This window comes from Chaetodon auriga, chromosome 3 (genome assembly GCF_051107435.1).
Source record: "Chaetodon auriga isolate fChaAug3 chromosome 3, fChaAug3.hap1, whole genome shotgun sequence".
Classification (NCBI taxonomy): Eukaryota; Metazoa; Chordata; class Actinopteri; order Chaetodontiformes; family Chaetodontidae; genus Chaetodon; species Chaetodon auriga.
In genome coordinates, this window is record NC_135076.1 from 5,755,196 (window position 1) to 5,899,374 (window position 144,179).

Here is a 144,179-nt window from a genome sequence, read left to right on the forward strand (position 1 = left end):
TGTGACACGCATGCATGTGCATGGACACCGAAGTGAACAGGGAGGCTTACTTTAGAAATCAGGAGTTTCACCACATGTAGGAGGCCTCACTTGTATAGAAATCATGTTTGTTCACCAGAGAGATAAAAGGGTTTTGGTCTCAAAGCAGCAGAAGTTTTGACTACCACTTCTTTTGGCGGTAACGCTGTAGACACCAAAGTAACTGCTGAGATCTGGGAACAGGTTGACATTAAAGCTGGGGACAACACGCCACGACTACGTGAAACCTTCAAAGACTGGACCAACCACACATGATGGCTGTTTCCACCAGTGTACACAGATTTTTCAGTCTTGACTGTCAAAAAGGAACTCAGATGGAACAACTGAGCAAATACAGAGACGACACACTGGGTGATTGACAGGTGATGACCGCTGAAACTGCGAGAACACACAGACGCAAGAGGTCAGTCATCCAAATGAGCTGCTCACTGCAGTCTACTGAGAGAGCGGAAAGAAAGGGAGTAAAAATGCTGCATTGGGATGAGATGGTGGATGGAGAGATGAGGAAAATATGGACTGTGCAGACAGCTGGAGGGGAGAGTGCGCAGAGTGAGGTGGACAGGTGAGCTGTGGCTCTGAACTAAAACTTGAAGCATATTGTAATATAACAGATACCCTTCCTGGTGTGGTCAGGAGGTTCAGGAGAAGTCCTGGAGGGCTTGTACCGCTCCTGGCTGATGTGGGTGAACTGGGCTGGACTGTGGAACCAATGAAATTCTAATAAAAAATGGAAAAACTCAGTCACTGCACAGAAAAGCTTGAGCACACATTCACAGGATGTGTCAAAGGGAGGAGAAAGAAGTCAGACTTGTACTTTATTTATTATTATTTGTACTTTAAAAAGTCTCTAAATTTCAACTCCCAGTCTTCATCAAGACTACATAAGACCTATACTTATACTATTACCAAGGCTTCTACCAAAGCTAAGACACTGAGGACAGAAACAAAAACAGAGGGAACCAGAAGAGCAACAAAAGTTGTGACAGTGCAACACTAGAGGAAATAAAGCATAGCAAGTGATCAGATTCTTAAAGTTCCTCCACAACTCTCTACCAAGAGACAGTGGAATCACTGTGACACCATGCAGCAAACTAATAACTTCAAGGATCTACATCCAAATAATACTGAAAGAAGAAAAGGATTCATTAGGTGCAATGCAACTCATGCAGCACGCTGCCTGCTCACTGAAGCCAGAGAGGCCATGGAAATGTCTAAGAGGGGAGGAGATAAATTAAGAATCTGCTTCACACAAACATTCTGAATCTGCAAGTTAAGCATCATTACGAGCCTGAATAAAGAGCTGGACTATGTTCCATATCTGTGTATTTTACCTGAAAATTAGTATTTTTCTATGGAATTGTTCCTCTGTATGACTGTTTGTGGATATCTGATGCCAAGCGGACTCTGGGATGTTTTTCCTCAGAAAACTGAAATCCTTCAGACTCACTAAAAATCTTTGAAATGTGTTCTGAGAGATTTGTGCCCCTGTGACTGTTTTAGGATAAAAGTTCAAATCAAACTGTATTGTGTCTTCTTTAGTAGCATGAAAGGTGCTGAATGACTGGTCACAGATACTTTGAAGCTCCTCAAGACGTTTTCGGAGGACTTTGTGCACACAGATAAGGAACACATGAGGAACGCTGTATGTGCATGTTTACGATATCAGATGTGTTTTAGACATCTTTTTTAGGGTTTTGTTTCATATGAACTGATCATTTATGACTGCAAAGGTCATAGCATATGATTCACATCATTTTCACGCTCATCAAACCATTCAGTGGGCCCTCGTGACCTATGAACGAACCTTTGAAGAGACCTCTCCAATCAGGATAGAAACGTTTCCTCACAGGACGAAGGTGATCACTTAGAGCAACTATGTTCTGATTTGCAGTGATGGCTCCCTCTAAGGGGACAAGCGGACCCAAACCATGGCAGCAAAATGCCCCCCACAGCATCACAGAGCCACTAGATCCCCTCACTGTATCTATCTATAGTAATATGGAATTCTCCCTCACAGGAAGTAAAAATCAAAAGGACAAACCTGATAGAAAGAAGAGAATTCTGGACACATGTACCACACACACACACACACACACACACACACACACACACACACACACACACACACACAGACACACACACACAAAGCAGTTCATATCAAGCCTCTCCAACACACACACACTCTCACACAAACACACAGAATGAAGAATCACAGTTGACCTTTCTTTTTGTCTACCCGAGTCTTCGTGGACAGATGATTTCTCTCCCTCTGTCTTCTCCGTCTCGCGCGCTTTTACTAAAAATTGAAATATTGATCTTAATTAGAGTTTGCCGAGCTCAGCAGCTCGCGTTGAGGATTTTAGACAAGAGGTAGCAGACATCTGTCTAAAGCACTTACATCTTCTGCGCAGGAGAGGAGCAATGAGGAGGAGGAGGAGGAGGAAGGGAAAAAAAAAAATAGTGTGGTGAGGAGAGAAGAGTGATGGCTCCCTGTCTCCTGCCTTTTCTGAGAAACATGTCGAGCTCTCCATCTCCGTTCGCGGCTGTCAATACATGAGATGAGAAAATCGAGTTGAACAGTCACACACACGGCAACACACACACAATTCAAATGTACGTCCTGACGAAACGTATTCAACACAGGTGAAGTGGCAGTATCTGGAGATGAACCAGTTTTCCAAGTTGTTGCACAATCATCAGCCGGCTGATCTCCGTCTCTTGTTTGAGGTCAGGTCCAAAATCAGCTTTGTAAGAAGCCAGTGAGGCTGGATTTTTCACAAAGTCCCATACTGTAGCGTAAATTAGGAAAACTGAGCTTTTAGGGAAAAAATTGACACGTGACTGCTAATTATCATATACACTATCAATATCGTACACAAGCTTATCACCTCTGCACCTGTGAGCTCTCAACTCGTCTCACTGGAGCTGATCCTGCTGCACATGGTCACAGAAATACAGTATCTTTAGAGGAATACGTTGACATTTTGGAAGTACGCCTAATTGCTATCTTTCCCATAGAGACACGAGAAGATTGATATCAGTTTCATGTGAGTGCATTCAGAGCTGAGCTGGACATGGAAACTTAGCTTAGCATGTAGACTAGAAACAGGGCCAAACAGCCTGGTCAAAAGTGAGGAAATACACCCACCAACGCCTCTAAAGCTCACAAACTAACTGTACACAAACAGACGTGTCAAAATGATCATCTGTGGTTTTTAGGGGAAGTATTTCTTGCAGCTTCCTTAAGAGAGGTTGTCATGTTGAAACCAAAACCAAAACCTCACTGACCGTGTCTGCTGACCCGCTCAATAACAGACGAGCTGCTGTTCATCAAGAACTAGTTCCAGCAAGTCATTTCTCCTAAAACCACAAACGGTTTTAAAACTTCTGTACGTAAAGTGCAGGCACATTCGGCAGCACGTGGTGGCCTTAACGGAAAGTTTTCCTGTTTGCAAACCAAAGCAGATACAACTTTGTTCATTTTTTTAGCATTTCACCGTCAATGGCAAAACTTCTGAAAAAGAATCTTCAACTCTGAACCTTTAACATGGACGGATCCCACACTGACATGCAAAATGACACACAGGTGTCGGGGGCTCTTATCTTACTCGTGTTTGTGTGTGTTGTGACCTCCTAGCTGTGTATTGATGTCATGATGTTCCCTGGAGGGTCACGCTGCTCGTTTGTCGCCCTGACAACGCCTCACTTAGAAAGCGTGTTAATGCTGTAAATATGAGGCTCTGCACTCACACACACACACACACACACACACTCACTTACACACAGACAGTGCATTAGTAGTTTAATTAGCAGAGGTCTGTACTCTGCAGAGCAGTGGATAAGTTTCTCGTCCCAGCATCCTCTCTGTGCCTCTCTATATTGCCAGGCAACCACTTTGATCAAACACGTGGAGTTTTACTCCAAAGCCATGTCCGTATGACTGGAATAAATCTACTAAAACAGTGGGAATTGTGTTAAATCTAGTAAACTGACCTTGAGTTAAGATTCATTTGTGAAACCACAATTTCAAGGTCAATAATGACCTTTCAAGATAAATGAAGTCTTTAGTTCCTCTGCTTTACGCTGACAAAAAACAAAACCGTGGACTACTTCTCCATCTCCAGCTACACTACATCAACGAACGTGCAGATTTCTGCATGTTTTTAACAGGAATGAGGCCTGTTTGTTTTATCTATGAGTGAGTTGGCTCAGTTTGCAATAGCAGGTGTAAATATTTGCAAATAGCTATATGCTGATAAGTTAGCTCCTACAGAGTCTTTCATCTACAAAAAGAAGTTTTTTTTTACTATAATATGAACACAATGTAAAATTGTTGTTTTCAAGTGTGCCCACAGTGAAAAGCATTGAATAAAGCTATTTTAAGAAGGTAAATTATGTTTTAAGCCCAGTTCAGACTTGATTTATCTTTCATGGCGAGGTGAGGTGATTTTAACATTACCTGCACTGGTAGTGATTTTAATCGTGTCTGGAGTACGTGGTATGTGCCTAATTTATCATCTCCACTCCATAATTACAGCGACAATTGCTTACTGTTTTTTGGTGTTCTCGCTGGTAATTACTCCTGTAATTCCCACTGAGTCGGAGTTTTTCCTGCAAAAGAGGAGCTGCTTGTTCATTTACCTTTTTCATTAGCTCTGTGTCAAACTTTCATGTGAAAATGGAAGAAATCAGTTGCTAATCTGATTGGCTGAAATGTGCTAACATCAACATATCGGCCTAATTGGGAGTCACTATAGTAGTGGCAAAATATTTAAGCCATTAGAAGAGAAAGAGGTTGTCAAACATGCTGTTGTAATGTCAGCTACAGGGAAGCACTGGTACTGTCTTTTAACTCATCTGGAATGAAGATTAAACTACAGCTGAGCACAGGTGATAGTAAATACGTGTGAGTGGAAGAAGAGAGAAAAATGTGTTTTCAAATGTGATGCATGTGGCTAAAACCTGTGGTTTTAATATAAAGCAAAAAGAGTCTCATATCTGTGTGTGCGTGCATTCTCTCAATCCACACACACACCCACTCACAGCATGATGACGATGAGATCACCGTCCACTCATGTGTCTCCTCTCCAGCCTTCTAAAGTGAGGGGCACTGCTGCTTCTGTCACCACCTTCCCAATGAAAACTCTCCCAAAACACACTCAGGCCATGTGACGACAACGCCGGTCTCAGACAGACACGCACTCACAGCTCATAAACACTCTCACAGCGCCGACTCGCACATGACAAAAAGAGTCTGTGAAACAACACATGGGAAGAGCTAATATTTTATTTGTCATTTCAAAATTTACAAAGAATATGCAAAACAGATTTACCGATAGAGAGGATAAAACTTTCAGGCCCTGAGTGAAGAAATTCAGAGGGAAGAGACACAGATACACCTGTCAGGACAAACCTGGAGCACAGACATCACTGGTCTTTAAGTGTTTTCCACCTCCGGTGCTGCTGGTCTCTGTCGTCTCACAGCCGAGGCTTGATCTGCAGTTTTTTCTCTACGGACGAAAAACAGGAAATTAAAATGAAAAGATGAGTATTGGCAGAAATGAAATGACAAAAAGACAAGGTGTGTGTTCACCCATGTGTAACTGACTCTGATCTACTGTGTGTTGAATCCTGCTGAAACGCTGAGTGATGACATCTCAACTGATGAGTAAATGAGGAAGAGAACAGGACAACAGGGATGAATGAAGGTGTATGTACAGGAAGCGTGTGTGTATGTGTGTGTGTGAGAGGTCGCAAACTGGCAGTGATACATTGCATCTGAGTTAATTTATGCAAAGTGAAGAGGAGCTTGTTTGGCTGAGTTCCACCTTTAATGAGGCTCTGGGTGGTGCAGTGTGTTAGTGAAGGACCAGCGCGTCATTAGTATTACTTAAGAGCGCAAACCAAGTGGACAGAAAGGGAGGAGGCATGACGAAATGATCACTGGTTCATGTGTGTGTGAGTGTGGCTCTACAGTACGTCAGTGGATGAGCTCAATTCTAGGGCTGCAACTTACAATCATTTTCATTATCTACTGTTGATTACTTTTTTGTTTAATTGTTAACAAATGCCTTAAACTGGGCATCCGAGAGCTCCACATGACATCCTCAAACTGCTACTTTGTTGTATTTGCCCAACAAAGTATTCAAAATTCATAGAAAGAAGTTTTACAACAATATAAAACACAAAACTGTTGACTTCTCTCCCTGGTTAACAGGCACTCAAACCTCATCTGGTCCAATCAGTGCTCAGCTGTTCATCCTAACCCTAACATGAAAAAACTCCCAGTTTAACAGACCACTTTCACACTATTTGATATTTTCAATATTTCCCTCCTTTTCCAAGTGTCTTCAAGTGGTGAAAATTTAGAGTTTCTGGTTGTGAGCAAAACATAATTCGGTACATACTAAATCTTAAGAAGTTTAAGAAAATTTGTCCAAACCCCCCAGAAAACGAGACAGTTATGAAGACACATGAAAACATCTACTGCAACAATATTATTAGAAATTTGGGTTGTGTGTATGTGAAGGGAGAAGGTCAGAGGTCAAGATGACTCAGGGCAGGTCAAAGGTCCTGCTTGTTTCCAAGCAGAGGAGACTAAAGATAAACCATGAAAGAGAAGGAGGATGACCCCCTGAAGAAGTAAGAGTGACCACAAACATCTCGAACAGATTCGTCACTGTCTCGCTCCTGATGTTTCCAAATACTGAGAGATTTCTCACGCTCCAGCAGGAAAATGATGATTTCTAAATATAATTTTCATATTTATATAAACTGAGAAAAAGAGAAAAATTGGTTTAACAAGAAAAGAAACTATTTAACATTGGCAAAGTTGCCAAGGGTAAGAGGTGCCGGGCAGTGTGGGGATATTCACAAGCCGCCGTTTGGGCGCCACTGTCTACAAGGTCTCCAAATCCCACCTCTGGAAGAATTTCTCATGCATTCCGGAGGAAGCTGGGGACATGAAATCTGACGTTCAAAGCCTCCATTGTGGAGGTGGCTGCTCGGAGTTTTGGTTAGTGGGTCATAATATGTGCCTGTTGTGAAGAAGCTCAGGCAGTGGACGAGTACTGGAAGCCAGGAGGGCTGTGTCGGTTGCTGAAGCAACAACCAGGGTGTGGGGGGACTACTAGGAAGGCTATAGAGATGGACCTTCAGTCAATGTTGCATGGAGGTTGGGGACAGGTGGCTCCCATTGTTTTAAAAAGTTCCTCCAATTATTGGGGTATCACACTGCTCAGCCACCGTGCGAAAGCTTATAGTATGGGGCTAGAAAGGAGGCTCAGATTCATGGAAGAACCTTAGAACCAGGGGAAGCGATGCAGACTGTCCTGGTTGTTGAACAGTGGACCAGCTCTGTACCTTTGCTGAGTTACTTGAGAGGTCATGGGAGTTTGTTCATCCAGTCTAGGACTTGGAGAAAGCCCATCTCCCCGGGGAGTCTTGTGGGAGGTACAGGGGCCATTGCATTGAGCCAGCCGGTCCTTATAAATATCTTCATATAAACGGAGTGAGAGCTGTGTCCGTATTCTGTTTTCAGCCAGTGTTGGACTGTGCCAGGGTTGTTCCACGTCACTAATTCTGTTTGTGACTTTCATGGATAGGATCTCAAGGCACAGCCAGGGGGGACGAGAGTGTCCAGTCTGGGGACCGCAGGATTGCCTCTCTGCTCTTTGTAGATGAAGTGGGTCTGTTGGCTTCATCCCACCGTGACCTCCAGCATGAACTGGAGCAGTTTGCAGTCAAATGTGACGCAGTCAGAATGAGAGTGAGCAACTCCAAGTCTGAGCATGGCTCCCCACCTGAAACTGGTGGATTGCTCACTCCAGGATGGGAGTGAAAAAACCCCAAGATGGTTAAAAAATACAAAAAATATAATACAGAAAATGTTCAGATGGGCGGCACAGTGGCGCAGCAGGTAGTGCGCATGCCTCATGTGCATTCGATCCCCGGGTCGGGCAGGGCCTTTCTGTGTGAAGTTTGCATGTTCTTTCCGTGCATGCGTGCATTACTTTGTTCTCTCCGGGCACTCCGGCTTCCTCCCACAGACCAAAAACATGCTCATTAGGTTAATTGGTGACTCTAAATTGTCCTTAGGTGTGAGTGTGAGCGTGAATGGTTGTCTGTCTCTATATGTTGCCCTGCAATCGACTGGTGACCGGTTCAGGGTGTACCCCGCCTCTCGCCCGTTGACAGCTGGGATAGGCTCCAGCCCTCCTGCAACCCCGAAAGGGATACGCGGTATAGAAGATGAATGAATGAAAATGTTCAGATTTTAAAACTATTCCCTCTTGGTAGTTTATTTAGAAGCTGATTAGCTTTGGGAAATCCAGGGTATACTAAGTCAATAATGAAATATATAGCACATTATGGTATCATGTTACAAAATAAGTGGATTTAGTCTTAAAAAGCAGTATGACTGGAACGACTCTCCCGCAGGGAAGAAAATCTACCCACATCTCAGAGCAATAACTAACAGCAGACCTTCTAAGAATAAGCCGTTCGGCTGAGTTTCATGATCCATGTCCAGCTTTTCCACCAAAGCCGATATCACAGATACAGATCTATCGTCTCTCAGCAGTGGCAGTCTCTTGAGACATTTTCATGTTGTTTTTGAATGAAAAACGAAAGAACACCAGTTGGTTTTTCTAGAGCTAGTAATATTAAGAATGTGTTTATTTTGACTGTTAATCATCATATGATTCAGTGTCGGATGAAAAAGACAATAACACACAGAGTGAACTAATTCTAAAATGAAAGTTAAAAACAAGGCCATGTGGTGAGTGTTAAAACAGGTTCAACACAGGTGGAAAGGTTCAAATGTTGATTTGCAGTGTCAGCCGGCATGCATAAGTGTGTGTGTGTGTGTGTGTGTGCATGTATGTGTGTGTCAGGCAGGCAGGAGCAGTTGGATGGTCAAGCTGGGTGGGAGTAGATGGATGGGGGAGGATGGTGGAGGGGGGAGACAGCCTCTCCCCTAATCCTCTATCTATCAAGTCTGTCAACAGGGAGCTCAGCTGTGCCTCCGTTCAGCCCAAAACCTAAATATTATTACCTCTGTCCTCTGAGCATTATTACTCCTCCCCTGAGCACCATCACACTCACTCTACAGCCCAGCTCTGATCATCATTAGTGTCTGCAGCTCAGACCGGCCATCACTCCCCACTCTGGTGAACTCAGGAATGATCCCGTGGCTTTCATGACAAAAACGATTCTTCTATTAAACATCTCCGGACAATACACCTGACAGTCAGCACTTTCAGTCTAAGTAAAGGACAGTTAGTCCTCTTAAGGACGTTCTATTTTTTTTAACAACCTGAATGGAATTTTCCCAGTTCTTTCCACAATTTAAGCCTAAATTTAAGCCTTTCACCAGCAAATGTGGAGATATATCCAGTCCATCAAAGGTAGAAACTGAAGCTGTCAGACGAAGACGGCGTTATGAGGGAACCCAAAATTTACCCAGCTTGTTTAAATGCATTTTTCTATTTTTTTTTTCTAATTTTCTATCCCTGTTTTTATGTTCATTTTGTCTCTTTTATGCGAAACTCTTGGTGCGTGTGGTTTCTTTGTTCTAAAGCACTTTGAGCTTCATTTCTTGTATGAAAGGTGCTGTACAAATCAAGTTTGTTACAAGATTTATTATCATTATTGAAGCGCTTATTTGGAAGTGAACTGAATGTCAGTTATAATCCTTCATGCACAGAAAATAACTGTGTGAACAACCATTGTACGTATGTGTGTTAAAGTTGAGCTAAGATCTGCAAAATCTAAAAGATGTTTACAATGGACTGATGTTTACTGACAGAACAGAGTGTATCAAAAATGAAACATTTACTTGAAAAGATGTCTTGGTTAAAACTGAGTCCAAGTTTCATATGAGCCACTCAGCGGCATGAAGCAGGTCAGAACTACACAAATGAATAAAGTTACTGAAATTCTGTTGAAACACCGTTTAGAAGTAATTTAGACATTTAAAAAAATATGTCAATTCTAAAACTAATTTGGCCAATTTTCAACCTGTAAACACACCTTTTGACCTGCAAATCACCAAACGAATGCTTCCTGAACACTTTATTACTTTGTCTCTGATAGTTGCAGGCTGTGGTCCTTGCATGTCATTTAGTTTTGTTTCGTGTACACCGTGGGGCATCGTGAGGTGCTCTAGGTTTTTGGGGGAGTGTATTTTCCTACCTTTAACCTTTGAGATCTCTGCCAGCAGTGTGTCTGGTGCGTCTGCCTCCTCTGGGGAGCTGGAGAGGGAGATGAAGGACGGCAGTTCCAGAGGACCTTTGGTGGGCGTCACTGGAGCTGCCTGAGAGGCCTGTGGGATGTTGACAGACAGGTGGGACCTAGAAGAGAGAAAAAACATTAGACAGGATGTTAATGGGTGTTTACATTGGAAAAATGAATTCCTTGTCAATTAGGAATGAGCTGCACAATCTTCCCTGACCTCTTGACGGGCTCCTTGGTTCGGGGTCTCTTGGCTGGGGTGGTGGAGGTGTTGCTGGCGCTTCGTTTGGCTTGTTGGCGGTGCTGCAGCTTACAACGGGCTCCTCGAGGGCAGGATCCCGTCTTTGAGAAGTCTGGACACACCAGAGTGTGTTTCTTCTTGCACTGGTGGTTAGAGGCAGGGAGATGTGAACACACACCCACAGACTTCACTTTCAACAGCTGATACTGCTCCAGAATTCTATGTGTGGGTCTGTTTCAAGCCTCCATTAAAAACATCAATTATGTATTGTTGTCTTTTTGGAGAAGGTTTCTTTCTTTTTGTTCTTTTGCCATTTTGCCTTTATTGTGACAGTGAGAAGGAAATGTAGGGAGAGAGGGGGGATTATATGGTCTATGTCTTTACCATGAGCTCACTGGGTGCCCTGTGTTATGTGTATTCTGATCCCATGTGTGAGGGGCTTTCCCCATACAAAGCCCAACAGGGAACAGGTGTATCATGCTGAAATATGATGAATTGTTTAGCATGTTTCAGCTAAACAAGGTCTAATAGTTTTGCTTGGTCAGTAAGAAGGCAACTAAAACAATTTCAAAATGTTTAAAAAGTACTTTTGTTAAAATCTGTGAAATTATTTCATGTCATGAGGGAACAAGTCTAAAATGAGTCCAGCACATTCCAAACAAACTATATAAGTAATGAGGTGTGGATCACTAAAACCACAGTTTAACCAAGGCCTTCACCTGGGTAGCTAAACTATTACAGGTAGTTGATTCAACACCTCAAATACAGTAAAAACGTCAGTCAGTGTATAGCTACTATTCATCAGACACTAAATCACAGCATGATTTAGTGTAAAGAGCGCCAGTCTGTGAATGTTTACTTTGTCTGGCACAAAAATTGGGTTATATTTGGTAAAGGTGGATGATGCTGTGCATCCGTGATGATCTTTGCACCATCTGGCATCATGGTGACACAGACGGATTCTAGAGCCTTTTACATCTCCACAAATCTAAACATGTTTAAACCTTTCTGGGAAGCTCTAGAACAAAAAAAAAAAAGTTCAGGACTTGTGTGACAGAATTTCAACTGAGCTAAGGCAGGATATATCCTGGTTTATTTCTTCTGTTATTCCATTCACTCCTTTGTAAGTCACTACTTTTGAGAGACACTGTGTCCGTCAAGCTCTCCTTTAACATCCAAGTTGAGCAAGTGGGTCACAGTTAGCGTCATTCTGGAAAGCATTGTGCATAACACAGCGAGCTTTCACATGCATGTTTGCAACTGAGTGTGTATGACAGTGTAATATGGGTGTAAATTGGTAGCTTCATTCTCCATGAGATCCGATCCCTCCCACCTGTCAGAAAAGCTAATTATATTCACTCTGGGGTGCAGGCTGCAAGGAGTGTGTGTCTGCGTGTGTGGAGGGGTGAGGGGTGTGGGACCGGGAAGCAGATTGGTCCAGAAATAGAGTGTGTATCGGGTGTGTGTGTGTGTGTGTGTGTGGAGGGGAGAGGGATCTTGAGATCGATTTTCTAGGACGCTATGGTTGACCCTCTCTGGAGCCCAGCAGCCCTGACTCGCTGCCATCAGAGCCCCTCCTCACTGGCCTCACACCCATGTTCCTGCACCCTTGGGTGCCAGTGCGGCCGAGGGTCAGCTCGCTGTCAAATGTTTCTCTGGATCATCTTATAGGGGCTGCGGTTTTGACACCACATTTCGCTCAACAAATCAGTTCTGCTGCTGGTGTCAGTGATGTTCATCGTTTTATATTTGGGGTCTGACATCACAACTGAACCAGGCCCAGGTCAGCTCTTGATGGGGCGGAGAAACGGACTAACCTTCATCATATATTGGTGTAAAGTGTTCTCAATAGTGTGAATTCTACTGATTTCAGGGATGCAACTTACTGTTTTGCTCTCATGATCATGATCTCAATCACTTTTTTCTGCTTATCTATTTTCTGCTCAGATGGCTGTTTTGTTCAAACAAGTCAAAACCCCAAATTACATAAACAATTGGACATTTCATAACTTAAATGACTCAGAAATTGTCAAAATCATTTTATCTGCTCAGTTTTTTGGCAGTATATGATTTTTTTTATCTAATTGAACAACCGAAAGCTACGACTACTTTAGATTTTTCTCCTGACATTTCGAACACTCTGAATATACCGATGTGCCTGCAGACCTCAGGAGGATAAATCCTTCATTTAGACTGCAAGCTGACGTGGTGTTATTATTATAAGATCCACTTTGGTTACGTATGTGTGATGTTTTTCTGTTCAGTTGAAATGTTTGATTATGGCTTTTCAAAGATGGATGTGGAGTCGTGAATAGCTGTGATCTCAGTCTTGAGCTAAATTATTATGATAACCATTTTAGCCATAATTTAGCTCAAATTACCATGCACACTGCATACCATTACAGTCACTTTGCAAACTTAAACACATACTGTAATATACCATACAGTAACATCAGGAGTGCTTATACATCTGAACCTACTGCTTTTAGGTTTGCACACTAAAATGTTCAGTTTAATGTAGCTGTGGCAAATTAAAATGTGGTGTTTTATAAAAATGTGTCAACTCCGACAGAGGTCTGATCCAGAGACAAGTGTGATGGGACAACAGGAGTTAACAAAGCTGGGGCACTTTCAGAAACAGAAAGTGAAGAATAAATTGAGTGTAAAAGCTCAGTCCACTCCCCACAGCTCCATACATCCTCATTTTCATAAAAAGACAGAGAGAGAAAGACAGAGACAGCAAGCTGGGAAATAGGAGGAGAAAGCTAAAGTGGACAGAACATCTTTATCCCACACCAAGTTAACAATTTTCCACTTGATTTAAGGAATGCTGGAATGTCTCTGGGGCCTATTAGAGAGCTCTCTGCTGGGCCAAAACCAGAAGGAGTCAGCACATTTACCAAGAGACTGAGAGAATGAGCAAAAGAAGCAAGAAAGAATGAGAGAGGGAGGGAGGGTGGGAGAGGGAAAAGACAGTAAAATAAAAAAAGGGACATCACATGCATTTACATCTTGGCCATGAAGCCGAAACTCTTGTCCAGAGCAACTTAGAGTGAGTAGAGCAGAACGATAAATGAGCTCAGGCTGCTCGGATATTAACATAGAGAGGGTAATATTAAGAAAATGAAAGTTCACACTGTCACTAGATCTTAGGTCATGTTCAGACTGACATCAGCACTGCATCAAAAGCATGCAGCCTCCTCATTCAATTCAGTGAGACCACTGTGTTGATGCAGTGGGGATGAGACAGATGGAACATTGTCCAGAAAGTCTTGTTCAACTTTTGGTGTGTGCGTTCTGACTTCCACCAAAAGACTCGTCTTTGAGAGCACACATGATAGCAAATTAGCAATGCTAACATTGGTAACCGTGGCAACAAACGAGCAATCATTATTATAGTTCAAACAGGGCAAACGGTCAAAGCTATATTTTTTTATGCTCAATGCAACAAAATGCAATGCCGATGATAAACGAGTCGTGTTTGTCATCTGTCACCGTGATGGCAAGCAATGATATAACGAGTGAATTATGCTGTTTCAATCAGTAAGAGAGGAGTAACAGAAAAGCTGGGTGTATTTCACCCTCTTTCTTGGCAAGGAGTGTGGATTATGCATCACGGCCAGGCACTAACATCCCATTAGGTAAGACCAAAAGTTTTGATTGACAACATAGAAATTAGAGTTAGATTAGAACTCCCCCGCCATGTTTGGGTCTGCATAGGTCCAGATCCCACCTTTCAAATAACACAGGGGTCTGGTTCCGTCCCAGGTCATACAATTCAGCTTTTCAAGTTCGAAGACATGTATGTGGAGGGTGACACAGAGGAGGGATCCCAAAAATTACAATGATGATCTTCTCCATACAATTGCACAGAGGTGGTTAACACTAAACCTCTTGACCCTGCATCACTTTTTAGCAGTCAGTTTCTGTTTAGTTTGCACAAAATTGTCACATTTCATTTGACCCTCCCTGGTCAGTCACACGTCGCCTGGAATCCCACAATGCCAGAGTGATATGTTCACATCCCATAAGAAATGAATAGGGACACACTTTGCACTGCGTTAGGCCACATTCAGTTGGTCCTCACAATAAAATCCATTCAAACTCATGGAGCTATCACTCAAACTGGACTTCCCGGATTGTATTTAATCTTTGGTGAGCTATTTTAGATCTAAATACTGCCTCAAGTGCAACACACAATGACCAAGCTGCAGAGCGACATATGTAGAACAGAGCAGATACCTCATACAGACAGAAAGAGTAGTCGAGGTACTGTAGTCAGGATGCAGGCAGACAAATGTGATCAAATTGCTGCTTTTATGAAGATGTCGGTATCGGGGAAAATAGGGCAGTGGCCCATGGCTTCCCTGTAGTGTCAAAGAAATCTTCAAGAATAACACACAAATGTGCAAGTGCATATTTTTGGTTGGATTTTCAGTTTTTTCACTGAGAGCCGAGTTAAAAAAAAACTAAACGCCTCACGTCACCTCATGTTTTCTGTTGACAGCTGAACTTGAACACCAGACAAAGAGTGGAGCTAACTCTCTGCCAGCTTACACATAAAGTGCTGTATGTTTTACATCTGCATGGCAGGAGTACCTCTCAACAAAAACTAGACAATCATTTGCACAACACTCTGAATTTGCTTTTAACTCTTCGGTCATATTTTTGGGATACAAATTGAGAATATACTGTATCTTAAAAATGTAGAACGCATTCTAAAGTCTTGCTTTGAGGTGAAAAAGTACATTAAAAGGGTACAATTAATTAGGCTAAGCAGCCAAACAGATAGCTCTCTGTTACTGACTGCTACTGAAATGATTTCAGCTTGCTTAATCAGCCGACCGGCCATGGATAAGAGGCGATAAGAGACGACTATAACAAACCCTGTCCCAGACGCTCAGTGGCGACTGATGGTCGACTGTCAGTTTAACATGTCAGGAACCTGGGAGAGAGTGCAGGAGGCATATTTCAGGTAAAGAAGAAAATAAAAAAGATGCTGTGGAGAAAAGAAAGAAGAGGGACAATTATGATGGCACAGACAGATCCTGCGAGGTGGAGGGTGAGTGTAAGACAAAGCCAGGATGAGGCAGGATGGTGGCAAGTCTGCGAGGAGGAGGAGGAGGAGGAGGAGGAGGAGGAGGAGGATGGAGGCGAGGAGCAGACTTAACCCCTGAGCTGCTGGAGTGTCTGCCTGCCTGGCCCATAGTGCCATCCTCAGCAGTTTTCCCATCTATAATTACTGCCTGCTATCCATCATAGAGCCACCAGAGCCTCACAGCGCAGTGCTCCATAAACACACACACACGCACTCAGGCACAAACACACTCACACACACACAAACACAGAGGGAAAATCACAGACCTAAGCACTTCAGCTAATAGAATAAATATTAATATCCCTTTTGTTTTCTATATCCTCATTTCCCCATGCACTATTTAAATGAGGTCTGACAGTGTGAAAAAGCATCTGTTTCACACTTGCCGCTCAAAAACAAGCAGAGAGGGGAGGAGAGGGGGAGACAAAGGGAGGTAAAAACACAGGAAAGGGGAGGAGGGGAAGCGTGGAGGGTGTGCTTGAGGTGGATGTGGGGACAGAGTGCGAGGGGGACTCGGGTGTCTCGAGTCATGTGTAGGTGGCTCTGTTACCCATCAGGGCCGCATCGTGTCACTCAGACACTTCAGTTATGCCATTATGGACCACCACCCCCTGCAGCTGTTCCTGCCTGTGTGTCACTGTGTACATGTGTGTGTAGAGGGGCGACTGCTTACCAAACTACTTGTTTACCTAAGCGTCAGTTTAACTTCAGTGGAACAGTACACATGTTGTACAATACAATTATATGTTCAAATGATGAACACGTCTTAGAAATTTACAATCGAGTAATGGCGTCAATGCAGTGCTAAATAAAGGATGAGTGGGATCAAACCAATATGAAGCTCAAAAAACAATGACAGTGTATTACCAGAGTCAAAAAAGTGGAACATCATTTCAGCTATTCCAATCAGACTATACAGGTTAAACCTGTGTCGACGCTCTCTCTGAATGGTGAGCTGACCAGTGTCCATGACCGTTGCCTGACCCAGGCTGAACACGGCTCAGATGCTGCCTGTTTGGTGAACACGTGTTGCACTTACGACAGACTTCATTCGACGATATAGATTTTTAAATGTCATTTTAGTGACTCCCTGAAGAGGGAGAGACAGAGGGAGCAATAAAGAGAGGGACGGTGCAGGACCACAAAAGGGTAAGAAGCAGAGCAAAGTGAAAGTGAAACCTTACTTTGTTTGGTGCTTTGTCACTGTAATTCTGTGTTTCTAGATCTACAGATGCAGATGTGAGTCTATGAATACTAACAAGTAGAGGTTCCTGTGTGATGTCTACCTCATATGAAGAGGTAAAATGTCGGTTTACTGTGAAGACCAGTGTCATATGTACATCGGCTGCCTGAACGGAAACCCAGACACCATGGTTCCTGAACTGGCATATCCTGGCTACAGTACTGTCTTCTTCTCTTACTTTTTTCTGTGCAGCTAGCATAGTTACCAAAGAGAAACTTATCTTTAAGGTTTAATAATATCCAGATCTCTACAAGCCACAGTCTGCTGTTTAAAGAAAATATCTAAAAAAAAAGAAAAAGAAACGGTGAGCTGGAGACGCTGGCTGTTCAGGTGAGGAATCCAGTGTGATAATAAGGCAGATCAGCTCTTCAAATTCATCTTCCATTGAATGCTTTATAATATACTTCATTCTACATTGTAATCCTGTTGATTTGCTGTGGCATATCAGTGTGTGTGTGTGTGTGTGTGTGTGTGTGTGTGTGTGTGTGTGTGTGTGTTTGTACTACCTTCTCTCCCTCAGGACAGTAGCCTTTGACAAAGTCCTCACACACTTCAGCTTTGCGGGACACATAGACGTGGCTGTAAGGACAGTCGCTGTTGTTACAGATTCCTTTCAGGAAGTACGAACACACCGGCATCTAGAAAAAGTTAGACAGACATATGTAAGCTGTCTGAACCTGAAAAACTGATCATAGTATTTGACAGGGTATTCGAGGGTCAAAGAGGTAATCTATCAAAATGGACAAAATTCAACAGAAAGAAACATTTAATCAGAAGATAGATTGACAGGAATTTGAACACAATCTTTAAACCTGTATATTTGATTCTAATGTATGACATCTGAGAAGTATCTTTGTGTAGGACATCTGTGTAATTATGTGCAGTATTCTTCATGTGTATGTTCTGGTGTTTACACATGTGGGTGTGATACTGCATGTTAACTCAAGTTCGATGTGTTGATGGAGTTCTCTCGAATTCCCAAGACAAATTTCTCCAAAGGGAGACAATAAAGGCTAACCTAATCTAATCTAATCTAATCTAATCTAATCTAATCTAATCCTGCCTTGTGTTGGATGGGTTGAATCTGGGGACTCAGACTTTCCTCGGATTTTGTGGGACTGCCCCAAACTCCCAGATTATTGGCAAAATGTTCAAAAGGTGAAGTGATCAAAGGTGTCACTTTGACTCAACTGAATCAGACACTTTTGGTTGTTGGCATTCGCGGTGAAAATGTATAACACAACAAATTGAGAAATATATTAAAGATTTGCCTATGATAGCCAAAAAAAAAAAAACCCCAAAAAACCCCAAAAAACAGTCAAAGGCTGGTTAAAGTGCTTCATGGCATGGTGCCAATACTTCAGTACTTCAGTATTTCAGTTATTTCCACTTACAAATTTCGATTTCTATTTTTTTTTTTGCTCTCTGTCAAGATTATCTCCCGATGAGTGGTGCAATAAAAAAGAAAAAGAACACAGACACAGACAGAGCAGGGGTGATGAGAGCACGAGATTACACAAGATTACAGGAGTTTGTAAACAGACACGTGGCTCTAAAATCACACCACCGTCATGTACAGTTCAGACGTGTCCCATGTGCCAAACACTCTGTCACACTGAGCAGCTAAATTGCCTTAATTGCAGTTGACAGCGGCAGAGTGAGAGTGAATGTGTGTCTTGACAGCATGTGTGCAGAGTATGTGTGTGTAGAGAGAGATCTACTGTTCGGCATGCGTGGGTGAGCCTGGTGGAGGCCGGTCTAAATATACCTCTGAGGGGACTCGGTGGAGAAAGATGGGGGGAGGTCAGGGGAGGCGGAGTGTAAGAGGGACTCCTCCTTGTTGGGATGGGATCAGTTCTACCTAATTAACTGCTACAGAAATATTTATCCAGGCTGCAGCTCGTCCAGCTCTCATGATGTGTTTATGTGCTCTGGATGTGTGCACAGACTGGGCCAGTGGTGGAGGGAGGGAGAAGAAGGGTGGTGTTCCCGGGTGTAGGGAGGCAATACCAAGAGAGTAGGCTCAGGGGTGTCTGGTTTCGAGGTATTTGTGGTAGTGTGGGGACAGGAGGGTGGGGTGCAGGACTCAGAAGGTGGGGGGTGGGGGGTTGGGGGGGGCTGTTGGAGAAGTGGCATTACAAACAGACAGCTGGGCTCTCAGCACTTATAGGCAGCAGTGTGACGACCAACACAGGTGCAGGGCATTGTGTGTGTGTGTGTGTGCATGTGAGTGTGTGGTGGGTGAGGCAGGGCACCTGTTGAAGGGTTGTTTGTCTCAAGAAAAAAAAAAAGAAAAAAAAAAAGAAAAAATGTGCTTTCCCTTTTTGAGTGGCGACACTTTCCCTTAGACGGGCAAGAGTTCTTACAAACACACACAGACGCACACAAATACACACTCACAGACCAGCTGGAAGGCTCGGCCAAATCTGGGTACAGCTATCAGGTGACACAATGTGATGTGAATGAAAACAACAAATCTGGACTAACACCTCCAAATTATTCATTTGAATTTCTAAGTCCAGTTTTATGGTTGTGCTTGTGGTTATATGTGATAGTGTAGTAGCTATTTCAGATTTTCAACTTTAAAAGAAAACTGCAATTAAAAGCAACAACTTGACTTGTAAAGTGAGACTGAATGCACAACAGAAATACAGTTCACTGAACTGCATCAATCAGTTATCAGTCGGATGATTTTAGATGTCACTGCACGTGTCACATTATGATATGAAAACATATTTTCAGAAATATTTGTTATCATACATTAATCTGACAATTATTTCTACAATCAATTAGTTTATCAAACAGTCATTTGTGAAAAATGGCAACACAATTATTACAGCCCATGTTGATGTACTCAAAATTGGTTGTACAGCATTAAATGTTTAATCAATTAACGTCAACAATCAACAAACTTTCTGTCTATAGACTAAACATTGTGATGTTAATTTCAGCTATAGTCGCAGACTGACAGCTGCCATACACTCACACAGTTAAACACTTTCACGAGGAAGGAGGCGACGAGGAAGGACTAAGCAATACACACTGAGATCCATTCTGCAGGTCTGTGGACCCTCCGTCACAAACTCTACCCTTTAGGCTGCTTGCTTACCCATAAGTCCCCCCATCACAGTTAAGTCTTCCTCGCCCCTTCCTGTGTCATGGAAACAGGAGCCATGCCAAGAACGCAAATACAATCCACGACGACTGTACGCAGTCGTGTTTCATCTTACACCTACACACTGTACCCAACCGTGGCCTTTGCAATGAAAACCCATGAAACACTGGTTGTCCAGCACATAGGGTGTGTGTGTGTGTGTGTGTGTTCATGTTGGTCCGGTACCTTCTCCTTAGCCACCTTATGGGAGAATGGGCAGGTCCTGTCTGCCTGCTTGCACGTCCCTCGCAGAAACCTGCACAGAAACAACGGAAACAAGCCTGAAAATGCAAAGATAACAGAGCTGTAAAACAGGAGGGGCTGTCGGATGTAGAAGTGTGTCTGCGCATTGGAACTTCCCATTTGAGTGATTTCTTTTGCTGATGTCTTCATTGTACCTCAACAGAAGTCCAAAACAGGAGTCTCACGTATGATGTAACTGTAGGTTTATTGCCTGCCCATCAATTTTGTTCTTAAAAACTCAGCTTTTCCCCTCAATCCGGTATAGTGACTGGCTTTAAACACTAGTAAATGAGCCATCTAACCTGAGCTGTACCCAATTCAGACACTTTTTTGTTGCAATTGAGAAGAAAACACTGTGTCATAGTTGCTGAATTTCCGATATTTCCTCAAATACTGGCTGGGGCCTTTATTTACCTCAACTGAAAGTACAAGGTCTTTATTTGAAGCAGGCCTGTATTAGAGAAAAGCCTTTATTTTCAGTTTCCCCTGTTTTATAATTATAATAGGTCACATTTAAAAGACTTGTTTTGATCCCCTTCCATTTGCCCTGTTACATTTTTGTTACTGCATTACTCTGTTAATACAAACTCAACTGTATGACCCAGCTTTTATTTGTTTGTGTCGACCACGACCCCGGCCATTATTTGAGACTTGTAGATTTGAATTTATCTTTTGTTTTGGCAATTTAACAAGGACTTTGGGGGGGGGGATTGACTTGCAACAAAGATCGCCAGTAAATCAGGGGGCACTGCAGTTCATGGATGATGATGTCCACACAAGTCTTAAAGAGTCCACATGCTAGTTATACTGAGCATCACAAAATAAACATGACTTTTAATTCCTGCACGCGTGACACCTCAAATAACTCCTCCAACTTAGCAACTCTGTCTGATATCGACAAGGTAAAGTGGCATGGGAAGAAGATTATCCATCTTTACTGAGGACCATGGATCAGAGCGCTAATGTCCATACTCCTGTTGTCCCGTTTACCAGTCTGAACCGCCACATATGACAAAATGGGGCATTCTTATGTGTTTATGTTACCTGGTGCAGACAGCCACCTTGTCTGGGTCGTGGATGTAGGTACAGCTGTTGCCACGGTTACACTTGCCAAAGCGGTTGTAGTACATGCAGTACTGTTTCTGCTGCTTCTTCTGACGAGCATGTCTGATTATGGCAAGGCTCCGTTGGACCGCACGGCTTGTTTCACAAAACACAGGCAAAGCACAGGTATCAACAAATCAATAATAAGCAGTTTGTGGTAACTAGACAGGTCAAAGTATATATGATTGGAGTTTTAACTCTCAACCCTGACAGGAGCTTTGGGCAAAAAAATATATCCAGCATATGCTAATTTTTATTTTAAAAGATTACATCTGTCTTTACACTCCTCAGTTGACAGTGATGAAAGGCAGTTAATATCAGGAAAAGAGGGGGGAGGGAGAGGGGAGGATCAAATGCAAAAGTCTTGGCTGGATTTGATTTCATGATGGTGCTGTATGAGGAGAGCCAGCGGGGAGAAACGGGCTGGTGGTGTGAAGAGCTTACCTGGCTAAATGACGAGTGCTGGAAGGTCGGTGGGAAGCAGGAATCATGGATGAGACCTGGGTGGTGCTGAAAGACCTCCCTAAATGTAGAGAAAAGGAGCACATGAGCAACTTAAATTAAATTTAAAGGAATCCTGTGTTCAATTTTCAGTTTAATCGAGCACATGATGTCCACAGTAATTGCAGTCCCTGCCTTCTCATGTCAGTGTCCAGACTCAATAAGGTCCACCCAAACACAACAGCAGGTGCACCATTTAAGTGGTAAACAATGTACACAAATAAAAAATGCACAAATATTTGGTTTACATAGAAAGGCATAATGTGGTCCTATAGGTTTTGTTTTCTCAGACTTGTGGAGAATTTCATAGAATTTGCACATCTCATAATTTTTTTCCTCTTAATATTCTACAATATTAAAAATAATCACATTTTGTCCTTGTTTTAGTTTATTGACATTCCACATAGATAACGAATACAAGTTGAAAATGTTTGTGTTATTGGAGTGGCACTGGTTCACCATGTACTTAATGTCACTTAATGAATCACATACCTGTTGGGGGTAGTTAGTGAAGCATTAATGAAGTTGCCCATAAGTATTGACAGTATGTTGGAGTTTATCTTTAATTCATCAAAGTTCTATATAACAGCAAGCATATAAACATCATTTTGAACATATATATGCTTCTTGCTCCCATAAAAAAAGCACAAGTACGAGAACAAACCTTATCTTTACTCATCTGCTGCTGTTAAGAGCTTTTCACTTTCAGACACATTACACTTTGCCTATATTAACAGAACCAACGTCCAGGAGCAGTTTGTCTACATCCTACAATGCATTAACTCCTCCTAAATGACTTATGTTGTCAAATGTTACCAGAATATTACAAGCAATTTGTTTTGCATGGTGATGAAGACACAGATACATACTTGAAAGGAGAGTGGAAGTTGGTTTTCGTCTTTATTTTGATTTATTCATCTTTTTTTAAACGCATTCATCTTGTGTGCCCCGGTGGTGTGATTTTACATAAGTCTTATGTCAACTGAAAAAAATGCTTTTATTGCTATTCATGTCAGATATGACACTACTGAAGCTGTCTGAGTGTGTGTTTGTACAGCCAGATGCAACAACAACCTGATATGTGCCTGGTTATTTATACTTTGGTGGTTTGACACATTGGTGCCAAAGCCAAACGTGACGTCCAGCTCTGTTTGAGAACATCATAAACAGTATGTACCCAATGCACTCCACAAACACTGGAGGGAAAGGTGTAGGTGTGTGTGTGTGTGTGTGTGTGTGTGTGTGTGTGTGTGTGTGTGTGTGTGTGTGTGTAAGAGTTGTTTGAGGCCATGAGAGGAGTGGAGAAGAGGACAAGGAGGCAAAGGGATTGATGTTACTGATCTCATTCAGACCTCTAATTTTGGAACTTTTTTGGCTGTTAAGGCTCTCATCAAGTGTTTGCCCTGGTGTGATTTAAGCAGAGCAGAATTACAGGCCAGTGGCTCCAGACCAGGAATAAATGTGAAACTCGCAGTGGGAAGATGTGAGACCACAACTACTGCTGCGGAGACACCTGAGGCGTGTTTCTGGAGGCAGGCAGGAATATGCGTGTTGGGATGCCGGTCACGAGTTTAACAGAATGGAGCTCTTCAATTTCACCTGCAGCTGTAGTTGCTACAGAATGTGTATAAGAGAGAAGGAGGTAGAGGCAGATCCGGGCTTTAATCTGCACCGTCCAGTTCTCCAGACCCTCCCCCTCGTTGCTCTGACAGATGACAACTTTATTATTTCAGATGGCAAATCCGGCCAGCTCCCCTAAGTCTATTAGAGAGCATGTGGACGGAGCTGCAGCCACAAACATGAATAAACACTTCTTTGTCACCTCGAGGAGCACACAAGCTCACTGCCCTGTACTTGCAATCCATGTTCTGACATGAGCTGGGTATCAAACTTCAGTACATTTTTTGGTACTGACTGAAATCAAGGGTGCAAGCTGGTGACGGCTCTTACACTAACCAGCACACTGTGGGTGTGTAAGAAATACCAGGGGTGGATGGGAAAAAAATTCACAGGATGAAGTCGATTCACGACACGACAGAATATATGTTGTGCCTACTTGCAGATGACTTGGATGAGATGTCAACCTCCCCCAACCCTGACAAAAATATAGATTTTTTTTGCAGATCTACACAATTCAAGATGATGACTTGATGTAAAAATGGCGAGTTTCACACCCCTGTGAAATATGTCTGTAGCACTGACTATGGAATGTGATGAATTATCAAATGTTGGTATTAATATTTTTATTACTTGATTAGAAAGTTGCTGATTTAGAAATTTTGCAAATTTGAGACGGTGCTTTATTTTGAACAGCTGTTTCTGTGTAGCAAACATTAAATCATTTTTGTGTCTTTTGTTGAATGGAATAAGGATTTTGTAGAAAAATCGCATTTCTAAAAAAGACATTGAAAAAGGGAGTTTTGGTGTAATACCGGGTGTCATATTAGCAACAGTATTAAAAACATCAAATCATACCCAGCCACAGGCTTGGATGTGCAAACTTGTGATCTATGTATTTACACTACCCAACAACATCTGATCCCTTTGATTTGATGTCATTTTACTACAACTACAATTTAAATTGATGCACACATAGATTCAAACACATTCAAATTCAGATCAGTATGGATTCCAACACTTCAGCATTTCATCACTGTAAGTAAATGATGAAGAGTGAGTCATTATCTACACATTCAGTCAGTTCCATTCATCTGAAAATGTTGAGTTAAAAAAACAAATATGCCTCCTTGATTTTCTGTCTATTTGTCTGCATCTGATAAAAGGCCCATAAGACTTATGAATTACCTTTGACAGCAGGAGGGAGGTGAACATTTCTCAAGTGACTCTGCAGCTCTGGTATTAGCTTGTAAAAGTCAACAGAATCGCGACAGCTTCACAGCTGCATTCTGTTTTGTAGTGCGAATCTTCTCATACATTGGACTCAAAGTGCAAGGTCTGGAATGAGTTTTTTGAATAATAATAAAATCTATTTTATCTACCTGGCTGCAATGATACAGACTTGTGCTGAGCCAGCCACAGATGAGGATGCACCCACTCGCACTGTGGTCCCAACCAGCAGCAGTCTAATACATACTGTGATACTTAATACTGTATCATAATACACCTCAGCCTCTCTCTACGGGTCAGAGGGAATACATCACTTACTGTGAGGTCATGGAGACAAATTTCTGAAAAAAAAAAAAAACTATGATCTTCTGGTGGCTTTGAACAAACTTCAGTCAAACATTCATAAAGTGTGATTTCTCTTGATAATGAACGAACTAGCTGGAACTGTCACATGTCAACCATGGGACTGCACAAAATCTGGACAGTATATTGTCAGAGTTTTACATTCCAGTGACAGTACCTGTTCTGTTGATCGACATGTTGGATGCTACAGTGCGGGACAGCTTATTGGCTGACACCCGGTACAGGGAACCATGAATCCAGCACATGCCGCTTCCTCTCCAGTGCTGAGTGGCTGGCGGGTGTCTGTAGTGGGGAGCTCGCAGACGGCTCTGAAGGAAACTCCTAAGAGGAGGAGGGACAGAAACAGAAAAACACAGACATACAGGTGAAATATGGGATAAGTACACATCTTTGGAAGTCATCATGACATGAACTTCAACTTATATATTCCTTAAAGGATCATTGTGTTTTATTACAGCTTGAAACGATTAGAATTATCTGTTAAGTTCAGTGTACAAACTGTGTGAAATTCTCAGTCGTTCTCTGAGCTGGAATGATATTATCTGCTCATCCCTCCCTCAGTTCCACCCCTCTTTTGCCTATCTTCCCTCAAGCTCTTCCACTATATCTCCCCTCCTCACTTTACGTTTCCCATCCTCGAGTCTCCCCTCCTCCCTCCCTCCCTCCCTCCCTCCCTCCCATGTCACAGCACTCTGTTAAATTGCTCCTCTAATGGAAAGGACGGCAGTGTGGAAATGGAGAGAATTGAAAAGAGGAGAGGAGGAAATCAATGAGATAATAGGCAGGGCAGGGGGCCAGGGCAGCGAGGTTGGCCCCTACACTGGAGCGTAGAGACCACACACACACTCTCTCACACACACACAGTATCACAACACACTCCTACAGTATGTACAGTACGCACAATCACAGGCCTTTACACACACATGCTCACCATTCAGAAGTCAGTCAGTGTACTTGTGTATGTGTGTGTGGCGGCTGTACGTGCGAGCCTGCAGTGTGTATGGGGCTGCTGGGTGGTGGTGGGGCGGTGCAGGGGTTATGGCGATAAATTGCGCTGTCCTGTCACTTCTATTTGGGGCGGATTGGGGCTGGTGTGCAGGGTGCCGCTGGAGGTAATTTGCTGCCGTATTTCAGATGGGCTGAAAATGGGTTTAGAGCGAGAGTTCATGCCTCCCATTACAGAGAAAAGAGAGGGTTACCCCGAATGCACGCCGCGCACAAAACAACTGACACGGACGCTTAACACGCTGCAGCCGGCGGAGAGCTGCTGCACTGCTGCATATAAGAAAAAAAACGGAGCAAATCTCAGCCATCATCTGCGTTCACGTACACGGTCTACCTGACTGCAAGCCATAACTCAGCGGCACAGACACTCAGTTTCACTGATACAAGATCAGTGGCTGCCCTACACAGGGCAACTGCAGCCAGGGGAGCTGTAATGGAGGCTAATGTTGGAGCGCTGACTGCCACCCAGGGAGGCTTAAACAAGGACCGGGCGGCCTGGGGAGCCACAGTGGAGGTTAATGGGGATATGACATGAACAGTTAACACCGACGACAGTTAACCCTGACACAGGGCTGCAGCCAGGGGGGTAACCGGGGATGTAACACCCAGTGTGTTAGGATGTTTCCCCACAGGGTTCACATGTGTCTGAACCTCACAGGCTCACATTTGTGTTTCCCACAGTTTAAAATGATATGATTACTACTATTTCAAATATATACCAATCTGTGGTATATTAAGGTATTATTATTGATATTGCTGCTGGAAAATGATGATGGGACAGCTTTTCATGTTCCTGTTTAACATGTTTACCATGAATTATATCTCTGCAAAGCTACACATAAACATCCCCGATGCATCTTCAGATCCACACAAAGAAGAGTTTTACAGGTAACTGTGTGCCACAGAGGCTTGCAGAGGAGCCAACGAGCACCTCTCAAATCTCAGAAACGTGCTGCACAGCCCTGTACAACAAACGAGCCGAATGGATAATCCAACTTCATGTTAAGAGCAAAGGTTGAAAATGGAACACTGAACTGAACGGAACGTGTTAGTATAAAAGTATAAAAGAAAACAGCCACTCATGCATGTTCAATTTGGTGCAGACAGAGAAGCATGTTCCAGCCTGGAGGCTTTTTGGATCACTCTGCCATTGAAATGCCTCCTCTTTTGGCACAGTTTGGTGTAAACAAGAAAACGGGACCAGTAAGGTGAAATGGCAGGTATGCATGGCAGCAATGAATGTTATTCTCAGCTCATATATCAGCGAGTTATTTTATATATCTTTTTTTCTGGCAAATAGAACAATAATGTCACTAATGTCATCATGACACATGGATAAGAATTTTCTTCCTGTTTGGGGTAAAGACTGTGTTAGACCACCTGGTTAAGGTGGAAAACCTACAACGTGGGTTCAGAAAGTGTGGTCAAGTCACCAAACCTATGGCTGACCTGAAACTAAATACAGACTAAGCTGCTCGTGTCCAAGCACTGTTAACGGGCAGTCATCAGCATAGATTTGATACAACCGTGAACATATAAGTGTTTTTATCCAGTTGACCTTTTCAGCCAATGAGCGCTGCAGGGCTCATTTGTGTAGAAATGAAGCTCTCAGACTTTTAGAGTTAACTGTACAGTTAACTGTTAACTATGTGACTGAACATACAGACGTGTGGCTGAGTTTCACCCTCAGGCCAAACAACATTAGCGAGAACAGCCTCTGCAGGAGCAGATTACTTTTACAATGAGGTAATCTGTCTGTAATGAGGGGAGGGAAGGGAGAACAAAAGCAAACCGTGTAACATAAGAATCAAATCAATAAAAATCATCTTTAAAATCATTTAAAAAGGAACAGGTGTTTTTTTTCTCTCTCTCTGTCAAAACAGGTCACTCATACTGACAAACCCATGCGGAATTATCACAACTTTTAACCTCTTTTCAGAGCAAAATACGATCGATAAGGCCGCTCTAAGGTACCTGCCCAGCACCACAGACAACATTGAACCAGCTGGTGAAGAAAGTAAAGAGAAACATAAAGAAGTCAATGAAAATGTGCAGGGCAGTCTAAGCACGCTCTACTGCTTTGGCTCTGTACTAGGAGAAAATGAAAGAAAATAACATTTATGAGGCCAAAGCATTGACTTTCAGCTTAAAGGGTGTTTGAGGGTGTTGCCATCTAAATTTGTAGATGAAGTAAACATCCATAGTGGCTGAACTGTCTCAGACTCGCGGTGCTTTTAATACACCAGTCTCACTAGTTTTTGAACAACTCAGAACATCTTCAAGTAACAGCTGAACTTCAGCACATTATCAAGAGCCACAAATATGCGTCAGCTATGTCTATATTTTTTCATTCTTTATTTTTTAGCAGGACAGAAAAATAACATTAAAACTTAAAGATTACCTCCTGTGGTCTTGACTAAGCATTGCACTGTGTTTGTGTGTTCATAATTAATTAATCCGTAGAAAAGACTTAATTATATAGCTGTCTGGTCTATAAAATGACAATAAAAAACGTACCCAGTGCCCAAAGTTAGGTCGTCAAATGTCTTTCTCCCAAAAGTCAAATACCCAAATAGATTCAAATTGTAATTATAAAAAAGAGAAAAGAAAATCTCACACTGGAGAAGCTTGAACCACAGAATGGTCAGCGTTCGACTGGCTAAAATGGTTCATTAACTAATTGTTTCAGCCCTGAAGGAAGCAATTTCTGTAGTTTATATTCATTAAGTTGTGTTGTAAAACATAAAGGCAGTGACTGGAGGTCACAGTAAAGGAACATTAACTCCCCAAAAAGAAAGGTAGAAATATGTTGAGAAAAGGAGGAAATTCAGGAGGGGGCAAGGGCACGCACAAACTCCCCTGTGACCACTGAGTGTGTGTGTGTGTGTGTGTGTGTGTGTGTGTGTGTGTGTGTGTGTGTGTGGACAGGCAGGTGTGTGCACGTGCACTGCACTGACCATGCGATGCACAGATAAAGGAGAGCGCGATTCAGCACTACCGGGGCTGTTGATGAATGATCCGACTTTTGTTTTAGTGACAGGGAAGAATTTGGAGGGTCGCGCGACTGCTCAGAATAATGCTGCCCTTGTCTATTTGTCTGCAACCCAAGCATTAGTAAGCTCATATTGGGAAACAGTTACCCTTGAAACAGAGCGCAGCAGAAACAGTCATCTGGCTAATTCCAACAGGAAGGACTGCTGCCCTCCTCTACACACTTAAAGGAAACCAAAGCAGTGTCATTATGCATCACAATGCCATCAAATCCAACTTAAAGGGAACTGACTATAATGAACAAAATTCTCTTTTAGGGTAGAAAATAACATTAAGAAGTAACCCAGAGAGTATTTGTGTCGAAGACAGCGTGAGCAGCAACAGAAGAGGATCATAACACACAACTGTAGGTGACTGGTGGATGACTAATGTGATAAGTAATGAGTAAATGAATGAATTGGGGTATAAAAGGCAATGAATGAGGGAGTGAATGCGGGAAAAGAAGGAGAGAAGTGAAGAAGAGGGAGCACGGCTTCACTTTATTGCCTAGTCTCTTACATCCTGTGCTGATCGATACTGAAGCACTAAAGGAGATGAGCGCCTGGACCTAGTGTGTGTGTGTGTGTGCGTGTGTGTGTGTGTGTGTGTGTGTGTGTGTGGATCTGGGGTCCTCAACTAGATTTGTCCAAGGGCCAGAACTTTTCTGAGCAGACACTGTGGGGGCTGGAGATTTATTAAAAAAAATACAAAAAATAATAACAAATATTTTTTTGTAATCCTGTATCAGTATGAACAGGCTCCTAAAAAAAGGAAAATCCATAATAACTAGATACTGAACTAGAAAATGCTCTCAGACCTCCATCAAGGAGGAGTCAGTGCTCAGTACAAAACCTGCAGTTCAACTACCAATGAAAAAGTCCTGATCTCAACTAAAAACTCCTCTTCATGATCGCAGAAAGCAAACAATAATAGTCAGTTTGGCCAATGAAAACAAACTCAAGTGACGCCTCTTGCGTTGAATAGACAAGCTCAGTGATTCTCTGACAGCTCTGGAGTTTCCTCCAATAATCCGACCAGTGCTTTGCTGTCAGCTCCAGTGAATGTTCAGCCTGGGAGCTGAACCTTTTGACAGTGCGCCTACGAGTACAGAGGGAGAATAATCCGACTCTAGAATGAGTGAACTATGAATTACGGACATTTTGGCTCGTTGCCAGGTGTTGGCAAGCTTAACGACAATCACTCTGAGGTTGGACTGGACCTCTTCCACTGGTGAGTGCTGTTAGATGCGCACATTTTCTGAATCCATTAATATTCTGCGGGCTGGATGGGAAGCTTTGGTGGGCAGTATGTGGCCCACAGGCCGCCTGTTGATGACCAGTGATGTGTAGATGCTCAAATATAGTTAAGTGTCATGTTGGAGGCATTAAGTCATTATGTCAGAAGAAGATAAATGGCAAGAAGAAGCTAAAGAAATAAGGATAAAAACTTGATTAATTCAACCAGACAGTCATGTGTGGGACGTGACAAGAAAGTCGCACCATGTCTTATTGAATACAAAGCAAGAAAAAAAACAAAAAAACAGCAACAGAGCGAATGCATGGATATAGAAAATTAAAGAAGGGACAGCGGAGGGAGGATGTGAGGGAGATGAAGGGAGGGCTGGGCGGTAATTTATCCTCCAGTGTTCATGCTTTATGGCTTTCTTAATTCAACTCCTGCTACTATTAATGGAGTTAATGTTGAGATTATATCTATTTTCTGGTGGCGGGGGTTGAAATACTGCAGCCGATTCCCCCACCCCTTCAAACTGCTGCCCAGCACTAAATCACCTGCCACGCTCGTTATGGCTGAAAACAGGTAAGAGCAAGGCCTGCTGGGTACGGAGAACCTCTCTTCCTGTGGGCCTAAGAGACGGTTGAGAGGGTTAGACTGTGAGGTTGGTGAGTGGCGTGAAAATGTGCGACTAATTATTTTCCTCTTCGATGTTTGATTTGATTGATCTTGATCCGTCTTTCCCACAGAGATCTGAGTTCTCTTTGATTATCGTGAAAGAACAGCTTGATTTCTAGTTAACATTATAGGTAACATTTAGAATCCGCACTGGCTTCCCAGCTTGAGGAAATTGGGACCCTTTGACCACCATGCAAGGCTGGGATTTCTTTATAGAAGCACGGCCCTTGAGTGAGGGGTTCAGCCATGAGCAGGCAACAGAGATAAGAGCAGAGAACATATGAGGACAGGGATCAGTGGGTCTGATAGGCCAAAGATGAAGAGCAGCACTCAGTAGTTAAGAGCAGAGAATATGAGCTCATGCTCCACTCAATAGCTTGAAACTGATAAAAGTGGAGTGTCTTTGGAGTTAAACAGATAGGTAAGCGTTAGAAAGGAGTGCATGGGTGGGTGGGTGATCCACTATCCCAGGGGACCCGACCTGTCCCCCTCCCTCCCTACCTCTTTCCTCATTTCTACACACTTGGTGATATTTCACAAGATGTCACGGGGCTCAAATTGAAAATCCCTTGATGAATCAATATTTACTGCAGCAGCTAAATGAATAGTAATAAGTCACCAGAGGCTGAGTCCAGCCACAGTCCAGGCTGCTCCGTCTCACCAAATCTGGATTACACAAATGAAGCCCCCATCACCAACGTGCACACACACACACACACATGCAGAACACAAACGCGCAAAAATGCTGTCGTTACACATTTCAAACAGGACATTTCAACACTCGACGCAGTTTCATTATTTCCTGCTCAGGCATGGCGAAATCTTAAGACCCCATTTGATTTAGATTTTTGGGTGTGACGATTCATTCAGGAGTTGATTATCTTCAGTCTTAATTCAATTAATGGGTGGGGGGGCAACCTTTCAGGCCGTTATTCTCATGCATGATGTGCCAAACTATGCATTACTGTTATATGTCCACTAAATGCAATGTCATAGGTAAGTGGGGAAGCTAACTGGGTCTTGATAAAGATGACTAAACACAAAGAGCAGAGAGGAGTGTGTGAGAGTATGCAGATGATCTACAGTGTTTCCTGTAAATAAGCGTCACTTGAACTACTTTCAACCACAGAAATATCTCCTCTAAAACCTGTTCACAGTGAGCTCTACGCATTCTCTCTGTGCAAACACAAGGAGCGTCTGGAGAGAAACCTTTTAAAGAACCCTTTAAAGAACAACAAATGGATGATTTCCAGGATTCCCATATAAAGTTTTTAGGGATTAAAATATAGAATACTTTCCATTTTCCACAACTTTGATAATCAGTTGTTTTTAATGTGCCAAACATTGACTGGTCCCAGCTTCTTAAATGTGATTTGCTATTACAAAGCAAAAATCCTACTATAAACATTTTCACAATTTTCTGACATTTTATAAACTCAAAAATTAACTCGGCGACACCTCGAATAGACAGAGCCACATTCAGCCCTGTGTAGTTTGGTCTGCATGTGTGTGCGCTCCAGTCTGGTCATACCTCAGCCAGGAAGAGCACCCTGTTAATTCTCTCCACATTAACAGATCATCAAAACTAACCACAACACCCTGTTCAGAGTTTTCACAATCACAGTATGCAAACCCTGCAGGGCAGAAAGCTCAACACCAGCGGCTCGGTCAGCGTCATTGTTGTGTGTCTTTTTCGTGCTGATAAAGCCTCCAATCAGGCATCACCTTAATGTCTGTCACCTGATGATGACCTCCTCATAAACATGAATTAACTCTGCATCCTGAGAGACGATATCACCACAACCAGTCGTATCATACAGACAGAGATCTCCTCACCCTGTACTATTTATACATTTAATACACGAGGCATAAAACAAGACTCCAGATTGTTCTATTTACAAGACTGAAATTATTTGTTGATCAACTGATCAACAAATAATCTCAGAAAAAGAAATGTCTGATGACCAACTAATAATTTATCAAACAAAAACGCTGCTTTTCTCTTTTTTATATCACTGTTAAGTGAATTTTTGGGGGATTTTCAGTGCGATGGACATTTCACTGGGCTAAATTCAATTAAAATCAAACACTTTAGAGATAAAGAATCAAGCTTTGCACAGCTTTTTTGCACTAAAATTCAAGGTACCTAAACCAAAAATTCAAGACTCTCAAAGCCTTTATAATCATATCCAAATTCATTCATTCATTCATCTTCTATACCCGCCTATCCCTTTTGTTACTGTGAATCCCTTTACACACACAGCAGCCAATGTACATTATTGTCAGATTGATTTTTTTTTGTCTGATTTTACCAGCTGTTCATATTGACTTTGACTGTATGTTTTGATCATGATTACTTGATGCTTGCTAATTTCAACGTCAGGAGACAACAAACAGGACGACAGCATTGTCTTATTCCAAATATTAAGAGTTTTAGTTTGTCTGAGTGACTGCATAAACGAAACACCAAAATATGCTGAAAATTAAGGACTTTTCAAGGAGTACAGTATCTTCAATCCAGCATTTTTTTATTTGATATATTTGAGAATTTTCCAAACTTTCGTGACTTTATATGAACCCTGTTGAGTTTAACCAATCCCATAATGAAATTAGTCATTAGTTGCTGTCTTATGTGCAGTCAAGATCCATTGGTGGATTAAAGCTCAAGTAACAATGTGAGAATGATAGAAGAGTGAGTGCTGAGACAGAGGGGAGGAAAGCTAGATAAATGGGAAGGGGAGAAGAAAAAAAAGAGGAGGGAGAGAGATTTTTAATGACATTAAGAAACAGACCCACCCACCCTTCCTCCCTCTCTGTGTCTGTCCTGGGTGGGAAGCTTTCCCTGCTGGTGTACAGTAAATTAATGTGAGGAGCCGGTGGTGTAAATGGTTTATTCTCTGGGTTATCTACTGTGTAAAAATGAGCACCATAAATTTCCAACCTCTTCCACTCATGCTGCACATGACGGTGACATAAGAGACAGGCCGCTGCTCTGCACTGAGGGATACTGGCCATTGAGAAACATTGAAGCCAGACCAGCAGGACGTTCGGGTGTATTTGTCTTTGTTAGCGTGGATTACCTGGCAGACTGGATCCTCTTGGCCCTCCAAGACAGGGCAGGGTTGTAGTGGAGGACGTGTCTGGTGCTGGAGAGGGCCACCATGTTGTCGTTTGTCCTGAACACCCGCTGAAAGCCGGGGCTCCGGTGGGCGGAGGCGGGACCACGGTGGGAGAAGGAGGTGAGACCTGAGGACAGCAAAGTTGACAGATCAGTATGAAAGTCTGCAAATGACAATCTGATCACACACAAACAGAAGCAAGAGTTAAACGTTCAGTCAGTATGTGATCAAACGCACATACACACATCACCGTGAAGGCATAAAACTGTGTACACACACACACACAGCCACACACAAGTTTGTCTGAGGACTCTGGCAGGTGTGCTCTTTAATAAGCTTCACATATAAAAATGAGAGGGAATAACAAAGGCAGAATTTTTATGAGCCTAATAAATCATATCCTCTGTCTCTTTCCTCGTTGCCTTCATCCCTCCTGCCTGGTCTCCCTCTCTCCTCCTCACTTTAAGTCTCATTCATTATATCATTTTACAGATCCATCAGAGAAGAGGCGTGAGAGGAGAAAGATCGGAATAGAAAAAAAAGAGGACTAAGTGTAGTTCTTTATTTATTTATTTATCCGGCTGTGTATCCATCATGTTGTTTTATGATGGCCTATGCTGGATGACACACTCGCACACAGAAGAGAATTTGCATTGCGGCGCGTCTAAGTCCCTGTTCACTTCAGTTTACCAAGATCAAAGACTACATGGGCCAGGAGCGTCTCCATTGGACAAGTTTGTGTCAAATACTTAAAGAAACAGTGAAATGTAACATTTTATATACTTTCCAAGTATAGATCTTGTGGCCCTCCACTAATTGGTCAGTGATCTCTTGGTATACGTCTAATATGTCAACAAAATTCTTTTTGAGCACTTCACTTTTCCTTCCATGTAAAAGCTAAATCCTCTCATCAAATAACACTCAAATCACAAAAGTCCTCATCACCACGTCTTCACAGACACGAACGACGAGCTCAGTGGAAAATGACATTTGTTAAAAGCCTTGTATAAATGAATTTGCCACAAGCTGCACGGTACTTCACGAAAAGGTAGAAGACTTCCACGAGTACAGCCTGAAAAGCAAGATTTAATGCAACATGAATCACCGTGTTCAGCTAAATTATTCCTCCCCCAAAAAACCCTCTTGCATGTCATTATCTGCACTGCCTTCTACCAATCATTCACTGTGGTGGTCAGTGACAGCACTCCGTCTTCCTAATGAGTAAAGAAAAGACAGAGTGAAGAGAGGTGTGAAAGAGGGTAACAAATGAGTTTCTACACTCGGTGAGGAGCTCGTTTCCGACCACCTCTTTCACAAGTCTTTAATGGCCAATTGTCAGGATTGTCGCCGCTTTTAATTAGCGTCCAATAACAAACCATGACCACGAGGGTCGCGGTGACAAACAATAAAATGATTCGATTTCCTCATCTTCACATTCTGGCTTCTCTACCCCCCCACCCCCACCCCCACCCTCGCTCTTCCTCCCCTCAGGCACTGGTTTCATTTGTCAGCCAGGATGCAGCTCTGGATCAGTTGGAGAATTCATCTCAGACAAACATTTACTGTTGAACAAATGGCTGCGAGCTGGGGGGCTGCTGGAATACTGACTGCATGTTCAGGACACACACATGCACACAGACACACACACAATACATCTGCACTACACTACATGTATGTGCTTTATGTGGTTATAATTCCATGCTATAGCAGGCCTATACCATTCTGATTGGCTGGCAGGTTGCCATTACAACTGAGTGACCTGAAATGAAAATCCAGATGACCGTTTTAATCCCTGTCCTGAGCACGAGGTTCGTTCAGCTGCAGAGAGTAACAACCGTCTGCTTGATGCTACATGAGCACGCAATAAGTTTCATTAAAACAAACTTTATCTTGAGTTAAACTGAGTAAAAACCAGTTCAGAACAACACTTATGACAGATGTGGGAACACACTGTGGAAAGAGAAGTCTGACAGTCCAAGAAACATCCAGCTGTGTTTTAAACCAACCCCCAGGTTAACTGAATGCATTTGGAACAGAAAATGAAGATGAACTGTAAAATTACCGCCATTATCGATGACACTAGTTCAACTCTGACCTGTCATACTTTGCTGTTACGGTGCACTCACAGGTTATTTGAGCAATGAGGCATCATTTCCAACATTTCATGTGCACTCAACTTTCCCTTTCACCTGTTTCATACAATCTGCCTGAACTATTATCTTATTTAAAGCCTGATCGTCTTCACTGCTCATGCTTCTTACCCTATTTGACTTGCTTGAAGTAATGTTACTTTTTTCTGTGTTTAGATCTATGTTTGAAAAAAAAGTGTTGGGTTATGAAAGAGGGACCTGGTAAAAAAAAATAAATAAATAAATAAAAAAGCACGAGAGAGTATATGGGTAGGGGTGGGGAGGGGTTTTTACAGGATTAGTTGCCTGGCTTGTAGTCACTTTTTCTCCCACAATCCATCCGTATTGCAGTCAGAGCTATTTGGGCGTCCTGGCAGATGACAAATAGGGCTTGTCAAAGGTGCTGCCACGATTCCCACCCAGCAGCCTCGCACACCCCCCTCACACCCTCCACCCAGGATCCCTGACCTGCACCTCAATATGCCTCTAAACCCTTGTTCCTCGTTCATGACACACGCCGTGTCCATGATGCTGTCACACAGCTGTTCCACCTAGGCTGCTGTTTAATGACATCTATAGTGAGCTGTACTGTTGGTGAGTATCCCTCAGCGTGTGTGTGTGTGTGCGTGTGTGTGTGTGTCAGCAGGGATGGATGGACGGTGTTGCTCTGATTGTAAACCACTGCAGGTTGTGTTGCTTGAGTGGCTCTGCGAGCAATGGGGTCTCAATCTTCCACTACAGGACTATGACCAATGAGCATGTGAACACACACTCATACACAAACACACACTTACTCACATATACACCTGGGGTCTCAATCTTCCCTTAATAGACCTTTGACAGTGGCCTGCCTTGCAATGTAGGGGGAGCGAGCGGAGTGGCGCCCTGTGCTGTGAAGACACCATTTGCAGACGCATGCAGCTCACAGGCTGTCCATTCATCTCTCGCTGACTCGCTGCTGTGAATCCACAGATAATCTACTCCAGTCGCCACACGCTGCACACATCGCTCCTTCTGCAAGCAGCCTGCCTTCCAGCCAGGGGGCCGCAGTAAAGGGTTGGTTCAACATATTTTCTCACTCAGGTGGATTATATCCATGCAGATAGTCTTTTCTTTACCGGCCCAGGTTTTAAGGTGTCTGTTTCTGTGATCTGTGTCTCCACTGCAGGACAAAAGGGGTGAGAGGAATGTATGTGTGATGTTGACATCTAGAGATGCACCACTTGGATCTGCTGGATCTGTATCAGCTCATGATAAACCACTGATCTGATCCACATTTTTTTTCTTTCAGGGCTGCAACTAAAATTTATTTTCATTGTTGATGAATCTGGCGATTGTTTTCTCAACTCAATTAATCATTCCATAAAATTCCAATCACCGTTTCCCAGAGGCCAAGGTGTCATCTTCATTTGACAATCAATCCAAATCTTTAAGAAATTCACTTTACAGGAGTTCACATTAGTCAACTAGAAGATGAAATGATCCTATCCTCACTAGTCAGCACCAGACATACCAGTTTGTTAAACTTGTCATTATTTTATAATGTACACACTTAAATGATAGGATAATGTGTTCATAATGCACAAAAGTGCAGCAAAAAGAAACACTGTTATTGGATGTACACTGAAGGTGCAAACACCTGGAAGGATTACATGGCAGCCGGCTGACGCACGCTTGATCAATACTGGACCAATTTCCAAAATTGATCTCACATTTAGTAACTTACACACAGAAACATAGGAAAATAGGGTCTACACAAACACAAGTGATATTTGACTGGAATTTCCCCCATTTGTCCAGAACACTGAAATCTTCCTGGACCCGTGGAGCAGCACCAAAATCCTGATGCATGACACAAAGGGCCACAAGTTTCAGCAGCATTTAGACTGTGATTTAGTTTTTCAAGTGAATAGTCAGTGATTACTTTGGTGAGTATGATGTTAATAAGAAACTATAATTAAAATTTGGGTGTACCAACCTTTCAAAACAAAAAATCAAAGGTTCCTCCTTATCCTCTCTACGATATCCTCTTCTGTTATGACGAGAGGAATCCACTCAAAGCTTGTGACAAATCACTAATGTAGATGCTGCTTTATCACCACAAAATGCCACATGAACTCTGACATAAGTGGATCTGGGAGTGTTGAAGTGGAGTCACATCCCTAAGATGACTGAGCCGTGTGGACTAAACTTTGACTAAAGTTGCCTGGCACCTCAGAGCTTTGATACTTCCATGCACTCTATCTCTCTATCCTCAGCCCTCTGACTGGGGCTACTGACAGGCCACTGCACCGCACACCTCCTCCTCCATCCTCTTAGGAATCCCCCCAGTGATCCCCCCTCCATACCTGACGGCTAATTCCAGGGAACAGCGGTCTCCGTCTGCCCCCTCCCTGGGACGACCCGATGGATAATAAATCTTATTATTGACAGTGCCTGTTCCCCTGCCATCCCATGTTCCCATCCCCTGGGGCTCATCTTCTGACTCCACTGCTCCAGCGCTCTTACAGAAGACAGCGGCGCCATGCTAACATCAGACTTAACAAGGGAGTTACCACAATTTAATAACCCACTTTAAGCCAGCGTGTTTATGATAATATGATCTCTGCGTGTCTGACACCCAGAGTTACTTTCTGACAGACTACCCAGAGATATCAACATAGTTTGATGCTCAGTCCTGTCAACAGAGAACTGTGTTCCACGGTCTTAAAAATACTGCATGCCATAACTCATCGAGTATATGTCCTGTATATGTACTCCTAACAAATTTAACATCATGTTTTAGGCAAATTAAAGACAACAGAGGAGATCGTCAAGCATTCATACACCTCCATGTACCACTCCTCAATGCTAGAGCCATTCTGTCTCATAATGTACCGTGTTTTAACAACATGATTGACAAGTCATTGCTGCAGGATGTCGATCCAATTATAATTCCTGACCTGCTGCCAGGTCAGGGTCCGGATGTGTTTGATGTGTCATGTAGCAGCATGATATATATGCAACTAGTGTATATATGGACAATTTAGTCAGAATTACATTGCCAGGGAAAAGGATTGGAACCAAGTTTACTTCTTGTTAGCTGCTGATATTTAACACGTTTAAATCAGACGATTTTAGTTCATCACAGGTATACTGGTTTCAATGTCTGTGTTGATCCACAAGTTAACAGTTAGAGATTAGTTTTCAATGGTTCCTGTTCAGTGCACGTTTTAGTGATGAATGTGTAGTTAGGAATATATAGCCTGTATTGGCACGCGATTACCATGTGTACAGTACGTCTCTGATGACTTGCATTTTAAACGTTTATGTTTTTTCTTGTAGCTCCATGAATGAAAATCCTCAGATTACAGCACCATTTAAGATGTTGTGCTTGGCAGCGTGAACCGTCCATCCATGCACGGTTTCTTCATCCACGCATCCCAGCAAGTCATTTCTTTATAAAGCCATTAAAGCTGCTTTGACTACCTTTTTCATCAGCAATGGGCAGAGGAATCAAAGACGCACAGCCATCCCACGTGACTGCCTTACAGAGTTGCTATGGCTATAATGTTAGTGGGGAAAAAATAGCCCAACCAAAGCTAAGACCTAAGATCCATAGAGCAGCAGATTTCAAGGTAATTAGAGAGAGATAAATCTCTACGAATTAATCAAGACCAGTGACACCTTGAATATTTGTTTGATTTAATTCTAAGATTAAAGTGCAGCTTTAAGTTACAGTACATGTTCGTCGAATCCTTAAAGTAATATCACATGTGAACTTGATTCAGGTTCCTGCAGACTAAAAACAGATCTGCCTTCAGAGAACTGGTGTTACTATAACTGTGATGACAGACAGATGCCTTAACATTTATCAACTGCTCCTCAATTCTGTACTGTGACACGACTGAATTAACACTTGCCTGTAAGTTAGACGGCAGAGAATAAACAGAATTATATTTAAGAAAGTATTTCTGTCGGACGGACCTGATGCACTCTTTTAGAGGAGTGCTCAGGCGCTCCATTAGTGTGTATGTGGAGGAGTTGACACGGACTGACAGGCTGATGGCTGTGTGGGGCCACATACTGACACAGGAGGCCCCTGGTGCATGCCATCAGCTGTCAGCCAGTGTGGTGGTGATGTCACCACAGGGAGGGGCGTGTTCAGGGGAAAGAGTGTTTTGGGACAGACGGTGTTGGTGGTAGTGATGATATTGGGTGGGTGGGGGGGACTGCTGGCTTGTGGCCTCGTCCATCATCGCAGTGGAGCCATCAGCTGTAATATATACCAGCTGACCCAGGGAAGTTCAGGCTGACCGGGAGAGGGGGGATTCTTCCACTCAGCCTCACACGCATGCAGATGAAAACACAAATGCAAGCTGGTAGGTTTTTGCTATGGCTACATTATATAGCACTAATGTTTTTAATATATTTTTTAATGCTAAATTTGAGCCAGGTTGCAGTAGGACTGGTTATCGCTGGAGATTATTAATATCAGCGCAGTATGATAGGTAAGTTTTGAGAAATAGCTACTACATCTGACCCTGAAGAGAATCACAAACATAGGCTTCAGATAGATAGATCAGAGGTTTAAAAGGGTCTGGAATTTAACTTAATCCCACCATGAATTTACTATGATGAGATGAGCAGATTTTCTTGACTGTAATGCGTTATCAACATTAAACTTATCATTAGATTATGGATCTACTGTGCACTCAAAAACTATGTCAAAATCAAAATCTAATCAAAAGATAAAACTATTTCCGTATGTAAGAAGCACAATGCACGTCTGAGTATTTTTCCAATTATTGAATGATATGCAAGGAGACTTGACAACATCCTTGATGAATAATTCAATGAATCAGCCCCGATGTATGCTTTTCCAGAGTAGCCGTATGCTCCTGTGGCCATAAAGTACATCAATAACGTAAATAAGACATGATGAAAACATACATTTCCTGTGAACTCAACCTTGACCCTGACCCCAACCCTGAGAGCTAACCAAATCTTTAGTGGCGATCAGGATTCCATCAGGCCGGGCTTTGGCATCAACATTTCACATCATGTCCCATGACGTGCGTGTCACACACACACAGTGGCGTGTTTGGTCAAAGGGATGACTGCGGCTGTCAATCAGTGGATCCCATTAGACGCATCAAGAGGAAGAGCCCGGGGCTTTGTCCACTTAAGGATTTCCATACGTTATATGTGCATCTGTTTGTGAGTATAGAGTGTATGTGTGTGTTTGTGAGAGCAAAAAAGCTTGGGGGGTGGACAAGAGTGTCTCATAAAACCTCTGCCAAGTGTGACTGGGGCACCTGAAGGTTAAGTGAGTGCATCCCTAAAGGGTAAGACAAGATTCCACAAGGGATGTGAACCTCTGCCCTGAACGATATGCGTCAAGACCCCCAAGCAAGTAAGCAGCCCCGGGGGTGGAGGGGCAGCAAAAAGACAGCACACTGTCAGTGAGAGACAAGAGAGAAGGGAAAGACATGTGTAGTTGGCTATTAATTCATTTTTTCTATGCTGTTTGGACTATGACATGGAGATCTTTACAAGGTTTAAGAATGGAAAATGTTACTGCCACTAACCTATTGATTACGCAATAATTCATGTTCTTTATTTACTCAACATTTGATATTTCTTGCATCCCAATATTTTTACCTATTCATATTTTTAAATATTCATTTGCTACTTCATTAATCTGGAGCTTCAAGATGGCTGATTTAAGCAGCTGGTCAGCTTGGTGTATATGATAGATACAAGCAAGCTAATTAGAAGCAGCAGAGCCATTACATAATTTGCCCACCAGAAGAACTGACGACTGTAAAACCTACCTGACAAAACACACTGTATGTTTCTGCTTCTTTAATACACATAATTTAAGGTGTCTTTGTCAAAAATGTTCATACATTTGTTTAAAAACAAAAGAAAAAAATTGCTATCGGACTTGTACTCCTCTGAACTGTGTTATCATTTTGTTGAGGGGCTTTGTTGTTACACCCAGAAATAGTTTCTTGGACGTCTTGGCTCACAACATTCTTGCACTTGAAGTCATATTGAGAAAGAAGAGCTGGTGTGTGGCCCTGCAGTGTATTGGTTGGTTCATCATACTGAATGATGGGTGGAAGACGCATGCAGGACCCTGCAGTACTGTATGTCAGTCAACCTACACACACACACACACACACACACACATGCTCAGACCAGGAGCAGGGCCGGCTCAGTGGTGTAGAATTAAATCAGGACTGAGGTTTTGGTTGCAGATGTCAGCGTGGTGCGCATCCATCATGCTGCTGATTCTTTTGGGCCACTGAGTGATGGACCCCAGTCAGCCAGTCGGACATCAACCCTCAACTTGTGTTTCAGCCACTAAGTGGGAGACAAGGAGGTGATGTACAAAACCCACTGGGAGACACACAGACATATGTGTCAGAGTGGGGGGGGGGGGGGGGGGCACGGGCCGAGGAGAGGGAGGACGGCGTGCCAAAAAGAGAACCACACAGGCGGAAGGATGGTGCTGCTCACAAGGAGTATTTAGGTGTTCTTTAAACTGGACTGTAAGCAGAGACACATCACTCAGGGGATAAAGGTTAGATACAGCTGCATTGCTTCAAGGTCAGGGAACGAAATCACTGGCAACAGTTCCACATGGTCAGGCCATCAACGCCATTACCCTTTCTCGTGCACTTTTTCTCTTAATCTACTGAAAATATTGGTCAATTAACTGATAAGTCCATTGACAAAAATATTTTGTTCAACTTTTCAAGCATAAATGCTAAATATTTGTTGGCTCCAGCATTTCCAAAGTGAGGATCTGCTGCTCTTTCCTGTCTTTGGGCTTTTGGGGTGCTGGTTTAATAAAAAGAAAATGACTGAATGGGAACAAATCCCTGCAGCCAAGTCCCAAAATCCTGGGGAAGGCCTTCTTTAAAGAGTGGAGTATTAAGAGCTGGAATAGCAGCAGATGAACGTAGATGGTTTTGGAATGGCATGTTGAATAAGCCAACACGGTATCACACCAAAGCTTATAACACACCCAACAGTCAACGTGACTATGTCACATTTTGTGTTGCCAAGGTGAGAAAACAACACCTTCTCATTCCACGGTCAAGTCAATCACAATAAATATGCAACATCCAGTTACACTGTCAATACAAAACTTGCTGAGAAACACGTCAGGTGACAATCACAGTTTGAAAGTTTAGGCACTAGAACTACTTGGTTAGGTTTGGGGAAAGATCATGGTTAGGCTTAAAACAACTACGACCATAAAGGAAGCAAGGTTTAACATGCATGTCTGCACTGCATTTGCTTGTCGCTCACATCATCACTGCCCCCTGCTAGTACTGCACTGTCACACCTGGGAGAGGCAAACGGTCACACTAAGATGCTATCCAATAGTGGACTGGCTGGTCTATTACAGGCTTTGGCGTGAGACTAGACTGAATAATCACGAGTGTAACATCCGGCTGTCCAAACACTTCTGCACAGTGCACAGTTCTTGTATGTTAGATGTCTGTATTGTATACTTCACTTCATTACTCACTGAGGTGCTCTGATCAGCTCCTTTTCATTGGTCCTTATAGCTTATAAAGAAATTGGGGAAAAAAAAAGAGCTTCTTTAGACTGGAATAATGAACTGTACATGGTTTGATGTGTTATTGTGGGTTATTTTCAGAATGCTTTCTCTTCTTATCTTCCTATTGCATGATAACTTTTGCTTCTTGTACTTTGTGGTTATCCAGTGATTGTCATTGTTTAGTCTTTGTTGGTTGTTTCCTGCAGTTTGATTGATTTTCTGTTGATTGATGGTTGCGCCCTAGCAAATGAGATGTAAAATCTCTCGGGATTTATCCTGATATATAACAGACAGAACAATAAATTACTGTTTCGTTTTTGATCAAATAGTCTTTACCAAGCAATTAAAAAGTCACTGTGCTGATCCTTACTTTGTTAACACTCTGTCCGTCCAACATTTAGACAAATGTTACCTCTCTGTTTTTGTTACTTCTACTACCTCTATAATAATGACAGCCTTCTGTCTAAGTGCCATATACATTTACATACATATATACATACACACACGCACACACACGCGCGCGCGCGCACACACACACACACACACACACACACACACACACACACATATATATGTATATATTACCAGCATTTGACGACAGCGCTAGGATAAGAAAGTGGTCTCCTTAAGTAACTGTAAAGGTTTGCATGTCCAATAATATATATATAGACATATCGTATAGATTTACAGATGAGCCCTGGCAGTGACACTGATATCTGACCTTTGAGTCTCGATGTAATGAAGAGGGCCTGCTGGAATAACTACAGAACTTGTATCTGAAGGTTAACTCTGGACCCGGGCCATGGTCACGGGGCTGTATTTATCGGGATGAAAAGTGAGGGTTCAGGGGCTAAAGGTCAGGAGGGAGAAATGAGGACGACGGGGTGATCAGGGACAGGGGAAGTAATTTGGTGAAGGCGGGGGGCCCAAGAGGTTCCCACTCCACCCTCTCTGATCTTTTAGAAGAGCAGCAGGTGCTCTGAAGATGACAGGCTCCAAGTAGAAAAACCTCCAATTACTTTTCACTTTTGTTCTTCCATGTCTACATGTGTGTCCTTAGCTGTATCTGCCCTTCTCTTGTACAGCATCCTAACCCACCAACAGCCCCCTCATTCCGTGGTGGCATTCTGGGTACAGCTGCCAGGGCCTAATTGGTCCCTTTGGGCATGGGAAGAGCTGGCAGCAGCCCGCTAAAATGCTGATTACAACCAGGAGGAACGGGCATCTGCTCGAAGCAGACACCGCTGCTGGACTGCTAGCACGGTCTGCTCACAAGCACATACACTGAGGTATATGTACGAATAAAGGTCCTTCAAAGTCAGAGCAGATGTGGGACCAGACTAACAGCAGTTACATCATTCACTACATAAAGTTGCAGCAAGCCTGCATTTATTGTATTGTCATATTGTCATATGTCAATACTAAGCTTCAATTATGACTCAAATTTAAGATGCACACGTTGGATGAAGTCAGAACATCTACCATTTAAAATAATTTGAACTTTCCAAACTTGTGGCAACATCATGGATATTTATGTTTTATGGATATTTTGTGGCACACATCAACACACATCACTCCAAACTGCGATAGAGATCAGTGAGGAAACAGCAGCATGGTGATCATCTCGAAAACAGAGCAGGAGTCATGAACCTCAAACACACGAGCTGACTGTAAGAGAGCCGCCATGCAGCACATGTACATATATGACATGCCCAGATGCATACATGCAGGCTGTAAACAGGCGGGGTTCGCATGAGGCAGCAATCTAATGTTTCTGCATAAGACCAGGAGACAGACACAAGATGAAAGTATGATGTAACCCAGAGGAAGGAACCTTTTTCCTTTCAAGGGCCATTTCAATTTTTATAACATCCTTCGAGGGCAATACTAAATTACTAATGACGTATCACACCGATCTCTGCAATGGCTGGAACTGCAGCCCTGTAAACTAACCTTGGCACACTTTTGTTTTGCTAACACTTGCCACACTTGTTTTGCAATAGCCACTCTATGCGTGTTGCGTTTAGGGACCATTTGGACGAGCGTCTTAGGCTAATAATTAATGTTATTTTCTTTTATTGCAGAAAAAAAAGTATTTGCTTTTTTGTATTTATGAGTTGTCTCACGGACCAGATCAAACAGTCATGCGGGCCGTATACAGCTTGGAGGCCGGATGTTTCCCACCCCTGGTCTAGATGCACACACCTGATGTGTCTACTCTTTGCTGTGTTAACAAAGGGAATCACTTTAAGGGAGAAAGGGGGAGAAAAATAAACAGTAAACACAACAAATAATTAAACATTAACTTGTTGGTTTCCTGACTTTCATTAGGCTACACCACATTCAATTCACATTTCACATATTTACATTATAGTTTATATTGTTGATGGCAGTTATTTGGCAGTAAGTCCAGCATTACTGTCATCCAACAAGACGGTCAATGATGTCAGTGTGTGCCTCCACAGAGACAGAGTGAAGTATTTAACAGCTAAGCCCCCCAAAGACAGGACACAAATTAACCACACGCACACCACAGGCATACACACATGTGGTGCACACACACGTAGACACACACATACAGAGAGGCCCTCCGGACAGGAGACAAATTAACCACTTCCCACAGAGTAATTCACAAGGGAGCAGGGGACAGTAAACGGCAAATGATCAATATTGCCTCTTCGGGAGAACCCACACAATATTAGTCCCACATGTAGATACATTTAACACAAGTGCACGTGCATTTTACAAACACATAAACATACACAAACATGTCCAGGTGACAGTGTACCAATTCTGTGACTGAACATATTATTATAAGGCCAAAAGAGGTCAGTTTGATCCAGGTGCTCCTGCGAGACAGAGGAAGCTGTGATGCTCTTGTCCCGGTTAGACAAGTGGCTTTCTACCCCCACCTCTTTTTTTTTTTTTTTTTTTTTTTTTTTTTTACTCCTCTTTAACTCTTAAGCTACAATGACAGGAGACAAACTAGCTATTTCCCCCAGAGCAACTCACCGGGGACAGCAGAAAATGAACTGCCCCAGATCAATACTGTACTCTCCCTCACAGTCACTCTCTGCTCTCCTCCACAAATACACAGCAAACTGAGGCCCTCCGAGAAAAAGACACTTCAACATTTGAGTCACAATTTCACAGAGACAGGTGTTTGCATGTACGAACTTGCAAAGTTTTCATGGAGGCATACAGTGTGCTTGTGTGGAAGTATTCCAGCCCACGAGTGAGAATCTTGGACACTGATGAAGACGCAGGTATGCCATGTAAGACTATTGCTGTATGTATACGTTCATGATGCAGCCTGGCTATTTGTCACAGTCTGGTAAAGGTCAACTTGCTTACATGCAGCTTTAACACACTGCACTCAATATCTCTGCTCCCATGAATAAACCAATTTACCTTTCGCAACATCCTCTAGCTTGAATACACTTTTTCATCTCTTGACACAATGTTTAGCAGTGGATATTGTTCTGGATAAATGCATTACATGTTTACTAACTACAGTGATTTGTTGAACACTGGTAAGAAATTAACCTGTGTGACCAATATTGAACCAGATCCAAAAAAACAAGTATTCATCGCTGAGAATTGAATTTTTAAAGTCATCTTTCTGATCAAATCTCTGGAAATACGTACATGCACATGTGTCAAATAAACCTCAGTCTGAATTTTGAGGGAGCGGTTGCTGTTACTCTGATGTGAACAGGAGCGGGAGTTCACCAGCCGCTCAGGTTGCTGAGCCAGCAGTCAACATGTGCAGAGCCCCCTCTGCAGCTCACCAGCAGGAATGCAGCAGCAGGACTTGCCCGCACACACACACACACACACACACACACACACACACACACACACACACACACACACGGATGCGTACATGTGCAGGTGTGTGTTTATGTGTGTGAGTCCTGAATCTGGCTGTACATCCTGACCCATTCACAAGTGAGTATAAATAGTACTGACCCCTGATTCTGGGTTTTCCTGCCAAGTCTCTGCTGGCCCAAGAAGACATGATGGGATCAAGACCAGGGGCTTTCTCTGACCAATCAGAACTGCTGCCTACTGCAGTCTACTAAGAGCCACAGTGGGACCACAGTCAAATCATAATCATTGCCAGCAGACGCTAACCACTGCTGATAACCCACCACCAGCCAGGATTTAAATATGGAAAAGGCCAACTAATCATCAAGACATCAACAAATTATTAGATTTAGTGATGTTGATTTTTGACTTTTGTTCAGCTATGTGGTGCTGAAATGAGTAGCTGATTAAAGCGGAGAAAGAATCATCAGAAAATGAATGAATATCATCTTCAATAAAACTGTGTATTCGTCCTTCAGTCATTTTAAATCTATGTTTCTAATTGCTTAATTGTGAGAATATGCTACATTCTGCTGATTTACATCATTGTAAATTCATAGCTTTAAATTCAAGACACCTGGATGGACAAAAACAAGTAATTTGAAGACGCCAACTTGGACACTGGGAAACTGTGAAGGTCATTTTTCACCATTTTCTCACTTTTTCTACACTAAACAGTCACTTTAAAAAGTGGTTATGCTCACACACCCTGCAGCTATGCAAACACATTGAAAATCTGACACATGCTCGGCAAACCCTTGAATTTTCACATTTACTAGAGACCAATAATTTGCTTCAGTTAAGAATGGTTAATAAAAGGGATTACACAGGCAAAAAAATAAATGTGGCTGTTTTTAATCGAAAATATCAGGGTCTTCTAACATACACACACACACACACACACACACACACACACACACATACATACACATACATACATATACACACACATACATATACATATACCCACATACATAATGTGACTGGAACATTCACATTCAGTCCATTTGATTCGATCAGCATGCAGAGTCAAAGTGTTGAGCCTCAATTACAGCATCAAAGATGATGTGATGATGACAAATCCGTCATCATTGTTTTGGCCAGTAGTACCAGATATTAATATCACAACCAGAGCTAATAGTCTGGGCTCTCCACCTTTCTGTGCTAACCCCCCTCTGTCCTCCATGCCAAACCCTGCTGGCATGACGGCTGCTGGACACAACCACAGCTTCCAGCGCTGGAGTTGCCATACCAAAACGGTTCCACCAAATGCCAACGGCGCTAATGCCAACTCTCTGACAGTCATGTCGTACCCACAGTGCTACTGTAAATCATAAGAGGTGTTTCGACTGGGAGTGCAAGAGGAAGTGAGCCACTTAATGCTGCGATCACCGTACGTGTGACGGATACACACAGATAAACACAAACACACTCCCCCCAGCGACACACACACACACACACACACACAGTTGAGGACTCAATTACTCTGCTTCTGTCCAGAGCAAATCTCACTAATTAAATAGGTTAAGCATTAATTATTCAACCAGAGAGAGACTCTTGATGAGGGCGGAGGCGAGGGAGAGGGTACAGAAGGAGCATGGGAAGTGGGTGATGGAGGGGGATGCAACGTTCTTCTCGGGCTATAAAACAATCCACACCCAGCGCAGCTAATCAATACAGCCCTGCTGGAATTAGCAGTTATCTTAAAGCCCTTTAACAAGAGCGTGCTGACTGACAAACACAAACAATCATCCATTATTAAAACCAAAACACAACCAAGGGCCTGTGGGTGGGTGTGAGTGGTGTGGTGGTGGATTTAAGGAGGTGGGAGGCCCTGAATGGAGGGGGAGCTTGGCTAGATTGAGGAACAGGAAGAAACATGAATGAAATGGACAAAGAAGGACAGATGAAAGGATAATTCCTTTTTATTACAACTAATTTTGGCTATGGCTTCTTTTAGTTGTATTCACCAAAATACTTGTGCAATCCAAATTTGTGTACAGGCTTTCCAGTTTTTCTGCGTGATCTTAACCTTATTTAGAGCTGAAAAACAACCCAAAATGTGAGTAATAATCCCCCATTGCACAGGAAAATTGTGTTTGCAAAACTCTGGTGAGGGATGATAAAAAAAAATATGAATTACAATATCAAGCACATCATGTTTAATGTCTTATTTGTGTGTACTTGTTGCAGCAAATTACTATTTGCATGCTACTGACTTCAAACTAAACATTAGCCCCAAATAGAAATATACTGGAATTATGTTTTAAAGAGAGGACGGAAAGAGAGCGGCTGACAGGACCAATCAATCATTCAGTTTACACCTGCTCATCATGTCTCTGCTGAAAAATCTGCTCCAGCATTTGTTCCTAACACTGACAACATTATTCCTGATGGTTAATTCTGGGGGCCTGTAGGGAGGTCATGGTGGGCTTAAGAGGCCAACCCTGTGACTGCGAGCAGGGAGGTCAGGGACGTAAGGGAAAGTCGGGGCTCAGAGGTTTGCATGCTGATCATGGCTGGAGGCGCACATTCAAATTCCCGGAAGAGAGTGGCCAAAACTTAACTTTCCCCATGGGAGAGACAAAGACGCAAAGGAAAGAAAGGAGAGGAGGAGATGAGTGGTGGCCGAGAGTGCAAAGGAGGAACTTAAATGGGAGGAAAAGGAGTAGTAGGGACTGGTGGGGGAGATAGTAAAGGGTCACTGAATAACTCAACAAGACCAGAATAGACCTGGGGGGGTTCGGGTGTCTAGGCCGGTATGACTGAAATGGAAAGTTGGAATGGCTGAGGAAAAAAAAAAAAAAAAAGAAATGACAAGAAGATAGGGGGTCGGGTTTCTCTTCAGCCTGGGGGCCTCGATTTGGTGCCTGGTTCTGGGGTTTGGACGGAGAGCCAGGTGGAGCAGGAGGGATGGGGAGGGCAGAAGACTGAAAGGGGGACAGAAAGATGACGAGAGACAGAAAGACAGATTTAAAAAAAGATAGGAGCTGTACAAAATTCACTAACATTACAGGAATATGGGTTCTGGCCCCAATTTGGCTCCACCAACGTCCTGAGACTTGCAGCCAAGACATTAATTAGGGTTAATCCCTGTGTACAGGGAAGAAGCAGAGGAAGAGAGTGAGCGATAGTGTGGTTGAGCAATCACAGAAAGTGACAGCAGACAGATGACCAGAAAGAGAAACAGCGTAGAAAGAAAAGTGTGGAAAGTGCTGAAAATAGCTTGTGTTCTGTGGCTGTACTTGTGTGTGGCCAGCGTGACCTCTGCAGTGATGCCACAACAACATACATTTAAAGCCTTGACATCCCTGACCCCTGCAAAGCACTGATCGTAGAATCTGATCAACAGAGTAGGAGGATAATCACACTACAGGCACTTCTGGCAGAGAAAGCATAGCTGGGTGATGTGTCTACATAGCATCTGTCATGATACAGCTCGATTCCACTGCGCTACGTTCCAGCTGTGACACGGCCAGCCATTCCAGACGATACTTCAGATTCTACCGCAAACACTGCAGTGCATTTCAGAAGCATCCCAGTAGAGGCAAATATAAGGTAAGTCCAGTGTTTGCCTCGGTCGACAACTTTGGGGGGGTGGGCCACAGGGGTGTGCTAGCAGCTTTAGGAGAGCTGCTAGTGTCTGACCAGGACAAGCTTCCAAGAGAAACTAGAGCAACCGTAAATAGGCTGGGTTTACATCCAAACACATCACTAATTTTAATCGAACCTCAAGAAAATTTGCAAAAGAAAATGCAAATGAATGCTTGTTATGGGATAATTAGGACGATCGCATTTACAAATACAACTTCTGAAATGCTCCTGGTGGGTATGAAACCGTGCACAGCATGAAACAAAACTGCCTCTCATCCACAGCGTGATGCAGCCGTGACCGCTGGAATCAAAGGTTAAACGTTGTCCAGCTGAGAGAAATAAGCTGTTGATTATTTTTCAATCACTGTGTGCAAATATCTGCTAAAGTGCTAATATACTTCCCAAAATTCTCAACACATTATTGACAATGAAAAAATGTGTAACTTTATTCCACCAGACCTGATGTGAACAAGTAAAATGATTAAAGCCGTATTTCTCAGTAACATTAAGTGTTCATTATATTAAATCAAGTTAGTTGGGTTGGGAAAAAAAATAAGATGCTCAAACTCTTAAAGATGAGATGCATCAGGGCTGTCTATGATTTGATGTCGTGTGGTTTGATACATTTCTCTTGACAGTGGCGACAAAAGCCAACAACACAACTAATTTTTCATGCTGCATGGAAACATCCTTAATGAGCCCCGTCCACTTCAAACCAGTGTGAAGAGCAAGGACCAAAACAGTAACACACAGAACTCCCACGAGAAACAACCAAAACTGGACCCGTCGCTCAGACTAAGAATGGAAGTGACAGAATTCATTAGTTCATTGATAATTTTCAGGGCCTTTAAGTTACCCACCATCTTTTGAGTCTTCCGTTGTTCCCCGATGAGACAGCTATAATGAAAGCACCTACCAAAAAGGAAAACAAAGAGTAGTTTGGACCAAAGGAAGTGGAATTTAATGCACACTTCAACTTTGTCCGTGTAAAGCTAATATAGAGGTCCCAAAGTCAACCCTTTAAAAGAAGATCGCATTATGTGATTACACTGTACTGTACAATTTATAAACCTCCAAGAAATCCCCAGCAAGACCCTGAAGTCATAAACCAGCCCCCTTGTCAACAGCCATACCCGGTGCCCAGATAATCCTGCCCTGGCCATAACGACTAACCAGACCAAACCCCCCCCCAGTCACACAATCCCTGCTCTGCCATGTGTCCGTGCCCGTGTGTGTGGGACATAATTAACATGCCGAGCGCTCCTCAGACTCCTTGCTCGTCTTCTCACGTAAACGGCAAAATCTCAGTGATCATTATGGTAACACGTCAGTGTGTGCAGACATATGGAGGAGTGCAAGGGGAGATAGGGTTACTGTCATAGGGTCGGGGGTACAGCAGGGTGAGGGGGGTGGGCAGCTCTAGCAGCATGCTCTCTAACTGACAAAAGGTGAGGATTTATGGAGTAGCTCCTAAGGGCCCTGACTTTCCCCTCCCGGTTACCAGAACAGACATGCTTTATGTAACACAACAAGACCAAAACCGCACAGGGTCGCACACGTTATCAGTACAACGAGAAAAAGAGTTCAAGAAAAACAGTTTCTGCTGTATGATGGTTGAGTTTAGCGGATTTTCAACACTGCAGACATCTTTGAAGGGGAACTGTTAAAGGGCCATTCCAGTGATTTTGCAAGTTTTTGCCCATTTGAGCAGATTTTACGGTGAAGGAGCCCCAACTTGCAGGAGGTAAAGAAAGCCTCTGCTAATGTCAGAAGAAATTGTCAAATTTTCATGAAATATAATAATCTGGTTTTTACATTTACTGCTCTGCCAACTTATTTCCTGGGTGAAAATCATTGGCATTGATATAGAGTGTCTGGGTACAAAGACCTGACCCAAACATGCGCACAAACGTGCAGTTTTGGTATCAAATGTTAATTTTGTTCAGTTTGGTATCTGTACCACAGCTCCAGTATTGGCACTAGAACTGAAAATGTTATAATATTAAGCCTAAACGAATAAATATAATACAAAGCATAATAGTTTATGAGAGCAATTGCAAAACAGTGTTACAGTCCTTTGCAAAATAGTGAAGTCACTTTCAAAAAGTGGAACTTGAACTGAATACATTTCATCTGAAGACAATGTGATGAGGAATTGGGCATGTGCCTACACTGGAACGTCAGATCATCATCAGGAATCATACCCTTACAGCTAAAGATGGCAACACTTCCGACCCCAGCTAAGCCATTTACAAATAAATGACACCGGCATGGCCTGCCATGTGTTCTCAAATAATTAGTAGGGCTCTGCCTACGTCCTGTTAGGTTTCTGATTTATTCAGACAGCCTGGCACATGGGCCACTCCTCTGGATACCAAGAAAACATTTACCTCCTTAACTGGGAAGGAGTCACAGTCAACTCAGGCTAAAGTTTCTAGACTCAATAGTATTGATGACACATTTCAGCACATGCCGCTCATCCCCCCCCCCCCTTGCAAATACACAGGATAAAAGTATGCCCTCATGATGGCAAACAGCACCCTGAGCTCACCCTGAAGACTGCTGGAACATGCAGAACACACCATAGGACTGATATTTCTTAAGGAAAATATGTAAAACCTGTTGGGTGATTTATAAATTCTTGCTCAACAGGGAAAACGTATCCAGTCATTTGACCAGGTTTAGCAAAGTGTTACAAGTGTTCACAACTCTCTGTGTGTCCCCAAGGCCAGTGAGATCCGTCTGCATGTTGATCTCAAATGAGTCAGAACTTTAATTATGGCCAGTTGACAGTTTGATGAGAGTGCGTGGAAGGAGGAGGGGTCTTACAACACGCACGGGGAGGAGTTGCTCATGTGGACGCACTGTAGGTGCAGGGGTCTGATCACTGGCACGCATGGTTCCCTGGATCCTGAGAGGTTAATCAAAATGCCAAATGTTACTGTGCACTGTGGAAGAGAGCTATACTGAGCTTGTCCTATACGAGACACCATCTTACAAGAGAAACCGAATCATTCACGCAACCAAATAGCCATTCTGTTATATATATATAGGCACAGGAGAAATGAAGGCTGAGGTTCAAGCTACTTGTTCCTTCTAAATGCTAAAACATACCCACAAAACTAATGAAACCCCTGTGCCTCTCCTCATTCTGCCTAAATCATTATGGCAATGCACCAATTCTGGAAGTGAGATGTGTTTGCATGTGTGTGGGCGCACATGTTTTGCAGGCCGTGTGTGTGTGTATGTGTGTGTGTGAGACAAATGGTGACAGATATAAAAAGAGAGCAAGAGAAAGAAAACCACAGACAGAGAGACAGACAGAAAGAGAAGACAGCGGTCCACCTGTCTGACACAGAGAGCCTGAGAAAGTGCAGAAGAATGAGCAGAATGCCAGTGTGTGCGTGGCTGTGTGTGTCTGTACATTAGGTTGACGCCCACACTCTGCAAATGTGTGTGTGTCGTCCAAGTGATGATACTATGGGAGCACTGGGGAATGGCATTCAGAGAACGGTATGTAGCAAAGCAGCTGATGGGAGAATCATACACACCAATACACACACGTGCACATATAGACACGCACTCACGCAAACACACACACACACAAACACAAACAAACAAACTATTAAAATCATTTGCCCAATAAAAGGTTCAGAGAAAGATCAGCATGCACATACATTAGATGGAGTGGCACCTGCAGTATGCACATAGCAACACCAGCTACACGCTGTGTGTCCAAACAAACAAACGGTTCTTCCATAAGCTGCCTCGGCGTGCGAGTGTGTTTTTGTGTGCGTGTGTGTGTGTGTGTGTGTGTGTGTACACGTTGGGGTGTGAGTCTGTGAGGGGACAGCTCAGGACAAGTGGCTGCAGTGTGAAGGAAAAGTGGGAGAAACTGGAGCAAGTGTGAACCAGAGAGTGATGCAAATAAGCAAACAAAAATAAACAAATGTGTGTCATGCCAAGTTGAAGTCAAAAAAGGACAGCCTGGGTTTTAGAGTGCAGTCCAGGGACAAACACGCTGCCAGTGATATTTTCATTATCAACTGAAATACAGCGAATGTCAGGAATGTCCTGTACCTTGGTTACAAAAATGTGTTTTCTTACTTCCAGGATAGTTACAGAACGAGCTTTTACCCACACAGAAAAACAAGTGAGTGAGGTTTAAGAACTTGAGGCAAATTGATGATAAACGAATAAGAGTGATAATACTGAGGACTGACAGAGGAGCAACACAAGACGACGAGAGCTTCAAGACAACTCACAATATACACACAACTATGACGATGGAATCTGCTCTCGCAACGAGTTGAAGGTACACAAACCGGTCTGCACAGAGAGCATCAAAAGTTACTGTAAACCAGAATTTTATGCCATATTTAACAACGCACTACTCTTATCTGAATTTCTTGAACCAATCAAAAACATCAGGGGCTATTAGATTAGATAGACTATTAAATTTTTAGCATATTTTTTTCAAAGACAATAGCAACTTTGACCTCAGCCCAACATACACTGGCTGCGTTTTGGTGCATTATGATATTACACATGAATTGGCACGTGTCAACCTCTCCAATCTGAAAAGCCAAAGTGGAAATTGGTGTTTTTCTGAAGCGCATCAGTGCTGGGAAATACAGCAGCAGCATATCCTGAGGAGTGGACGCGCGTCAGCCAGCGCTGATGCTCGTCAGGACGTTGTTGTGTGCAGACTTACATTGAAATCCATGGATGCAGGTGTTCAGGCATGTCAGGTGCTGCTGGTGTATGTAGCTTTTTAGTTGCATTCAGCAAATAACTCCGAGTAGAATTCTGGTTTAAAGCAGGCAAATCAACATTTTCTTGAAGCGCAACTTTCTAATGATATCTTAAAATAGTGGTAAGCAAACCTTGTCGCTGTCTAACTGGGCAACAGGCAACAACAGAGTTCGGAGGCACCACACGAGCAGCAAAAAACTCATTTCATTCATGAATAAAACAACACACAATAGTAATGAAGCGATGTTACATTCACTACTAACAAAATAAACAGAGTCAAAATGAGTGTATAGATTTGTCGATGAGCACAGAATCAGATCAGTCAAAAGGTGCTTTTGCTGCTGTTTGACTGAAACATAAATTTAATTAAAATACAAAGTTAATAAGTGCTTTAATGGCTACTCAGCACGGGCCGATCCACATGAAGAACTTGAAATTAGACTCGGAAAAAATGTTTTTCTGAGCCCTGAAAATGATTGTGCAGCACAGCAGTTTGTTGATGGCGTCCCATCTGTGTTTGCATGCGTCCATACATACAGCAGCGTGTACACATCAATGGAGAAGGTGGAAAATGTCAGTGAGAGCACAGCCTCAATGCAGAGCAGCACATGTGATTTACGGGTGAAATAAACGGGATCACTGTAGGCACGGTAACAGGATCCCTGAGGGAGGGGGGAGGAATCTTTTGTGGTGGTAATGGGCCCCATGGTATCGGGTGGTGAAAGGGGGGGGGGGGCAGCATGTGGGTAAGTAGATGCTGAGAGAGCAAAGGTGGCAGCACTGCCACTGTAAGAGAGACTACACTACACACACAGGTCAACAATCCAACCCCGCTGTGTGTGCGTGTGTGTGTGGGAATGGAAACATCCACTTATAAATACTAACTCTGAGTATCACTCTGACAGTTAAGCTGTAGTTAGACTGAAAACAGCTCTGCATCATAACAAACAAAACAGTGTGTGTTGGTGATGGCGTGTTGCTTCAGGAACCTGTGAGAGGACGAACTACATAACACAGGTCCTGTTTGAGTGACACATCCATGAAGTTTAGGAGACATCAAACCACAGATGGGATTTTATAACTCTGCAACGCAACAATCACTTCATCCTCCGATTTGACAGTCGCAGTGTTAACAGTTAAATGATGTCGTTTCTGTTACAAAGTAATGTGGCAGGAAAGTGCACTTGAACATATTTGATTAATCAAAATCAATAGCGCTACCATCATGAACCACTTATGCGGCCGCGAGAACAAAGATGAATGTTGCATTTATTTTCAAAAACTGTCACTGAGAATAATCTCGGGGCTACCTCCTGGTTCAACTCTGACCAAATGAACAGTATTTCCTGCAGGTGAATGTGTTCTTCAGAAGGATGGATGATATTATAAGTGACATTTATTTTCACTTACAATGTTGTTTCTTATCATACATATTATGATTTGAATAGTGTAATACATTACATTTCATTCCAACAATACGTAAAGTTTGTTTCATAATCAAGTGTCTTGAAAGTAGGTGCAGCTCTGCCGTCAGCTGCTACTGATTTTGGAAATTGTAGGAGGCATTTTCGCTATTTTCTTTCATTGACTTAAAGATTGGGAAAGTAATCAGCAGACTAACCAATAATGAAAATAATCAGGATTTACAGCTGAGTTCTAACTTATTTCAATGTCAGATTTGCAGGTTTATGCTACATGAGCTCTGTAAATTCTATTTTTCAGAAAGTGCTTTACAAATTCAGATGAACTCTCATGACATTAAGTTCACACCTAGAATAAGATTATACAGAAAACGCCTGCAGTCTGCAAAGTGATGTGCAGTCCCGGGCTTAAAAAAGTCACAAGACATATTAGCAGAGCAGCGAAGACAGCCACAGAGAGGAAAAAGACTGAGCAAGACTGGATGAGAAATGGTGAGGGAGGAAAGAAACTAGAGTGAGATAGAGACCTAAAACGCTCCGGAAGCCTGTCACATGGGGCCTGAAGCCGCACGCCTCAGCACTCTTCCTCTCTGTGTTCGGTCCGTTCCTGACATTTATCTGCTTTATTAGATTATCTGGGCTACAGGGCTGTCTGCGGGCACATGCAAGCATGCATACACATATAGATATATACATTCAACCACACACACACACACACACACACACACACACACACACACACACCTCTATTCAATGCAGCCCTTAACTGCTTACTTAGGTTTATGCCCTCTTTAAATTAAAGCACAGATAACAGAGCACCCCAGAAAACACCCGCCTCTCACACGGAGAGGAGAAGCTAAGGCCGGCCATTGAGGAGGAAATTAAGACACATTGTTTGCGGGTGTATTATCATGCGTGTGTGAGTGGTCATAAGGTTGGTTTTTAACGGGCTCATCTATAGGGACTCTGCTTCCCATCATTAGTAATTCAATTTGCTCTTTATTAGCAGCTCTTATCGGAGGCACAGACGGCTACGAGCAGCTTTCCTCACTCCATCTTCCTCTGCGTTCACCCCTGCTCCACCTTTCCTGCGTCTCTGATTCTGAATCCCCATCTTTAATTAGAGATGCATGTGTTCCTGCTGTAGGGCCATTCAGGTTCTTCACATGACATGAAATGCATGGAGAAATGATGGAGAGGAAAGGAAGCGGGGAAGGATGTAGGAGGTGTGATAAAGTACACGTGAAGCTAAAGAGTCAGAAAAAGAGAAGCAGACTGATAGACGCAGAGCCATAGGGACGAATAAAGCCTAATGTTAATAGTGATGGCTTTTCTAATGTCTTCTGACTCCATTGAGTATGGGAGATTACACCAAGATGGGCATGAGGCGTGTAGGGTACACGCAGAATGACCGGAGGGTTGGAGGGGCAAGAGGAGGGAGGGAAGGGGTGAGAGAGGGAGGGAGGGGGCTGTAAAAACAATGATTGCTTTCCATCAGGTTAGGCCTATATTCTACAGTTCGTTAAAACAATCCAATTTGCAAAAGGATAATTATGCATTAGCTCCTTTTTATCTACTGGAGGGAGAGCGGTGCCAGGGCTTGATAGCAGTAGCGCTGCCTGCCTCCACCTCCGCAAATTACCCGCTATCGGCACTTGTTCGCCATCACGGCTGAATTGGGCAATCAATTAACCTCCCCCCTCCTCCTCTTATCGTCTGCCTGTAAGCCTCTCCAGTGACAGCCACAAACACAAAGCCTCGACAAGGACTACATGAGTGTCAGCTGCTGCCCTCTACTGGACATGGCGGTAACAACTGCTGTCAACTGAAGCACCAATTACTTGTAAGCTTTGTCCTAATTCCATACGATACAGCACTTGAAGGCAGGTTTTGAGAAGTATGCACAAAAAAGTAGGTTTGAGCGTGCTGTTCATACACTGTTATCCAAAAAATGGAAATGGAGTAACTAAAGGGAATCGCACGTAGAGGTAAGAACAGCTCCAGGAAGATCTCGGAAAACACAAAATAAGCCTTCAATCTTAAACAAAGAAAAAAGGTAGCGTTCTCTTTGTCCGTTACAATTAGTTGAATTATTTCAAAATTGCAGCTTGAACTGTCAGCACATGAACTATATCATTTCCTATGAGCACAAAATGGTTAAAATACACTGACTTCCTGTGAACTAACTGCAAAAATAATGTACTGCAGCGAGGGCTCAGGTGGTGCAGACCTGACACAAATACTGAAGTGAGACATGGCACCAAAGCAGAGAGAAATTTAAGTCAACCAAATGCAATCAGCTAAGAACCAAAGAACCAAGTCAGAATCCTCAGAAACTATAAGCATGTCTAAGTCACTGGATATAAAATCGAGAGCGGCTTCTGTGTGTGATGATGCCCAGTGTGATCAGTGAGTCTGTGCTTACTTTGGTTTTCAGAGCTAAATGCTAAATGACACACGAACGTGAACAGACCAGAGCAAAAAGCATGACCTCTTTGGCAGTAAACGTACGGTAACAGAGGACAGCATCACTTGTATTGGATTTGTGCCATATTTGTTGTTGCCACTCAAGTCGACAAAAATATGTGAATCATTGGAGAGATATAAATAGCAGCAAATAAATATAATTCAAATCAACATTTTTGTGCAACTGCGGAAAGTACAAAGCTGCCAGTTTTGCTGAATAAAAATGATCACTGAAATTCAAAAGAATATGACTAATTGCTAATACGAGCTATAAATATACTAACATACTGATTGTAACCAATTTGATCCTAGTTTGGTGGAAAAGTCAGAAGATGCTGCAGGATCTGTGAACTGTTTTTAGGATGTAAGGTTTTTGAAGGTTTTTTTCTGTGATGGACAGCTGGTGAGCTATTGGCTAAAACATGCTATCATAGCGCCACCAAATGGCCATAGGGTGCAATTCTTCTTAATTGAGTGGTGGGCCAGACGTCAAACCTACAGTATCTGGAAAGTTTAGCTGCTGCATGTCAATGGGGGAGGACTAGTACGAGTAAAACTAGACTACAATTACCAGGCAAAATGCAGTTTACATCCATGTCTGAAGACTTTGAAGGAATTTAATAAAAAGTATTAAGTGCATTTTGTGGCAATATGGAAGTTCTCACTATATTGACATAAATGATTCCAGTGAATGATTTCCAGTGAGAAACATGCTGTCTTCACTTAGAGACTATTTTTCCAGAGGAGGACAGAGGAGAGAGAGCTTCACCACATGGAGCTCAACAATCACCTGAAGCTCAATATCAGCAGAACAATGAGCTTGTGGTGACTACAACACTTCAAATATGGAAGCAGTGAACTGTAAAACATGGACGCTTCACACACATCTTCAACAACATAATGTTATTTTCTATGGATGAGCATTTGGTTGACAGCTCATTTGAGCAATTAGTCATGGTAAACTCTTAACAGAACTCTTAAACTCTTAACAGAGCTCTTGTACTGTTAGTCTGCAGTGTGTGCTCCTTACTTGTCCTTGAAAAGGTGGGGGAGAGCCTCCTCAGCTTGTGTCTACCAAAAGACACAAGCTCCCTGGAGGGAGTCCTCCTAACTCCTATGGGACTCTTGGTCGAGCTGTTTATGCGGCCCCGTGGGGAGGTCACCTTCTCTGACCCAGCTCCACTGTGGTGACAGGACAAAGGGCAAAAGAGAGCAATGTAATCAGTAATACACCAGAGGCTGCTTTAAAGCAACTGATACTGAGAAATATCTATTTACGTTGCGCATACACAACAGTCTGCCATACTTTGCTGCCACCTTCTGGTAAAAGGCAGTTAAATGAAACAAACTGAAAGGAGCACAATGAGAAGATCTCAGGGCAGAAATAACCTTTGAACAAAGTGAATACACAGACCATGAGCAAGTTTCCATTACTTACCTACTAGCAGACTTCCGAATGATTTTCATGGTGCTGCGTAGCTTGAAACCACCAGGGGAGGAGGAAGGTGTATGTTGGGTTACAGAGGGGGAACCAACAAGCCCTCCTTTAAATCCTTTGTTGCTTCTTTCTGATGTCCAGTGGAAGGCAGATCTACGACGGGCCACTGCTGCCCCTCCTGTCACTGCTGCCGAGGTACTCTGACCTCCAGCCTTCCAGCGGTAGCGGCTGCTCAGTGAGGAGTTGGTAGAAGAACCTGCAATTCCCTTTTTTATCTTGGCAGATGGAGCAGAGACCGCTCTGAGTTTCTTGGTGGCCTCTCCCTTCTCCAAGGCTCTCTGGGAGAGAGTCAGGGCTTTGGGTGATAGTGATTTTCGAGATGTTTTCGCTTGGGCTCCAGCAGCGGAGGAGACCCATTTGTACTTGGAGGTCTTGGGGGCTACAGTGACTGGGCTTAGTTTCCGAGGTAACTTCTTGACAGGGGTTCTCTTACTGACTGCGAATAAGGGGGAGCTTCCACTGGCAACTCCAACCTTTGCGACTGGCGTTGGGGCAACAGTCGTGGCTTTACCTGTGGGTGAGGAGCTAGCTTGTTTGGGCTCCACATTCTGGCTTTTTACCCAAGTGAACTTGGATTTTTTCAAAAAAGGTGAAGTGACTTGGCCCTGGCTGGTGTGAGAGGTGCTACCAGTCGGAAGAATAGCTGGAGTTGTCGTATTAATGGTCCGTTTACTCTCGGTGCTGGTTTTGCTTGTCAGGGAAGGTTTGGTCTGTATTTGGGGGTGGCCCTGTAAACTGGTCAAGGTGCTGGCTTTGACAGAAGAGGGCACTTCTGAAGAACCACTGGCTTTCCTTTCTGGCAGGTCTTCATGCCTCTTTTCAGCCCTCTGCAGAAGTGACTGAGTGTCTTGAGTCTGTATACTCGTCCTTGTTGAGCTTGAATCTCCACCTCCATCTCTACGCGGAGACACAGCTGTAGCTGTTTTTCTAAGAGTGTCTGCATTTTTTTTCTCTACTGCAACGCCCCTAACCCCTGTGATGCTGTTTATCTGTCCTTCTCTCTTCTGTTGAGGGATCCCTGATGGTAAAGTGGCAGTTTTGACTCTAACACTGTCATCTCCTCTGCTGTGGCCGGGCAGTGAGGTGCTGTGAGCTAATCTGTGGGAACTAGACTGATGAACAGAGGAGGAGGTAGAAGGTGAGGGATGTCCAGCAGAGGGCTGGGGGTTCTTGTTTCTCAGCGAGTACGTTTTCCTCCAACTTCCATGGCTGTGAGGAGCGTATGGCCTCCCTCTGGAGCTGTGAGGGTGGGTGACAGATGTGCTGTGACCTCTGGCTGATGTTGGAGCCTCTGGCTGCCTCTGCTCAACTCTTGCAAACGGGGTGTCACCATGGATGCTCTTATGCTCATTGATGAGATCTGGAAATTTGGAAATAGGAGTTATTTAGTCGTACATTCACTTCCAGATTGATTGACAATTAATATGAAACCGTGCGAAAGAGTCGTTTCACCACAGAAAACATATTTCTCTCTCTTTTTAGTGGTATTTAGGCATGCAGATAGGTTTTGTTCCATAAAAGCCTCCACAGCAACATCTTTTTAGAGTCATTGTTGCTCTAGATAATCCACACAGCATGTTGTCAACTGTTTTTACTTGGACTGAAGACACTACACAACCAGTTCCATTTGCTTACATCAGGTTGGAGGTGTTTTCTTCTCAGAGGAGGCACTAACGGATACGTTCAAGAGACATTTTATTCAGCTGTTGACACTTTTTTTTTTTTTTTTTAACAAAATGTAGTTTATCCTGTGAGTGGACGTTTTTGTATTCCTTGGTTTGGTTCAGCTTGTACCTCTTTGTATTTATCATTCCCTGACAGCTCTCTCGTTAGTTAAGCTTGCTCTCTCTCCAGCTGTGTTGTTACGGAAAGGGAAACGGGGCTGAACTATTCGCCTGTTGACAGCTTTAACAAACTAATCTACTTCCAATGAAAACTGAATATAGAGTTCGTTATACATTAACTAAACATCTCAACATGCAACATACGAAGGGTAAATAGAGGCAACGGCGTCTCTTCTTCGACGTGTGGGTAGTTTCAGCAGGAGGCAAAGCTAACGGTTAACGTTTGTTTTTTTAAATTCTTAAAAACGCGGTGCTCACGTCGACACGACAGCTCCGAATTTAAAGAACGCGACGATTAAACGCTGCTTTCTAATCCACCTGTTGTCAAACAAACTGTTCAATAAACAAAGGAGATTTACTTTGTAGATGTTCAATTTGCCTCTTCAGCGATTCTCTCTCCTCCATGTTTACAACTCAATCGTGTCGTCATCAAATACCGACGAGGCTCTTGAGGATGATGTATTTCAGATTGTCCAATCACAGAACGCGGCATAGCCACTACCATGGAGACTATAGCCTCGGTTTTGTCTTACAGGCCTTAATTTCGGAAACAATTGTCACGTGGTATACGGGGCAAAATTTTATTATGGAGACTCAGAATGTTCAACATTAGTCACATAAGTAAGATATTATTAAATAAATGATACTCAATAATTTCAATTTACTATTATCATTATTCATCTCGTGCTTATTTACATGTAACCAAATTTATAGCAGGTCATTTTTTTCTCGAATTGTCGCTTTTCTAAAGTTTTTATTTCACGTCTTTTTCCAATTACTATTTTTAATCCAACAACAGAAGTTAGGTTGCCAAACTAAAAAAGTAAGAATATGTGTGTCACAGGGTACACCATGATGAAAATTGTCCATCAAAGCGGTATCTGTCTAAATATACACAGTGAAAACACTCAGCTGTGGGTTTTTGGTATTTACTTTGGTTATCAACTAAAGTCTATTCCGTTTCGGATCGAGCGTGTCCGTCTGTAAACAGCTTACATATCTTTGTTGGAATTTGGGAATTTGCAAACTGACCCCTTAAATTTCCAAAGTTCTGAAAATGGAATTATCAGTTAACAAGGCTAAAAACTGTAAACAACAATGGAATATACCTAGCCACCGTTAGGCTATGGTCAGCTACAAAGTGAAGCTGCAAAAGTAGCAAACATGGAGATAACCACTTAAAACTAAACGGTCTACACAGTAAAAGGGTGATTCTCTGAATTCGGTGCACTTTGGTTTCTCTGGTTACTGAAAAATATACCACAAAAAACTGTGTTTCTGAGCATGGCATCTGATGAAGGACTGTTTGAACCTCTGAGAAAATATATGTTTTCCCACCTTAGGCATGAAATCTAAAACATTATTAGGATTTTCTTTGTCACTTAGGTTGTTTTAAATTAAACACCATATTCCAAAACATATTCAAACTTATTCTTCCAGTGTCTTGGTAATCACCTGTCCCTTTTGTAAAATAACTTATGTAAGTATATTTTATTTGATTCTAAATAATAATAATTTGACTGTCAAGGAAGATATTGCAACTTAATGTACAAGCGGTCTTCATAAATCATGAAAATATACTTTAAAATGAACATTAGATCAGGCTTTGGTATATTTTCCACTTGTCCTCTAAACTTTGCATACAGTTCAATAAACACTTATCTAATATTTGTTATTATTATCAAAAAATGTATGACACTGTATCAAGTAACAGGGTTGAACACACTGAAACAAGGCTGAATGAATGACAACATTTAATCAAATTCAAATTGATTTTAATTCATTAAAACAAACAAGAGGAAAGAAACATATCATTAGGTACATAATATTCAACATTGTTTAAAAATACATTTAGAATGGGTCTGTCTTATGAGAAGAAAACATGAAGAACAACAGCACAGGCTGAATGCTGCATACAAAATCTGGAAAACTGGAATCTGTGTAACAATGCAACAATTAACATGACAACGCAGTTACACTCTTTACTATAAACGTTAACATTAAAATAATTTCATATGTTTTTCACAGGCTTTAATAGAATGAATCTGTCATCTGCAGTATCAGCAGTAAAAACAAAAAAAAGTACATTGCTGTCTGCTCTAAAATCTGGAAATTCACCGTTCACTAAACTCTGAACTAATAAGTTTGATGAATGAATATGAATGTTGATGGTCTCTTGTTTTATCTCATCTGTTGTTCCTGCTATTTGTGGTTCTTTCATCCTTTAGTCAAACAGTCTTGCCCAGATCTCTTCATGAATTTGCATGTGACGTGAATCACGTTCTGTCACGGACTGAGGAGGCGGGATGAGCTCAAGCACATCATCAAATGGATACCACAGTACATCCTCCTGTAGAGGCCAGAAGAACCTGTTTTTGGTTATTCCGGCATGGTGCATGCATTTCACTTGAACGTCGGTTTCATCTGTGACAAGGATTATTCCTGGATACAATGCTTTGTCATAAGTGAGCACACACCACTCACCTGTTACCTCTGGGTCATCCCAACTGAGTTGTTTCTGCTCTTGTGACACAGTAGCTGGTGACACAGTGGCTGGGACTTTCCTGACAAAGTTGAAATGCTTTGTATTCCAGCATTCACATTCAAGTTTAACCAGACTTAAAGAGAGTACGTTACCACGTGACTAAATCCGCTCATTAGTTGCCTGTAAGACTGTACTGAGGGACCTTTGTCTCCTGTCAAATAGAACGATTTGCTGCTGGCTGTCAAGTAATTCGAAAACAGCATAACAAAAACAACCCTGTTGAGCTTCATAACATTAATGAACTCTTTGGAAGAGGTACATTATAAGATAAGATAAGTTGCTGACGTGTCCATGAGAGGAGAGTTAAATGCCGATGACGCCGCTCTGAAATGAAATGAAAGGGGAAGTGAAACTTAAAGCAGCTGCTGTTGACATAAACCAAAAGGAGCGAAGAGAACAACAGAAAGCAAACTTTTAAGTTGCTCAACAACTTAAGGTAACGCTAACTAGTGCTAAGTTTGTCACACGTGCTTGAGGAAGTAAGGAAAACAGTGTGAACTAAAGTTGTTGTGTTGACGTTACATGTAACGTTTGCTATGGTTTCAGTTTAACGACAGTTGGTGTGTTCAGTGTTGTAGCTAGTTTTAGCTTAGCTGCTAACAGGCTTATTGTTATGGTAGTAACACCTGTGTATGTACACTGTGTGTGTGTGTGTGTGTGTGTGTGTGTGTGTATGTTTTCCTGTATTTGTGTATGTTTCTGTACAGTTTCCTGTCGCAACATGACGTCAGCAGACAACCTGTACTTCATCGTAACAAGAAAACCTGAATTCCCAAAAAGCATCAATGCTGGCTGCATATGCTACATCAGTAAGAACACACACAGAAGGGAAATCGGAAGATGCCATTCGCCCACAAGGCTGCCCGTCTTCTTCGTGAGCTCATATACTACCTTAGATTATGACATAGAGGTGAGCAGCATGGAGGAGCTGAGTGCAGAGGAAGCTGAACTGCTGCTGGCCATGCCTGAGGACGCAGAGAGGCTGAGGGGCTTCAGAGACAAAGATGCTCTGCAGGCAGCTCTGGGACTCACCAAGGGCACTGCAGTGACCGTGGACGAAGGAGGACAGAAATTAGGAGGCATCATTCGCTACATTGGAAGACTGACAGAGCCAACAATTTCCTATCCTATATCAGGAACGTTCTTTGGCATTGAACTGCAGGTAGGACTTTAAAGTGTTGGTGCCACCAAATTAGAAAACAATTGTTTTATCTCCCTGCTGCTACCTGTCGCTCACATCACTGACAAATTACAGCCACATTTCTTTCCAGAAGCTGATCCTGTTGTTCAGGGTAATGTTGCTTTACACAGGGACTGTTTCTTCAGTAGGAAGTAGTCCAGTGGAACGGTGCACCAAGGAAAACTGCATTTTCGAAACACAATTTAGGGTGCAAAACACCACATTCAGTCATATTTTTTCGGAGCTATGAGCACCTCCACTTTTTGGGGACGTGCAGGCAGATGTTTCTAGAATGTTAGCAAACAAAACGCAAGTGACCTCACTAACATATTGACCCACCATAGCTTATCACAGATATATCTGATATATAAGTAACAATAAATCATAATATAGACATGCCATGTATGTGAGGTAATTTTGAAACACTTGGGTCAATGCAGTTTTTCTTTCAACTTTAACACGTCACTCAGCACACACTGTGCTACATGTTTATATTTGAAAAACAGATTCTAACTAACAGCGAAATGTACAGTTTAATTTATAGAGACATGGAGTTGAGAGCGTGCATGGCATTAATTCAGGGGTGCTGCTGTGTTTCTCTCAGGGAGCAGACAAGGGGAAGGGAAATACTAACGGGTCCTACCGATCTAAAGCCCTCTTCTCCTGTGCGAAAGATTGTGGCATTTTTGCCCCATTCTCCAAACTCAGGCCTGCAGTTTCCAGCCCATTGTCGCCCTCCATCCCTGAGCCCTCCCCACAGCTAGAAACAGAGGAGCTACTCCCAGGCGACAGAGTCACTTTCTTCATCAGTAACAAATGTCGCCATGGAATGGTGGTGGATGTGCAAGAAAACGGGGGACAACATACTGTTCGGATCTCCACGGTAAGTAATATTTCATTTGTTTAGCTTAAGTGGTCCAAAGGAAAAAAAAGAAAGAACAAATAATGCTACAAATTGACTCAAAAGAGTTAAATGTGATGCTTTGCTCCTTTAAATTTTGTTTTAAAATGCAGGATTTTTTATTAATTCAATAATAACAAATGGACATTTCCTATATTTGCTGTGATTAATTGTGAAAAGGTCTTAAAAGTGTTCAAATGTAAGATATTTAAATCTACAACCCCTCTGGTATTGTTAAACCAACCTCCTCTGTGACTCAGCCCAGCAGATAACTGTTGATTCAACCTGCCACACCTACTGTTCTGGCATCCTTTATATGGACTGTGTTTAAGGCAGTGCTTAAAAATATTCAAAATCATTTTTACTCATGGCCATCAAACACCATGCTGCCACAGTTTGTATGCTCCTGCTCATCTTTGAGTTCTATGATACAACCAGACCTTCAGATTTCATTGAAATTCCTCACTTCTTTTGGTACAAAGTCACAATTTACAGGACATTCATCATTTTTATTTGTTGCTGTTTTCAGGACACAGATGAGAATGGAAAGAGAGGGGGAGAAATTGAAGTTCCAATACAGTTGGTTGCTAAAGGGGAGGTGCCCGCAGGTTTGAGCAGCTCTTTACATGATGATGCGTGAAGCTGTTTCCCGCTTTGTATTGAATCTCACCCAAATATGTTCTTCACTGTAGAGCCAGAGAGCATGGACATTGACACACCCCCAGAGGAGCTAAACACTGACTATCTGTACATGGATCTGAGTGTGAACTCTCTGGTAGAGGTGACTTTGGGTGCAGGCAGTTCATATGGAATCATCCGCTGGATCGGCACTCTACCTGATCGACAGGAAATCATGGCTGGACTAGAGCTGGTAATGTTTCTACTGACATGTTACTGTGCAGATGAAAGTCTCATTGAAATATGTAATATACACAATTATGGAAACACATCATCTTGCAAAAAATCTCACAGGTCTGCTGTTGATTCACTTCCTGTTACAGGTCATTGTCCAGAGTAGTTCTAAGCCATAGTTAAGTGTTCCTCTTTTCCTTTCATTTCATCTCGAATGTAATGATATCATTCTTCTGTGTATATTGATATCCAGGAGGAAGACAAAGGAGTGAGCGATGGTACCTTCAAAAGCGAGCGCTTCTTTGTTTGTCCCCCCAAGAGAGCTCTGTTTGTGAAGCTGGCCTCCTGCCGCCCTGACTCTCGATTTCAGAGCACATCGGCCAATCACAGCGAGAGGATGCCAAAACAGGAAGACACAGGTCAGAACAAGATTGATCAACTCATTTCTTTTTAGTCTTGAATAACTGATGTTCACAGTTTTTGTAATGTTATTTGCTGAAATCCCATATAAGGATGTTTTTAATAGAGTGGGCAGTCAGCACAGTGGTGCTGGAGGCAGCAGAGTGACTGATAAACTTCTGCTTTTTGCCTTTTCAGGTTCATTTTTGATTTTTCAGTTATACTGGCCTTGTAATGCATTGTAGATGATTGTCTTCCAATGTGTCAAATATCACAGAATCCCTGTATCATGATGCCGTCATCATTGTCTGCAACATATTGTGATGACATTGTGACTTACTCTGTGATCCCCCTCTGACTGTATGGCCAAAAGTGCGCGATTACCTGCACATTTGCACAGAGACTGTTGAACGCATCGTTCCAAAACCAGTGGGGTTGAGGTCAGCTCTCTGTGCAGGCCAGTCAAGTTTCTCCACACCAAACGTAGTGAACCACGCTTTAAAGCTGGAAACACAGAGGGACCAAGCAGGAAAAACAGCCTTAGATCAAAAATACACTTAGTGAAGTGAGTACACAGGAGTGTCATGTTTTTAGCAACATAGTATATACAGCACAGAATAAACATGTTGTATGTTTCATGTTTCTCAAATGACCGTCACAGTCAAAGCAGCATGCTGCATTTGCCAACTTGTCTAGTTGTGTGACCAGCAGGGGGCAACCCTGCATCAGCAGTCATCACCGGCTGGACGTGCAGATTGTGTAATGTGTTCTGGTTTTATGTTTACCTACATAATGATGTGTGTGTTTGTGTGTTACCTTAGAGAGAGAGACAGAGCACAGCACAGGGAAGCTGGAGACTGTTCCTCCTATCAGCGCGGAGCAGGTTAACCAGATTTTGATTGGACGAATGAGGGGGATCCAAGGCCACTGCAACTCCTGCTACATGGATGCTGCCCTCTTCAGGTCAGGAGGATGAACATATGACAAGGAATGATGCATTTTCATAGACAGTTGTCCAAATCACATCAATGTTTCAAATACTGACAGTCCCAACAGCTGTGTGCTGTGTAGTTCAAAGTGCTAGTTATACTATAGCCAGTGGTATTTTAGTTGTTAAGCAAGGCCCATTTTCAGTGTTGCATGCAAGGATTCATCAGTGTCAAAGGAGTTTTTAACACAAGAAACAAGCAAATTTGCATCTTCTATATCACTGAATTTGTGTTTGATCGTTAAAAATGAATTTGATTTTTTCACAGCATAGCTCATGAAGGCTGTGGGCTTCTTTTAGCTGTAAACTGTGCATTTTAATGAATGCACTGAGGGCTTTGTTTACTGTACTTGATTAGTATTCTCAAGCTAGTTTTCACATTTCTCTATGTATTTTATAGCACACTGAAAGGAGTTAAAACTGTGTCCTCGCAATGTAGGAAATCAAGTGAAATACTTGCATGTTGTCTCTGTTTTCAGCTTGTTTTCCTGCTCCTCTGTGTTGGACTCCATGCTGTTTAAAACAACAGATCCTCAAGATGCCCCAATTCAGAACACATTGCTCCATGAAATTGTGAACCCCCTCCGCAGGTGTGTGCTTTTATGTATTTTGGAGGACACTGAATTATTTTCGTGGTCGTTTAATGATGTGTAAATGTTCCGTGCATGCGTCCTGACCTCTGCACTGTATGTTCTTTGCAGTAAGGGTTTTGTTGAAGGGCGACACATCATGAAGCTCCGGCAGCAGCTGCAGAAACACGGCTACAGTCACTCCTTCACCACAGATGAGAAGGGTCAGTTTGATCTGGAAGCTTTGAAACAGCTGATTTGTCCTCTGGTTTAAAGTGACTGTCGTCTTTGTCTTTCAGATCCAGAGGAGTTCCTCACTGTCATCATGCACCACATCCTTGCACTGGACCCTCTCCTCAAACTGTACAGTTATAACATTACAGCTAAAAACTATTTCTCACTCCATCCATACCTTGAGTACAGTAAAGCTTTGAATAAAGTTACACTCATTTCTGTCCCTGTCCCATTTAGCTCCGCAGGTGGTAAAGTGCAGGAGAGCTACTGTTATCAGATCTTCCTGGACCAGAATCACAGCCTGGTGTTGCCTACAGTCCAGCAGCTGCTGGAACATTCTTTCCACAGTGCAGGACTAAAGCTGGCAGAGGTGAAATCACACTGATTTTACTTACACTCTTCATATACTGTAATGCTAACGTTTGTGCTGTTTGTTCTAGTGATTAGCATTAGAATGATGTTCTACAAAAAGGTCATTTTTACAATTTCTCTTTTGAACAGGTTATACTGAGAGTTAATTAAACTTCTAGTTACCATTTTCACTATGTTCCAACTGATTAATCATTGTTGTCCATAAATTCGATCATAGGCTGCTCTCAGATAACGCTTTTACCCAACAATAGTAGTAGCTCAGGTGGGTTGCCTTACTGGATGGCCTATAGAGGTGGTGATTCAGTTGCCAGCTCTCCTAAGAGCATGGCTAATCAAACTATGATTCTTGATTTGCTATGGATCACCTAACCAATAATCAAAAATTTGTTTCAGTACCAGCATATTCCTAGATCTAATGTTAGTGTTTATGCTGCTATATCAGCTTGACATGGGTCTGTGTAACCCATATAAAACTTGTTTGCTTCATCTTTTTGCTCAGTTTATCTGATGATTTCCACCTGTTGAGGTTGATTCTCCAGTAGGTGGCTCTGTTGGACAGTTTTCCCTGCAGATCTCACCTCCTGGAGTGACTTCGTTTTTGTGTATTCTCTCTGATCCTCTTATTTCGTTGTCTTATTATCGCAGGCGCCGTCCTGCCTCATCCTCCAGATGCCTCGTTTTGGGAAGAAATTCAAGATGTTTGACAAGATTATTCCCTCTCTGGAGCTGGACATCACTGACCTGCTCTCTGAAGGTACTGTTACACACAAACACAGGCAGCACACGTGGACTGACATGATTTAACACGAATGGACACAGTGGATACAACATGCCGTGTGTGTTTCAGGCCCCCAGCAGTGCATGCTGTGTGGAAAATTGGCTCAGGAAGAGTGCGCCGACTGTTTTAAAGATCCTCTTTTCAGCCATACGGGATTCAAAATCTTCTGCAAGACGTGTTCAACTCAGGTGCTGTTAATATTATTGTCTGCACATCTGAGGCACATCTTTGTCTGTCTTTAGCATTAATGAAAGGCTGGCTGAGTACAAAGGGCATGGATTGATGTCACCTTTTCACATGAAACAAGCCACCTCATCGCTGCTCTACCAGCTGCTATTAAGGGGTAGAGCTTATATTTGAAATAGTAAAAGCTATCTGAATCAACACTCCATTGTACAAAAAACAATCATTAGTCAAACATCTGAGGCTACATCCTGATCAGAATTGCAGGTGTTCAAATAATAATCCTGCCCTCACAGATGTAAAGATAATTTGGTTATATTACATGTCTCATTGAAAAAATACAAGAGAGCATTCACTTCAGTTAGCTTCTGTTCCTGTTAGCCCCAAGCAGTCTATAAAACGCTGTTGCTGAATTCTTTGTGCTAAATATGTTTGTGCAGAAAGTCTTTCTTACTTTTTTTTTTTTTACACACAAATCTCAAGGGTAGATGCTGACTAACATAAATCTTTGCATATGGTGACATCACGTCCATGCCCTCTGATAGATTGCTGGGTATAGTATGTAGTGCTGCCAATCGATAGAAAATTAATAGACAACCATTTTGATAATCAATTTAATGTTTGAGTCATTTATTGATTAGAAAATAGCAAACATTCTCTTAATGATAATAATGATGTAATGTTGTTAGTCATCATTAGTTGCAACTCATACGATGTGTTTTTTCTAGGTGCACACTCATCCTCAACGCCGGTCCCATCACCGAGCTCCTCTGGAGATCCCAAAGGGTTACGTGGGCCATGGGATATCTCACACTCTGACCAGGGAAAAGCTGGAGCTGTTCGCTGTGCTCTGCATTGAGACCAGCCACTACGTGTCCTTCATCAAATATGGGCCAAACAGCCAAGACTGGATCTTCTTTGACAGCATGGCAGACAGACAAGGTGAGTGCTCTGTTTTCTGCATCGTCTCATCGCATGCACAATTTGTACATGTACTCTTGCTCAGCTGTGTGTTGTTTTCAGGAGAGAGTGACGGCTTCAACATCCCAGAGGTTAATGCCTGCCCTGAGGTCAGCATGTACCTGAAAATGTCTCCAGCGGAGCTGGCCAATCAGGTGCCTCGAGACATGGAAGGTGTGGCCAAGCGTCTCTTTTGTGACGCCTACATGTACCTGTATCAGAGCCCCAGCATGTGTCTCTATCGCTGAAGAGATCCCACAGATCGCTCACTGTACAATCAGCTTGGTGCTTTTGCTTTTACAGTTTTTGTTCACTTGTTAAGTACAAACTGACATTGCTTGCTCACAAATTTTGCACTACAAAGAAATGAACATGTTAGCATGTGTTGGCAAAGAAAAAAAAACAAGTTGCACTGTAAGTTGCATTAACATTGTTTTGTTTCCTCGGGGTGTAGTAATTACCTTTAAGAGGTATATTTACAGTTTTTAGGTTGAGAGTAAATTAGTTTGAGACAACATAATGATGATTTCAGAGTGGCCTGTAATTTAAATACCCCAACACAGTACTTTTGTAAATACAGTGTTCATTTGCTCAGTAAACTCACTGCTTTCTGACTCCAGAGAGTTCAGGTTTGTGGCTGGACCAATAACTTTACATATTTCTGTAAAAATTTGTTCAGATTATTTTGAATGTTGAATATTTGAGATTCTAATTTTACTTCCGGAGAGACTATATGTTGCTTTTTGATATGAAATTCTCTTTTGAGTCCATCAGTGTCCCATGTGATGATGATGATGATGATGATGATGATGATGATGATGTGATGGTTGGGACAGCAGTACAGTAAACTGTTGTAAATGTGTAATGTTGGGAAAACTGCACCAAATGGCTACAGACATATTTAGCCTTAGAAACAGATTGTCAGAGAATGGCCTTTTCCACTGACCGTATGCTGCGTGTGGACTGCTACTGGTTCTGATATACAGAACAAAGAATATAATAAATAAAGAAGTTCAACAGAAATCACGACTTTTTACTGAAAGAGCCACAGATAAATTTCTTTATATTGAAGCAAAACTGTTTTTGGTGACCAATTCTTGTAGGAAAAACACAAAAAAGGCTAAAACAACCTTTGTGATTCTCTCAGCATGCGACTGTGCCCACTTATAACGAGGGTCATAATTTGGACTCACATCCAGCAAACTATCTGTGCTCAATGTGGCATCATGAGATAGCTTATTTATTTTTTTGACAGCAGACATCTTCCTGATGTAGCCAAAATTCTGTCACAACTCTCTAGAAGTTCTCTGAAAAGGTGCATGTTAATATCTTGTAGTACTACAGAAACATCTTGACGTCTATGAAGGATAATTATTTAGCTTTAACTCAGAAATTAAACCGGCACAAGTCATTTTTCAGAAAGATTATTAATAATAGGAACAATACTGGTTTCCACATGTTGGAAAAATGGAAGAAGCTGTCACCTGTTCTCTTCATCCATGTATTTATTTATTTATTTTACTAATTCTGCTTAGTAATATTTGAACTTAAGTGGCCACAGTGTAGGCTTTTAACACTTTTTTCTCCCATTTACAGCAGGTATACACACTATTCATTAAGCCATTTGAGCAAAAAAAAAAAATCATCCTGCAGAGCCTACATCCTATTTTGGATTTAACTGTTTATCATTCTGAAGCCATTACACAACAAATGTTGAGGATGACTAATTTTCACTCCTGCCACCTAAAAAATCTGCCTGATGTTGCTATTTTTAAGTTACACAATATAAGTAGAGTTGGGCATAAGAAGACTTAGAAGAAGTATTCCTGTTTTCATCTTCCGTGGGGGAAAATCATCTTTAAACTCTGATTACTACACACACATACTCAGAGAAACCTATCCAAGCAACTGATGTGGAGAGATGTCAGAGTGTTGGATCGCCACAGCCCAGCACCCTGAATGGTTAGTTGCTTGGCTCAAGGCCACCTTGGCAGTGCCCCGGAAGTGAACTGGCACCTCTCCAGCTACCAGACAACCTCTGTATAATTACCATAATAATAATAATAATAATAATAATAATAATAATAATAATAATAATAATAATAATAATAATAACCACTTAGCATCTGCTGCTCACTCCATACTTCTTAGGTCGTCTCACTCAGTTCCACTCTGAAGAACTTAAGATTAAATGCTGTTATTCTGTTACATCTGCTGGCACCTCTGCTCTCCTTTCTTTTTCACTCCTTTCTTCTCAACACATTTGCATCTCTCGTCCCTTCCTTGTCCATCTTCATCTGCTTCCTCCACTAGTTTACGCGTCTCATTTCCAATTCTCTCCTTCACTCTCTTCCTCGCTCTCTCTTTCACTGCTGTGTCTGCGGTTCACTGGCTGATGCTGTTGAACCTGAGGGCAAAGTCTTCAGTCAGACACTGGGGAGGAACCCTCCAAAAAAAACAATGAGAGACAGAGAGAAAACACCTCAAAGACAGGGACCGTGGCATGCTCCATAACAAAGCCCTCACCTACAGAGAGTCAAGCCTCCTCAGCCAGCTGGTTCTTGAAGCCCCCAGGCAGAAACCCCATTAGATGAAACCAAATTATAAGAGTATAAAAGAAAAGCTATTTGACACCCTGAAAAAATCAACCAAACCCCAGAGCAAACTCACTGCTATTTGCCCCTAAGAAAGAACACTCAGTGGCAGATTATCTGACCGCTGTGGCCAAACCAAATAAAGAAATCCTTGACTAGGTATAGACTCAGTGAGCACAGCCTCGCTGTGAAGAGAATAAAGACTGTGCGCCCACTGCACACAGCAGGAGGTGGAAACCGAGCTGCACTTCTTAACTGCCTGCCAACTGTACCAAGACATCAGAGACGGATACTACCCACGGATTCCAACCACCCAAAAAGACTTTGAAAAAATGGTTAATAACCAAAAATTTCCATATCTGCTGGGCAAAATACAGCAATGTGCAGCAAGATTTGTGACCGGAAAAGGATGTCCAGTGGAACACAAGCACCATGAAGACTGTCAATCACCTGTGTCTTCCTGCACTGACCATTTCCACTGTGCTCATCTCTGTACATAGACATGGTTACTGTACAAATATACAGAACAAACATCTTAGATTCTTTCATAAAAAGAAATGTTGCAGTGTTTATATTGTTGTAACTTGTATTTAACTGCAAGTGTACATTTTTCTCATGTATATATATATATATATATATGATATGGTAATATAAACAGCTGTTTCCCATGCCAATAAAGCCTGTTTGAATTGAACTGAGTTGGATTGAATTTAAAAAAAAAAAAAAAAAAAAAACACCAGCCATTAATACAATAAAGCACTGATGCTAATGGTCAATGCTTGCTTCACAAGAAGACAGACACAGCTCAGGACAACAAGTAAAAATATGGAGTTTGGCTGCAAGCCAAGGTCTAGAAACTTTTGATTAACACACCCCAAACAAATTCTGAAATCATGAAGTTCAACACTGCAAGCAATATGCTTCAAACAATACTGTTATGGAAGTGTTGTTTGAGTAATAGGCCGACATATTATGTAATGATTCCACACTAAATTAAAGTACCTATATAGCCTGCAATGACCAAAAGCTTGTATATCACCAACAAAGATCTGAATGAATTTAATGACCAGAATAAAGAGACTTCATAATGTCCTTTTGTAGTATTGTTTAGTTGGAGGATGAGTGTGTGTAAACTAGCAAGGATGCTCTACTGTCTCTATGTACCTCAATTCCAGTCATATTAAAATCTAGTTCCCTTGTCAAACGTAGTCTGAACTGTACTGTGAGTGTGACAGTACTTTATCTGCAGTATATGTGGCAAAGCATGCTTAAATTGGGATAGGGCCTGAAAGAGCATTTGCAATGAACTCTGTATTTCCAACTGTAATGAAGGAAATGGCTTGGGAACAAAACAGTTGCTGGGGAATGATTTGGGATACTAACATACAGCACATTGTTCCTTCTGCATTAGAATTCAGATTGCTAGCAATGCCAGTTCCATTTAATCTGCACAACAACCACAGTATCCCAGGTGGTTATGCTTTTTGTTGCACTTAGGGGATGGTAGGATGAGGTTCATTTAAAATCTTTACCATGGATGATGTTTGACATGAGACAAGCAGATTTTTTGCCCCATGAGGATGCTTGCCCACATGTGAGGGCTGAGGCAGCAGAGGCCAGAGAGTGATGAGCGGCTTAGATGTGAAGTGCTGTTCAATGCAGAGGCAGCTGCACACAAAGCCTGGAAGTGAAGGACGCTGACGATGAGGCACAGGTTGAAGTATTTTCCGGGGACTGAAGGTGTGTGTGATGATGAAAAGGTAATGTGAATGCCTGACATTCATGGCAATTCACACTGAAATGACAGCGACAGAGAGGGGAACAGATTTGAGCAGCAATGATATGATTGGCTGATTGAGATTGTGGCCAAATGTGGTTTGTTTAACTGAAAGAGCTAAGGCCACAATCAGCTGATTGTAAAGAAAGTGGAGAAGAGGGGGAGAGAAATGTGGATGAATCAGTAGCATCAAGACAGTCTTCCTGATTGAACCTGTTTCCTGTGGTGTTCCCCGGGGATCAGTTTTTGGTCCCCTTTCGTTCAGGTTTTGCATGCTTGGCCTAGGTCACAAAACCCACAGACACACTAAATAAACCACTAAATATGTTAATGATACACAGTTGTATGCATTCCAGTTCCAAATAAGAGGTCTATTAAAGGTCCAGTGTGTTGAATTTAGGAGGATCTACTGGCAGAAGCTGAATATAATATTCACAGTGTTTGTTATCATTTGGGTAAGATGACCTGAAAATAAGAACCACAGTTTTTTTGTGACCTTAAAATGAGCTCTCTATTTCTAGAGAGGGAGCAGGTCCTCTTCCACAGAGTCCGCCATGTTGCACTGCCATGTTTCAACAGTAGCACAGAACGGACAAACCAAACACTGGCTTTAGAGAGCATCTTTGGCATTTTTGCTTGTTTGATGCGGCAAGTGGGCATTCAGTCGGTTGCAGTCTGCAACTTCACTACTAGATGCCACTAAATCCTACAGACTGGACCTTTCAGTCAAATGTTATGTATATTGAAGTGGATGCCTCAAAGTTTCCTGCAACTCAAAAATGACAAACAGACTTTTACTGGTGCCTCAGCAGCAGGAAATATGTTCTCACTTAGCATCTCTGCCTCACACAGTAGCACACAGTCTAAAGATGATATTTATAGGAAAGAAGGTCAGATAAATGCACAGAAAAAATATCTAAAGTGATGGGAACATGAAACATCAAGACTTTTAACACAATCATTTTAAAAAAGGTTGAAATAAATGCCGCTCATGAATAAGAGATCAGTGCGAGTGTAGGGTTTGTAGGACAGGAAAATGTCATGTTGGTTTAATGGTGAAAGGACTCTCTGGCAGCAGGTGACATGTGTGTACATCTGTGCCTGTGTGCGTGTGTGCCTGTGTGTGCGTGCACACGCGTGTGTGTGTGTGTGTGTGTGTGTGTGTGTGTGTGTGTGTGTGTGTGTGTGAGGAGTAGCCTATGAGAGTGAGGTGTATTCTCTTGGATAATTGACTACTGAGAACACAAAGGTGTTGGCTTTAGTTGACTTGTGATGCTGCTTAAACCTTAATGAAACCATCACTGTGAATACTGTGATAAGAAGAGCCGTTAAAGTGCTCTGGCTGTTATTGGAAACAAATAAATGCTTTGGAGAGGCAGTTATACACTTGTTAGATGTACATGTGCTTTAGAGACAAACTCTGTACCTGTAACGGTTTTAGCTCTCCATGAGTTAGGTAACTACTGTACATACAGAGAGTTTGGCTGCTTGGTTGAGTCAGACTTTTAGGCCAGCTTCCTGATGAATTATGTCCACTTTGGACAATTCTGCAGGACAAGATTTACATATATTGTCAATGCATAAGCCATCATAGGCCAGAGTACAATTTGAAGTCCTGTTTCCTCTTGTGAAGGAACAAAATTCTTGTCCTTTCCTAAGGGTCAATAATCCTGAATAACTACCTCCTTGTCACATATTTTCCAGTATATTCCAGTAGTTGTGGTTTTGAAGCCAGTGAGGGATCACACTGCTGCACTAACATCACTGGGGTGACTATATAAATCTCAGTTTTATAGTATGAACCTCCTCATACACTAATGCCCTCTCAAAATAACTATTTACTGGGTGGTGAGGAGCATTGCATGGACAGGGTAACTGGCAGCTCAAATTGGGGAGAAGCCTTTCAGGTGAAGCTCAAGATCCAGAAAGTGGTGTCTTTTGTAACCAAAAGTAAAATCTCAAAGCAGATTTATGCAACCACGAGTGTCAAGTTCTCTAATCTGAATGACAAAAAATGGTTTGTCAGTGCCTTAAAAAATGACCATAAAAAGTCAGTTGGTAAAAAAAACAAACAAAGTCATTTTAATATTTGTAATAAGAACCAGTGCTGCCATTTTCTGGTAAATATTCACAGTGTTTTCAGTCTGAACCCAAAGCTCATTTTTGTGCCTGAGTCATTCATGTGTATTGAACAGCTTGAGTATTTTTTACAATCCGTATTTATCCCCCCAAACAGTCAATGTATCGACTGTTAGCTGTAGCTAGCTAGCAACATGCAGTACACATTGACCGTGAGTCCAGAGTGTGTATCTGTGTGTGTGTTTGTATGGAGGCTCAGACTCTGACTGACCAGCTCTGTAAAGTTCCTCCAGTCTTTCCATTCCCCCTTACTATCTGCTCATTAAAATACAGCCTTGGATGCGTCTTCGCCATTCAATTTGTGCTGTTCCAGGCAAATTTACATGCAAAATCCAAGCATCTTTTGCAATCACATTGCATCTTAAACTGTTCTGTGGTCAGCCTGAACAGTGTGTGGACTCCATCAGGTCCCAATAGTAATTTTATAATATAACCAAAAGGTGATTTGTGTTCTCTCCTACTTGATTCCTCTCACATAATAACAAACAGTAAACTTCTCATCACTTGTCTTAATGTCCTCATAAATCATGTCCTCAAACACAATAAATCCTACATCCACTGCTGCTCACTGACGTTGGAGCAGTCTGAGGTTTTGTCTCCGTTGTTTGCGACTTCTCAGCTGCTGCAGATACACATTTCCTTGCTGACTTTAGCACTGTTAATTCATTCATTCATCTTCTATACCCGCGTATCCCTTTCGGGGTTGCGGGGGGCTGGAGCCTATCCCAGCTAGCAGTGGGCAAGAGGTGGGGTATACCCTGAACCGGTCGCCAGCCAATCGCAGGGCAACATAGACAGACACACAGACAGACAACCATTCACACTCACACTCACACCTACAGACAATTTAGAGTCACCAATTAACCTAATGAGCATGTTTTTGGTCTGTGGGAGGAAGCCGGAGTGCCCGGAGAGAACCCACGCATGCACGGGAAGAACATGCAAACTTCACACAGAAAGGCCCTGCCCGACCCGGGGAGCGACCTCCTTGCTGTGAGGCACGCGCACTACCTGCTGCGCCACCGTGCCGCCCGAGCACTGTTAATATGAAACATAAAACAAGCTGGAAATAAAGTGTTTAGCACACTTCAAAGGCATACAGTCAGATTCACAACCTTGCCGGGATCTGAAACGTCTGTTGCAATTATGGTACAACAAGAGGCCGTTTTGTCAGCTTTGAAGTGTGCTTCAGTGTCACGCCAACCTCATCTTGATCAGTCCACCATCACATGCACTACAACTTCACGTGATCTGAATGCACACAAAGGATTTTTACATTACAGTATAAGTCTCCTCAGCTCTAACTCTTCCTGTCTCATCTTTTTTTCAGACGATGCCTTAGTGGATATTTGTCTTTGTTCCAGATGCTTTTGATCCTGCTGTCCACCGTGTTCCCCCTTCATCTCGCTGTGATCAGCTCTGTGGACGACCTCTACACTAGTTAGGAGCGCTGTGCTGTGCTCTGCACTGTGATGAGTTGGGTTCTTTTATATACCCGAGGGCACAGCCGGTTACAGTGAGCAGAGCAGCCTTGTCTTAATATACGGCCCTGCAACTCAATAAAGCTGCGTCCTTTTAACCCAACATGCTCAGCATTTTCAAGCATATTCATCATTATGCAAAAAAAAGCACCAATCCTAAATGTGTGTTTTCATAATGGGGACAGTTGTGCTGTCTGGGCAGTATAGTTGAACTACTCCTGGGTTTGTTGGAAGAAGATAATGTCTGCATAATAAAACGCACAGAGCCAAACACAGCAGACCTTTTCCATATCACAAGTCAACATGACATTTCGAGCCTCGCTTGTCTGGAGGAAAAGATCATTTTCAGTGACTGTGCACACAGTTTGCCGTCATGCTGTCCCTGATACAGTGATACGCTTTAACACATAATCTGAAGTCTAAAATCTTAAAATCTCCTACTGATCCTTTTAAAAGACACAATGAGCAGAAAAACCTGCACCTGTGTGCCCGAGTCTGAGAGGATCCACAAAATAAAAAGCAAAAGCAAAAATAAAGGTACAATAAAAAAACAAACTAACATATGAGTGCTGACAAGTTTGGCATATCAACCTAAAAGGTGATGAATGTCACGTGTCACATGTTAATAAGAATAATAAAAATACCATAATAAAATAAATACATCTTATGCACACACATGCACGTACACACACACACACACACACACATAAATGACATAAATTGTTCAGATACAATGAGTATAAGAATTTGCTCTGTTCATGTCATGCAAAGGGTGGAAGACAAACATCCCATGGCACACACTGAAATACGACACTCATATAAGGCTAACACACGACACTCGCTCCTCTGCTGATCCCTAGAGGTCAATAATACTGTGCTTTGTAAAACATTGTGTGTCCTTGTCATCCACTTCACATTCATCCTCATTGTATACAGTCAGGAAGCGTCCAATGGGAGGGGGAAAAGATGCCATCAGTCTTGATGAACTGGTCGTCATAGTGACATCTTCCTGCTGAGCCGGTCATCAGCACAGATCCTGATAAATCAGTTCAGGTCTGAGTTTGATTTTGAAGAAGAAATGTTGTGTCGTTCAGTTAAACATCTGTATCTGTTTTTTTCACTTGTTTTATTGTGAATGTATGATTTCTGAGACCATTTTTAATAAATTCAGATCCATAAAAATTTCAATTTCTCTGAGAAGAAAAGCTTAAAATTCTGACATTCAGTGTGTTAAAGGTTCATAATGACTTGTTTAGGATCTCCAGCACAAACTTTAAGTCTTCACCCAGATCTGCATAGCCAAGTCCTCACACTTACTTGCAACTGTCAAAACATTAATATCAATGACAAATAACAACAAATGCTTCCTCCATATAGGTGATGTCTTCCTGCTATGTGACCAACCCGCCCACTGAATACCTACTATATCTACTTCAGATAGTTGAACGTCAGCCCCAGTAACAGGAACATGTCGAAGTATGAGCCAAACGCCAATTTCTCTGTTGTTGGCTACAACAACCAGCGCTGAAGTCTTCATCTACTCCTACCATGTGAGGATGTCAAGACCCAGTAGATTAACTGTGTATGTATATCTTACTCCAGGACTGCTTTGGAAGTGAGGGCCAGTAACAGCACATGTGTCATGAATGTGTCATTAAAGCATACATGCTGGCAGAATGCTACTGTTTTTACAGGGACTTGAGTTGCTGATGTCTCTAGAGCCTGAAACCAATTCACAGCAGTGTGGATGTGGTGATCTTTAGATATTATCTGAGATTTCTATGTCATAAGCACCTGTTGCACCCTGATGTACATCCATTATGATGAGCATATTACTCCTTGACTGTCATGGAAAGTATTCACAAAGGGGGCGGCTGGCCAGTGTTCCACCTGCATAATTTATCACCGGAAAGGTTAATGTAGTCTCATTTGCGGCTTCAAAATCATTTCTCCCTGAGTGATTTATATTTCTGTGTTTTCCTTTATGCGTCAGCCAAGACAGCTGAGATGTGACACAAGTGAACATGGGAATGTGAATGTAGAAGTGTGTGATTGAAAAATTAAAAAGAGCTATAAGAATGGCTGCAGGAAGCCTGATGTAAGGAATAAAGGATGTCGTGTGTCTGTCTGTTCTCGTGCTCAGAGAGCTTCCTGTGGGACTGCAGCTGATTTATCCATCACAATAAAAAGAGATGGGACCATGAGATGTGGCATTTAGTGAGAAACCACTGATCGATCCCCCACAGGCTCCAGGTCCTTCTGTTAATCTCCTACTTAATCTTTCATGTGGATGCTGCAGTCACTGATTTGCAACCTTAAACATATACTTTACTAAAAAACACTGTATAGACTCACATGAAAGTAGTCTTTTTGATCCACTAGAGCTGTGTTTATCAGCAGAGACGCTGCCCTCTGCCTGTAGTCATTTTTTTCTTAGTTTGCTGTGTTCTGGACCGTTCTGGCCTGCAAATGTTGGGCAGTAGGTGTGTAGCCCCCAGCCTTTCGCCCACTGTTAGTGTCAGCTTTTCTTTAACAACAGACATAATATGTTATTATCATCCCCAAAACGACAAGACAAACCCTGATGCCCTGACTTTACATCTAGTGCCATCATCAGGTCTAAATTTCCAATTGTTCCCATACTTTGCTTTGTAACCAAATATCCTGCAGAACTGATCACACCCTTACCAGCCTCTGCTGCACTACCTGTACTGTGTTTAGTGCTAATTAGCAAATATTAGCATGAAAACAAGATAAACTATGACGTTGAACCTGGTAAATATTACCTGCTAAACATCATCATTGTAACATTGTTACTGTGATCATGTCTGCACCTCATAGTACCTCACAGTAGAAGTTTTCACGGTAGAACTAAACCCGAGGACCTGAGACCTGATGCAGGACCCACACAGGGTCAGACCCATGTTTTATATGGTCACATGGTTCTTGGTAAGGTCCTGTTCTACTACCTCTGGTTCCAGGTCTGTTATTCATTATGTGGGATGCTTTTTTACAAATTTCTTGGCAAGCAGGATGGATTATGCATCATGTTCAGGGACAGGGAAGAAGGCAAGTGTTACATTTAATGAAAAACAAAGTTTCATTTTGACAACTTGGAAATTAATGTTAACTTGTTAATAGCATTCAGTGGTAACATCAGTACCATTTGGGTCTGTGTCTGCCAGCCGGGTGCTGGCCCAACATTTCTTGGTTCTGCATGGGTCCAGGTCCCTGCTTTCAAACAATACACAGAACCAGTTCAGTTCCTACTAGTACATTGGGTACCTTTGAGCTTGGATTTTAGTCTTCATCTCATTTTACATTGATTTTCCATCCCTGTTTATGTGTTCATTCATTCATTATTTTGTGAAATATTTGATGCATGTGATTTTTTTTATTGTAAAGCACTTTGTAGGTATTCTGTGAAAGGTGCCACACAAGTAAAGCTTATTATTATCATTATTAGTTCCAGCTCATGAAGACGTCTACCTCACAGAGGTGCTCTATGGAGAGACATGAGTGGGTGGTGTGAACTGAGATGAAGAAACATCTGCGCGATTTGGAAACATTTCAACAATTTCTACATCAACCAAAAACAATGAAGAAGCACTTATGATATGATGTGCCATAAAAAGTGTATTCTTAATGGGGACAGTTATTGAGATACATTTGGTCCATGGAACTTGGTCTGCCTCAGACTTTGAGAGTTAAATACTGTGTAAATGACCACATGGCAGTGCGATCTTCTAAAAGTAAATCTGTGTTTTCTCATTTCATGGCCTATGTTTCCACTAAATTTCCTCAAAATGTATTCAGTAGTTGAGATATCCAGATAAATATTAGCCTGATTTCACACCAGTGACACAGTAAATTAATGAATGAAGTGAAACAAAATGGCAGCCACAAACACAAATGGGACTAAAAAACTGTACATAACTGCCTTGACTTCACTGTCTTGTCACCCTTTTTAGCCAAGGCAATAGTTTTGGGTCCTGCAGAGGTCAAACTCTAAACTCTACCTCTAAAACATAACTTTGTGCAGCAAAAGTGATTTTTCTTCTTCTTTCCTGCGGCGTCTAGGTGAGAATGACACTGCCTGGAAACATGAAATTAAGCATGAGTCTGTCATTATCAACAATGCTGTGAGCTTTTATGCACATTGACATATTGTGACATGCTCTTGAGTCTGCTGCTGCACCTCAAACACAAAATCATTTTAATAAATGAGCGCCACCCTAATAGAAAGAATGTCAACAGTGTTCACAGATAATGTTGATTAATGCGAGGCTTCGAGTGTTCAATTACGGAACATCACCAGAAATGGAGGAAATGCTCATGCTTCAGCTCCATCATCTGATTAAACTGAGACCACACAGAAGGCTTCATTCTTTAGAGAAACATGTAAACAGAAGAGATCAATGAGGCTCGTTAAAAGGCACAAGAGTCAAGCTTTAAATGAGGCTGTAATTAGGAGCCTGTCTCCACCCTGACATCCTCATTAAAGGCTGCTTACCAGTCAGAACAAAGAGAAGCTGCAGACCTACCGTGCCGTGACACAGCAGTGACAAAGATACAGGATTCACAGACAAGAATCTTGTTGAAGATTAGAATTTTTTTGTTGAGCGGTAGAGTGACATTTAGTTTTCACTTTCATTTTGTTCACATTGTAATGCTGAAAAAAGCTGAGATTTGGGCAAAGATTCACAAGTCTGAAACCAAGCTGCCCTATGGGCTCTATTATATATTTACTTTAAGAAACACATCTGGGAATTTAAAAGGTTTATTTTGAATATGAAAGAAATGTGTTGAAACTGAACATTTAAAAAAAAAATAATTGAAAGTTAAAAAGTTAAGGAAAGCTACTGAATGATCTTAAATGTTTTGTGCTTTCATAAAATATCATATTTCAAGACTTCCACACTTTGGAAATATGATATTTTATGAAGAAAGCTCACTGTGATTGAAGCACCATCATCTGTTTGGAAATAAATAATAAATCATTTTATAATAGCTCTCTTGCCCTCAGTGTAGGTGGGCAACTATGCAGTGAGCTAAATACACTTTCAATAAAGGTTGAATAGAGCAGTTGGCGTTGGAATTTTTTACTGGAAGCAATTGTGGAGCTGACTACACTCGCATGACTACATGAACAAGTAGGATTAACAAAAAACATCCCTCTAACACTCACCTGCCAAACTGACTGACTGACAGGCAGTTTAATGGTTAGCTTGGTTGGTGGCAAAGTGATGCCACCTGTGATATACATTTGCTATGAACTGTGTCTGTATAGATTAATGTAAAATAAATCCTCACTACCAGGCATGGTGATCAGTAAAATCTGTAATAATTTGTAATGTGTATTTTGTTGTTGTTGTTGTTGTTGTTGAGAAAACTGGTAAAACCTGAAGGCTGTGAGTCTTATGCATGGGCTAATGGGGACAGCAAACATCTTGTATTTGACTGTTTACCTGCTCGTCAGTTTTCTGTGTTCATCCTGAATCCTGACCTTGGTCAAGACTAAAGAGAGGGGAGAAAACAGACTTTTCATTCTGAAGGGTTCATCTCAGTCAGCGGGGACAGGCCTGCTGTTGGTCCTTGTAAAGATAATGCTGATCATGTTTCTTTTTTAATGATGCTGTTGTTGTGAGAGCAGCTCCGCTGTGGTTAGGGTTAGGACTTTGAGGACAGATACGGGTGATACTGTAGCGTGCAGAGGTTGGACTCAATAATACACAAAATAAAAGTACAAAAATTACCACTGTAGTTGATAAAAGTGATTCTGATCGTATTCAAGCTGTGTATTCCTTCTAAAACAGGAGGGATTTAGTCTGACCTTTACTTTTAAGATAGACTTCTGCTCTTCAATACAAAGGCAGGAAAAACGATGTCCATTCAAAGCATGTGAGTTTCTTTTGAGGCAGGGAATCTGTAGTACCTTGGAAAGTTTTCAATTAAGACGTGTTTAATATAATTTTTCATCAAAAGGTGCTGTGATGTTTCCTGCCACATTCCTGCACCAACCTTTGAACTATTCTATTTTTCTGATGATGACATGAAAGAATATTAAACCTAATGCATTTCATTTCCCATTGCATCTAACTCACGGAGACAATCATCAATGCCCAGATAACATCTGGTTTCCAGATGTAGTGGTAAAATACATGTACTGCTCCTCAGTTGCGTGATGTTTGGCTGCTCACTTCCTGTGAATCAATCTGAAAGTGGGATCAAAGAACTGGGAATCTCAGCCTCTGCACTCTCCCCAGTCAAGGACCATACTCTCTGGGTAATATGGAGAGGATCTGTGTCTGAACCTTGTAGCTTCACTGCTGGGATCCCTCAGGGTTCTGTTCTAGGTCCCATCATCTTTTATCAGTTACCAAGTCTCTGAGCTCACTCACATGGCTTTTACTTCCTCAGCAATACAGATGACACACACAACTAATTCTGTCTTTTCGTGGTCTGAGACCCAGGGGGCAGCAGATTCTCTTTGTCTGGCTGACCTGTCTCAGGCATCTCCTGTCGATGACCTCTCCATCAACAATGAGAACTCTGTGGTGCCTGTGACTCAGACCGCAGGAAACCTGGGTATGTCACTCGCTGACAACCCGCTCCTGCAGATTCATTGTCCACATCGGGAGGATACATCTGTTCCTCACCCACAAGGCGGCAAACATCAGGGCTCTTGTCACCTCATGTGTAGACTGCTGCAAATCGCTTCTGGCTTGTGTACTTGCATGTGCCATTCAACCTTTGCAGCTCATCTAGACTGCAGAAGACCTGCAGTTCTTCAACCTACCCAAGTTCTCCCACGCTACACTGCTGGTCTGCACACTGGACTGGCTGCCCCTGGCTCAATCCAGCTTCCAACCGGCATCAGGACAGCAGAAACCCTGCACATCTTCCATTGCAAACTGAAAACTCACTAGCTCACAATGCTTAGAAAAAAAATAAATAAATAGAAAAAAAACCCTTCCCCTTCGATTTTATGTACTTGCATGATGTGGGATTATGTGAAAATACAAAAGATCTTACCAGCTTCACACTTCTCACTGCAATACAAATAAATCTGACCTTCAAATGGCTCTGTGGGATCATTTTACAAATGATCCTCACATATCAAGTAACATCAAAAGGCCACAGCAGATTAATACAAATACAAATTCAAACTAGATTACGCCTTCCCTGAGGAAAACACTGTGTGATTGCTGAAAGCTCTTGTGGTTTGCATGAAGCTGTGGAGCGTTTCACCATGGGCCAACTTTCTGCCAAGTTTCTCATCTGTGTCCTTTACAGTTTGTTAGGTATTACCGATTTCATGTAGCCTTTATTGAAACATTAATAACTCTTTAATCTAAAAGTGGAACTAGATTTCTAGCCTTTAGTATCCGGGAGTTTTCTTTTTTGTACTAAAAAACTCAGAATCAAACTCAGCCGTCTTAATTGTGGTGTCAGTCTGTACACTTCAGCCATAGTTACTTGCGACTAGACAAAGCATTTGTGAGTTACAGCTGTTTAAAGTAATTTGACTGCAGCCAAACAGCCAATTGTGGAAAAACTATATATGATATCTCAAATCAAACATATGGGCAGTGTTTGGGTCATCCAAACATGGTATATACCAAGTTTGGTGAAGACTGGATGAAATATGTAGAACTGGGAGTCAGTATGTTTTCTGACACAAATGAGCGTAGCCTACACTGTATGTCAGTCTCTCCAGCATCATCCACTGAAACAATAGACACCAGACCTCTTACTGCATGCCCCACAATGGCTGAAATATTAACTACAACATTTTGCAATATGTGTTAGCTGATTTCTCACCATGTGGTAGCATTACTGCTATCACTTCTGAAGCGTGGAATTAAGATGTTTAAGAATTAAGATGCAAGATGTTGACCTCGTAGTTTTGAGATATTCACCATGTTTCATTACCTTTAGCTTATTCCTCATAGGAAGCCATTAAAAAAATAAATTAAAAATGTACCTAAAATAAACCATCACATACATAAGTAACAAAAGTCAAAGCATTTATCTCCTAAACATGCTCAACATGTTTTGGAACTATGTTTCTAGTTGTAAGTGTGTCGGACTAGTACTGCGGTTAAAAATATTGGATCTTTTTCAGTGTATGTGTGTATGTGTATGTATCAAGTAACAGATATATAAAACGTCCCCTGAGCTGTCTTCCTTGTTTGATGTGTAGTGCTGTCCATTAAGCTGATATAACTGTCACTATATAGCAGTTTCAGTGATTTTGTTAGGCCTCAGACTGATGGTGTATGAACTGGAAGGTTTAATAGTGGGTGAGGCTACATGACTTTAGCATACTTTGCCTTTCTTATAACTAATAGGCTGCACTATTAATTAATATCAACTGAACTGAAGTGTCATCATGAAAATATATAATGAATAAACATCTAATTTCATGCCAGTCTTTAACATAGAAACCTATATAATATTGAACTATTCAAGACGAATCTGTTGATGTATGAAAAAGTCTTGCCAATAAAGACCAAATACGATCCTGTGGCACCAGGACCTACTCACATTTACATTTACTGTTTATTTTTGGGAAAAATGTCTTCAGCACACAGAAACAGAGTAGAAAATGAATTCCTCTCCTTTAAATGTGAAGAAGTGATTGAAAAACACAAGGAAATGTCAGTAAATGTCACAGAGCTGTGCTAATATAGTTATTTTAATCACTTTTAATTCATTTACATTCTAAATATCATTTTTTTAAATCGGATTTTTCAGAATCAGAGTTAAAAATGCTTCAAACCCGCAAAAAATACTCTAAACTTATGAAGATTCATCAGTGAAATAAAATATTGAATTATTGGCTGAAACATAAAGACCTATATAGAGCATATAAATAAGAGATAACACAACAAGGATGTTGAGAATGATTGAGAATTGCCTTCAGTTAAAAGTCATTATATGAGGTAATTTACAAGCCAATCTGGCCAAACAGCAATATAAAATATTAAATGTTATACAGTATAATCGTGACTCTCAATGTATTATCATTCAAGTCATCTTCATATATGTGACCCCATCATCTGATAAACCTCCACTGCACAAACAAAGGACAACAGGGACACCTGAACATGCAGATGATGGACACATGCAGTGTACATGCATGCAGGTAAAAGTCATGTTGTACACTTACCTGTTGAATAATGAGCACAGGCTTTTATAGTGAAATGCTAAAACTCAAAAACCTTCTGTATCTTTAGGATACCCTGCCTACTCGTGAATACAATGAAACACTAAAGAGTCAATTATGTCATTTTGTCCAAAGCTGTAACTCAGTATTGACTCTCCACAAGCTCATTGTCTGGCCACAGCTGGTTCCACACTGACTGCCTCTTGTCTCTGCTGAGCAACCGTCTACTACCATAAGTCCCCTGGCTAACGAAGGCTCCCTCCACCTTACTTATAAGCTACTATGTGCAGAATCGTTTGAATCACTCTGATGACATAAGGTTTTGTGAGACCATTCTCTCAAGTTAAAGGACAGCGTGAGTCATTTCTGACACTGTATGTTGTTTTTTAAACCATGACCACGATCATCCCCAAACCTTAACCAATGTCGGGATCTGCAGGTTCCCTCTCTTTATGCCTTGTGTGTGTTACGGATTGAGAAGAGACAAGGCCAGGACCCAAATGCAGAGGCGGCAAAACAAGGTTTATTGCAGAAGGTGCAACAAAAAATCACCTGAACCAGGGAATGACTGCTTGCACGCACAACAGAAAATCACCACTACGGGGAAAAAGGTACCAAAAGCAAGATAAGAAAAAACTAGGCTTAGCATGAAAGTAACAAAATAACTCAAAACTCAGCAACGCTGGAACGAGCAATCAAACGCTAAACAAAAGGCGACTGTGAAAACTACCACAGCGGGGATAACAAGAGATTCACAGGAGGCAGGAGGAGCGAGGCGAGAGAAGCGCAAGAACTCAGTGCGAGCTGTGTTCGACCTGGAGCTAGGAATAGTCCGGCACCGGGGCAGAGCATGAGCTGGCTTAAGAAGCCCCGTGATTAAATGATGAGGTGCAGGTGCGTCTGATGAAGCTCGCATCCTGAGTGACCTGGCCCCGCCTCTCTCTCTCGCTCCGACCTGCTGAGAGAAGGAAAGAATAAAAAAGGCATGTGAACAGGGGAAAGGACAACTCAGGACCACAGCCTTAACAGTGTGCTCCTGTTTATCCCTCTCCGTCTGTCTCTCCCCTCTGTGTCCTGTGTGTCCTGTGTGTGTATGTGTGTTACTGCAGGGCGTGGCTGACAGGTCTGGTGCTGAATACACTCACTCAGTGAAAGTAAGGGACTGTAGTCATGTGATGACACAGAAATATAAAGTTGTGTATCATCTGTGTAAGTATAATACAAAATATTATGATGCTCCATAATCTGAGCTAGGGGCAACATGTATATATTGAAAAGAAGTGGTCCGAGAACAGACCCTTGTGGCACCCCACACATCATCTTTTTTCGTTCAGACACATACTCACCAACTGACACAAAGTAGTCTCTATCTTGTAAATAAGATTTGAACCAGTGTAGTACAGTGGCAGTAAATTAAAAAGAATCGGGCCTAAAATTCATGCTTGCGGCACACCACATTTTATTTCATGTATTCTCGATGAGCATGTATCTAAACTCACCAGGAATTTTCTCTCTGTGAGATAGGAAGTGAACCACTTCAGAACAGTGCCAGAGAGGCCAACCAGGTGTCTGAGTCTACTTAAAAGAATAGTGTGATCTACTGTATTGAAAGCAGCGCGAAGATCCAGTAGCACAAGGACTGAAAGCTTGTGTCTGTCCAAGTTGCACCTGAGGTCATTAACAACTTTTAAAAGTGCAGTCTCTGTGCTGTGATTCATCCTAAAACCAGATTGAAACTTCTCAAAGATTGAGTGATTTAGTAAAAAAAATCATTCAGCTGAATAAAAACACTTTTTTTCTAAAATTTTACTTAAAAATGGTAAGTTGGGTACTGGTCTGTTATAGTAGTTGTAGTTATTAAGAATGCTAGGATCCAAATTGTTCTTCTTCAGAAGGGGCCTCACTACAGCTGTTTTAAAAGCTGCAGGGAAGACGCCTGTCTGAAGAGAACAATTTACAATGTTTAAAAGCTCAGCTTCAAAGAATCCATAAAATGTTTTAAAAAGCAATGTTGGGATTGGGTCTGAAAGGCAGGTTGTTGATTTAACTTGGGAACTTACTCTACCAAGCCATGTCAGCATCAACCAGGACAAAACTGTGCAGTGTTTATTTGGGGTAAAACACGCATTCAGATGTATTAAAAATAGCATTCTGATTTCTTTGTGGAATTGTGGATCTGATTAAATCAATTTTACCTCTGAAGTGCTCCGCAAAGTGCTCACAAAGAGAGTTTGTTGGAGTGTGTTGGAACTTGCTGGAATCTGGATTAATTAACGGGTCGATTATGTTAAAAAGGATTTTGGGGTTATTATTGTGAAGTGAGGTTATTCTACTAAAATGGTTATTTCTTGCTTCTCTCAGAGCCTTGTTATATGTTCTTAGTTGCTCACAGTACATCTGGTAGTTAATTGTTAATTTTTTAATTTGTTCATTTTTCCTCCATTTTGTCCATTTTCCGTTTTCTCTCTGCCACCCTGCAATTTCTCTTCAGTTTTTTGATGTCTTCATTTCTCCATGGTGTTGTATGCTTAGTTGGGACTTTCTTTAAAACTGGTGGAGCAACGAATGAAGTCGATACTTTGAGCCCATTCATGTCACTGGCCTCAGGCTGCATCTGCAGCAGCTCTGTGCACCGTGGCCTGTCACAGCATCATTTTTGATATTATCATTAAAATGGAAATTTTCAAACCTTTGGTGACTTTAGTACTGAGATGCATCAGCTCAAAAAATGTTCCACGTTAGCTATGTGCACTGAAAAAAGGGAAATTTGGGAAAGTCATAAAATCTTGTGGATGATTCAGTATTTTTATTTCTTATCACAGATAAATGGTCTTAACTTGTTTCAAGGAAAACTGTTTTTGATTTGTCTTAGAGAGATCTATTTTTCAGATACAGCTGACAGGAAACAAGCCTGAACAGTGACTTGCACAGTTGTCACACATTAGATTACTCTGCTTTTTAAATCTAATGAACAATAAAGCTGTCACATATCTTTCCACTTGACCTCCCTGATGCCCCAAAGAGCCAAAAGAATGGAGATTAGGCTTTACTATCAGCTGATGAAGGTCTGACCAACAGCATTTAAAAAACAGACAAAACATCCAAATCCTCAGTGATCTGCCCTCTCATTTCAACAAAGCCACCTCATATAAGAAGTGTAAATGTCACAAATGAACTGGCTTTTACTGAAATAATCTGTTTGGCCACTTTTCTTTTACATTGTCATCCTAAAAGCTTCTTGGAACCACACTGTTTTGTGATACGATAGATCGTATTCAGAGGGACAGTGCTGAGGTGAAAGACATGCCTGAGAGCTGCTACTAGACTAAAATTATACCTAAAGATGGAAAGCAACACACAACAACTCTTGGCATCCTCTTCACTGTTCTTCCTCAGATAAGAGCAGTTATGAAGACCTGAGGTGAGGAGTTGATACGTGACACATCTGGATGAGTCTGTTCCGTCGGTTTCCGTTCAGGGTTCTTAGTATCTCTGTGGACTTTCTGAGGACATGCAGCTGCAAACAGCAGGTGTCCAGCAATGACAACACACACACACACACACACACACACACACACACACACACACACACACACACAATACACACAGTACAGAGGAATGCTGCTGAAAGCAAGCACCAATCCACCAAGGAACAGATCTGGACAAACAGGGAAGAGGTCAGCTGTAGTTATGATACAGCAGTAGGGTTCCAAGTCAAAGGTCAAAGTTCAAAGAAGTTCAATTTTACTCTACAACTTTATTCTTAATTGTCAGATTTACACTTTTACTTTATTCCATTTTATCCTGTTTGATCTGACATGCTGTCTTTAACCTCTCAAAGGTGCCATATGGAGTTTTCTCATTTGTCACTTCCAGCTTCCAATTCGTCATTTTTGACTTCCTTTGTGTTCAAAACTGCAATCTGGTTCCTCTCCTTTAGCCTGGACTTTAGACCGTTTCTCATTGAAATCCTCTGTACTGCCTGATCCAGGGTGAAAATAGATATCCTGCTCCCCCACTGTCCATAAAGAGGTGTTTGCCAAACAGCCACCTTCCATGCAAGGACTGCTGGGTGCTCGCTGGGCAGGTGGCTACTCTACAATCAGAGCTGGACATACTTAAAAAGCAGCTTTCCAGTGAAGATGTGGCTGCCTGTGATTTCACCATCCACCGCCGCAGTGAGGCTATACAGGGGAAGGTTATTGTATATTCATGACTGATAATCACTGACATACACGGGCTGCAAAATCTGTCTATACAAATAGAATTTATTGTTGTTTGGAAATCAGGACTCTTTCCACAAGAGCTGTTGGACTGAAATTTAATGCAACCCTCCATATTGCTTGAGTATCATAGTCAAGTACTTCCCTAGTGAACTGCACTAATGTTACCTCATCACGAAACATGAACAGTATTTATTGAGGGATTATTCCCCTCAGCTGAAGGACGTTTTTGTCTTGAATGTAATTTTTTTTTTTTTTTTTTTTTTCCAGCTTGTGATTATTCAATGTCCCGCAGTTAAAGAGAGGTCATTAGTGCAGCTCAGACAGTTCATTAAACTTTATTTAGTTAAAAAGAAAACAAAAGAGAGATGAAAAGCACGCTAATGGGATGTGGAAATATATTTAATAATCAATCATATGTCAATATTAAATCAGTCTGACGCTTTGCAGGTGCAACAATTGCATTGCCAAAAGGTTAGAAAATACAGCGTTTACCCAATTCAATGTGACTTCCAGTATCAACCAGGCCAACTTTTGGTCTTTATCTGAAGAGAGAGACAGGTGATTTTGTTGGTTGAACAGTTACAGATCATGACATCTCTGTGCAGCTCTAGCTGTGAGTACTGTTGTTGTTCATGCTTGCAATGACAATATTCCAGCTTGACTAAAAACTGAGCTACTAAGGGAACAATTCAGTGCGATGGATCATTCTTTAGCGTCCCTAAAACACAATTTTGATTGCTCCAGCCCCATACCAATTCTCCACCAGTGTGGCTGCATGTTTGCTCTGGACTGTGTAAACTTCAGCTGGTTTGGATTTGTTCAGAACTTTGATTTCTTCTGCCTACAGATCTGGATGCCTTCTACTGTCCCGGTGGTATGCACCCAAGTAGATTATGGGCCAAAATACTCTCTACACACATTAGCAAATGTCTTAAATTGTAAAGTCATCCAGTATCACCTGTTGAAGCCATTCCCATTGCTACCAGTAACAGAGTCCCCTGCCAGAAAACGCCCATATGAATCATTATATGAGCTGTTTAAAAGTCAATGACAAACCTGTTTTGTCATTTAGGTATGAAGGATTGGTGTCCCAAGAGCAAATCCAAATCCTAAAAGAAATGGTTTATCTTCCCAGATAAGAGTCACACAGCATGACTGTGACTTCTGCAGGAGGTTGTTGGTGGTCTGGTGGAAAAGCCAAAGGCACTGTCTGTCATCCGTCGACCTCTGCAAGGTGCAGGTGCCTCCAACACACACCCCCAATGCCACACCTCCACCACAACACACACACACACACACACACACACACACACACACACACACACACACACACACACACACTCTCTCTCTCTCTCTCTCTCTCTCTCTCTCTGCTGCTCTGTTGGCTGCTGTCAACCTGCACAAATTATGTTTATTATAACTGTTTATAAGAAGTGTCCTGAGTAGGCTAATGAAACATAACGGCAAGGGCATGCATTCTGTACCACAGGCCACAACACATACAGACACACACAAACACACTGCAGGCAACCATGATTTAATCTTGCAGTTATAGAACATACAGTAAATATCATCTTCTTTGTGTAATATGCAGCCTGTGACAGGACTGAATGGACTCATTTACACTGCACAAAAGAGCCACCATAAACTACTCTGTCACATCAGTCCAACTCTAAAAACCACAAAGTGCCCTTGATAGAAGATAGTGTTTCATTGCTTCTGAATTCAACTTTTCATTTGTAAAAATAACAATCATTTTATTTTTTCTGGACGTTTCATCTGATGACAGTAGTTGTGGTGTCTATTCAAGCCTCTGATAGTTTGAGGAATAAACATTCAGAAAAGATGTAGCAAACCGTACATTTCGATACATATCAACTAGAGACATATATCTGTCAACTGCACTGAGTAGGCGTAGTTCTGAGGTTAGTTTTAGGTCACTCAGCCAAACCTGCCGGTGTGACAGTGATTCCAGCAGGCTGTGCGCAGGCAGACACTTCCTCTGGATCCTCTCATGTGTCAGCGCAGCGCCGCGCCGCCGCTGCGTCTGTGCGCTCCGCTTCGTCTCTGCCTTTTCAGGGAGGAGCGCACCTTGTTTGCCTCAGTCGAGTCCCTGCTCTCCTGCGCGCTTCATGCGGACCACGTCCTGCACCGGACACCGGAGAGACAGCCGACTGATCGGCAAACGGCCAGCGAGCGGCTCAGTTCATGGAGTGTTTCCAAGTCTGCAAAGTCATTTCATATTCTAGAAGACTGATAATATCCTTGGACATAGTTTGACTTTTTGGTCCGTAGTTTTGAAAGTGCACAGCTTTAAAAATGTTGCTGCACAGTATGTTCATCTGTGGAGGCTCGTGTTTGACGTGGATGGCCACATTACTTCTCCTGGGTCTGCTCCTGCAGCTGGCGGTGTGGGAAACGGTGAGTCCACTGACAACGCTCAAGTTAACCTTGTGGAGCTGCAGGGCAAACACTTGGTGTGTGTGTGTGTGTGTCTCTGTGTGTGCAGATGTAGGTGGTTTAAGGCTGTTTTTCTTTTTGCAAAATCGCTTATTTTTGCTGATCCCTGCATGTGTAAATAACTCAGTCAACATGTTACTGTGGGAACCATAATCTGCCAATTATAAAGCTGAAAGAAGATCCAGGTGACGAGTATCATCACATTGTATTTATCCTTTCTTTGACAGCCATAAACAGATTAGTTAAAATATCCCAAATGATCCATTCATGCGCTGCTGAATTTTAAAAATGATTTAGAACTGAAAATATCACAGCTAACCAGTCTTGCCTAATTTAATATTGGGTATGTAAAGGAGCTTTTTGGCTCATTTGTACAGTGTATGTGTTTATTTACATTTCCTTTGTATTGTTTTTTGGCCATTACTGCACAAACATGACTGTCTACTAAGCTGTATATTTTTGACATGTTTAATTCTGTCCATATTCCTCCCATGAGGAGTCATGGTGGAACAAAAGGGGGAAAAGATTTAGTTGGATTTTATGACTGTTGGGTTAGTTATAGGTTTAATAGCAAGCAGCTTTAAACACTTCTATACAAATTTTTCATCATTTACATTGCTCTTTTTTATTGTGTCGTCAGTTGCTGATGCATTCCACATAAACAAGGGTGGAAAAATAAAGTTATCTGAATGTGCATGATGCACATTGCACATTCATGCAGTTTACATTTATGATTGAAATGCTCTCTCTCTCTCTCTCTCTCTCTCTCTCTCTCTCTCTCTCACACACACACACACACACACACACACACACACACACACACACAAAAACAAGATTTGAAGCTGTGTTCTGCAGGTATCTACTTGCTGCGCTCGTGCTGTCTGACATGTCTGATCTGAATTGTGATCATAATTACCTGATGGATTTATGACTAATTTCTCATAATTGGTGTGATCATATAATTTAACTCTGTTATTGGCGATTCTGTGTGATGGTTTAATATTCCAGGCTGATAAGAAAATTCCTAACCATTGATGACTGAAGCATAAATATCAGAGAAACTTTCAGCTACCAACACGAGCAACCCATGATGAAAACACGCATACACCTCAAATAAATATTCAATCAATAGAAAGAAAAGATCCACTGGTGCCTTTTGTGGCTCCACTAACGCTGGACACTCATTGGACTTTGCTGCCTTTGGCTCCAGACAGACAGAAGCAAAGAGAAAGCATTAATATTTTCTCTTTTTTTTCAGAATATGCACATATGCCTGCTTGAAATTCAAATAATGCAGACGGTTCAGAGTGGAGAATATTCCTGTTTTATTCCATTTTATCAGTATTTGAACTTGTATTTAATGCCATCTTGAAGGTAGTTCTGCATCAGCTGTGTGTTCACCTGAGGCTTCATCAGGGTCTAAATCATGATGGAAGACTTGCTTTTATGTCACAAGGGCAGTTAATGATCCTGTGTTGTCCCTTCCTTTATTAGCTGCTTCCTCCAGAGACTCTGCTGCACTTCTGATTGGTATCCGGACTGTAGGTCCTCATTTTATGTGTTTTCAGTGTAGATCACTGATATTGATACCTTACCATCACTTTTTGAGAATGTTTTTTTTTTTTTTTTTTCAAGAACAGGTTTACTAATTCCCTAATAAAGTCATTACTTTACATTAACCAAGGCAGTACCCATATGTGAATGTTTGTTGGAAGAAAAATACTAAATATGAAATAATACAATTGACTGTATTAAAGAATCACGGAGTAAAAGCAGCAATACCACACTGTAAAATTACTCAATTGCAAGTGAAAGTTCTGCGTTTGAGACCTCACTCAAAACTGTGGCAGCACAAGCTATAAACACAACATTGACATAATATCGCCTCACAAAGTTGTTGCAGCAAACATGTATTAGCAAACAGGTGCCAATTTACACATCTAGCAGACACAGAATAACATTAGTGTTCAGATAAAACCATGTTTCCACCAGATGACAGTCCAATATTCACTTTGCTTTTAGCTCTGGTTTGGTCTCTAGCAACAACATGCCACTGCATTCAGCAGCTATAGCTTACTTTGTATGTCTGTCGTTTGGTGCTTTGGCTGGTAGTGCACAGTGGGATTTATGAAATCAGCTGCCTTCTGCGGCTGGTTAATTAGAATGGTGAGATGAACCAAAACAGTAATAAAGTTGGCTGTAGAACCAAAACAATTAACTTGAAGACACTAAAATGCTCATATAAAAATATTGACTAGTGCAGCTTTAAAGGTTTCCTGTGAAGGTATGGATGTCTAGTGGTGCTATGGAACTGTTTCTCATGAGTCAGCTCCGGCTTTGTTTCTCAAGTGCACTGGATGAGTGATGCACGAGTGATGACATACATATTCCTATTCCACTGATCTACAGGTGGTGGTAATGCACCATGAAACACAGCAATGCAGCAGAAAAGGCAGGGAAAGTGCTTGATAGTAAACAATGATGTAAACAATGAAGGTTTCAAACTTTTAGGAAAAATCTGCTTGGCAAGGAAGGAAATGCATTTGAGACATTTGTTGGAGCTCAAGGATACACGCAGTGCATTTTGGTGAGTGACACTGAATGTAAACACGCCGTTTGTTTGTTTTACACTCAACAGGCCACCTTGAAGAAAAACTTACTTAAAGTATCGAAAGTGAAAGTACTCACGATGTTCCTGTGAGGCTTAAACCATTTATATTAATGTATTGATATTACTTCTGCATTGGTAAGCAGCATTTTACTGCTGTAGCGGGTTCACTGTTACTCCTTTGTATACAGTATGTAAAATCGTAATTTGCAAAGTAACTTGTAATTATAGATAAATGTAATGTAATCATGTAATAAAAAAAACAATGATGATATCGTCCTATGTATGTGGAGAACAAGTATCAAAGTAACATAGATTAAAAAGAAAAAAAAAGTAAAATATGCACTAAGATACAGTAATCTCATTCTATTGCTTGTAGAGTTGAAAAGAAGGACACTCTGATTTTAAACAGAAGGCATTTCCAGAGTTTTTGAGCCCTGACGTCAAACGACACACTACCCTCTGTCTCCAGCCAGAGGCAAGTCATGCCTCTGCTTTAAAAACAAGCTGCAAAACCTTAAAACCAATTTGAAAGGCCACAGGTGACCAGTGCAAAGAGGTCAGTGTGGAAGAAATGTCCTCTGGTTTCTCTAGATTCTGTGAGTTACCTTTCCTAGTGGGTGATTTTTTTCTAAAACAGAAGGCAGTTAGTTGTGTATTATGTCATAAATCAAAGTGTCAGACAAACTGCGAATTGCTTGACCTGGAGATTGGAAACATTGCTGCTTTCTAAATACATCAGAGACCTGGCCAATACCTGTCCTTTGTATCACTGTGAAATTTTGAATGTAAATGATGGCAGCGAGGTAAAGGTTGACTGGAGGCGACTGGCGCCCTCTGATAATGACCCTGTTAAGACAGTGATTGAATTTAAATGACATTACAGCCATGCAAACTGTTTCACTTGGATAGAGGGTTACAATAATTAAAGTACATGCATAAATGACACTCAGACACACACACACAGATCTAATTTTACTATTCTGTGCCTATGAAGCTGAGAAAACTGAACCTCATGGTATGAGTTACACCAGGTTCTCTGCTCATCACTAAACTGTAAAACTCCACATGTTCCTACAAAAGACATCATGATGTGCCACTATCTTGCTTGCATAAAGGAGGTTTGTTCCATAAACCTGCAGGGCAGATATGACTGTGATGTCTTGTGTCACAGTGAGGCTACACTGCCAGATCAAGCTGCCAGATCCAGTTTTCCAGCTACACAGACTCACTTGTTGCTGCTGCAGGTATAAACTATCCATGATGTAGGAGTTGATGGGCCACCCAGTTGAAATGAATTGTGTAAATATTTAGCCTTATTATGGCGAATTCGCCTCATGCCATGGGTTTTAGGGGGCACTGTGGATTTATCAGATAATCCTTTAAATAGAAAATGAGAGGATTTCATTTTGAACTGTTGGAATATGAGGAGGATAAGAATAAGAGGAGCCTTTGTCATCATTCATGTCACTCTAATAGTATCATCCAAACATATTAGAATGTGTTATGTAAGGAACTGGTGGGTTTATTTATCAGGATGCCTGGATTTACTGTATAAGGCAGCAGATCCCAACCTGAGAGTTGTAACCCCCAGAAGGGGTTGCAAACAAATTTTTGGGAACAAGATAAAACAAAATTCTCCTACACAAAATGAACTTCACCTTATGTGCCTTTTGGTATCGCTGTTCAGTCATGGATCATTTTACCTCTTCAGGCCTTTTAAATAGTTATTGAATGAAACATAATAAAAAGGGAAAGCCACTGCACTGCTGTCTCTCATATACCCCACACACTGTACACCTGCTACTAGCTTGCAGTCAGTACATGGAGACAGTTTCACAAAAGGGATTTGCGAGCACTGCTTACACGCAGATTGCAAATGATGGCTGCGTCTCACTTAACAAATAACTGTCGCTTGCAAATTGCAGATACATTTGTTTGTTCTTCCGGGCTTTTGTACGCTCATGCATGGGTTGCAAGAATAGCACTTGTTTAGTTAGTGAAACAGGCGGCTGGATATCTTATCTGGATGAGGAAAATGGCATTTTAACTTTCGAGACGCTGTCAGGCATCTCATGGCGGCCTGATTTGATTTGTGTTGTGATCAGATGTCAGTCTGTACAGCCATCAGTTGTTGAGACATTTCATTGAAAACCATGGTGATGAGGAAAAGTGAGGGCAACACCAAAGCCATTAGGATTCATTGTCTGAGAACCATAAATGTACAAAGGTTTGTGCCTATTCGTTCAGAACATCTTGAGATATTTCACTGGATAAGTGAAAACTTGCACCTGCTGGTACCACTAGAGGAAAGGGAATCATCAAAGCCAGCAGGATTCATCCACTGGGGATCATGAATGTCGATTCATTTAATAGTTGATGAGATATTTCAGTCTGGACTAAAGTGGTGGACCAATTGACTGCTATGCTGCTAGCATAGCTAAAACTCCACCTGTCCAACAAGTTGGAAGGTCATTTACCTCAACCTCGTCCTGCTATCTCAAGAAATCTACAGACACACTCTGCGTTCAAACACATAGAGACCATGCAGCAGGGATGTGCCAAGTGTTTGACAGCGCTGCTTATGGATGTGTAATTTACAATGAATACATTTTAAAAGAAACATAATGCTGTTCAGAGGGTGGCACGGTGGCGCCGCAGGTAGTGCGCGTGCCTCACAGCAAGGAGGTCTCTGGTTCAATCCCTGGGTCGGGCAGGGCCTTTCTGTGTGAAGTTTGCATGTTCTTCCCATGCATGCATGGGTTCTCTCCGGGCGCTTCCTCCCACAGACCAAAACCATGCTCATTAGGTTAATTGGTGACTCTAAATTGTCCATAGGTGTGAGTGTGAGTGTGAATGGTTGTTGTCTGTTTGTCTGTCTATGTTGCCCTGCAATCGGGTGGCGACCGGTTCAGGGTGTACCCCGCCTCTCGCCCATTGCCACCTGGGATAGGCTCCAGCCCCCCAGAACCCCGAAAGGGATACGCGGGTATAGAAGATGAATGAATGAATGAATAATGCTGTTCAGATTATGTTAATGACCAGAACTGAATGATGTTAGCGAATATATGTGCAAATCATTCACTGTCACTTGGTTATGGTTAGAGAAAAAAGTCCACAGTGACATTATATGTTTACTTTTCCAATATTTATCCCAAACCAAAATGTAAAAATATATAAACAAAACCATAAAACTAAATAATCCAGGCAACAATAACCTTTTCTCCAGAACAAACAAAACCCATTCAATAATATATAAATGTCACTTTTAGGGACACTTCTAGCTGGAGTTTCATTTGATCAGTTCTCTCTGTTTTCATTCATTCTGCTCAGACACAGCCTCACAAGAAAGAGCTCCTGCTTCATTTTTAAACCTGCTTCAATGAAGAAAAAGCACATATCCACACTGTAGACACACACACAGACTGACCAATGGACAACAACAACCTCACAGCTGTAGGGTAACATATCCTGCAACAGGCCAGGAGATCTTTCTGTCCGATAGCAGTGAACGCCTCCTCTCGTGTTAATGCCGGACACTGCAGCGCTGTGACAGGATGAGGTCAAATGTCACACTCACCTGCAGTGTCTCCATCTGTCCAACAGGCAGGTGTTCTACCTGCGATGGTTCACACATTTCCAACCCAACACACTGACTGAAATCAATTACACACTCTCAAATCCATTATAGGGATTATTTCTCACTTCTCTCACAGCAGAATAGATCAATTTTGTTGCATGAATGCACACAATTATTTGAGCTGCAGGGTGGAGATGCCGCTGGAATATATATCTTTCGTGAAATGTATTGCATTGTATATTTGAATTTATGCATCCTCTTAGACTATTATAGGCCTATCTGGGCTGGAACGTTCCTGTCCCCCTCTTCCCGTTCTTCAGAAGACGTGACAGGAAGTGCAGGCAGAGGAGCCTTGACAGTAGGTGTCAGGACTTTAAGAAAAAGTTGCTGAACTCCCACGTCTCAGCTGTCGGGTGATGATTACCCTGCAGAGGTTCATCAATGGAGGAGAACCACCAACATCTTCAATGATATGTATTAAACAAGGATTAGATTAAACTCACATGACTGTCAGACCTACAGAGCAATGTTAATGATGGAGAGATGAATGTGTCAGTTCTCCACCCACAAACACTGCTTATTTGGTATCAATAGCAATTAAATAAAGTTATATAAAGTTTCAATTTAAACACTTTCGATGCAGTCGTAAGGTAATAAAGGACATGGATGACATAAAATGTACTTTCTGCATTTAGGTGGCTTCATGTTTAGTCTGATTTTTGTTAGAATCAGTGTTTAGGGATCAGTTTCAAGCTTAAATATGCACCTTTCTGTGTTTTGCATCCTGTGTGAATGCCTGTTCTTCCTCTGGTTGTTCCCACAGTGTGAAGGCGTATATAAGCCAATGTTTACTTTTGTCCTTCTGGCTTCTTTGCTGAATCACATAGATGCTTTTAGAGTAGCTGAATATATGAATTCTGAATTCTAAGCCAGCTACTGAAGTCTATAAGATTATATTTTGCACTGATGTTTTGTTTTCAATGTGCAAACCTACAAAGATGCTATGCAATGGCTGTGTTTTGAAGAAACATTATTGGCCTGGTAATGTGATGAATATTAGCACATAGTTCAAACAGGCTGAGTGTTTACCAATTAAAATGACAAAAAAAAAGAAAAAGGAAAAAAATTAAGTGGAAGTGATTGAGTGGAAGTTTCTATGTTTATATTGCTGTAATTTTGATGGTGTTTTTGTATAATTGTATTTATGACGGCCAACCAGTGCCACGGCATTTTTGTTGTGCCTTGTACCATTGATTATATTTGAAAGGAATAAGTGTTATTGTTATTTTATAACATTCATATCACCTAAATCATGTCCTGTTGGTAATATTATTGTATAAAATACCTGCATCGATGTTAAATTAACAATGTAATGTCATCTTTCCGTTATTTGGCTCAGATGTTATTCCTGTGATTAATCCAGTGATTGCTGCCCACTTCTGGTATCATTATCAGTATAGACATTGCTAATGTGGCTGCCCCGTAAAACCTTGCATCGCTACGCTGACTGTTTTCATGTGTAACTTAACTCTGCTATTCTCTCTGTTCTTAGACAGAGGCCATGCACCCAGACTGCGCCCTGGTGGTTCAGCACATGAAGGCTCAGGAGGAATGCAACCAGATCCTCAAACAGGAGGAGAACAACCACTCCACCAGGACAGGTCCGTGTGTTTTTAATGTTAATGTTGATGTTAATGTTAAATGTCGTAACCCCACTGATATGGTGGGGCTCTTAGGTGTAACTGAAGAAGAAAGCATGTCGGTGTCACTTTTTCTGTCCGAGGCATGAGAGGTACACTCGTGTATGAAGATGCAGTACCAGCAGGGAGTGTAAAGAGTGACAGAGCCCATGTAGCAAGGAGGCCGGGCAGACCATCATGTCCACTCAACCAGATTCTGATATCTGGATTTTTTTCATATTTCTATTTATTTTATGTACTATTTTATTACAATTATCTTTTGTGAGTATGATCGTTCTATAATTATGAGAACATATTTTTCTAATTATCATAGATTACACTTCAAAAAGTCACACACCCCCTTTCCCTGTGGTATTGGTTTTCTCCAAAAGTTGCAGGATGAAATCAGGGCGCCTCTGCACCAGCATGCACACAGCACTCACTCTGCTGTGCGTCAGTGCTGGAGGAGATGTACAGCTTAATGGTGTGGTGCTGAAGTGGTTAATAGAGCATCAGTCCCCTTTTAAAAGGTGTATAATAATAATAATAAGCTCATGGTAGACACTGCTGTGTGTTGTCAGCACAGCCTCATCTCTACTCATTCTGTTTCCTCTGCATTGTGTTTGAAAATATAGCTGTTACCATGTTGGCAGGTTCCTTTCATTTGTGACTTTATAAACTATGCTTCATAAATTAATTTTGCATGTGAATCTAGTCTTCCTCCTTACAATTACTGGGTGAAGCAACAAGAACTACTGCTGCTGTGTAGAAGCTAGTGTAGAAGTCAGTGAATAAGTGTCATTTTAAATAACTATAACAGCACAAATAGACATGAAAATCTCTATATGAACATATAATATTTATCCTAATATAATGTGTTTTTTTACAGAGTAAGTCATTTTGGAAGTTATTTTTGGTGGATTATGTATTGTGTCAATCAATCAAATTGTACATCAAAGTACATTTTGTAATATTTTATGACAAGAAAATATTGTGTTTAACCAGACCTGAAAACGCCAAAAGAAATCAGACATCCATATCCATCAGAATGCTCTAATGCTCCATTGTTGCCCACAAACCATTAAAAACACATCAGTGAGCCTCACAATTGCACTTAGCGATGTGATTCTTCATTATTTCATCTTGTTTGTCTAACGTTTGCTAAAAACTGCAGTGGTCTGCTGTGGAAATTACTGAGCCTTTTTTTAAATAAAGAAAGTAATTAGGGCTGTCAGTTACTGTTAGTTTTGTTTTTTCATGTGATTTTTGAACATGAAAATATAGAATAACACCATCCTTATCCTCTAGATCTGGAAAGTGTGTTCACAATCTTTGTACATATAATGTAACTTTATGTCTCTGTACAACTCATATCCACAAAATGTTATTTGAAATCAAGATAAATTCACTTCTGGGTGTTTTTTTTTTTTAAATCTTAATCAGGTGTCACCAAACTTTTAACCATGAGAGGGACTCAAACAATTTATTGTGTTGAGTGCCACTTATTCTCCCCCTTAAAGTTACTAAGCACATACTGGAAACACCCTCCTCTCCTCTCCTCTCCTCTCCTCTCCTCTCCTCTCCTCTAAAAGACAAATGGAAAACATCAGCGGTAACATAAATGGCTTAAACACTTTAAATCAGAGGGTTCACTCTGCAGGCTCTACCTTTCCCTCCTCTCTTCATCCCATCTCCTCTCTGCTCTCCTCCTCTTTCTCTATGGCCAAAACCAAACCAAAGCCATGTCCACAGATGTTTTAAGTCTCACCTGCTGTGTTGATCTGGATGAGACCTGACTGTCTCTTCACCCCAGAAAAAACCCACAGTACATTAGAATAAGAAACCCGTGTCTCTCTGGAGGCGTTTTCACTGCAGGAGCACTCCTGAGTGGCCTCGAGTCATGACATATTGTAAAATTACAGACATTCAGGACCGACTGACATGCTGTAAGGTTTAACTTTGTGGAGTTTACAGCACATAATGTTAGTCAGGAGATGCTGCTGAAATTACTTTTTTTTAATTGAATGTTCCTCCTACTGACTATGTACATTCATATACTTCACTTAAAATCATTATAGGCTGAAGGGCCACTTTTCCACCCTCCTCCTCTTCACCTACTTCAGAGGATGTTAAAAGGGAGTGAAAGGCGTTGCAGCTTTGACAGAAAATGTCAGGAGTTGAAGACAAAGCCAGTGAGCTCCCACGCTTCTTCTGTCCAGAGAACTGAATTCTGTATGGAGGTTCCTCATTAAAGGATAACCACTGGGTTGCAGCCACTGGCAGTCGAACTTCTCAGAGAATCGTACCATTTTGATCTCATCCAACACAAGAGAAACAACTCTCAAAATCCTATTTATTGATAGATACAGAATATTTACAAATTCCATAAAAAGATTATTTAATGAAAGAGGACACCCCTAGTTTCTGGTTCTGTGCTAAACCACAAAGCTTTAAACTACATCAGTACCTCAGTACCCCAGAAAATGGTTTCTTATCTCTGCCTTCCTTTGATAGGTGTCAGTACTCCTGATGAATTTGTCCAACAATACTGATGCGTACTGCAAGACTGACACTTAAGTCATTCATAATTTTACATTGAACCTGATTGAAAAGTTAGCTAGTTTCCTATTTTAACCCACAATACAAGGCCTCAGCTTTCAGCAAACCTGGTGCAAAAGAGTGTTTGTGTGTGTGTATGTGTGTGTGTGTTAGGGCCCAGCTTTCTCTGAGCCCGAGCTAGTAGGCCTTAATTATTGTGGCTGCTAGATGATCTCATGCTAAACAATGTTCCCCCTCATAATCCTACAGGATCTGATGAAGTTCGAGAGAGGAGAGAAGATGAGAGGAATTATAAGAAGTTAAGAGAACCAACAAATAGGCTCAGGTTTATAACCAAAGAATGATGAGAGAGCAGATGATGTCTATTATTGTCTGTAATCAAACAGGCCCACGAATGCTGAGTCTATGGGATTGGATTAAAAACTAGAGCAGTGTGCTGCTCAGTATGTGGCAGTATGTAGATTAATATGTTTATTCAGCTTTATCAACAAAAGAGACTTGTTTTCTTACATTTTGTATTACTCTGAAAAACTCTGAAGCATAATCAAAAGCGCATTTCTCTCCATTGTTCTCTTCAACATGTACTGATCAAGCCGAAAACATTTAGGTGGAATTAAGTTACGGTCAGAACGAGAGAGTTATGTACTCCCACTTTCTGGCACCAGGGACATTAGCTGGGTTGTTGCTATAACATAGCACAGTGCATCACCACACCAAATGCATCTATTTGGTGTTGATTTATATGACTCTTTTTTTTTATTTTATTAAATTGGACCTAATTATTATTAAACAACTGACATGTCCAGTACAGTTTTAAGAGCTCCATTGGTGTGAGCATGGGTAATGTTGTTACACTAGTATTTTCTCCTTTCTGCCAAGTAGCAACACTTCTGAGAGGTCAAATACCATCTCAGACTCTACAATATGATTAAACTACATGCCTTCAAATCACACCTGCATGTAAAGCTCACTGCATCGCACAGAGCGGGGCACTGGATGCCTTCCTGTAGCTGATGATTGCGACTGTTTAATCAAGAGCGTAGAAAGCACATTTGCTTCCTGTTATCAAATTACTGTCCTTCACTTGGCAGGGCTGCCAAAACAATCAAGGGAACTAATCAGGTGAGGAGATGTCTGGATTAAAGGAACCGATTGGCCAACCTGGCTTGGCCCTGTTTCATCTCACCAGCTCAGGTAGAAGGTGAGCCAACTGAATCAGAGGAGATTCATCCATTATTCTCCCTTCACTGCCTCAGAAGAAAAAAGTCAGCCACTGGAACAGCTTGTCCTTCAGGAGGACCGCGCTTCGCTTTCCATCTGAGATGCTGTCTGGAAGCATGCCGATTTCACTCGAAATATGTGTTCTCTTTGTTTTGAAGTGCTTTGAGTTATGGACAGGGTCATTCCAGACAGGTAAGCTCCACTCCCTCCTCGCTTCATCTCTCCACTCTGAAACTATTGATAAAAGCTACACAGTCAGAGAGACAGTCATCTGCTCGCCTGTGGGACTGCCTGTGCACGACACAGCTGGTGTCGCTCAGAATTAATTGCATCATTTGTCACCCTTTCCTGTGATCATCCAAGGCAAAGATGTGACAGTTAGCATTTGAAGTGGTAGGTATGAGGTGCTTCAAGCTCGGACTGAGCACTAACTGAAGTTGAGGCACCACTTCATTTCTCCAGTCAGCTGTTACAAAACTGGACAGTCAGGAGGGAGATACAGTTCCATCTGGTATGGTCTTGCCAGTGGCTTAACCAGCCCACCAACCACACACCCACTAATGCTGAATCAGTCAGTCAAGCTTTATTTGTATAGATCTTGCCAGAATAGACTCTACAAAAGGATTCTGCTGGAACCCCATGCATAAACGCATGCATGAACAGTAAACCTTTGTTAAATAAGCAATGCTATTTGCTCAGAAGGAGGGCATTGGGCCGGTGGAGGGAACTGTGGCACCTAATAGTGTTGGCCTAAGGGTATAAACAGACTGATAACGAGAAATGTCAGGTTAAAATGCCCGTGCTGTACACCTGCATTAATAGGATTGGACACTGATTATCAGCTAGTAGCCAAACAGCTGAAGAATGAGCCACTGATAGTGAAACATGAATGAATCAGCCAGTGCAAGCGTGACCTCAGTGCTCTCCCTGAACTAATGGGTTAGTGATATACAAGGTGCTCTACAGTAGAGGTCTTCACAGGTTGACCCGAACTTAAAGACGCAAGACCTGAGGACCTGGAACTTGACCTGGGACCCATAGGGGTTCAGATCCACGTTTTATATGGTCAACTGGGCCTGGGTCAGGTCCAGTTCTATTACTGCAGGTCCCGGGTCTAGGAAGACCCACCCATTATCAGACAATGTTGACCACAATGCTGTGTGCGTGTGTGTGCGTGTGTGTTTTCTGACTTGATTATGGGCTGGGAAATAAGTGAAGAAATTCATAAGAATGACAACAGTCTTGTCTTGGAGAGCACAGATGGTAGTACATTAGCAATGCTAAGGTTAGCAGCTGTGGCAACACACAAGCAATTGTTATTATGGTTTAAGTACAGTCAAAGCTACCATTATTATGCTGGATGCAGTGAAACTGCAAAACTGATTAGAAACAAGTCACGTTTTTCATCTGTCATGGTGACAGCAAGTGGAGTTCTAAAGAGAAATGAGTGTAAAAGCCATGCTTGTCAATCAGCCAGAGAGGAATAACAGAAAATTTGAATGTATTTTACCAAATTTCTTGGCAAGAAAGCTACTAATGTTTCATTAGGTTAGGCACAAAGTTTTGTTTTAAGAACTTGTACATTAATGTTAAGTTGTTAATAACAACCAACTGTGGAATGCTGCTGATGGGGTCCATGTCTCCATAGCTGGGTTCAGGTCCGACCGTAGGTTCTGCTTGGGTCCAGGTCAACAATAGATGGGTCTGGTTTCGTTCTGAATAGTACATTTCCAGGTTGTTTTGGATTTTGGCATGAATCTGGAACATGTTTCTCTTTCTACATTGTGGGTGTAACTACATGGGAGTAATTTTAATGACCGTTTTGCTTTAAGAAGAAAGCTAACACTACTGTTTCAAAGTCTCTTGGCAGGAAGCTGGACTGACAACCTAGTTTGTTTGGACTGTAACGATTTGGAAGTTGTTCACATCGGGTCCTTAGTTACCCACCCAAGAGTTCTAAAGTTAATACTCCTCTATCCATGATTCATGCTCCAGACTAAAACACTAGAAAGATAAACAATAAAACACTAATGCACGCCAAAAGAGTTAGATGTGGTTGGTAGGCAGGCCCTATTATAGATTAAAGCATGAATTAAAATTCATTGAGTTAAAGTAAAATGAATGAAATCAAAAGACAATAAGACAAAGAGAAGGAAGCAGGAACTGCCAGATAAAAAGTGACTGTAGGGATAAAGAGGACAAAGGAAATGATGGCACACACATTCACTGATTGTGAAGCCACCTTTAATGAGCTAACACTCATGAATATTCAGGCAGTTTTACCACAGCTGTCCTGAGGAGAAGTGTTAGGGTCGTGTGGGTCAGATCCTCAATGTTGTGGGCAGCACAGGTGATCAACTAGAAGTAGCAAGAAAGTGCATATTAAAGTATTGTAATTGCTCATTTTATACTGTAGGCCTTCCTCCATTTTTGGGAGATTTAATGTTTGCTCAATTACATTTCAGAAGAGAATGTTGTACATTTCACTCTATTTATCTGTACATCTAGTTACTTTGATTTGGGTTTATTACAGCTTAGCTTTAACATCACTGGTTTTGGATAACAATAGGTCTATGTTTTGACTTGTCCTAGCACGGAAAGCACAGGTGTAGCTACAACACTATTTATGGCTCTGTTCTATTAAGACATGCCTGTAAACACGAGGAGTTTAACATAGTTTAGTTTGGATTTTGGACAGATATACATTATATTTCAGATTTTTTGGTCAAGACTAGGAGCAGCACAAAGTAATATTGTTGCTGTTGGTTGAAAAGCTGAAACTGACATGAGGGGCCCATGCTCCTGTCAGTACATAAAAATGATCAATTCAAGAGCATGAATAAGTAAAAAGCAAGAATGAAATTATAGACATGTAGAATTTCATTTGTCTGAAACAACCTGGCTCAGCTGTTTCTCCAACTTGAAACAGAAGTATCACAAAATTGCAAATCCCACAACATAATTTGAGAAATGGATGGTGATTCAGTGGTCAAATTCATTTAATCTGTTCTGTAAGCATGAAAATACCAATCAAATTGTTCTTTTAGCCATAAGGATAACAGGAACATGCACCTGCAGACGAATTCATCCCGATTCATCAAGGCAGAGGAACCCATCAGATGTGACTAAATGATTGACAAACAGATGGGTGGGATGAAGAGCGGAGGCAATCTGCGATAAGGCTCATGAAAGAGTGATTGGGAAATGATGAGGCTTCATTATGGCAATGTTGCAAAAGAGGTAGAGACTACTAATGGATAAAAACTGAATTTACAGTTGTTAGTGTGGTTATATTTGGCTATAATGGGTAAAAAGAAGCACAGAATACAACTTCAAACCAGCTCTACACACACTTACACACTTTGTGCCTTTTTGTCTTTCTTGATTTATCAACAACTGTCCACTGGAGGGGGAGAGGGCAGATGTCTTCGTCTACGTCGGGTTAATAACCTTCACACCTCCAGTCCCACAGGAAACACCAGCAGAGGAGAAACACGGGCAGTCAGTGACAGAGAGGAAATGAGGAAGTAGCACAAAAGTGAACAGAGATGGGGGGTTTAACAGTCGTGTCCATTTTCAAAAGATTCTTGTCATTAGGGTCATAGTGTGCTACAGCCAGCCTGATGAATGTGTGAGCATGTGCGTGTGCGTCTGTTTCCACATGGCTTTCACGCTCCACTGTTGGCATTTCCACAGATCATTAAACACCATGACTGGGCTGCTCTCTCCCTTCTCTCTGTGGTTACTTGCAGTTGTCATTTTCAGAACTAATTACACAGACCAAATACCAGAGTGGAAAGTAACAAAATGATGTTATTGCAGAAATGATTGGTCTATGAGCATATCACCATTAAATTAACCAACAATCACCTTAATAATGGAGGAATAATTAGTCATTTAAGCAATTTATCAAGCAAAAATATATCATTTTTGAGGTTTCCAGCTTCTGTAATGCGCAGATTTACTGCTTTGATCTATTTTATATGATTGAAATTTCACATCTTTGGGCTTTGTACTATTGGTTGGACTTAAAAGATCACCTAGGACTCTGGAAATGCAATTTTTAAGATTACTTCTTTCTTTCTTTCTTTCTTTCTTATGTTGCAGTTTTAAGGTGTGTATCTTTGTCACCTGGATGCCCGTGCTTCACTGTTTTTGAGGTTATAAATAAAACATCTAATCACTTAAAAAAAAGACCAATTGCTAATGAAATTAATCATTCAGAGCCTTAGTGAATGGACCCAAACTCCAACACTGTACTAAGTTTGAGGTGCTTTACTTTATCACTTGTGAGTGGTGATACATTAGGGGTGTGAAAGTCAATCTGACCAACAGTCCAATTTCTTAACCCCTCCCCCCATGTGTTGGAAAGTATCTCTTTCAGTGAACACATGATCACAAAATCCTTGTTGGTATGCAAATGCTTTCTGCTCAAAAGTAGCTTCTAAGTGCTTGCTTGGTTTTTAAAGTTTGGCTCAGCTGAATTCTCTCACCCCATCTTGAATATGGAAGACTCTGATGTCTATTACCCCCACTTTTGATTGACAGGGACCTGATAACATAAATAAACAACCCAACAACTGTCAGATTCAGACTACAGATTCTGATTTAAATGTTGCCAAGCTGTGATTGGTGCACTGATACAGGAGTCATCACTTTTTTCCAACTGAGCTTCATCCATTTCAAACTGAAGAGAAGAGCAAGGACAAAAACAGAAAAAGCTGACTTTAGCATAAAATTATGTGCTGATGGGGGACCAAAACAATGTTTTCATGGCTTCTAACATCTCAGAAGTGTTGCCCCACTACACAACATACTGTATACAGATTGATTCTTCTGTGGAGGAGTTTAAAGTGACCACCATGCCGTTTCATTTGCTAGGAAAGATTCTGTTCTGCAGTTCTCTGGACAGGCTTGTCTGATTTAATCAAGCATGATCCCAGCTACTTTCACAGTGTCTGAGAGTTTGCACCAAATGCACATGGTCAAGGGGACCCCCTAAGACAGAGCAACCAGTGGTCCCCATGTTATTTGGCATTGAGACCACTGGTGTGCATACTACCTCATATTTTAGAGGTAAACAGTGTGATCTCACTAACTCAGTCTCTTGGCTGCGCCAAACCAGTTGTAGACGATTTGCTCAATAAATATTCATCAAAATGTGAACATTGTGTTTAGCTGTTTGGCTTTATTGGATCAAGCTCTAACATCTCGTTTTGCTTGTGTTATCAGTGTTATGTGGCAGTGGGAGATGTACAGTTTGGGTTTGCAGGGCAGGAGGGAGATTAGATGAGAGATCCAGGGAGTAGAGATGTCAAAACAGATCATAAAACAAACTTTATGTTTCCATAATCTGTCAGTTAAATTACACAAAGACCTGAATTTCTGGTCAAGCTCTTCTTCCCCGTCTTCTCCGTTTCTCTGTCCACCTCTGCTTCTCCCTTATCACATAACATTGTTTATTAAAGGGCGGATATTGTAGCATAGATCTCAGTGGAGCCTTTTCTCCTCTAATATGTCTAACAATATTACAGCAGCAGCAATGTACAAACATAAGACAAAGGTTTTATTGAACCATGAAAGCACTAGAAAGTGAAGTGTGAGAGATAGAGTTGTAGCCAGAGGAGGAATGAAATACTGAGATGGCCACACAGGTGAAGAGGAAATGCAGGGTGTGTGTTTAGTTTGACGTTTGGTGAATCTAATTCTCGTTCCCACGTCACGTCTGCCCCTCGGAAATGACAAAGCTTGCCTCGTGACTTCTTCCTGATGTTTATTATAGATGACATAAATGCCAGAGGGGTAAATCCTTGTGTAACTCCATGCTGCCACGACACACACAGGACAGTCTGAAGACATAGCACTCAGGTTTGAGCTGGGTTTACCTGCCTGAGAAAGATAATCCAATAAACCAAATTTGATGGCAGCTGTTTTGCATTAAACAGACTAATGCTGTCTCTTATACCCATCACAGCCATGAAAGTTAAATCATCTTCTAAGCACTCTAACAAGGCCACATGGGTTTGTCCTATTAAAACTGTAAGGCCAGCTCAAGACAGTTTGGGGCCTAAGCAGAATTTGCAATTTTGTCACCTAGAAATTGGGTTTATTTTTTTCCCCAATCTTTTTGAAGGAAAACTTCATTGCTACCTGGATTATGTTCTCTGGCACTATTTTTTGTAGTGTAGGAGGCCCTCTGTACTGCACCAGGTGGTGGAGAGGTGGTGGAGCTAGATGGTGGGCAAACAGGACTTTGACAACAGAGACAGAGGCTCTCAAACCTAGTCTCTCCTGTGGTTAGGCAACATAAGGACTTTGGTTAAGGCAAGTACAAGATTGTGGTTTCAACTGTTTTAGTATTAACCCCAGGCCACAATCTTTCTCTATCAATTACCAAATGATAGGGAAAGAAACATTGTTGGAACTTGTTGGTGACAGTGAATAATTTGTTATTCAGATATGTTAATTAACATGCTCCTGAATTGGGTAGCCTCCGGCCTAATTCCACATCCGACAATTCCCAGGAGTCTCCGGGAACCAGCTAGTTATCAAAATGGCCCCCACAAGAAAGCGACCTTCCCAACAACATCAAGGATCCCTGTTGTCTAGCTCCCTGGTCTGTTTTCTGCTTGACCCTGCTCTGGAGCCAGACAACCTCCAGACTGCTTGCCTTCAGCCAGTTGACCATTCGGCTAACACAGAGCTAGCCAGGTCACTGCCTAATAATGCTGTGGAGCCACTCTCTGGGTAGCCTTCCAGCTGCCCAGCTCCTCGTATTCACCAGCCTGCTAGACCAAATTCATGTAGGCCCTGCTGCCCAGCACCGTGGTGGTCCCACTGCCCAGCACCCTGACGTCTCTCTAGTCCCTTGGTTGGACTTTGCCGCCAGCCTTCTGCATGGGTCCTGAGGGTGTTCACCTTTGCTGCCAGCCTCCTGTCCAGGCCTGTGAGAGATCCCACCTTCAACCCATGTCTTGCCTGTCTGCTCAGCCTCTAAATGGTCCTGCCAGTTTTCCCTACCTTCTGACTGTCCTTTTGAGCTGCACTGCTTGGCTGCCTTGCCTGGTCGTCAGTTCTGTTTTTGCTCTTTTTTTTGTGCTTTCTGTGTTTGACCCTGTCTTTCTGTTGTCAACTGAATTTGGGTCCACCTGATCCAAATGTGACAAAATCTGAAACAGTACCCCTTTGTTACAATCCATCCACTGTTATGAGCATACATTTTAAGATTTTGGGCCACTACTGGGTATCATTCCACTCATATTGTAGAGACCATTAATATGAACAAATACGTATGTGCAAGTCGGAAAACAATCATTCATGTTCTCCTCAAAGTATTGATTATATGTAGGAAATGTGGGAACTTCTGACAGCTCCAGCATCTCCCAGATGGAGAAAAGAACTACAGAGATGTCCCGAAACAGGATTGCTTGCAGTTCCATGTTAATAAAATTATTATATGGTGTGACAGGCTAGCAGTGTGGGTAGCCTTCTTGGAATAATGTGAGTGCTTCCCTGTTCTTCCCATTCTGCTGGTGTTATACTGCAGCACAATCACAATGTCTACCTTTAAATGGATAAATTATGACACAAGAGGAACCCAGTTAATTTTTTTCAGTCTGGTTTGGGGATGCGGTTTGTGTTGCTGCCACATACCTTTGGGCCAATTCTGTTATGATGTGTGAAGGTGTACAGTAAGATGTTCATGCTTGTGTGACCATTATGATGGTGTTGACGGACATTACTTAATGTAAATTAGTAAAAATTAGTTCTTATTGTCACATACAGCCATACATACAGCACAGTATAGTGAATTTTGGTCTCTGCATTTAATTCATTCCTGAGGAGCAGTGGGCAGCCACTGTGTGGCGCCCGGAGACCCGGAATCTTCAGCTCTTAATCAGTGCTTCGGTCAAGGGCACTGACTGGATAATTAACCTAATATACATATTTTTGATGGTGGAGGAAATGCCCCAGGAGCCCCAGGATCTTCTAGCTGTAAGGGAACAGGGCTAACTGCTGATCCACTAAGCTGCCTGTCACACAGACCACTGATCCAAACAGGACAATTGAGAACCTGGAGAGGAGATTTACTGAAAACATAAAAAAAGAATGTAAAAAAAAGAGGCTTTGTGCTCAGGATGCTTATTGGTAACAGGACAAAAAGATCCAGCCATTAACACCGAATGAGAATCCTGTCAGGGTGTCACGAGCTATGCTTTACTGCTGACAGCCTCTCAGAGAAAAGCACAGTGTCCTTTTATGTTGCTACAGTCTGTATACACATACATTACCTGGAGAGCCATTAGGGCATTTACAAAAGTGCCTAATAATGTTCCATTTTCAATTGATGTAGCAGATGGAGATGTCATCAGCAGCTCTGTGTTAGTGTGCAACCAATAACCAAGATGCGGGGTGAAAATTTTCTAAAAAGGAGAGTTCAAAGTCACATTTATCCAGCGAGATGTTTGCCTCATCACAGCTTTGGCAGGAGAACCTTCAGCAGTAGCCAAAAGCTGTGTTTTATTATGAATGAGTGGTGGTGTGTCTCATGCACTGCTGTTTTAATTGACACTGGGCCGAGCAGCTTTGATGTATGAGGCGTTGTGGTGGCAAAGAGAGACGGGCTCCTCATTAACGCTCTCTCTTCCCCCTCTCTACACCTCCCTCACTTGCAGCAATGGAGGCTGCAGGGAGAGCTTGTCAGCCATGTGAGGGGAGCAGCAGAGACAAAGCGTGGGCGGAGAGGAGTACTGAAGATGTCACCAAATCAAATGCCCTTCATTTTCCCAGACTGGGGGAAACCCCTCCACAAAAGTGACAGCAGATGACTGAATTTCTATACAGATGAAACGATTCTTAATTAGATTTGTGATTCAGTGGTTAACATTAGCAAGTTCTGCAGCATTCAGAAGTGTTCAAAGTTAAACAAGTCACTTGTTTAGAATATTAAGTGCACTGCATAAGGATAGAGGAAAAGAAACTCCATCTATCAGGATTAGATCAGAGGCAAGAAATTATTCTGCAAAAATCTACATATAATAAAGTAAAATTTCAGTGATGTCATTGTTATTTTCTTAAAACAAAGTAAAGATATAGCCAGTGTGAGACGATACTTTCAACACAGTTTCTGGTGCAAAACAACATGTTTTAAGGAGTTTCGAGTTTATTTGGGACTTTACAGCTTCGTGCCAGTACTGATGCTCATATCTAGAAAATTTGAAACAAATTGGTTTCCACAAAAATTTGAAATTGCCTTCCTGCAACAGGATTTATTTTTCACTCAGAAAATAAGATTTTGGAACTCAATAATCAACAGAAATGGCTTGAAATGATGCAGACTTGTTGTGGTTCCAACACAAAAATTCCCTTAGTTCTGTAACTTATACCTCTGGCTGAATAGAAGAATTACATTACCTTCCTTCTTGTCAAAACAGATATATATATTGATGGTGAATTGTTGTGTAATGACTCATAATGATGACATACAGCGTATTATTTTGCATATTTTATACTGTATATTCTGAGCCTGTATACCTGCACTATGAGCTCATCAGTCAAACTCATAAATGACTGGTGAAGTGATGAATGTGTGCTGAATGCAGACTTTTTGCCTCAGGTTGCCCGACAGCGTGGGATGAGATTCGTTGCTGGTATCGTGCTGAGGTGGGACAGGTGGTCAGTGTCTCATGTGCCAATGTCTCCCAGCTGTTTGGTAACATCCAAGGTAAATCACTCTAACTCACCTCTGACAAGCTGCTTCTTCATATACCTGATACATGTTTAGTTTAAAGGTCGGTTGGTAAATAGTGCTAAATTAGTGGGTGTATGTTATGTACTTTTTTTTATACCCTTTACTCTTTATATTTTGCTTGGTTATTTTTTGCTTTGAGGAATTCTGACTGTTAAACATTGAAATTTGATTTGAAATTTTTTGCCCACATCTGGTCTTGATTTCATTTTTTGAGACAGCAGAAATGCTTACATTAGCCCTGTTAGAGGCAGTTTAGAGACATGATTATTGATCCTGTCTACAGTCAAAGTGATCCTCTTTTTATCCTCCTGCCTGTGCCACTGCTGGACTTCCAGCATTGATGGTGTCAGTCAATAATCTATTTTATGTTGACCTTTTCTTGTGGAGCAAGCCTTGTGAGAAGAAAACTGAATGATTTTGCAGTTGATTTTTCAACTGGTCTTAGGACCAGTGTTATGCTTTCGCTAACTGGTTTATGGAGACTGGACGTTTTTCTACATGGATCACGTGGACTCATCTCCTGTGTGTGAACTTGGCTGCAGAGAGCTCTATTTTCCTGACTGTTTACATGACCCCACCTTCTCCAGAACTTTGTCTCATCCAGATGTTTTGTCTAAAGAAAACAAAATATGCTTAGAATCTCCCATGTATCATCAAAGGGGTGGCAGACAGACAGAAATGCAGCTGAGATGCTACAAAAATGTGTCTGAAGTTTTGGGAGGCGAAGGATGACAGAAAAATCCATGTGTTGTCATAAACAGACCCAGTGGAAATATAGAGGAGTGGAAGAAGAGGCAATAAAATTCAAATAGTCTGATCCCCTGTAGAAAAACAACAACAAAAAAATAATAATAAAATCTTTGTGATTATACACACAAAAACATATATAAAAGGGTGGCCAGGTAGCTCACTTGGTGGACCCTGTGGACCATATACTAAGACACAGCACACAGCCATGTTACGACATCTCCATCCATTGCTCTGACTCTTACTTATCACTTCTTATGCAGTCAGACTAACCAGTCTAGTTTACCTCATTCTCCACATCTTTCGACTAGATTCATTGCTAAGTCCTAAGTCAAGCAGCACATGGTTTCACCAGCATTTCTGGCAAAATCTTATCCAAATCCAGAAGACACTCTGGACATCCATTCCCTGATCCCTGACCATGTCATCAAATTCTCGGTCACTGGGCTGACTCTCCATACCTCACGTACAACCGCAATGATCTGACAGACATCAGAAACACCCATGAGCAGCTTTTCTCTTGAATTTCCTTTGAGGCTTTAACTGAAACTCAGAACATCTGAAGAGGTGGTTCCCCCACCCAGAGTCTCGACTCCCCCGGTTCCATCCCATCTCCACGTGGGCAAATCACAGCGGCTCATCATCACACTCCATCCATCCATTCATGACCCGGATCTCTCCCTTCATCCTCTCATCCCTCACCCTTCTTCCCCTACTGCTTCCTCCCTCTACCCCCATCCCTCCATCCCTCACTCCTTCATCCCTTGCTCTTCGTCCCCTCGTCTCTTCCTCCCTCCTTCCATTCAGCCCTTGACCCTCAGCCCTCATCCCTTCATTGCTTGCTCCTCATCCCCTCATCCTTTTGTCCCTTGATCCTTATCCTGCCATCCCTTCACCCATTGACCCTCATCCCTCTGTTCCTACATCCCTCAGCCCTTATCCTAATATATTACCCTTCACCGTCTATGCTGTCCTCCATCCATAATACCCATTAAGCTATTATAATCCATATCTTATTGGCATGGTCTCTCTTATTGAAAGCTATTTTAGGAGAATGTTCCCGCACACAAATTAAATCAATAAAACAAATTACAAGGTGGACAGGGGGGAGGAAACAGACATGCTGAGGGATTACAAAGATATGTGCCAGTGTTTATAGATTTATTAACATGCGTATTAGTCCATTATTCAATTTGTTGTGATGCAAACTCAATCATGTATGAAAACAATAAGATGTTTTAGAGGAACTTTTTCAAGTATCCCAGTTAATCCATGTAACAGACATCAGGGTCAGACAGACCCTTGGTGAGAGTTCATAGGTAACTGCTATTACTGTTGTGTACAGTCATGTGTTCACAGAGTGGTGAACCTCTCTCCATCCTCACTTGTGATCGACTGAGCCTTTCCAGGATGCCTCTTTCATACTCAATCATGATACTATCACCTGTTACCAATGAACCTGTTTACCTGTGGAATGTTCCAAACAGGTGTTTTTGGAGCATTCCACATCTTTCCCAGTCTTTAGTTGCTCCTGTCCCAACTTGTTTGAAATGTGTTTCTGCGTCAATTTCAGAAGCAGCATATAATTACAAAAATCAGTGAAGCTGATGAGGTCAAACTTATGTATGTTAAATATGTTGTCTTTGTACTGTTTTCAACTGAGTATATGTCAAAAAGGATTAGAAAACAATCACATCCTGTTTTCTTTATGTTTTACACAACTTTTGGGGAATCATTGGTATAGATCTGCCAACAAGAGCTGCTCTAAACTATGAAGGTTTGGCGGAGTATTAATTTAATGTTTAAATGTACTGTGGAGAGAGGGAGAGAGAGAGAGAGATGTGGATGAGAGAATATGAGCAGATATGGACAGAAGTGTGGACTGACACAATTTTTTTTTTTTATCCCAATGTTACTTTACAGTTCTCTGGTTTGTTAGTAAAGTATATGAACTACACTGCAGACTGGATTCTCAAGCAGTGTGATGGCTGACTCATGGAACAGGTTGAGCACGGACTGAATTACATTGACCCCAAGACCTCAACAAAGCCATAAAGAGGAAACACTATCCCCTGTAGACAACAGAGGAGGTTGGCGGAGATGCCAAATATAAATTTCTTTCGGGTATTGGACCCAAACTATGGGTTCTAGCAAATGCAACTCGGTGAGTTCTCCTTCAATAGACCATTCGGTAGGTACTAATTCAAAGCTTCCCTCTGGTGTCTCATTAGCTTCTTTTTTCTGGAGAAGCATTGCGAGACTGGAGGACAACATTCCTGTGTGGGTTGCAGACGAGGAACAACACAACAAAAACCTGCTAAAACAGCTTCTTGACAAAATAAAGAGCATCAGTTTCAAACTGAACTGAACAAAGCCCAGTGCAATGTTGGAATGACAGCGATCCAATCTGGGGTGAGTTGCACATTGCACCTGGTAAAAAAAAAACAGTTTGTTACAGGACAATCAGGGCAATTCAGCTCATCTTATCGTCCCTGTCTGATCCTGTCTTTGGACACTAAGTGCATGAGGTCTAGAAATTTTTATTACACAACTGCAGGTGTCCATGGTGCAGTCAAGGCACCATTTGTGTTTACGTCAGTGATGTAAAAGTAAATTGGGCTCTGAAAGTATCAACTCGCAAAACAATACCAATTCTTACATAATAGGGCTTAAATGCTCAACTAGTTGTTGTTTGTGTATGAGTTGCAACATTCTATCCTCATTGGATAGTTAGCAAAGAAATTTGGTCTTGTTAATGTTAATGTTGTAAAATCTGGTAAATAACAAAACACTATAGTTCATACAGAATATGTGAAGTCATTTAAAAACAGCATTGCAATTGCATAGCCTGTCCACTAGAGTGCACTGACAAGTTTATTTTTTTCTTTCAAAAGTTCATTTTCAAAGCTCGGAGTACAACTCAGAGCTAAAAGTGTTGCCAACTGTAACATAGAAATGGAGTCAGAAAAAATAATATGCAAGTGTCAGCGGCAGCAGGGAGAATGTACAGTATGTGGGATGCTGGGTGAAGAAAAGATGCACTTGACTGATTTCCAACAGCAGTGAAAATAAAAGCACAAAATAGAGAAGAAGAAAAAAAAAAACACGCAGTAGTTCCTGAGTGAAAGTTAAGCGTATACTTTGTGTCAAGGGATCAGGAGGCGGAGGTTGCTGTTGATGACCTCATAACTTCATGTTAGTGGGTTCCTGGACCCCACTGGATTTCCTCCCTGACAGACACCCAGTTAAGTCAAATGCTGTAGCTGTGTGGATAGATCCAGCCTATCCAAATGGGAGGCTGCATGGAGAGAAAATAATGAATTGGAAAATCAAAGAGTTCACTGTACGAGCCAAGAGCATGAGGAAGGAATTGGTGGTGCTTGTTAAGCATGGCGGTGTGAACACTAGTGCCCTCCCCGGAGCCTTGGTCTTCAACCTCTATTCACATCCAACCATTCACCCACCGACGCTGCAGGCCTGCAGGCTCTACGCAGCATGTTACACTGAGGCTAATGCAGCTGGATAATCGGTAAAACCACCCACGATTCAAACCCCCACACTCTCCTCAGCTGTGCTGAGGATCTGGTCAGGCATATTCACACCATGAAATGTGTTGTTTCACTGTAAACTTTTCATCCTCCCTCTTATAAACACAGTCTCACGCAGAAAAGCTGGTGACCTTGTATGTGTCATGACCATCGTAGAGCTTGAAGAGTGAGCTCCGTCATTCTAACTTCAGGCCATGGTGGGAGAACACGGCTGCACATTTGCTTCATTTAAATTCATCATTTACAGCCTTCACCTGACAGGACTGGCAGTGTTACCTTTTAGGAAAGTGAATTAGGTGAAAATCTCACTATTAAAATGTTGTTGTCATGCTTTTGGATATATGTACAGACAGATGTTTTCATTTGCATGTATTTATTTATTGTGTACATAAGAAATAGACTTTGGGGTGGGTGGGTCACACAAACATCACAGTGCTGACTTGCAGCTGAATGACAACAGAGAGAGAGCATTTTAAAAATTTGATTAGCTAAAGGTCAGCATGTCAGGTTGTGAATGGATGAAGACAAGAATGAGCTTGTGGAGCTTAGAGGTAGCAGGAAACTGTGCAAGGAGAGAGTCTTCTTGATGGAACTTTTGGTAAGCTTCATTTCATTGTATTCTTCATGCAGTAACCTTCTATTACATGGAGCTTATTGTAACCATTGCTTGGTGCAAAAGGACCTCATTTAATCGACAGTGATCAGTGGCTTGTTGCAGCAGAAAGAACAACAGTCTGTTAAATGGTAATACTGTAGTAGTACTAATCCGTTTGTTGTGTAGTGTGCATATGAGTATAAGCTTTAGTGAAGTGTCCTCTTCAGAGGAGGTGCATCTCCAGCCACTCATGTCATTAACTGGCAGATGGAGTTTTGGTCCGGCCCATTGAATCCTAATGAAGAGCAGTGGCCTTATTTCACTTCTGAGAACGTCTGTGCTCATGTGTATACATGTGTTTATAGCTGCCTCTGCAGGGAGAGACAATGTGGTGTGGAGTGAAGGGTGTTTTTATTCTTATTGTTCATCAGTGCCCCAGTGAAACTAATAAGCTTCATCAGGAAAGCTGCATATACATGCTTTAGCCTGACGTGTCAACCAATGGCAACAAATTGAACATTAATCAGCCATCACACTGTGGGCTATTTACATACTTTATATATGTGTTTCTGTAGAATAAACAGTGTGTCTGTATGGCCACTTGTTGATTAGGCATTAACTGTGTCTCAGCAATATCTAAGTTTGGGTTAGTGGTTTGATCTTAAGAGTTTAGTTCACCCAAATTTCATTAATGTATGAATAATGTACTGTTCCATTTACCTGCATAGTTTCTGACCATGCACACGGTTTTGATTTATTTGCTGAGGGTTTAAGGTTTGCTATAAACCCAAAGGTATGTGGACATCCAAACATTACACCATTATATATGTTATATAAACACTCAGCATGAGTATGGGTAATTGACATAGTGACCTGCACTGGTTTTTAGGTCAGTAACTAGGAAAGAGAGAAACCATCAAGTGTCTAATCTCTGAATATCCCCACAAATGCAAATGCTTGTTTTAGTCCTGTGTGTCAGCTGTTTATTTACTCTTCCACTGCTTCTCTTGGGTAACTGATAAATGGCACATCTCTCACTTCTCATAGTTTGGGGTTCAGATTTGATCTCTGCCAATTCCTTCTGGTTGTGTTTCCATGCTCACATCCTCTCACAGATTTCTCAGCTTCCCCTGGTTCCTTGTTGTTGGCATGTCTTATGCCGTCACCACTGAGAAGCTTATGTGTTTTTCAGGTTATATCTACAGGAACTGCACTGAGGACGGATGGTCCGAGCTCTACCCCTCATATGAGGAGGCCTGCAAGTTCGCAGAGTATGAAGAGACAGAACCAGAGGTAAATGTTTTACGCGATTAATTTTGTGTCTTTTTCTTGTATGGAGTTGTTCTGCAAGGAAACAAACTGCATCACTGAAGGTGATTCTGTGAGTAATTATTCTGCTCTCTTGCTCTATTTTCATTTGGATTTTTAGTCTGTCTGGTCACCTTATAACTGTGATCATTGTGGTCATGGGTCATTATTTGGTCATTTATTAAAATGCTGACAACGTCTTATATATACATGTATTCATGAACAGTGACTGCTTGCTGTTGAACGCATGTTGACTCTGGACTCTAAGTAGCAAAAGAGGAACAAGTGTGTTGCTGTCCTGGTGCACAAAGCCTGTTGGAGGACGTTGAGATGGATGATTTAATTGCCTGTTGCACAGATATGCTTTGCTCAAGAGAAAAGCTTTGAACTTAATTGAACAAGTGCAGATCACCTCTCAAACAGTGAAGTGCAAGTGAAGAATGGAGCATTGCACTGCCAGGGTAGACAGCAGCTGTACTGATTAAAATTACATTTAAAGTTTGAATTTGAATAGTCATTCAGAAGTAGAAGGAGTTTTCAGCTACGCCATCGCCCCAAAGTTCAGTAAAAGGTCCAACACATCAGTCAGAGCCAGCTGATACTCAGTTCTTGTTCTGCAGACTCTCCACAGAACAACTTGCAGGATGTGAGCAGCCTTTTCAGATCAAGTCAGCCACACTAATCCTGCAGTATTGTTCATAGAAAACACATACCAGTTAAGACATGTCACACGCACCTTGCCTCTAATGTGTTGAACCACTTTATACAAGTTTAAGATATTTTCATACAAACACAAATTTACTGCCATGTTTTCTAAGCACTTTGTCTTCCACCAGTCAGAAGCTTTAAAAAGCAGCGGCTCCTGACTACCACTGGATGAGTGTGACAGGTGTGGTTGAGCGGTGAACCATCCATTTGTAAATGGTAACATTGGGTTATGTCTTTCATTCTATTCTGTCATTTTTTGCATTTCAGACAACGTACTTCTCCAACTTCAAACAGGTGTACACCGCTGGATATGCTACCTCCCTCATCTCTCTTATATCTGCGATTTTTGTCTTCACTGTGTTCAGGTAACATTGTTTGAGACTGATGCTGTGGTCTTTCTTGGGAGGATAGTCATTTCAGCAAGTGCCCTAGAACATTTTTTTTATGTTCAAATAACAAATAACCTCTAGCTGCTGTAGTTATTATCAGGTGGTGTTATTATGGGGCCATAAAGTTGAGGTGGAAGTTTAGTGGATGTATGTGCCAACAAAAGTTTGGACTTTACATTTGTTACATAAAAACATACATTTACCTCCAGTTTCCAAACAACAGTCAAATTTGATTTCGTTTCTCGCTCTAAATAACATATGTTGTAGCATAATTTGGAGGACTTGTTACCTTTTGCCGCCATAAAGGTAAACTAAACTAAACTAAACTCAGCAGAGTCTCACAACCTGCCAGGTGTTGAAGCTTGAATAAAGAACTTTTACACACTCCCTAAATGTGTTTCACAAAGAGATGCCTCTTTTTAAGAGATGAAATGACTGGGATGAAGCTTTTCTCTGCACTACAGGAAGTTTCACTGCACCAGGAACTACATCCACATCAACCTGTTCTTCTCCTTCATCCTGAGAGCGAGTGCTGTCTTCATCAAAGATGGTGTTCTTTTCTCTGATGAAAATCTGGACCACTGCTTCATGTCTACTGTGAGTAGGCTTTGAAAACCCACTACAGCTCCATTAGTCAGTCTTTATTTATCCTTTACTGAAGTAAAACCAGCGGACTTCTAATGGAAAGGCACTTAAACACAGTGCAAGCAGTCTAGCCCTGTTTTCAAAAATCCATCTTTGAAACAGAAAACATGTCACTTGAATGTATAAAATACACTCAAGTGTCAAAAGTAAAAATACTGAGATTCAGACGAGTGGAGTTTTGTTGTTGATGGACTGTCACACTTTTAGATCAGTTTAAAAAGGAAAGAAGAAATAACATAGAAGGATGAAAAATGTAAAGAGAAAATGAAGTATGAGATGACACCAATATTTTATGATCGTAACTTAAATAGGATGCAAAAGATTGGCAGAGGAAAGAACAAAAGGTAGGAAATAAGAAGCAAAAAGGGGAACGAAACAACATGTCATGAAGGAAATCTAGCTGCAAATATTTCCCTGTGAGTCTTTCAACCAGGAGATGACCACTCCATCAAACGTGTCCCTCCTTCCCGGTCTTGGGGAGTGATATAAATATGTGAAAAAAAGCCCTCAGGAAGGACCTGCACGAAGTCAGTAGATTCAGTTGTGGCTGGAAACTAAATGGCTTTCAAGTTTGAAAATGCTCGTCCTCATCTCTTCTTGAGGCTAGCTGCCCTTTACATTACTGCTACTAGCATAACACACCTTGTGGGTAATGTAATGTAATGTTTTTTTGTTTTTTTTTTCTTCAAACTGTCAATCTGAAGTTCTACAATATTGTAGGAGTGCAACACTAAGTGAATGTCCTTATTTACTTTGCACCTGTCTAGAAACTTTGAAACCAACTCCTGAATTACTGGTAAGTGAATTCAGCTGGTTATTTGGAGTGGGAGGGAGGATAACCTACATTTCGTTTTCTAGTCATAAAGCTCAGAGGAGAGGAGCTTATTATCATAGACAGCAGGAAGGAGTGGGACTGAAATGCTGAGAGTGACTGAGGGGAGCCTGTATGAGCATTAATGATGAGCGTTTGTCTTCCTATTTTCCTGCTGATGAGGCTGCCTGGAGTGAAGGTAAGTGTCCCTCTTGTGTGGCTACGAGGCTACAAGGGACCATCATCATCACATCACCGTGACTCATTTGGGTGAAAGAGCCATGAGAGAGGGAAGATGCTGATGAGAGAGAACTCCTGTGCTGTATTACGACCAAATCTGAACAGATGAAACATAAAAACTGTGACAGGAATAATGACATGTGAGACTGGAAGTACAGTACCAATCAAATTACTTGGAAAATCATTAATTAGTCATCAATTACTCATTTGTGTAATTACTACCCACTGTCCAACACCTGCCCAACACAGAATGGCAGACACCCACAATGACTTGGTGGAGAACATTTAGCAGCTGAAAAGCCAGATAATTTTCTCATGAGTCTGTGGAGACCAAACCAGGAAAAAAAGAGGGAATATTAAGGACAGAAACAACTTCAAGTGAAAAAACATTGGTTAGTTCAAATCCTCAAGTCTCTCATAAAAGTGAAACACCAGCATATTGTTTCACAGTATGAACCATAAAGAACAAATCTGACCCTTGTGCAGCTTGTCCAACTATGTTTTTTCTATAGTAAACATCTAAACAGGGTTGTGTTAGTGCAAATCACATCATTTTAAATCCAGTTTTACCAACCAGTACTATAAACCTTACTAGCACTAACTAGCTGTACCCTACATGAACAGCTGCTCTTTTATTGCCTTCTACGTGGAACTTCACTTGTGAGGATGCTATGTTTTACATGTAGGGATTATATCACGCATAGCAATCGTGCATATGAGACCTAGTCACAGGGTTCTCCACACGCCCTCCCAACTTTAAACAGATGTAGCAGCTGGTAGTAGTGTACTGTAGTACTGTAGTGAGCTAGCTCAGACACAACATGTAAATAAGTAGTGGAAAGTAGGTAAACTAAGTACACTTAGTCAAGTACTCAAGTACAATTTTGAGGTATTTTTACTTTACTTGAGTATTTCAATGCTACTTATACTCCACTACAGTCCAAACGCAAAACATGTACCTATCACTACGTTTGTTTGATAACTTTACTCCTACTTTGTAGATTCAAATTGATTTCTGAGACCACTGCCTTAGATTCCTGAAAAGGTAATTAAGCGGTAACATGTCAGGCTGCTTAGTAGGCTTGTTGGCTACTGGCTGACCAATGACAGTCTCTTTCTGAAGCCTATCTAACAACCTACAGTGACAACCATAATTTGCGTGTAATTATAACGCACAGCCGCAGCTGCCGTTGCTGTATGACCCAGCAGAGAATTCCTGCCTCGATATGTTTGACCTTAAATGACCTACTTTGTCCTCAAACATATTATCATGACAGACCTCTCTGTGACCCATAAATTGATGGGAGAGGCAATTATCATGACGACCACTCCAGACAAATAGACCACAGACTAATCTGATGCTTGTGGCTCGGGTTGTGCTTGTCCCACAGACATCCTGTAAATCAGCGGTGGCCTTCTTCCAGTTCAGTATCCTGGCCAACTACTTCTGGCTGCTGGTTGAGGGAATGTACCTGCAGACGCTGCTTGCTCTCACCTTCGTCTTCCAGAAGAAATACTTCTGGTGGTACATCCTCATCGGCTGGGGTGAGTGCCCTGCAAATAGTGATCCTTCTCTTTCGCCTGTCTTTGTCTTCCTTCCTTTTCTTTCTTTCATTCTCTGTCTTTTGTTAGAACTCTGCTTTGATTCTTTCCTAATGATCATGTCACTCTGTTTGTGCCTCCCAGGTCTCCCAGCAACAATCATAACGGCATGGATCCTCACTCGCAACTTCTATGATAACAGAGGGTGAGCTGCTGCAGTCGAATCAGAGAAATAGTCACCTTAGAATGAGAGAACTTTGAAAGAGAATTACCAGACATTGTATCCTATTTTCACACACAAATTTGCACAACATGGGTTAATTATTAAAAAATTCAATGACACAAACTTTTGTGCCCCTGATGGCAATTTGCAACATTCTTAGTACATGTCTCCCTTTATAGAACTGAAGGAAATCATTTCGGGAAATACACTTATTCTGACTCATGGTAAAAAATGAAGCTACAGTGTGCCACTTGTTTTAGCTGAGCAATAATCCTTGGCTCAAAATGAACAAAATCCACCTACCAGCACCTCTCTTAGGGCTGTCAACGGATATTCTAAATGCAAATTTAGATTTGAATTGGAAAAAAATTCATACATTCAATTAATATTGAAATGTGGAGGCAGGGAAGCACCGCATGCACTGACAGCAGGAGTCCTAAAACCAGTTTCCATTGTCCAGTAATCTCTGTAGTTATCCTTTCCATAATGTTGTTAGACACTTAGCATAACAATCTGAGCCTGTCAGTGGAAAAAAGACTTTTGATGGATGCACATTGATGAGATTATATTGCAGCTCATTTCATCTCTGCCGGTTGCAATGCTCTCATTAAATACTGAAAAAAACTTCAAATACTGGTGTCTCCATTATTCACTTGGACACCACTTTGACCAAAATTGCCCCGGTTTGTCCGGGACACTGAAGTCTTTCAGGACACGTGGACCTGCTCAATTGCACACTTTCACTGATTGAAAATGAAATGTAGATCAAGCTGAAAGGAGCGTTTAATTCAACACCATGGTATAGGACTATTACTATACTATTACTATATAGGATTATTTTATTTATTTATTTTGTAATGTGTAGGTCCTTTGAAAAGACATTTGTGTTGAAATAATATACAAGTAGTATGTCTCTTTGATTGGTTTTTCCTGTTATGGACATAATGCGCAAAAATAGATCTTTTTTTTGAAGAATTTGAACATCATTTTTGACCAGTTTTGACAGCCCTAACCTCTGTAACTCAATATTTAACACCTTGTATCTTGTTTGTTTAATCCTCAGAAAAAAGTGTAAAAACATTTCAGATTTTCATGTGGAGTTGTGTGCAAGAATATTTCCAATTGCCAGACACCCAGTGGAGACTCCAGGAAGTTCAATCATCACGGATGAAACAAATAATATGTCTGTGTTAATTAATGAGCTTAAGAGGTGCTGGTACACAGATTATGGCACTGTTGGAAAGCGCTAGACCAGCTGTTAAACCCCATTTTGAGTCTTTGGGCAGCAAAACTATCGGGCTGCTGGCTGTAGCCTTAAATTTAAAGGATAGAGAGAGTGGTGTCAATCTTCTGGTCTAATGCTGTGCAAGAAAGAAAATATATAGATTTCCCAAAATGAAATTAAAATGTTATGCCTGAAAGCATACAGTATATTGATAAATAGAAATCTATTTTCAAAAAATAAGAAAATAATATAAAACATGTATTTATTGAGTTACTGTAATTAGATATACTTAAAGAAATGCTAAAATCCATGTGTTACACGATGAAGTAATCAGTAATTTATATGAGTAAGTGAGGTTAATTAATTAGCTCACTACCATAGCATTTTATGTTTGATACGTCATGGTGATTGCCTGATGACTGTAAGTAGTGAATGACTCAAAAGTGGATGACGCACAGTTGTTTTACAGAATACTCAGAAGGATGAAAGATGAATAAAAGTTGATCTTGGATATCGATTTAGACTTTCCCATAAGGATTTGCTTCCACTGTTTCTAACGCAGCGTTCTGTCTGAACGCTGTGAGTTGTTGTGTGCTTCGTGATGAAATGTGCAATATTGTTCCTCTGTGACTGGTTTGTTTATCTCATTACTGTCTGCTGTGTCTCAGGTGCTGGGATGACACAGATGTGGCCTTCATCTGGTGGATCATAAAAGCTCCAATAACTGCATCACTACTGGTGAGTACAGAGCAGTTACAATGGGAGCTACTGAGGAATTACAGTCCTCTATCTCGGATCAGGTTTGTATTTTGACTCTGCACCAGCTACTGCAGACACTTACCTGGTGTTTACATGAGATGCAACAATAACAAGTCAAGCCAAGTTGATTCATTTCCTGCTTGGAAGCCAGGGAGGTTATTGTCCAACAGCCAATCAGTGTACTTCCTGGTTTCCTGCTGGCGTGATTTTGGTTTATTTGAGTGACAAGCTTTCTCTTTCACTCTTTTTTCATTCTTTCTTTTTTTTTAAGCTTATATCTTATTTTTGTTTATTTCTTCTCCACAATTTGGGAAAGCTAAATCTCTTGGAACATAAAAATAATCAGTGCAGTATATAATTGTACAGTATGACTTACTGAGCTTCAATCATTTCGGAGGAATTTAAAGAAAACATATACTATGTAAGTATCGAGTGTTCCAATATGTCTGGGTACACTGTGACCTATTGACCTAATGTGAAAACCACAGGCTGTATAAAAAGGTGCATACTATATAGTAATATGCCATACTAATTGAATAGGTACCTATTAAAAAATACCTACATTTTCTGTTTACATTTGCTACCTATGTTTATTCTCTAATTTAACATCCTGTTCCCTTGTACCAACATGTATGTATTGGTACAGATACTGTGTAAACTGCCATAATCTAAAGTGTTCTATATTTTTTCAGAGATTTGTTTTTAGTTTTTTTCCCCACACATATACACAAATATCATTATCGTTGAGTTGTGAGGATAGCTTTGCTAACTAGTAAAGAGCCTCATCTTATTTTGTAATTGATGTGAAGCATTAAGTCAAAAGCAGCTGGACTGGTTGTGTTAGCACTGAAGACATTATCCATTCATTACAATTATAATTAGTCATTTGGCAAATGCTTTTATCCAAAACGACGTACATATGAATTCACACACCAATGGCGCAGCATCAGGGGCAGTTTTTGGGTTCAGTATCTTGCCCAAAGGATACTTTAGCATGTGGACTGCCGAGGCCAGGGATCGAACCACCGATTGGTGGACGAGTGCTCTACCTCCTGAGCCACAGTTTATCATATCATTCATCAAAGTGGCTCCGTTAGTTCCACTGGTTGGAAGAGGGACCAGGCATTGATCAGTGGAACTAATGATGCCTCCTGAGTGCATGTTACATATGATAAATGATTTTAATGTTTAAGTGAAATGTGAGGTATCTCCAAACCCAGGAAACTGTATGGAGTGAGAGGGTTAACTTAAGCATTCTGCTTTCGTAAAACTTGTTATTTTACTTTTTTTTTTTCATTCCCCCTCTTTACTCTCCAGTTTGGAATGACATATTTCCTGGTATTACAGTCCTCGTCACTGCAGGGTTGATGTGATAACATAGCAGCAGGCCAGCAAATAAAAATGGCGGCAGCTGTAGCATGAATATTGCGGCGGTTCTTTCACATTTTTCTTGACAGCTCTTCATTTGTTTTTGTGCAGGTGAACTTCATCATCTTCATCAATGTGATCCGCATCCTGGTCCAGAAGCTGAGATCTCCCGGTGTCGGCGGCAATGACACCAGTCACTTCAAGTTAGAAGACAATAAATATCCCTCAGCATGATGACATGAACAACACACAGATACGCACACAACTGACCTGCACACACATGCAGTCCTCATGGGTCTGTTTTTACAATGTGTGCAGGAGGCTGGCCAAATCCACTCTGCTGCTCATCCCTCTGTTTGGGATGCACTACATGGTGTTTGCCTTCCTGCCAGAAAACACCGGAGCAGAAGCCCGAATCTTCATTGAGCTCGGTCTGGGATCCTTTCAGGTAAAATAAACAACATGGATACAAAGTAAAGAAAGGAGATTAAACAGCAACGGGCATGTTAAAAATTTTGATTTTTTGTGGAAACATAGTGACAGTTATATGCAGACAGGTTTGCTCAGGATGTAAAGCACCTTTTAAAAATGTAATAATTGACAGTTTTGGTTGATATCTTTCTGCTCTGAAGGGATTCGTTGTGGCCCTGCTCTACTGTTTCTTGAATGGTGAGGTAAGCAAATGATATTCAACATTTGGCTCATTATTACGCTTCTGTGCCGCTAACAGCTGTGGCTGGAGGCATTGTGTTTCTGAGTTGTCAGCCTGTCAGTCTGTACAGACTTCTGTAACTTCCTCATGAATGCGATATCTTGGGAACGCCTGGAGGGAAGTCCTTCAAATTTGACACAAACATTCACTTTGACTCAAGGATGAACTGAATCGATTTTGGTGGTCAAAGGTGACTGTGACAGCACAAAACATTTTTTTGGCCATAACTCAAGAATTCATACATTAATAATGACAAAACTTCATTCAAATGTCATAGGATAAAGTGATGAAGTGATGACATTTTATATCCAAAAGGTCAAAGGTCAGCCTCATTGTGACATCATAATGTTCTTGAAAAAGCACTTTTCTGTCCATTACTCAACACCATAACTCGGGAACAGAAGGGCAGATTGTGACCATATTTCACATTTGGTCAGATACTGAATTGGTGACACTAATCTTGGGTGTTCTTCAAACTGTGCTGATTGTAAAGATCTTCTGTGCTGCCAGGCTGAAGATGTGTGTGAAGCAGTTTTGCAGTTTGTGGCTTCTTTGTGGGAGCATCCATACTAAGCACTGTAGTCCATCACAAGCTGATTAGTTCTGCTGAGGCTGAGCTTCACTCCTCTGTAGAAACAGTCTCTAAGTGAACACAGCGTGTTTCTCACTGAAATACTACATGTCAATATAGCGAGAGTGTCCCCTTTATATGTTCCTGGACACACATGGATGTAAACTGCAACTTGATTGGTTGGTGGAAGCATGCAACCATGTGGTGCATGACTAATATGACCTAATTTTAGTTAGTCATGGAAGGCAACATTCATCCTGAATCATTATTACTTCATATTTGTTGACAGTTAAAGGACTACAGAAGAGGTTAAATCAACCACAAATGGTATCCAGTGTCTATTTCACAAGTAGGAAATCAGCCTAAAAATCTGTGGTATGTTTTGGAAAATTGTCTGAAAGTGTTTGTATTTAATTGGCTGAAATGTGCAGCTCTAGCAGTACGGTTCCTTTGTAGACGTGGAGGGGAAAAGCCCAGCACAGACCAAGAGGATACCTTTCAGACAGGAACCTCGTTTGTTCTGGCCTCTGGAGCATTTGTTTTCCATTTTGCAATGTTTCCTTTTCTTTCTGTGTTTTTTCACATACGGATGTTAATGTGTGTGTTCAGGTGCAGGCAGAACTGAAGAAGAGGTTTTGGAAGTGGCAGACACAGAGTTACCTGAGCTACAGTAAGCGACGGCGTATGCTGTTCACTGAAAGCAGCACAGTCACTCAGATATCTGTCCTGGACAAATCCAGCCCCAAAGATCAGCCGGCCTCAGAAACACACGCCCTCACACCCAGCAATGTCTCCACTGTCTGAGGAACATTCCACAGTGCTGCTCCTCATGTTCTGTGTTACAACACCTGCTTGGTATTTGGATGTCATCCTGAGCAAGTGACTAAACCGCAGAGCCTGGTTGTTGAATGTTTATACGCTACCGTTTATCCTCACACGGGCTGTCAAATTTAGAAGTGTTAACTTAAGTCGAACTTAAAGTCGTTCACATTAAACTTTCCCCATGACATTCATTATTTTTTAACTTACAGGCTTTAGCATTGGCAGGCAGAAAGGTCACATCTTGTTTTGTCTTTGACTTTATCATAGGCAAGATTTTGCTCTGGGGGCCCTCCTCCACGTCTGACTCACCACCAAATATTTTTTCCCCTTTTATGAAAGCACTCGTATCACAACAAGCACACAATGAATGTGAATTCAAAACATTTTCCTTTCATTTCTGTAGAGATATCTAATTTAGATCTTATTAGAAAAGAGTTATTATTAGTTCCTTCTGTCAGAGCTCCCCTGAGTGCTTCTAGTTCATCGGCTGTGTTTTGTGGTAGCATGTTGTGTTTGTGTTGTTTTTGCTCATATTTTCACATGCTAATCCATTCATGAGGGAAAACAGATTTTCCTTTGTTGTGGTCTCATGTGGCAAGAGGATGGACACCAATCTGGAGGAGTAAGAGCAGGAGAGGACAGTCAGGAAGTTCTGGCAGCCGTGAGGTTCAGTAGTTGAGAGTCTCCGCCATTTTCAGCCTTGAAAAGGAACAGAAAATTTAAAAAAAATAATGATTTTTTGTCCCGCATTGTCTCCCAGTTTGGAATGACCAATTCCCTCCACAGTGCAGTCCTTGTCTCAGCCAACACATTATCATGGGAGTTTCACAGTTTCCACCACTTCTCCATCTCTGTGTAAGCACCTTGACCAGCCAATAGGAGCCGCTAGTGCAGCAAGAAGAGCTTCATCCCTCACAGGCTTCCCGCCCACAAATTAAACACAGCTGATTATATTTGCTGGAGCAACAAGCCAGGTCCTGTTAGCAGGAGTCAAACCTCTGGGATTTCTTTGAATATCGCTGTGATCTAACTAATAGTCAGACTTCGGATAGATGTCTAAAACCATTGGTTGCTCATAACTGTCTAGTTCTTGACTATTTTAGGTCAGACTAATTTGCCAGGAATTCTGGGTAAATTGTCCAGATTTAGTGATCACTGTCACTGCAGCATGTTTTCTACTGGTTACTCTCTGAAAACACTTTCACCTCTCATGGCTCGCTCTACAACATTATTAACAAACTACAAATTATGGCATGTTTTCCTTGTGTTTTGTCATTTGCTGCCACTGTGTGTCTTCGTGGGTCGTGGGAGTTACCCCAGGGGTGGCTAACTTTTTTGCCTTAAAATGGCAATTCTCTGTGTTTTTTTTAAGTGTTTAACTTGCAGACTGATCTTCCCCCGCCTCAGCAGACCACCTGCTGTGCTCATTATTCAAGCATTGGTCTTTAACAGCAGTCAGTACAAAGTCACTGTAGTGAGTCTACAGCTGATTGCATTTACCTTCCATGTTGCATATACCACATATCCTGCTGTTCACATGACTTCCTCACAATACTCAGATCAATACTTATGCACTTAACTTGATTTTGCAGATCTTTATTTATTTTTTTACTCCTTCCCTTCTGGATTGATGCCACTCATTAGAATCTGGATATCCATGTTACTCTTGGTGTCACTGATTCAGTGCTACTAGTTTCTTGAGTGGTACAAATGAATCATGTGACAGAATTCTTATAAGATTAAACTGTCTTTGTTTAATAGAACGTGCCCATGTTACCATCAGTGGCTCTGCATGCAACATGTTGCACAGTGCACTAGCACACATCTGGAGCACTAGACTGTAAAAGCTATTTATTTGTCAGATTATTGTTTTGATGTCTTTGTGTGAATGTAAATAGACCTGAACTAGAGTTTACGTGTATTTTATGACAACAGTACAGTTTCTCCAACAGATTTATAAACCTTATTAAATGACCTTGTTACTGTAAAAAAGCACCATAAATAACATATGAAGGAGGTTTAGCTTTGCTTTGAAACAGCTATGTTGGTATTTATACTTAACATATTTTTTGTATCATACATGTAAGTTTTATTCTTATATGCTGTTATATTTGCAAAATGTGGAAAAATGACAGTGTTCGTTTCCCTATTTGTTAACATAGTTACTGATGCTGGTTGCTGTGCTAATGCTAATGCTAATCAGAACCTGTTTCCTTTGAGAAATAATTCTGGCAGACTAGATGAGCTGTTTTTAAGTTAATGGCTCACAGTGTTTGAATATATATATTTTTTTTTTTTCTGTTTTTTTGACTTGGTAGACAGTTGGCAGGTTCAGTCCACTGTGCATACATGTGTACATTAGATATATGTACAGTATTATTCATAGAAGGATCTACTGACCAATATAGTGCCTTTATCTTAAATTATGACTCATTCTTTCTCTGCAGTTCAGGTGGATTGAACCTACAGTAGGTTTGCATTCAAAATCTGTGTTACAGAATCATATATTTAAGATTGTGAACCTATACCGTGTACTTGAGTTGTTACTGTGCAGCATAACAGATGTGCTTCTGTGTTGTGTAGACTCACATGATAAGAATTGTGCTTAAATGACAAAAACAAAGCTTTCATCCAATTTAAAATTGTGCAGCTTTGATGTGGTGTTTTTGAAAAGACTTTTTCCAGTAGTGTGTGAGCTTAGCTTTTTAAAGGACATGCATTTAGAGTGTTACTTCTCTTGTATTACTTTAAAAAGTGATGTGGATGTTTCTTTTACAGGTTCCGGTTTACTACATGACTTTCTTATTTGGTGTTCTCTTATTTGGGATGGAGGCAAACATTATAGGATAAGGCTGGCAATTGTCTATATTTTTCTTATAGTCAACATCCCATGAAAAGACCAAATCCAACAATGTGTTAATTAATTTCACAAAATCCTCTGACCCCCCTGTCTATGACACTCAGCTCTTAACCCGCTGAATACAAATAGAGGAATAAAAAGTGCATTTGTAGGGGATTAATCGTGCCCCAGTGTTGTCCTGGGCGACATGCCTATTCATTACCGTGAACACACACATGGTGTAGATTATTTTAACTAAATCTCACATACACCGTCCTGCTGCTCCAAATCCAAATACAATCCCAGACACATGCACTGCTTCCATCTGCAGAGGACTAGTAACAAATGGGCCTGAGAGCCACAGACAGGGTCAGTAAATTGGAGCGTACAAAGAGACAGACTGACACACTCAATTTGTTGACAATAAAAAATATATATATACCATCACCAGCCTTATCCTTTAAGCCAGAAGAAGTCTGAATATTTATCACACACAAAAACATTGAGGCAACAAGTTAAAAACATTTATTGTTGATACTTTCATAATGTACAAAAAACCCTTCTAATGTGCACACCGAAACAAGAGGAAATGGTGCACTGTGCAGTGCAATAGATCAAATGAAAAAAGAGGAGCTCATGAGCAGACAGAAGCAGGCTTGAGTGCTTAAAGTTACTTTTACATTCAGCCATCAGTACACAAACTGCTGAGCCCCCTTTTTTTTTTTTTTTTTTTAACCTCTCTGATTCAAACAGGTAGTTCGTACAATGAAGCAATTCAATAATCACCATTAAAAAGCTAAAAAAAGAAAAAAACATCTGAAAACAATGTTCTCATCATGCTTTGTAGTAAAAATGCAGGAAAAACAAAAAGAATACAGCAGTTTTATGGCACTTTACTTTTCCTCATGTCTATAAAGATTAACATTCAAAGGAAAAGTATTTGATGGGTCCTGATGGGACAAAAGAGCTACAATTTGATAAATCGTTCACAGTTGAAACCCATTATCCCTGTTCTAGCTTAATAATTGCCTCATCCACTCAGTATGTTTCGAAAACGAGGACAAAGCTCAGATTCCCTTAATGACCTGAAAGCTTGACCCTCCCTTATGATTACATCTGCTGGTCATAATGCGATCAAAACGATTCAACACGCATGCATCAGCCTATTAGAGAGTACAGAGGCATTACAGGAGGCTTATACTTTTAGCAAACACGATCACCATTAAAAATAAAATGAGAACAATCACAGCGCAAGGTTTTAAATGACAGCTATTCACTTTGAACCACAGAAAACTCCATTTACAAAGTACAATGTTGGCAGCTTGTGTCCATCTCGCACATTTAAACTGCAGTTTATTTAGTCACAAATGTTGGCTACAGACCTTCAACACCTCAACTAACTACTTCATAGCTCAAAACAACAAGTTCAAATGAATATTTATTCTTATAATAATAGCAACATCTTTGTCTGACATCAACGTAGTACTGGCAATATAAGGCTCCAACTCCCATATTAACACTGAAGGAAATCATTGATAAGTACATCAGCAAAACGAGGCTCATGACCTGGTGAGATTGTCGTAATGTCTGTCATGAACTCAACTGAACATTCAACTGAACCAGAGCAGAGGTGGTGATTGTCCAGCCCTTTCCCTGAACATCACAAGATGAAACAGGGCCCCCTTATGGCTGCTGTTGGACCTGCACTGTCATTATTTCAGGTTGCACTGAGCAGAGGCAACAACAGGACAGGACAGTTTCCGGTCAGCCCTTCTTTTTTCTATTTGCCTTCTCATGGCCTGGACTCCCAGAAATAATGACCTTGGTCATTTGCAGGTCATAAAATCACTTTTTTTTTTTTTTTTTTAAAACAAATTTAGTTGTTTTAACCAAGATTTTGGAGCATAGCTTGCATTGAGGACACTGATGTGATGTCATCTCATCTTGTCTCGATTCGGGAATTTGGATCACTGGATTTAAAACTGGGCTGTTAAAATAAATAAATTAGTAAAATTATATTCAGTTCCTATATTTCGGTGTCTGATGTGCACTTACATACAATCACTAAATTAGTGAAAAGACAAGAAGTTCTTAACATTTTCAGAAAAAAGGAAATTTGGCTACTAATGGACTATCATGTAGTTAAAGTTTAGAAGCAATAGGACAGGTAAAGACATAATGTAAAAATACAAATGTCAATTTATTTTTTTGCATTTGGAATTCAAAAAATTCTTATTATTTTTCTTTAGACAGGTGGGTTATGATGAAGTAATTTTGACTCATGACCAAACAAGGCAACATATAACTGGAATACGCCTATAAATAATACTGTTTAAAAATTTTTTAATGAAGGGTAAAAAGAAATGTGAAGTTTTAGAATTTTACTTAAAAATAGCAAAAAAGTGATTTATTACTTTATTAATACCTGATTGATTTCAGGGCTCCATAATGACCTATTTACCTGCAAATCACCAAAATCGTGTTTATTGTGTGTTTTGAGGAGAAAATTTTAGGAGAAACTATAATACTTTTCTATTATTATCAGTCATAAATAATGTGTGCTCAGAAAGAATCAGCAAATATCTGTCTATCAGTGAAGAGTCTTCCAGTCGAAGCTTGTCTTTAAAGACACTTTTAGACATTTGCAGTTTGTCCAAATTCTGTCCTTTCAGAAAAGGGGACATTCAGCCATATTGAATTTAGAATACAGCCCCTCGGACAGTTTTATTAGAAAATCGTGTCATATTTTGGGGAACATGATAAAGAAAAGTCTCCTGTGGTTCAGATGCATGAGGGTCGTTATTTTTCAATTTTTCTGCTGTAGAGAAAAATAAAGGATGTATCGGTAAAGTAACAAAACATATTTATTCTTGTGTGCATGTGACGTAGTGTTCTGAACATTGACTTACTGAGTTAATATACTGTAGCACTGCTTCATTCAAAACACTAATCTGTCGTATGTTCTGCTCATCTTAGGCAAAGACGAGTTAAAGTCGTTTGAAGGCCTCCAGGTTTAAAATACTGATTTAGTCTTAAGCATCATAAAAGCACTTTGTTCAACCTTTTTCTCTACTTTGCAGTTTCTTTTTGAAATTAAAAGACAAATCTCCTTTTCCTTTTAAATCATCAGCAGAAGTCAAAATACTTGTTTTGTGCTTAAAGGCACTTCTGGAGACACAAAGTAGAGTCGAACGTTGGGATTCAGAGGATAGTTGAGTCAGACCAAAGGAAAAATCTGCAGTGATATCAGTTGCAAAGCTAACTCAGCCTTTGCAACCAGATACGGCCGTGCAAAAACTCAATGAGCAGTCTATTAATTCGTCTTTGGAATGAGAGAATTACCCCGAGTTGAAAGTCTTTCTCCGAAAATAACATCCATCTCAATGTGCTTGTTCTCATGCATATAGAGATCAAATGCCACCAGAGACAGTAACAGAAAGACAGACATACTGCGAGGTGGTACAAAGGATTCGTCTGGAAAAGCAAACTCATTGATCAAAACTTAAACAGATTTTTCAAATGGTCATTTTTCAGAAACAAATTAGGAAATTTCATCCAAAAACAGTGAAGTGCTGTGATGTTTCCGACAGCCCGCACCTTCACTTCAACCAGCACAATGCTGAAACTTTCTGCAGGAGGCTGCTGGAGAGGCTCAGCTTCAAAAAGTGAATCAGTGTTACAGAGCGTCGCCTCCACAGCAGCTAGATAGATACCCAAAGTTCACGAGGAAAAAGAAACTGTTAGGAGATTCAACATCCAATCAAAGACCAAATTCTCTCTCTAAAAGAAACAAAACACGGACAGTAAATGCAAATTCATGCAAGCAGTTGAACTCACGATGCTTTAGCCATGAGTTCATTTTCATTGACATTTTCTGTACTAACGGCTGTTTAAAACCACTGATCTCCAAAGGTGTCTCCTCTCATACCTCGAGCTTCCAGTGCTGAGGTTTGAAAGAGAGGTTTGTGTTTGTGATCATCAACCTCAGCGCGGTGCACAGAGGACCGTCTGAGCCATCGTCTCACCCTGGTGTGGATTTTTCTCTTTTTGGCATTTCACATTACCGTAGAAAACATGTCCTCCTCATAAAGACTGCTTTTTCACCACCCATTTCTTTCTTCTCGACATGCTTCAGTCTTCAGCACCCACCATCATATTGTTTTACATCAGTCACAGTTTACACAAATAAAGGATTGTGCCAGTGGGAAATAATACTGAGCTTTCACACACAGTCACAAAAAGAGCGCTGCAGTGGTTTACACACGATGCCGTTGGCTGTGCTGCTTCAGCGCTGGATGGGTTCACTAAATCCAGGTATGACTCTACTGAAATTAGCCCCCAGGGTCCATAATGTTTCAGCTGACCTTTAGCTCAAACAATAATACTGATCTGATGGTGAAAGTTTGAGATATTTAACCTTTTTAAATTCAATATGTTGAGCAAAAGAACACTTGTAAGGTATTTAGTGTACATCAGAGTGAGTCAGAATCACAGAAGCAGAGGCCGAGATATCATGAATTTTAGTCCAGAGTTTGGGGCTCCAAAAACAAAGGCTGATAAGTACTCAACATGACACTTAAACTGATCGTTATTGTATGTGTAAAATCGGTGGACTGTCCCTTTAAGTATTTACATTGCCCAGTTTGTCTGTATTAAATTAAACCGTTCAAATGCCACGGCAGCTGTGATGTCTGTATTTAAAGTACGGTGTGTAGATATAGATATATATCTAAACTATGTTCTGAGGGCCAAAATGTCAAAACCTCCTCGGACAGACTGGAATGATCACTGTGAGAGGGCACATGCTGTCTGTCATGCTCTCTGGTCCCCCTGCACTATACAGCAGCAAATACTGCAGCACCAGACAACTTGAAACACTAACACGATATGTACAGAGAGATTACCATGCTTCTTCTGCATGTTACAGCCCAACAAGACACGGGATAGAGACTAGAATCCTAATCCTGCCCTTTGAAGATGACAGGCTGTTCAGGAACAGCGGGACTAAGTTTGACTTGCACTCCAGCTGTACCTGAAACCATGTCAGAGGTCGGGACATGAGGAGATTATTTGGCACCTGACATTCAGTTTTGCTCATGTTTTGGGGTGAGGCAGGTCAGACTAGGGGCTGTTCTGGGTCGCTGGAGTTGAGTTGGGTTTCCATCATGGTTTCATTTGGGTACGGGTTGGGGTAAGGGTTAAGGAACGGGTTGGTGAGGCTGGTCATTGGGACGAGGATGGGTGCGGTGGGTTTGGCGGCGTCAAATACGGAGGCGTCGTTGTCGCCGGACACGGCGTCTCCGCTGGTGCGGCTCAGGTGGCCGGGGTCTCGGCCTGCAGGCTGGACATGCGGATCTGCGAGCTGCTCTTGCTGAGGATGGACAGCTGCGTGCCCCCGTTCACCCCACTGCTCGCCAGCGAAGGATGCCGGTGCTTCAGGTCCACAGCAAAGTACCTGTTCACCGTCCAGCTGCGCCATTTCCTCTTGATCTCCGATTGCACCTTGAGGGATATACTTCACAAGGTCATTATTAATGGACCTCGCTGGAAAGAGACAAGCTCACTGTCCCTCAGTCTCTCTAGCACTGTCTCTACTGTGTTTAAGGCTCATTGTTTCACTGAAAAATGCTAATTTCTTAAAAGGAATGAGCTGGTTTAACCCAGTTTCCATGTGGAATATATAATCAGATTTTACAAAAAGTTTGTCATTTTATTTCAGACTTTTCAAGAGCTACTTTTTTAATAATCCCCAAAAGATTCCTGATGTTTTTGGTTGAAAATATAAATCATGGGTCTAATCTATACCACACCTCAACTTATTTGCTTTTCAAGCCTCATCTTTTCCTGAAGGATATACTGTTGATCAGTAATGTTGTTGTGTATGTTGAATAAAATGACACATCCAGAAAACTGGTGCAAAGGTGTGAGTTGTTGTTTTAAAGGAGGTTTACCTCTCCATTCAGGAAGCAGTAGAGGACCGCCACCACAAAGCCCTGCAGAGACACGGAGGATCAAAAACACTGACATATCTACTGTAAAAACAGCTGTTTGTCAAATGAAAAACTGCTGGAAAGAAAATCAGTATGCTGAAACAAATGGTCATGGTCATACCTGCACTGTTGCAGAGTTTTACTGGCTTTTTGCTTTCAATATTGGATAAATAAAATACAATCAAATTGTCCTTTTTGTGATATAAGTCTGAGTCAAATCTCAGTTCAAGCTGATTTTGTATTTAATCCCAAATTGAAATTGATGGTTTAAAAGCTGTTTTAAGTCTCAGATTATTGGACTAAAAGTCAAATCACAGATATAAGTCCTTCAGATCTCTGACAGCTGGGCATTAAAATGACATTAGCACATTTTCCTTTCAAGCCTGTAACTTAAGCTTTTTAAAGAGTTTAATTTGACTAAAATTGTTTCACTTTCAGTTTCCCAACAGTCAGGTCTAAAGCCTTCATTTGTGAAGTACAGTACGTCCAACTTGACTCTCAGGTTTACAGTTCTGCTAATACCCTCATCGTTCCTTCACTGGCTGTTACTGTAAGTTCATTTTCCACAGCATGTACGGAAATTGTCCCTCTCTAAATCCAAGCCTTGATGGAGGACCAGTCACCTGGAAGGATCCGAGGCCGAGCTCAAACACCAGACGC

At 41.5% G+C, this 144,179-nt stretch overlaps 4 protein-coding genes across 5 annotated transcripts in view; 2 read left to right on the top strand and 2 right to left on the bottom strand.

The window, feature by feature from the left end:
- Positions 1-5,306: 5,306 nt before the first annotated feature.
- On the bottom strand, positions 5,307-63,694 carry zc3h3 (zinc finger CCCH-type containing 3). Its single transcript, XM_076726947.1, has 12 exons — positions 63,629-63,694; positions 61,366-62,785; positions 60,958-61,109; positions 34,093-34,258; positions 25,224-25,387; positions 21,800-21,878; positions 21,296-21,451; positions 20,195-20,264; positions 17,361-17,492; positions 10,493-10,656; positions 10,234-10,391; positions 5,307-5,549 (listed from the first exon to the last, which is right to left on the bottom strand). Exons 1-12 carry the CDS (start codon positions 63,672-63,674, stop codon positions 5,518-5,520), a joined length of 2,739 nt encoding a protein of 912 aa, XP_076583062.1. The 5' UTR covers positions 63,675-63,694; the 3' UTR covers positions 5,307-5,517.
- Positions 63,695-65,952: 2,258 nt separating this feature from the next.
- Positions 65,953-74,250, top strand: cyldl (cylindromatosis (turban tumor syndrome), like). Its single transcript, XM_076727081.1, has 15 exons — positions 65,953-66,250; positions 66,522-66,976; positions 67,599-67,877; positions 68,425-68,503; positions 68,588-68,766; positions 69,001-69,166; positions 69,968-70,109; positions 70,614-70,724; positions 70,836-70,927; positions 71,003-71,066; positions 71,175-71,307; positions 71,955-72,063; positions 72,157-72,275; positions 72,999-73,212; positions 73,294-74,250. Exons 2-15 carry the CDS (start codon positions 66,536-66,538, stop codon positions 73,476-73,478), a joined length of 2,313 nt encoding a protein of 770 aa, XP_076583196.1. The 5' UTR covers positions 65,953-66,250; positions 66,522-66,535; the 3' UTR covers positions 73,479-74,250.
- Positions 74,251-96,722: 22,472 nt separating this feature from the next.
- Positions 96,723-137,322, top strand: ghrhrb (growth hormone releasing hormone receptor b). Its single transcript, XM_076726432.1, has 13 exons — positions 96,723-97,040; positions 104,820-104,928; positions 118,343-118,450; positions 124,560-124,660; positions 125,651-125,748; positions 126,237-126,369; positions 128,860-129,013; positions 129,155-129,215; positions 131,127-131,196; positions 132,697-132,788; positions 132,904-133,033; positions 133,218-133,259; positions 134,478-137,322. The coding sequence occupies exons 1-13, from the start codon at positions 96,939-96,941 to the stop codon at positions 134,670-134,672; spliced, it is 1,395 nt and encodes a 464-aa protein (XP_076582547.1). The 5' UTR covers positions 96,723-96,938; the 3' UTR covers positions 134,673-137,322.
- A 709-nt stretch (positions 137,323-138,031) lies between these two features.
- The window catches only part of adcyap1r1b (adenylate cyclase activating polypeptide 1b (pituitary) receptor type I), a 33,653-nt gene continuing 27,505 nt past the window's right edge, over positions 138,032-144,179 (bottom strand). The window contains exons 12-14 of one of the 2 annotated variants that reach the window (XM_076723300.1): positions 144,143-144,179; positions 143,481-143,522; positions 138,032-143,031 (exon numbers count right to left, since the gene is read on the bottom strand). The exon at positions 144,143-144,179 is cut by the window's right edge and continues 93 nt beyond it. In XM_076723300.1, coding sequence (XP_076579415.1) covers positions 142,843-143,031; positions 143,481-143,522; positions 144,143-144,179 — 268 coding nt within the window. In that variant the 3' untranslated portion in view covers positions 138,032-142,842. Of the gene's footprint in view, positions 143,045-143,480; positions 143,523-144,142 lie in introns of both variants that reach the window. The other variant, XM_076723290.1, reaches the window with a different exon arrangement.

Excerpts from the sequence above, each read along its gene's own strand:
- zc3h3 (XM_076726947.1), bottom strand. The coding sequence starts at position 63,674 with ATGGAGGAGAGAGAATCGCTGAAGAGGCAAATTGAACATCTACAAA. Across the intron at positions 62,786-63,628 it reads GCAAATTGAACATCTACAAA|ATCTCATCAATGAGCATAAG; the intron begins GTAAATCTCCTT and ends CCAAATTTCCAG. Across the intron at positions 10,392-10,492 it reads ACCAAGGAGCCCGTCAAGAG|GTCCCACCTGTCTGTCAACA; the intron begins GTCAGGGAAGAT and ends TCTCTCTTCTAG.
- cyldl (XM_076727081.1), top strand. The coding sequence starts at position 66,536 with ATGACGTCAGCAGACAACCTGTACTTCATCGTAACAAGAAAACCTGAA. Across the intron at positions 69,167-69,967 it reads GCCAAAACAGGAAGACACAG|AGAGAGAGACAGAGCACAGC; the intron begins GTCAGAACAAGA and ends GTGTTACCTTAG. Across the intron at positions 70,928-71,002 it reads CTTCACCACAGATGAGAAGG|ATCCAGAGGAGTTCCTCACT; the intron begins GTCAGTTTGATC and ends TTTGTCTTTCAG.
- ghrhrb (XM_076726432.1), top strand. The coding sequence starts at position 96,939 with ATGTTGCTGCACAGTATGTTCATCTGTGGAGGCTCGTGTTTGACGTGG. Across the intron at positions 97,041-104,819 it reads AGCTGGCGGTGTGGGAAACG|ACAGAGGCCATGCACCCAGA; the intron begins GTGAGTCCACTG and ends CTCTGTTCTTAG. Across the intron at positions 131,197-132,696 it reads CAATAACTGCATCACTACTG|GTGAACTTCATCATCTTCAT; the intron begins GTGAGTACAGAG and ends GTTTTTGTGCAG.